This window comes from Callorhinchus milii, unplaced genomic scaffold (assembly GCF_018977255.1).
Source record: "Callorhinchus milii isolate IMCB2004 unplaced genomic scaffold, IMCB_Cmil_1.0 Scaffold13, whole genome shotgun sequence".
NCBI lineage: Eukaryota > Metazoa > Chordata > Chondrichthyes > Chimaeriformes > Callorhinchidae > Callorhinchus > Callorhinchus milii.
Window position 1 is genome coordinate 5,932,429 of NW_024704754.1, and position 144,179 is coordinate 6,076,607.

General features: G+C 42.5%; 1 protein-coding gene and 1 non-coding gene across 2 annotated transcripts; one reads left to right on the forward strand and one right to left on the reverse strand.

Annotated features, from left to right (window-relative positions):
• Nucleotides 1-63,789: 63,789 nt before the first annotated feature.
• On the reverse strand, nucleotides 63,790-114,509 carry LOC121850040 (pro-neuregulin-2, membrane-bound isoform-like). The gene is made up of 2 exons (XM_042339992.1): nucleotides 113,823-114,509; nucleotides 63,790-63,898 (listed from the first exon to the last, which is right to left on the reverse strand). Exons 1-2 carry the CDS (start codon nucleotides 114,469-114,471, stop codon nucleotides 63,840-63,842), a joined length of 708 nt encoding a protein of 235 aa, XP_042195926.1. The 5' UTR covers nucleotides 114,472-114,509; the 3' UTR covers nucleotides 63,790-63,839.
• On the forward strand, nucleotides 96,006-96,078 carry trnav-cac. Its single transcript has one exon. It is a non-coding gene; the product is annotated as a tRNA-Val (tRNA).
• Nucleotides 114,510-144,179: the final 29,670 nt, after the last annotated feature.

Consider the following 144,179-nt stretch of genomic DNA (forward strand, 5'->3'; position numbering starts at 1 on the left):
GCTTTATGCCACCATTGTTGGCGGGTCACTGTTGTATGCAAACTGGCTGCCACGCTTGCCTACAAAGTACCCATCCGGTTAGAGGACTCCGGCTTGCTCCATACCACCCACCATGCCCAATCACCATCGGCAGTCAGGCCTTCAGCCTTTCTGCTCTCACCCTTTTCGAACTCCATCCCACAGTCCCGTCACCTCTTCCTCACTCTTGCCTCCTTCAAGACCCTTCTCTTCGACCGCGCCTTTGGTCACCCCCCTAACCACCACTCTCCCTGCCCTCCATTCCTATTGACCCCAACCCCCAGCTTTGGTGCAAATCCTTGACAGTCCAGTGCCTTGGGACATCCTCCAGACATGAAAAGCACTGGGTAAATATAATTTTGTTGTTGGGGTTGTTGTTGTTGTTATTGTAGTGATTCCTTGTGAGTTTTGTGAGTGAAAGTGGCAGCCAGTTTGCTAACAAACAGCCAAAGGGGTTGGTTCCAGCTCAGCAAAGGGCATATGTTGATTTTGCCAGGACTTAGCACATTTTGGCTCTCTGCAATCTCAGCGATCAGATGAATAGTGCATTAAGAGGGCTCTGGGGTATACTTAAAATGCCCGGCTTCCTGCAAAGCATCTATTTTACTGCTGTTTCTCTTCTTATTTGTTACACAAAAGGCATAATGCGCCTTTTTGCCAGCCTTATACGGTTCCCAATCTATAACATGGGATTCCATTGACCCTTCATTATATCCAAATTATGTGCTGGCTTTTTTTTGTAAGAGAAAAATCGATGAAACTGCAAACCTGACAGAAGAGACGTATTAAAGCAGTACTTTTCCTTGTAACAATGTTTCGGACGAATACAAATTGAGCGCACGCGGGTACATGATCAATAAACCGATTGCATCCGTCAGTGCCTTTTGTAACCACATGCATTGGCTCATTTGCACTTAAGAGAAAAAGGCAAATTGCCTGTAAGCACCAGTATACCATGAAGTGTTTAACCATGAGAGTGGAATTAAATATTCGTCCACACATCAATTAACATGTTTAAACAAGAGAATAACATAATCCAGGGACGTGCGGAGTTGGGACATGATCGAGTTGCTGCTCTCTTTAAGCCATGTATTTTTAACCAAAACTTGCCTCTTCAAACAAAATTTTGTAACGGCGCTTTTTGGTCAGCTTACCCCTATTGGCTCCCCCCGCATTTGATATAGCGCCTTATCACATCGTTGAGACGTCGCAAAGCACTTCACAGAATATACTATAAAGTGGATTGGCTGTATTTTGTGGAACGCAGCAGCCAATTGTGCACAGCAGTGTCTCATAAACAGTCGTGGATTGAGTCACCAACTTTTTTTTAATTCAAACAGCCATTACATGCATCCACATCAACTGAATGAGAAGGAACAAAATTCTCAATAACAAGAATAATCAATTCTCAATGAATAGTTGTTTGTTTCCTGGCTATTTGCCAGACTTCAGTTTGCGATGGCTTTCATAATAAAGTCACTACACTTCACAGTAAATCCAGTGAAGCGCTTTGAAACATCCTATCAAATGGCAAAGATTATTATTAATTATAATTATTATCAGTTAGTGATGCCTGTGTGCTTGGCAGTGAAATAACCAAGAACCCAGCGGCTAAATCACTCTTTGATACTCGTGGATTTGGTGGGGAATATTTTCCAATTCCGTACTCAGTAAGTTCACACAGGTTATACTAATGGTTTTCAGGCTCTCGGTAGGAAATGACAAAGATGAAGAATGTTCTCAAGAGCCTCTGTTGTATCTACTGTGAGAAATGGTAAACAATGGTCCCAGACTTTAGGATATACTGTAGGAATTTGCCCTTAAAAGCATGCCTAGACTTCTATAGCATTATAAGCGGCATCTTTGCATGTTATTCACTTGTTAAAGTCTGGGTAATGTCTGTTCAGGAATCCAATCTTTCGATTCCAGCGGAGAGTGCAGTAGTTATCTAAATATTGGATTATCATATCTCTTTCCTCTTGCAATCTGATTTCTGCCCTTCGTGCCTGCAAAATGCTCACAGATGATGGCAAACAGATGCCCACAGGTAGCGTCGAAGAGATAAGGGAGGGGGTGGGAGACACAAAGATAGCTAGAGAAGGGGTGAGATGGAGTCTCTGAGGGAGGGAGTTCAAGGGGTTACAAGAACAATACAGCGAGTGGGTAGGATAGTGTCTTCGAGCACTTCACAGGGATGGTGTCAGATACTCAGTAAAGGAAGTCGACTCCGTATCATTTATTTATGCATTGTTTATTCAAAATGTGGCTAATTTATATTTGTTTATATTTTTATTGAAGTGCTTAATCAACGCTTCCACCGATAATGTGAACAAATCAGCTCGCACAATATATGAATGGAATGGGGAAAATGAGTGGAAAAAAGGCAGTCAATAAGGAGCCGCAGACAGGCAGAGTTATGAGCTGGAAAGAGCGGTGCAATTAATAATATGCAGAGTGTTCGTTCAAAATTAATGAAGAAAAGCTAGTTCAGCATCTATCACCGTTCACATGATTTTACACAAGCTCTCTCATCAATTATACCAGCCTCCCCTTTACACTGGACAGATAATCCACAAAGCTCTCACATGCAGATAAGCAGCTGAGCCATGAATAAAAGGATTTTAATGGAACAGAATGAAATTCAGCCAGATCTAGATGAACTGTGGAGTCCCATAGCATAGAGGATAGCAAGCTTGCCTCGCAAGCTTGTTGACCTGGGTTTGATTCCCGTGCAGGGGGATTCCCTGTACCAATTGGCTGCCGCATTTCATCCACAAAATATACTGTAAATTCCCTTTACAGTACATCCCATGAAGCGGTTTGAGACCTCTCAATAACATGAGACGCTATAAGGCGCCATATCAAATGCAAGGATTATTATTATATCGCAACATCATCAGAGTTTGCAGGGTATAAATAAAAAGGATACATTTCAAGGTGCTACAGGATGTGAATTATGTTTTCCTGACCCCTGATCACCCACAAAATACATACAGGCAATTCACTTTACAATACATTCCGTGAAGCACTTTGAGGCGTCTCAATGAAGTGTACGGCCCTATGTCAAACCCAAGGATTATTATCATTATCTACACAAGTCTAAATAATTAGGTATTTATTTGGGGAGGACAAGTTTTCAGGGCTATGGGGAGAGAGTGTGGGAGTGGGATTGAATTGGATAGCTCTTTTCAAAGAGCCGGCACAGACACAATGGGCCGAATGGCCTCCTTCTGATCTGTATAATTCTATGATTCTATAACTGCTGGAGTCTAACCAACTAGAGTGTAATAAACAGCGACTTCACTGGGAGAGGTTTTAGTTTGTGTAAGAAAAAAATTGTGTTTTAGAGTGAAGTGTTGATGTGAATTTATTTACACAAGTGGAATTGTATCTCATAGATACAATTCCACCTCCCACGTGTCTGTTCAACTGAGCCAGCTCAGAATATTGACATGTTACAATTCGATAGGTTTCTAGCTATACAGAAGCAGTTTTCCTTTCAACAAATAAATCAGCTTCGTTAAAAGAGATAAGATTAGCCCCAATTGATCTAAATGAAGCTCTGATTAATGGCCACCTGTATAGTTGAGAGAGCATAAACAGCGCTAAAACTCTTGCTGTGTTTCGAATCCAGGTTGTGCAATCAATGACTGCAACAGGTTTGCCAGGAAGGAGGGTTGAGGTCAGGATGCTGGAACTCGGTTGAAAAAAAAACACAGCTCGACGCTGTGATGGGGAGGTTTGGTCAGATGAGTGTTCTGGAAGTAGAGATCAGATGGGCCGTAAGATTTTCCTCATCCGAACCAATCCACACGCTGAATGAAGGGTTAAAATATAATTGGTCACTCATTTCATAGCTGTTTGCTGGGATGTTGCTGTGCGTACACTGCCTGATGCGTCCGCCCACAAAATACATTCGCTCCACTTTACAGTGAATCCAGTGAAGCGCTTTGGGATGTTCTCCTAACAACACAGTCCGCTGCGTCTCAGAGTTTTTTTGTCCCAAATGCAAGGATTATTATTATTATTATTATTATTATTATTATTATTATCAGCAGCAGCTGGTTATCAGCAAAATCTTGTGTTAATTAACAGTTACTAAACATTGACAAAACTAAGACAGCTGAATCCGATCAATTATTGCCTTCTCTCTCCTGTCCCCTTGGTTTGGTGTTAAGTCACTCAGCCACCACCAGCTAAGGGAAAAGTAACAAAGTTCCCTGCCGACTGATCAGAGATTGTGTAGATCTAACAATCAGTCAGCAATCTGTCAGCGATTCATAAATTCACATCAACACTTCACTCTAAAACACAATTTTTTTTCTTACACAAACTAAAACCTCTCCCAGTGAAGTCGCTGTTTATTACACTCTAGTTGGTCAGACTCCAGCAGTTATAGAATCATAGAATTATACAGATCAGAAGGAGGCCATTCGGCCCGTCATGTCTGTGCTGGCTCTTTGAAAAGAGCTATCCAATTCAATCCCACTCCCACACTCTCTCCCCATAGCCCTGAAAACTTGTCCTCCCCAAATAAATATCTAATTATTTACCCCAACGCACACTCTGGGCTCCCCCAAGCCTTGGCTCTTGCCAACCTGTGACTAATACTTTCCGGAATTAGGTAAACAGGATGTGTCCCTCCAGGGAGAGAGTGCGCATTCCATCCCAACAATCTATCTCTGGGATTTCCATGTGTAGATGGGATGCATGGAATTCTCTGCTTGGTTTGGATACTCTTAAGCACGGTGATGGGTTCCCACGTGTGTCAGACACCCGGCTGACCCCGCAAAAAAATTACGCTCTGACAGCAAACAAATCAATGAACTTAGAATATGATATTTTACCGAAACACTGAGAAATGTTAAAACGCACAGATTGCCCAATTGCCATTTTTTGTTCATTTGTTTATAGTACTTCTGAAAAACGCTCCGTAGTTAGAAGACGTTTGCTTAAAGACACGGCATGCTCTGACCCTCCCTGCTCACTGATGTCACATGGCTAGCTTGGTTTCCGTGAAGTATTGCCTCTCATCTTGCTGGCAATACATTTCCCTTCACTGACATCAGTCCCTGAGACTGCTTGCTGCCTCTGCTCTGTGCTGGTATTCCACCATTGATAATTAATCTTCCTTTTAAATATTACCCAACAATTTCCCCCAGCAAGTGAGCGACACCCCTTCCAAAGCTGATACAAGCAATGATTAGACAAGACATCTTTAAAACAAGCACCCACTGTTATTATATTATTGTGGAGTCCTGTAGCTCAATGGTTAGAGCACTCGCTTTGCAAGCGAGAGACCTGAGTTCAATTGCCGTTAGGGTGAAACCTTGGGCAAGTTTCCTTACTCCATACGCCTAATAATAATCCCTCAAAAAAAACAATAATAAATTGGCCATTTCAATCCACAAGTGTTTGTAGGACACTGCTGTGCGCAATTGGCTGCTGCATTTCGCCCAGAAATATACAGTCAATTCACTTTACAGTCTATTGTGACATCTAGAAGACATGAAAAGCGCTATATCAAATGCAAGGTTTATTATTATTATAGATTGCATCTATAACACTTGCTCTGTCATCAATAAAGCAGTTTTCTAACAACAACAGCGGTAACAACTTGCATGGTAGTGAAAGCCACTGTATAAATCTCAGAACAATTTGGCGTTTAAGCTTAGGGGCTCCTCAGTCTTCAGACCTATCAGAGGGGATTGAAAACGTAAACTCAGACCACCAAGACAGAACAGCAACAGAACAGCAACAAGTTTAGAGTTGCAAAGAGCAATTTCAAGACAGACACCAACAAATGTTAGTTTCGCCCACAAAATACACAGTCAATCCACTTTACAATATATTTTGTGAAGCGCTTTGAGATGTCTCAATAGAGGGATGAGGCCCTGTGTTAATTGCAACGATTATTATTATTATTATTATTATTATTAACTGACTCAGTTTTAGATATCTATCTTGTTCCTTCTTGAAAGCTAATATGCATGCACTATACACAGTAAATATAATTTATTGTTGTGGTCCAACGTAGTTTGCAACGTGTACACTTAAATTGTGGCCTAGAAAATACACAGTTACTACCCTTTATTAATAATAATAGTTGCATTTACTAAAGCATCTTATCATGTTATTGAGATGTCTAAAAGTGCTACACATAATATACTGCAAAGTGAATTGACTGTATATTTTGTGGGCGAAACACAGCAGTCAATTATGCACAACAGTGTCCCTAACAGTCTTGGATTGAGTGTCCAAATTATTATTCTTTTTTTGAAGGGATTATTTCCGCCTGAAAAAGCGATCCACCAATTGATTAACAACCGGGTACCTACTTATTGCCAGTTAAACAGAGGCGCGTGGAGTAAGGAAACTTGCCTAAGGTTTTGCCCCAACTGGGAATCAAACCTGAGTCCACTCGCTTGCAAGGCAAGTGCTCTAACTAATTTGTTACAGGACTCTAACAGCACAATGTGAAGCACTTTGAAACATTCTCCCTACATGAAAGGCACCATATCAAATATATAGGCGTTTTACATTATTATTAAGATGGGATCTGCATTCAGTGTTGCAGTAATATAGTGTAACAGTGAAACAAGTCCTCTGTTGATCTAGAAATCGATAAGCAGCCTTTAAAGATTGAAACTCAATCCGCCCCATGACTCTGCCTGTTGGCAAGTATGTCAAAACCATTCACACACATAGTTCAGGCTTGAACAAACGTTAGAGATTTACTGTCAGAACATTATGCCGGACTATTATAAAACAGGCACCGATATATCAATTACGTAAACAAATACTTATTTTGCTCACAGTAAAACAGTTTACATTGGCACCATAATGATCAAGTTTAACCTATATAAAATCCCTTAAGAAAACTAATATTTGTTTGGCTAGTTGTTAGCAAGTCAGGACTCAGGTAAATATGGAAGTGTTTGGTATACAGAATGTGTGTTTTCAATGATTATCACATTCTGTGGGGTTTGGGTATGTGACACAACCCATAGTACATAAGATCATTCACCTGATCACATCCCTCCAGAACACCCACCCTATTGTCCTCCCCTCACAGCATTGAGTTGCTTATTGACTGAGTCAGTCTCAACCACCTTTCCTAGCAACCATTATATTCATTATAATTCATTATAAGCTAAAGGGTGCATGTGAAGAGACATACAACAGTAACAGGAAATCCAAGTTATGGAATCAGAAAGACTGACATTACAATATGTTCTAACACAATTATTAATAATAATAATAATCCTTGCATTTGATAAAGAGCCTTATCACATCATTGAGACGTCTCAAAGCGCTTCACAGAATATACGCTGAAGTGAATGGACTGTATATTTTGGGGGCAAAATGGGGCAGCCAATTGCACACAACAGTGTCCCATAAATGGTCATATTACACTAATACAAATACTGGTAATATATTGTATTACACAAATACAAATACTAATAATTACTTAGGAAAATGGACAGTGTACCTAACATTATATTCCATTTGTTCAGCAGAAATTGATGGGCAACCACACAAAAAAAAGTTATCTTTTCCCGAGTACAAATCGACAGCCAGTGACAACCCTGAGTGAAAACAGATAGTTTCACAGGAAATTAAAGGAAGGTTATTTATGGCCTCAGGTTATTATGGCCTTCGCAATATGGACGTGTCCTCATATTTTCATTGCTCCCAGTCACATTCCACTCGAGTTTCACTATAATCCTGAGCTGAATCGTTAATTAAAGTAATTTTGTTTTGGTCAGCCGGGTGTCTGACACATGTGGAAACCCATCACTGTGCTTAAGAGTATCCACACCAAACTGAGAATTCCACGTAACCCACCTACACATGGAAATTCCAGAGATACATGGTTGGAATGGAAAACGCACGCTCTCCCTGGAGCAATGTATCCTGCTTACCTAATTCCGGAAAGTATTATGCAAAGGTTGGTAAGGGCCAAGGCTTGGGGACCCCAGAGTGTGTGTTGGGGTAATTACTGGAGTCTAACCAGCTAAAACCAGATAGTTCGGCATTGATATTGCTGTCTGGCAAGCTTTCCAGCTGGGATCACCCTACACATTTAGGCTTTGATTTGCAGGGTTAATAGGAGCTGAGTGGAATGACTCCCTGCCCCCAGTGATTGATCTGCCCTTCCAGGTCCTGCCGATGAGTCCTGTGCTGTCATCATCAGCGTCCTGGAATTAAAATAACCAGCGGTTTGGTGGACAGAATGTGTGTTTTCAATGAATATCACATTCTGTGGGGTTTAGGTATGAGACGTAACTCATAGTACTGATTCTGGAATAAGAGCACGGTATTGATTCAAAATATTATAACAATATCAAGTGCTATATCAAATGCAAGGATTATTATTATTGGCGGCCAGGGCCCCAGGAAAGAGAAACTCCCTTCTCTTTTCAAATAGCGCCGTGGGATCTTTAACATCCACCTGAACAAGCCACAGACAGGAGAGCTCCGTTTAAAGTCTCATTGAGGAGAGAGACTCCATTGTCAGCCTCGACTGTGAGTGAATATACCCATCTGCTGCTGTGTGTGTTTCTGCAAACTTTTAAGTGACCAGACTGGACTTCTCATAATCTCCTACCACTAATCTTTCTGTCGTCCTCCATCGTGTTTGTTTATTTCTCTGCTCCCAGGAATCCCAGGCCTTGTTCCCATCTGCTAAATGAGGGCCACTCAGTGTAAAGCTTTGCTAACCGCTTCACTTATTTCCACGAAAACAAATGTCAAAAAGTAGCTCTTTCCCTTCGCTGAATTACTCCAGAATTACGAGGTTTAGCCCCATCCGATGCGCAGTCACTAGGCTCCAAATTCCACCCAGCTTTAGCCCACGAGACCATTGTGGAGTCCCGTAGCATAGTGGTTAGAGCACTCCCTCACAAGTGAGAGGACATGGGTTTGATTCCTGGGCGGGACGAAACCTTAAGCAAATTTCCTTACTCCACACTCCTCTGCTTACCTAACAGTAAGTTAGAACCTGGTTGTCAGTTATTAGTGGATCGCTTTCCAGGGGTAATAATACATTAAACAAAAATGTGGTCACTCTATCCACGACACAGAATTGTGCAAAAACTCCTGAATGCAGTGTGAATCTGGCACCTGGTTTGGGTTTAAGAGCGGCACAAAACCAAATTAAAGAACGAAACCGCCGTGCAATTGCAAAAGATACAAAGGCACAGGGCATGTGCGTGTCTGGCGATAAGTCTCACATCTGGAGAAACAAAAATTGGATAATCTCACAGATTTTAATCATTCTCATACACTGCTTACTTGCATCAGGTGGCTACATTTCAGAGCTACTTTTGGCCAAAGTTATTTTGAAATCTTGATGGTTTCAATATCTCCTCGAAAGATTGAGTGATTGAAACCTTGGGCTCGGTTTGTAAACACCAAACACAAGCCCTCGAAAACTAAAACCAGTTGCACGATTCCGTGTTTACAAAAAAAAATGTTTTAACTCTGATTTCTGTCAACATGCTTTGCTTTGTTTAAGCTGCCGCCTTCGCTCGAGTCACTGGGCCGAGTGAGTCAGCGATTCGGAATGTGTCACGCATCTAAACAAGCAAATAGAGTAGCACTGCCAGCACACAGTCGCTCAAACACTGCACTTGAATTGAATGATCCACTAACTTTAATTCAGCTTTAATGCAGTTCCCTCAGTATCACTAACTCCCCAAGTCCACATATTCCGACGACGTCGGACAACCACTTATGGGAAGAAATTCCACCCGGCTCCAACCTGACTATTTTTCTTTGCAGTTTCAGTGCATCCAGAAAGCGGCCTTAATTTTAAACAAGGTCTTGATTTTGAAGCCGTTTTTTTTGTGTGTTTTTTTATAAGGACCTGCAGAAATTGGCTTTGAACGTGAAGGCTGAATTCAGCAATTTGCCTGGACGCTGTGAAAAGCTACAGGAATGGATTAAATCTAGATCGCTTCATGGCTGTTTGCAGGACATCACTGTGTGCAAACTGGCTGCTACATTTGCCTGCCAAATGCACGGTCACTGTTTTACAGTAAAACCCTGTGAAGCACTTTGGGATGTCTTCCCGACATGAATGGCGCTGTAACAAATCAAAACGATTATTTTTATCAATAATGTGTTTATTTTTGTTGCAATCGCTCGACCTTTTTGAAACCGAGTTTTTAAAAAAACAAAATCTACGGAGTACTTCTGGTTTCAATAAAAGTGATAAGGCTCTATGTCAAAATGCAAGGGTTATTATTATACACATAATAAAAAAAATCTGAATGACTAACCCGTCCTGATTAACATTACTTGAACTTGCTTGACTATAAATTCTCAGTGCTCCTCGGAAAAAGACTGAATGGAATTCCAGTCAACTTTGAACCATTGAACACTCATAGCCCAACAAATCAACATAAAAGCAAGATGAATGGATCCAGAGCACTGGAGCTTTACTACCAAACCCATCTTCAAAGTTGAAACATCAACTTGTGGAGTCCTGTAGCTCAGTGGTTAGAGCACTCGCTTTGCAAGCGAGAGACCTGAGTTCAATTCCAGGCAGAGGGCGAAACCTCGGGCAAGTTTCCTTACTCCACACGCCTAATAATAATCCCTCCAAAACCAAAAACAATAATTAAATTGGTCATTTTCAATCTACGACTGTTTGTGGGACATTGCTGTGCGCAATTGGCTGCCGCGTTCGCCCACAAATATACAGTCAATTCACTTTACAGTGTGTTCTGTGAAGCGCTTTGGGACGTCCTCCTGACGTGAAAAGCGCTATATCAAATGCAAGGATTATTATTATTATTATTATTATTATCAGCGACCAAATAGAGAAAATGACCTGGTTCTCCTTATTTCTCACTGTGAAAAGAAAGAGATTCCAGCAAAGATAGTTTTCAACACAGGTCGGCTGCAAAATAATGCTGTTTTATCTTGTACCGAACAACAGAACCAGAGGACACAGTCTGCGATTGAAGGGAGGTAAATTCAGAATAAATCTGCGGAAACACTACTTCGGTGAGCGTGTAGTAAACTTATGGAACAGGCTCACTAGAGGAGAGTCGATGAAAGCAGAAAGTATTGATTCTTTCATGAACAAATTAGATAGACTTTAGAAAATGATATCTCAGGACACATATAGTTTGGGACATGACATGTGCATGCGACTGCCAGGATGGTGGAAGGTAAACTGGATGGACCTTGGTTTTCTTTCACCCAGCAATTCTTATGTTCTTATAATGGAACAAGCTTTGGTATTGTGGAGAAAGGAAAATAAAATTCTTGGCAGTGTGAGTGAGCTAACACCAGCCAGGGTAAATCCACCTGAATTTTAAATCTGGGTGAGTTGGAAGCATAGTGACAAAAAGAACCTTTCAGCTCATCCAGTTTGTTCCAGCAGTTCAATTAGAACTTGGTAAATCTTTTAATCCTAGTGTCCCACTCTCTTGTCACACCTTTACTACTCTGTCTATCTATGTTTTAAACAAACCTAAAGACTACGGGGCATCTTGCAATGTTAACAATCTTGCAAGACATAATTCCAATGTTAATGTTAAGCCTTAAATTTGATACAGCGCCTTTCACTGACAGAGAGGACGTCTCAAATCACTCACAGGGATTCAATGTATAGTGTCTGCGTTTTGCTGACGAACGCTGAGGTCAGGAGGCATTTCCTCACACAAAGTGTGTGAAGACGTGGAATTATGGACGTGGTGAAACATCACCTAAACAGAGACCGGGAGAGCAAGGCCCCCCTGTGAACTTGTAATATCTTATCCTTCTGGAAATGTTTTCGCGTTTGGAAAACTTTTCACCATAGGAATGTTAACACAAAAAAAAACAATTTTAATTTGCGTTTCTGCTGCCCAAACACTCGATGAAAGTCTGCAGTTGGCATGTAGTGAGCTCTGACTCAAACCATCACTGGTCAGATTTGCATAACCAGAAAGAACTTGTCCCCCACAATAACCAAGGCCAAGGATTTGTGGGTTGGAGTTCCAAACGGTGGGGGATCAGGCTGGAGCCTGGTGAGCGGAGGGAGTGGACAGGTCTTTATTAACATCAAGAGAACCACAAGCTTTATCCATCTTTGTTGCCTTCGATAAAAGAGTATCTATTATGGAACAATTACACATGCTCGATAATGCACATCAACCTGGTTATCTTTCACTGCAGTCTGGGGATGTTTTCATTCCTTGCTAAGTATTCCTCCAGAAACCAAATTCCCTCAAGTTCAAACACGTTTACCTAACCCAAAAGATGCTTCATCCAAACCCAAGGATTTTCATAGAAACCAGAGAAATAGAAAGAGATCATATCAACAAATTTACTTAGTTACTAAAAGCAGCCCAGGCTCACTGAAACCCACACTGTTTATGTATAGATTCATCCAACCAACACATTTCTCCCAAGGGCTAATCTGAAGCTGGCGTGTTTGTGTATGCGCTGAAACTGATACTGTCAAATCCTGCTATGCAAATATCTAGCTTTGCTAAGGAGAAGTAAGCACAGAGTTTCACTCAATCTTAGTTTAGAGCCAGGACGCTGGGACTCGTTTACAGAACAAACTTGTTGTAGTGGGAGGAAGCTCAATCGGGCATCCCAGAAGGTTAAACACGCTTCGGTTTACCTAGCAGTAAGTAGGAAGCCAATTGTTTCCAGCACTTTGGGACATCCTCCCGACGTGAAAGGCGCTATACAAATGTAACCTTGTTGTTGTTGGTCAATTGGCGGATCGCTTCCTGGGAATAACAATCCTTTGCAAAAAGAAATAATTTAGTCACTTAATCCACTACTAGTTGTGGAACACTGCTGTTCGCAATTGGCGGCCACAAAATACACAGTCCAAATTACTTTACAGTGTATTCTGTGAAGTGCTTTGAGACATCTCAACAACATGGTAAGGGACTACATCAAAATGTAAGGATTATTATTTTTAAGATTCAAAGGTCTTCTTCATCCGAACCACTCTGTGTTCTTGGAAGAGTACCATTCCTCTTTTATTACAAATTTAAAAATGTAAGCGGAAGGAATGCTGTAAAGCGCATTACAATTCAGTGCATCGAAATAGAAATAATCTGCTAGGGGTTCTGATATTTTACCATCTCTTCCAACTGTTCAGAATCAAGTGCACCCTCTGTAACTAAGCACTACTACATTCAATCGGGAGTTTAAAGGTGTACATGGAGTGTGATGCACTCCAATTAGACTGGCTTTCTGAACCGTAAAACAACAACAGCTTGCATTTATATAGCGCCCCTCATGCAGGGTAGTGTCCCAAAGTGCTTGACAATGGCGGAGCAGGATGCTGAGCCAGATGGAGAGAGAAGGCACGGTCGAAGAGGAAGGTCTTCGGCTGCGACCTGAAGATGGGAAAGGAGGGGGTCATTTGAGTAGTCGAGAAGGGGGATGACAAACGCATGGACGAACACTGAAAGAGAAAAAAAGATTGCTTCCAAACATAAATTTATTAATAACAATAAAAAATAATCCTTGTATTTGATACAGTACAGAAGGTCTAATGACAAGAATATCTCAAACAGCTTCCGAATATCTGCGCTGCAATTTTCCATGCGCAATCTGTCAAATGATAGTCACCCTGGTATGTGGTGAATGTGAAGAGGATGGACAACGCCAGATTTGGCCAATATTTCTTCCTCATCCTAAAGCTAAAAGCAGATGAATTTGCCATTGACCTCTGTTTGTGGGCTCTTCGTGCGTTTGATATAGCACCTTTTCACGTCATTGAGGCGTCTCAAAGTGCTTCACGGAGTATAGTGTAAAGTGATTTGATTGTATATTATGTGAGTGAAATGCAGCAGCCAATTGCGCACGGCAGTGTCCCACAAACAGTCGTGGATAGAGTGACTAAATTATTATTTTTTGGGGGGAGGGATTATTACTCCCAGAAAGCGATCCCCCGATCGACCAGCAACCGGGCTCCCACTTATTGCTAGGTAAACAGAGAAGTGTGAAGGAAGGAAACTTGCCAAAGGTTTCACCCTACCGGGGAATCAAACCCAGGACTTCTCGTTTGCAAGGCGAGTGTTCTAACTAATACGCAGGATTCCCTTCCACATAAGGCATCTGCATCCAAACAATTTCTCTTTTTAAAAAACGGTTTAATTTCTCTCTGTGTTAAACCCTTTCTTCCGTGAGTCCTGACTGTAGGTTAACTGGGTTGAAATTTGATAAACTTATTGCTGGAAAAACTGTATAATTGCTCCTGAAATTTTAAATCTTAAATTTTCAGACAGACCTTAATGTTGGGATGGTCTACAGGCTAAGACTGGGTGGAACTGCAGCCTTCCTGCAGCTAAACATCTTGTTTTTGTTTCCCATCTGTTCTGGTCTCTTATCAATTCACTGTCAACTGGGAACCAAAGGCGAACAAACACGTCAGCTGTCAATGGTGCTCATGATGTTCTCTAACCTCCTGCCCATTTTTCAGGCAATCATTTACTAAACATGTCAGGATTCTGTGGTCGTTCCATAAAGAAAGCACTTCACGGAGTCAGGCTTCACCATGACTCGCTAACTCAATCTTTGGTGCCCATTTCATGTGAGCAGGCAGGAGTTTACTATATGAACCTCAGCAATGCTTCATTTTGTAAACTCGTCCTAGTAGAGTTGCAGAGAAACCTTCCCCGTGCTATTTTGAAAGAGGTTTGGTCCTTGTTTGAACTCAAAAAGGAAACCATCATTCATTCTCGAGACCCTCATTCTTGCAATCTTTTCTGTTAAAATGTTTTACAAAATGGTGATGGATTTCCCCCAATTGCAAACATATAAAATTACAGATGCTCCTCTCTCTGAACAAACTAGCCCAAACCCGACCAAACTAGCCCAAACCCAACCAAACTAGCCCAAACCCAACCAAACTAGCCCAAACCCGACCAAACTAGCCCAAACAACAACTTGTATTTACAACAACAACAATATAGCACCCCTCATGCAGGGCAGAGCGCTTGACAGTGGCGGTGCACGATTCTGAGTCGGGGACCCTAGGCATGTTCAAAGAGGAAAGTCTTCGGGTGTGATCTGAAGATGGGGAAGGAGGGAGCAAGGCGGGCGGAGAGATAGAGGAAGAGTGTTCCAGAGTTTCGGGCGTAGTGGCTGAAAGTGTGGCCACTGATGGTGGAACAGAGTGCATGAGGGACAAGCAGCGGGCCGGAGCCAGGCGAGAGGAGGAAACAGGTAGGTCCAAACCCAACCAAATGTGATTGAAATCCAATTGCAAACTTTTGCAGCAGCACTGTAAAAAACAGTCAGACAACCAAATACTCAGAAGCATCACTATGGGAAGCTGCAACGAACTGCAAGGATCAAAATTTAAACTTCTCATACGAATATTTGATTAACTAACCAAATGTCTTAATATCTCAAGCACATCTCTCTCAAATCAGAGCCCAATCTCTCATCAGATATATCCTTGTGCATGAAAAAGGACTAGGTTTCATGAAGGCTGGAGATATTTGAATTAGTATCATCGAAAGAGCATTCAATCATTTAACTTATTTTTAATACTCAAGCAAAGAAATGATACCGGTACAGGCACTGAATCAAATTATTGTAATTTATAACTGAGAAATTCTCTTTAATTAGAGCCTCTTTTCGCCCACAAAATATAGTCAATTCACTTTACAGTATACTCTGCGAAGCACTTTGAGATGTCTCAAAAACATGATAAGGCGCTATATCAAATGCAAGGATCATTCTTATTATTATCTTCTATATACAACTATGAGATGTGACAAATTTAATCTTTAAGCGCTGTATTTGAGGAATTACATTGTCAACAGTTATTACAATGCAGTATTAAGGTTCATGCATGGTCAAAATAGTCATAATAATCCTTGCATTTGATGTAACTAGTGGGGGGTACTGGGGAATAATGATAATCCTTTTGCCATGTCATGTCTTCGAGACATCTCAAAACGCTTCACAGTATATACTGTAAAGTGAATTGACTGTACATCTTGTAGGCGAAACTCGACAGCCAATTGCACACAGCAGTGTTCCACAAATAGCCGTGGATTGAGTGACTAAATTATTCTTATTTGATATTTTTTGAAGGGTTTATTACCCCCAGAAAGGCTTGTAGTTTGTCAGCGAAACACAGCAGCCAATTGCGCACAGCAATGTCCCACAACAGTCGTGGATTGAGTGACCAAATTATTAATATTTTTATTTATTTATTGAAGGGATTTATTACCCCCAGAAAACTGATCCGCCAATTGACAACTGGGTTCCTACTTACTGCTAGATAAACAGAGGCATGTGGAGTAAGGGAACGTGCCTAAAGTTTAGCCCTGCCAGGGAATCAAACCCATGTCCTCTCGTTTGCAAAGCGAGCTCTCTAACCAATACGCGATAGGACTCCATCAAATACGCTTTTCAGTCTGTGCTGAGGAGCATGACATTGCCAACGAATAATTTATTTACTGAAAATGTTGGGCTGAAATTTACACCAAAGCAGCTTATAGGAGTCCTGTAGCTCAGTGGTTAGAGCACTCGCCTTGCAAGCAAGACACCTGGGTTCGATTCCCGGCAGGGCGAAACCTTGAGCAAGTTTCCTTACTCCACACGTCTGATAATAATCCCTCAAGAAAGAAAAAACAATAATAATTTGGTCACCTCAATCCACGACTGTTTGTGGGACACTGCTGTGCACAATGGGCTGCCGTGTTTCGCCCACAAATATACAGGGAATTCACTTTACAGTCTATTCTGTGAAGTGCTTTGAGATGTCTAGAAGACGTGAAAAGTGCTATATCAAATGCAAGGATAATTATTATTATTATCATCATCAACTGAGCAAAGCCCCAGACGAAATTATTGAATTACAATGATCTACATTTTTAAAAAACAGCTTGATGCTGTGTTGGGCGGAGTGGGAGGAAGGAGAGTTTTATTAGCAAGAAGGTATTAGGTGCAGGTTGTCAAAGGCCAAGGCTTGGGGGACCCCAGAGTATGCGTTGGAGTAATTGCTGGAGTCTAAACAGATAAAGCTACATAACGTTCCATTGATAGCACTATATGGCAAGCTTTCCCACTGCTTGTCCAGCTAGGACCATTATAGCTTTGTTTCGATGTAAGCTGCATCCGCGCCTAACACAGAGAGAGGAAATCACCAACAGTTACCCGAGGGGTCCCCAAGCCACGACTCTCGCCAACCTGCGCCTATTACTCTCCAGAATTAGGTAAACAGGATGTGTCCTCCAGGGAGAGAGAGCGCATTCCATTCCAACAATCTATCTCTCGGATTTCCACGTGTAAATGGGATGCATGGAATTCTCAGCTTGGTTTAGATGCTCTTAAGCACGGTGATGGGTTTCCGCATGTGTCAGACACCCGACTGAGCAAAATAAAATTACCCGAGGAACTCGACGTCTCCAAACAGGTTCCCCTCACCCCTCGCCCCCTGCCCTGCACCCGGCCATTGCCGTTCGCTCACCAGTGTCCTGCGGTTGGCCGTGTACCGGTTGCTGTTTCCCGTTGGCCGTGGGGCTGGGCTCTGACGGGAGTATCTCTGGGAGCCGTGGTGAGGCCGTGGTCGCTGCCGTCAGAGGGGTGTTTTCTGGCGTATTCACAATCCCATCAGCTGCAAAAGGGGAGAGGGGACAATCAATAGGAGAACAGCAGTGCTCAGGTGGGAGGGGGGAGACCCTGACACATCAAAATAATAAATAATTATAAGACTTGCATTTGATATTGCGCCGTATCATGTGGTCGAGACGTCTCAAAGCTCTTCACGGGATATTCTAAAGTGAATTAACTGCATATTTTGTGGGCGAAATGCGGCAGCCAGTTACGCAAGGCAACGTCCCACAAATAGTCGTGGATTCAGTGACCAAATTACTGTTATTTTATTTATTATTATGATTATTTTGTTTTTGGAGGAATTATTACCCCCGGAAAAACGATCCGCCAATCAACTGACAGCCAGGTTCCTACTTACTGCTTGGCAAGCAGAGGTGTGTGGAGTAAGGAAAACTGCCCAATGTTTCGCTCTGCCTTGGAATCGAACCCAGGTCACCTCGCTTGCAAGGCAAGCACTCCAACCAATACTCTACAGGACTTTACCATTATACATTTTACCAATGCATACACAGACAATGTCTGAGTGGTACCAGGGTGGTAAGGAAGAAGGCCATTCATCCCATCGAGTGTTCCTTCACAACCCACTGCCCTGCCTTGTCCCCATTAGAGCCTCAACTGAACACTGTGTTTCACTGCCATTTCCACTGCAAGGCCTCACAATCTCAGTTCAATGCAAAGACCTGAGTTGCAAATTCTTGACTGTCCAGCGCCTTGGGACGTCATCCCGAGCTGAAAGGCGCTATGTATATGTAATTTGTTGTTGTTTAAATGTTTCAGTTAAGTTCCCCGGCAACACAGCACCGCGCAAGTTACATTTACAGAGTTAAGGGTGCTTTTTTTTTAAGATTTACTTAGCTGGAATAATGAGGAAAAAAACTCCTTAAAGGTTAACAGAACAAAGGGATTGGGCTGTGCATGGTGTCTGGCTGCTGGAGAGAGCGAAGCTACGTTCACAACAGATTTCAAAGCACAAACAAGACCAGTCTGGTGCAGCTGGAAGCAATTGATTTATCTGCGTTTACACATGTACGAACGATTACCCCCCAACCCAATTATCCGCAGTTATATCTTAGAGGCCATTTAATGTAATTGCTAGTTATCTTAGGAAGGAAGGTATTTTTCAGGCTATTGTAAATGGGATATTCTGCTGCCCGCACAGACCCAAACAGGAACAGGTCAGTTTTTAGTCAATTGCCAGATCGCCATCTGGGGGTAATAATCCCTTTAAGACTTTTTTTTAATACAACAATAATATGCTCATTCAATCCACACTGCTTCATGCAATTGGCTGCCGCGTTTTGCCCACAAAATATACAATCACTCCACTTTACAGTATATTCTGTGAAGCGCTTTGTGACGTCCCAATGTTGTGATAAGGCGCTACATCAAATGCAAGGATTGTTATTATTATAATCAACACATCACAGATTTACTCCTTAACGGACAACAGCAAATCAACACGGAAATCCACTCTGAACAAGGACATCAGAGAGCTTTCCCGCTATCTGATGACTTCCAGAAACCTTAAGAAAATTGAGGAATTCCGTTAGAAATCAACATGATTTAAGACTCTCCCCACCCCACCTCCATATTGCTAAATGTTTACCAGAATCCTGAATTGATCGGAGGAGAAATGGAAGTGGGCTTGGGAGCGGGAATATTTGGACAGTGCTTTGGAACGTCCTCCTGCTGCAAAAGGCGAGATACACATGTAATTTGTTGTTGATGTTGTTGTTGGATGAGCAGATGGCAGCATGAGTGATAGGCGCCTGCTTTAACTCGGATGCTCATACATTTCGGTTTGCTTGGCGTACTTGACAGCAGACAGCAGAAGGAGAGGAGCTGACAAGGGCAACTACCTCACAAAACTGACCCCACTTGTGACTAGCAGCCAAACCGCACTGAAAAAACTGAACCGAGACCCAGAAGGGTGACTGACTCCAACAGACACTCCCCCCCTTCCCCTCCACACACACACACTCCCACCCGTGAGCCTGACAAAAAATTCCAATTTGCTTAAAATATTTGCTGATCCTGCACCTTTATAACCAATTTATAACAAGGTCAAAATGTAAAGAAAAGTTGAGAGTGTTAGCAATCCAGCTATTTTGTGGCCCAGCGCAAATGATCGACAAAATAGGTCCAATTTTGGACCTGTTGGAGTTCTGCAGCTCAGCGGTTAGAGCGCTCGCTTTGCAAGTGAGAGACCTGGGTTCAATTCCCGGCAGGGTGAAACCTTGGGCAAGTTTCCTTACTCCACACGTTTGATAATAATCCCTCAAGAATAAAACAAAAACCAATAATAATTTGGTCACTCAATCCACAGCTGTTTGTGGGACACTGCTGTGAGCAATTGGCTGCCGCGTTTCGCCCACAAATATACAGTCAATTTACTTTACAGTTTATTCTGTGAAGCGCTTTGAGACGTCTAAAAGACGTGAAAAGCGCTAAACCAAATGCAAGGATTATTATTATTATTACTACAGATGATAACAGAAGACTCCAGACTGGATAGGTTCTGCCTTTCCCATGATTTCCACCCCCACCCCCCCCCCATCTGGTGAGACAACAACTGCAGAATTCTGCAGCCCGTGTCCTCTCCCGCACCAGGCTCCGTGACCCTATCACCCCCATCCTCACCCAACTCCACTGGCTTCCCATCACACAGAAGATTCTGTTCAAGATCCTGGTCCTCACCTTCAAAGTCCTCCAATGGTCTTGCTCCCCCCCATCTCTGCGACCTCCTAATCCCCTACCATCCTGCTTGCTCCCTCCCCTCGGCGGACTCCTGCTGCTTCACATACCCCGCCTTGCTCGCATCACTATTGGCGGGCAGGCCTTCTGCCGCTCTGCCCCCACCCTATGGAACTCCATCCACAGTCCCTTCGCCTCACCCCCTCCCTTGCCACCTTCAAGACCCATCTCAACACACTCCTCTTTGGCCATGCTTTCGATCTCCCTGCTTCCACACCTGCCCTCCACCCTTCCCGATCCCGATTCCCAGCTCAGGTCTAAAACTCTGTCTGTCCAGCGCCTTGGGACATTCTCCCGACGTGAAAGGCACTATACAAATGTAATCTTGTTTACTTTAATTCCGTAGCATAGTGGTTAGCCCTTTCACCTCGCAAGCAAGAGGACCCGGATTTAGTTGAGGCTAAATTTGTTGCCTACAGAGTTAGAGAATAGTGTCCAGTAGTTGTGGTAAAATTAGTTGATTGTTTCCATTGACCGTGTCAAATACAAGGATGCCTTGCATTCATGTTGTGGAGTCCTGTAGCTTAGTGGTTAGAGCAATCACTTCACAAGCGAGAGACCTGGTTCGATTCCCAGGCAGGGAGAAAAGTTGGACAAGTTTCCTTACTCCACACACCTCTGTTCACCTAGCAGTAAGTAGGAACCCAGTGGATCTATTGGCGGATCGCTTTTCCAGGGGTAATAATCCCTTCAAAAAAATTTAAATAATAATAATGATTAAAATAATAATAATTATCAATTCACTTTACAATATATTCTGTGAAGCTCTTTGAGATGTCTCAAAGATCTGATAAGGCGCTATATCAATTGCAAGGATTATTATTATTATCAATATAGCACCTGATCACGCCATAGAGACATCTCACAGTGCTTCACAGAATATACTGTAACGTGTAGTGACTGTATTTTGTAGATGAACGCGACAGCACTTGACGATGTTCCCACAAACAGTCGTGACTAATTTTTTGGGGGGGTTGGTGCTGGGGGGGTGGGGGAGGGAGAATTATCAGCCAGGACACCCATTTGAGAGGAAACTCTGACTGTATGAATTCAACTGTGTAAAAATCGCTGACACGGTATTTTGCTGCTTCTTAGACTTTCAATGTATCTTACACTTAAAAAGATGTCATAACTCAGTGGACAAGTGAAGGACTTTCTTCCAATTACACCTGCCTTTGACTGGGATAACCCAGCAAATCTTTATATTTCCTGCCAGCTAATTATAGGCACAAATGTGGATAAATGACAATTACCACAACTAACCAAGAAGAAAGTAATAAGCTTCCAAAGCACGGATCGTTAATCTTCAAATACATTGAAAGAACCTGCAATGTGTGCAAAATTCGACCGCAAAATGAATATGAGCCCTTCGCACTCTCTTGCCAGAGAATTGCCCTGTTAGCAAAGGTGATGCTGTTAATTCACACCAAGTCTAGATCAATCCTGCACTCGGCGCACTTCACTGATGCATGAAGGATAGGACGAGGAAAACAGAGGAGCTTCAGTCAGTCCCTGAAATAAAGGTGGATAGAAAACCACAAAGCTTCTTTTACACATCCCGTGTCAGGATTTTGAACTTATATAGGTCTAGGCTGACCGTTCAGTGCAGTCCTGGGGGGTGCTTGGCATTGTCAAAGACGCCATCCTTCAGATGAGACATTAAAACCAATTCCGTATTTTTACTACTTGAAAAGAGAAGGGAGTTTCTCTCCCGATGTCCTAGCCAGCAATTAAAATTGGTCATTGACTTTGTGGCTGTTTGTGGGTTGTCTCTGTGCGCAAATTGGCTGCTGCATTCAGCTACAAAATACACAGTCACTGCACTTTACAGTATATCTGGTGAAGCACTTGGAGCCATGTCAATGACATAGTATGGTGCTATTTCAAATGTAAGGATTATTATCATAAAGTTCCATTTCAAATTATTGTTACGGGGAAGCCCAGCTCTCAGTTTGTTTTCTCCAGTGCGCTGAAAGAGCAGCTTGTCATCAGGAACTATCATGGCATTGTTCAGCCTCTGAAGATGCTAATGGATTCTCTGCACTAACGCAGCCAAATTCAGTCCGTCCTTGGAAATTAAAACACTCTGAAAATTGTCCTCGATGTTCAACACTTAGTGGTTTATTGTGACAATATTTCCATGAATAATTCCCCAGGGAATAAATCTTACTGCGTTACAGAAAAATCACTGGTTGAGATGTGTCAAAGTGCTTCACAGGATTTACTATGAAGCAGTGTTACTGTGCGTAATTTGTGGGCAAAATAATTGAGTATCTCTCTCTCTCAGCTGCAAGGGTCACGTGAATTTGGATTAATCTGACACCAAGTCCCGGTTGAGGGAGAAAAAAATCAATCACCTAAGGGGCACAGTCTCAGGATTCTGAGCAAAGGAATCAGGGGAGAGGTTAGAAAGAATCTTTTCCCTCAGAGGGTTATTTAGGGTCCGAAATTCATGACCGCAACCTTTTTTTTAAAAAAGGCAGAATTCACAGAATCCACTGAAAAGCGTGCTGAGTTCTCCGAGACCCTGCCCCGCATGAAGGGCGCTTGTATAAACGCAAGCTGTCATTGTTGATAAGCACAGGAGCAGCGAAAGATTTACGTGAGACGGGGAGAGAGAGCACTGAAAAGTACGATTATTAAGAGGACGATTTGAAAAAACCTCAGAGCTCTGGAACGCTGTTTGCGACAAACTCGTTCCATTATCATATTTTTTTCTGAAAATTTCCGGTGATAATGCTGGGTTCCTGCCCCCCTCCTCAGGGAGTGGATTTACCAGCCAGTGGGACTATTCTCTTTGCCATTTATCAATATAAAACAGCGCACTGGTTTCCTTCCTTTGAACTCTGAAGTTACTCGATTAAGATTTGCGCAGCAAGGCTTTAAATTAATTAGGATCAAGTTGCTGACTCAAGCAAGTGCACTGCTCATGGTCACACAGCCCAACGGGACAGTCGATTCACACAGAGCGATAGTCCCCACAAACAACCACAATGTCCTCCTTGTGGCAAAATTCAGAGTGGACATAAGTAGATAAGATAACATACAGCTGTGAACCAGCAATTGAGAGTACAAGTCACCAGGTCACGGTAACTGCAACAGTGGAGTCCTCTAGCATATTGGTTATTCGTCTCGCAAACGAAAGGACCCGGGTTTGATTCCCGGATGGCGCAAAACTTTAACCAAATTTCCTTACTCCACACACACGGCTGTTTACCTAGCAGTAAGTAGGAAGCTGGTTGTTAGTCGATTGGCGATCGCTTTCCAGGAATAATAATTCCCATAATAATGATAATTTGGCCACTCAATCCACGACTGTTTGTGGGACACTGCTGTGCCCAATTGGCTGCCATGTTTCTCCCACAAAATACACAGTCAATCCACTTTACAACATATACTGTAAAGCGCTTTGAGTCGTCTCTACAACATGGTAAGGCGCTATATCAAATGCAAGGATTATTATTTTTATTAACAACTCCCTTTTCCTTCTAACCCAGCAGAACACAATGCAAGACACCTGTGTGGGATCATGGCTTGCCATTCTGTGCCAGCCGGTGAAAACTAAACAAACAATTTACCAGCGAGGAGTTGACAGGTTACTTAGAATCAGCACATCAGTAACACACAAAGCCATTGTCAGCTTTCCAGGGAATCCAGTCCTTTGGATTGGGTACCACATAAGCTTTACGAAAGTCACTCATAACAAGTCTATTCTTAGCTATCAATGATGTCTATGCGTGTGCATTAAGACACAGTACACAACATTATTTTAAGAACAAATGCTTACTCCACAGACAATCAACCATGCACCAATAAACCCATTAGTACAGGAGTTCGTCTCTCCCTGAAGTAAGCCAGTTGTTCATTTCATTGCGATCTTTTTATTTCAGTCCCACCCTTCTGAAATTTTGAATAAATAGATGTCGTTTACACACACTCACGCACACACACACACAGCAGCTAGCTCATTCACATTGTATTACCCAAGGCCATGCATCCGTCAGTGGGTAATTAATGGGCAAGTCTTTCTCCGCCGTGAATTAATTCCATTGATCGCTGCTTAAAACCACTTGAATTCCAGGTTGCAGCCAGCCCACAAGTGCTTTTCATACAGTGAATTGATGGTGTCAAGCTAAGCTGATGGTTAAAAGGCTGGTTAGCTTTTTGGCCTTATATATGTTAAACAGAAAGTTGTAGGTGAGGAACGTTAAGGTTTTGGGAATGAAAATAATAATAATCCTTGCGTTCGATGCATAGGCTTTCAAGTTGTAAGGACGTGAGCATCATGTCTCACTCGCTTTGTTCCACCTTCTCTGGCTAATAAAACACGTGAAAATCCAGAGTTTGTCAGCCTAGTGCAGTGGTAGCTCTCTCGCCTCTGAGTCAGAAGATTGTGCGTTCAAGCCCAATATTGAGAGTTGGAATCACATAGTCTAAGCTGACCATCCAACGCAGGGCTAGGGATGGGTGTTGTATTGTCGGAGGTGACGTCATTTGGATAAGATGATAAACTGAGGTCCCGTCTGCCTGTCCAGGTGGATGTTAAAGATGCCATGGCCCTATTTGAAAAGAGAAGGGAGTTTCTCTCTCCTGGTGTCCTGGCCAACATTCCACCCAAATAAAATCGGTCACTCACTCCATGACGTTTTGTGGGACGTTGCTGTCCGCAATTGTGCTTCTGCATTGTGCTCACAAAACATACGGTCGGTCACTGCACTTGATAGTATATCCTGTGAAGTGCAGTGAGATATCTCAATGACGAGATAAGGCGCTAGCTCAAATGAAAGTATTATTATTACTATTATAGTTTTGGGCGAGCGAGCAACCCTTTCATTCCTAAAACTGTTCCGTGGGAGGGGGGTTGGGGGTTCATGTTCCATTGCTCATCTGCTGTAATAAACAGCTGAGCTCTTCAATTGGAGATCAGTGTTCCACACTCCCATTGGTAAAGGAGGGGGATGGGGGTGCTGGGGGGAGGTGAATTGGACCATATATATTGTAAACAATCTTGTTTCTTTATGCTCAATGATTCCACCTAGTCCAACAAGCTGTCACATGAGTTCCAACTCCCATCTCCCCACAGTACTGGACTGTCTCAGCAATAGTTGCCCCAGCGTAGTGTTATAGAGGTTGCATCGAAGCGTGAGCCGCTGCTGTGAATACGGAACGATCGCGTGTCAGTGCGGTTTTGTCAATATGACAGAATATTGGATTCTTGTCAGCGATCGGCAGCACCACAAAACAAAACAATAATCTATCGCTGTTCATATTTCCATCAACGTGTGTGTGTGTGTGAAACAGGATTCTCGCTGACAGAGATAACAAGATGGACATGACAACCTGTCCCTAATCAAGCTTCAATCCTCTGCAGTTTAGACAACGCTCTGGAAGTCTCCGGCATTTCACACTTTCACTTTGTGAGATGTCAGCCTGACTCAGTCAATGGCAACTCTCACTACTGAGTCAGAAGGTCGTGGGTTCAAGACCCCACATCAGGACTCCTGGTCTCCATCTTTCAGCTCTAATCTAAGCTGACTCGGCTCCCATCTGTTTGTCCAGGTAAAGATCACCCAACATTATTCAACTGCAACTACAACTTGCAGTTATATATCACTCTTCACTTGGGGCAGCGACTCAGAGCGCTAACGGTGGTGGAGTCCGACACCGAGCCGGGGGGAGAGAGGAGGTGACCAGAAGCTTGGTCGAAGAGGAAGGACTTCAGTCATGATCTAAAAGAGCGGAAGGAGGGAGAAAGGCGGAGGGATTGGGGGAGAGAGTTCCAGAGCTTCGGGGGGGTTGTATTGTGAAAAGAAAAGTGTCCTGGCCAACGATCGCCAGATTTTTTTTTAAATGGGCATTCAATTCCTGGCTGTTTGCGGGACATTGATTGCTGCAAATCATTTATAAAATAGTCACTACACTGCAGAAAACTCTGAAGGTCTTTGAGGCATTCCAGTATAATAAGATGAGATTTTTTATTCATATTGTTATAATAATTATTATAATGATAAGGCTGAACAAGTAGCTCTGTTTGACCTGTAAAATACTTTACTTCTTTGGTGTGCGAAAAGACTTCAAGTTGCGACTTGACTTGTGGAGCCCTGTAGTGGATTGGTTAGAGCACTTGCCTCGCAAGCAAGAGGACCCAGGTTCCACTCCCGGGCAGGGTGAAACCTTAGGCAAGTTTCCTTACTCCACACGTCTCTGTTTACCTAGCAGTAAGTAAGAACCCCCGTTGTTAGTTGATTGGCAGATCGCTTTTCCATGGATAACAACAATAATGTGTTCACTCAATCCACAGCTGTCGCATTTCGCCCATAAAATACAGTGAACCCATTTTACAATATATTCTGTGAAGAGCTTTGAGACGTCTCAACGACGTGATAAGCCGCTGTATTAAATGCAAGGATCATCATTATTATTATTGACTGCCCCCGGTCACGTCTGGATCCTGCAGTGCTGTAATGAATGGGGATAGTCCTGTCGGGCTGGTCCTGGGTGACTGAGCTACAAAACCATAGTCGCATCCAAATTGTTAGACTGAGTCCACCGCCCTTTCTTGCAGAATCAGCACCATTGCCTTTGTCCAATTGCCTATAAATTTGAGCTGTGAACTCCAGGTCCGCCTTTGGTGACAGGATACTGAAGCAATTTCGATAGAAATCAGACACTGCATCAGCAAGCCCATTTTTTTTGCAACAGAGCTTTGTTTGGCATTGAGAGGCAATGTTATCTATTAAACCATTCACCCTGCGAGTGACAGCTTTGCAGTCCACTGATGCAGCAGAGTACTGTCGTGGATACTTGGCTCTCTGTGACTCTCCCATTTCATGTCAAGGCAAGCCAGGTATTTAGCTCAGGGGTACGTGGAAGGAAGAGAGAGAAGTGGAGAGAGAAAGTGAAGACAGACACAGAGAATAGCCCACAAAACCGTGAGACGCATTTCGCCCACAAAATATACAGTCAATTCACTTTACAGTTTAGTCAGTATATTGTGGAGATATCTCATGATAAGGTGCTATGTTAAATGCAAGGATTATTATTATTAATAATCAATTGGCAGATCGATGTCTGGGGGTAATAATCCCTCCCCCAAAACAATAATAATAATAATAATTTGGTCACTCAACCCACGACTGTTTCTGGGCCACTGCTGTGTGCTATTGGCTGCTGCATTTCACCTACAAAATACACAGTTAATCACTTCACAATATATTCTGTGAAGCGCTTTGAGATGTCTCAACATTGTGATAAGGTGCTATATCAAATGCAAGGATCATTATATTATTTATCTTAAAAACTGCATCCAAAACCCGGAATCCAATACTGTTGAATTCTGTCTCAACTTCAAAGTTCTTTTTTGCCTGCAGTTCTTGAAAGAAACTTACAGAAAAAAAAGCTTAAAAAATTCAAGCTTTTTTTTTAGAAAAAATGAATCTGCCAAACTCTGGACACTCTGAACCACACCTAAATAGAGGAAATCTAGATGGAATTTTTCCCCGAAGATCTGGGAATGAAGTCAACCGCAATCCAATTTTCAACCAAATTATGAAGGAGGGAGCCTTGTAGCATGTTGGTAGACCACACACCTGGCGAGGGAGAGGACCAGAGTTCGATTCTCGGGCACGGCAAAACCCTTAGTGCATTCTGTGAAATGCTTTGAGACATCTCAAGATGTGATAATACACTACATCAAATGCAAAGATTATCATCATTATTATTATTGGGCAAGTTTCCATACTCCACACCTCTGTTTACCTAGCAGTAATTAGGAGCCCAGTTGTTAGTCAATTAGCAGATCGCTTTCTGAGGGTAATAATCCCTCCAAAAATAAAAAAATGTTGGTCACTCAATCCACGACTGTTTGTGGGACACTGCTGTGCAAAATTGGCTGCTGTGTTTCGCCCACAAAATACACAATCAATTCACTTTACAGCATATTCTGTGAAGCGCTTTGGGATGTCAAGAAGAGGTGGTAAGGCGCTATATCAAAAGCAAGGATTGTTACTACTGTAAACCACAACATGTTGGGTGCAGTGAGAAGAAACTTCCAGATTCCACCCACACAATGAAATCTGTCAACACCGCTCAGTTCACTTCTCCTGAGCTGAGTGATGATCAGTTACAGGTCAAGGCATAGAAACCACACAGAGAGCCAGCTTGCCTCAGGAGAAGCTAATGAGTGATTATTGTTTCACCAACTCAAGATAGGCTTGAAACAAGACAAAACTAATCTTTACAGGTGCCAACAAACTGGAGGTATCAGATCAGAGCCCAAAAGCAGCAATAACATTACGCACACACACATCTACAAAGCATTGATAGGTGACATTAGCGCAATAACTTTGAGTCCTTTGAGTGAACACTGAGACGAGAATGAACTCGTTGAACATCAAGCAACGATTTGAGATATTTAACATCTTGAACTTAATTTTTTAAAAAATGCAAGAGGTATAAATGTCTTTGGTAAGGCTCTGGGCAAGGACGTGTGAGAAGGAAATCTAAACTGCTAAAGTTACACTCTCGCCTCCTAGTCAGGGAGTTCTGTCATCAAGCCGCCACGTCAAGACTTTGAGCTCAATGGCAAGGCTGACATTCTGGAACAGTGCTGGGGGGAGGCTGTTCATATTGTCAGAGGTACCATCCTTTTGGGTGAGACGTTAAAATGAAATGTGCCTGTTTGGGCGAACATTAAAGATCCTGTGTCGCTATTGGAAAAGAGAAAGGAGTTTCTCTCTCCCTGTGTGCTAGTCAGCAATCCCCCAGATAACACTGAACATTCACTTGCAGGGTGGTGTTGTGCGAATTTTCATAGAATCATAGAATGTTACACCATTCGGCCCATTGTGCCCATGCCGGCTCTTTGAAAGAGCTATCCAATTTGTCCCACTCCCCTGCTCTATCCCCATAGCCTTGCAAATGTTTCCTTTTCAAGTACATATCCAATTCCCATTTGAAAGTTGAATCTGCTTCTACCACCCTCTGCCACCCTCTGCATCTTCTCTGTCATATTGGTCTACAAATACACAGTCACTACACTCTGCAGAAAATTCAGCAAATTGCTTTGTGGCATTTGACATAATAGGGTAAATGCATAAGAAATAGAGCCGGAGTAGGCCATTCGGCTCCTCGAGCCTAGTGCGTCACAAAATGCAACGTTGATAATGGAGGGATGGTCTCTCTGCCCGCTCAGTTCTTTACATGAGCTTCTAATAGTAAAGACAGAAACAAAAGATTACGGCATGTTATAAAGCTCTCATAATATAAAATATGCTCTTCCCAATGGCTCGGCCCATAAACATTCACACTCTCTCCATGCTCTATAAAATTCCCATTAATCACGATGCAATAAGTTCTTTTATTGTACAGATCTCTCTCACAAAGTGTTGCTCATTTATTAACCTACATTCCCCCCGTTTCTATATACAGTACGTTGAACGTTTGGGGAGGAAAGAAACGCTTGCTATTTGGAATCCATTGGCCAGGTGGAGACCTGGATAACTAAGTAGTTAACATTGGTTTTGCTCCCACTCTGTGTGGATGACCTATAACTGACATTTATATGTGGTTTGTTAATCTTACATGGGGAACTTTAAAATCAGCGATCGCTTCAGAGCTGGAGCACAGCAAGTCTCTCAGGAATCTCATTATAATTGGTGCAGGGGCTCATTGCCTCCGAATATCTTGCAACCACAATTATTATTTCAATTAGAAAAACATCAATTGCTTTAAATAGAGCCTAGTGCGTCCCAGAAGTCAGGATCACTGTGTAAAGAAGAACTTCTGTTAACCATACCCTCTAGCAGGTCGCTAAATATACTCCTGCCTCCTCGCTCCTGCTTATGTAACACGTAACCTGCTCTTCCACACCAGACTCGCAAAAGCTTATTCTTTTAATAATAATATCCCTTACATTTGGTACGGTGCCTTCACACTAGGAGGGCATTTCAAAGCACTTCACAGGCTATACTGTAGAGTGGAGTGACTGTGTGTTTTGTGACGAATGCGGCACCCAATTTGCGCACAGTGACGTCCCCGCAAACAGTCATGAAGTGACTGATCGATTTTATTTACAGGATTATGTATATTTAGCTATAAAAGGGAGTTTCCTGTTCCCCAGGTGTCTTGGCCGACAGATAAAATTGGTCGCTGGCTTCATGGCTGTTTGCAGGACATTGCTGTGCACAAATTGGCTGCCATGTTTGCTCACAAAACGTACAATCACTTCACATGACCAATTTGATCTGGAAATCTAGACTAGAGGGTTGATGGCAGATAAATAATTTAAGTCCGCATAACATTAACACATTTATCATTAAACCATCCTGCTGTATTATTTATTCCCATCTCCTGTGTATAAAAATGTATAAATTTGACTTACCTGACCAAGTCTATATTTAAGCTTATCTTCCATTAAAGAAATGTTAAAGAAAAGTATTTCTTAATATGCCTGTTTGCTCTTCAGGGCATCATCAGGCTGTGTTAAGAAATAACCTGTTTTTCTATGTTAAGAGAATCCTCCAGCTAAAAATTTGGACATTTACTTCACAGCTATTTGTGGAGACATTGGTGTGCACAAATTGGCTGCCACTTTTGCCTATAAAACACACGGTCACTACACTTCACTGAAACTTTGACTACGGCTACAGTAAGCCATGCAATTCTTTGGGAACTGCACACAATAAGAATCCTTGCATTCAACACGGTGTCTTTCACGTCTCAAGCATGTCACATGATTTGCTGTAAGGTGTTGTGACTGTGTATTTTTGTAATCGAACGTGGCTGCCAATTTGCAAGTGGCCATGAAATGAGCAGCTAATTTTATTAGATGGGGGGGGGGTGTGTATTGTTGGCTGCGACATGGGACAATAGTTTCATACAATAATAATAATCCTTGAATTTGATATAGTATCACCTATTTCATCTGGGATAACACGTCATTGAGACATCTCAAAGCGCTTCACAGAATATATTGTAAAGTGGATTGACCGTGTATTTTGTGGGCGAAACGCAGAAGCCAATTGCACACAGCAGTGTCCCACAAACAGTTCTGGACTGAGTGACCACATTTTTTTTTGAGAGATTATTACCCCCTGAAAGCGATTCGCCAATCAACTAATAACTGGGTTCCTACTTACTGCTAGGTAAACAGAGGTGGTTGGAGTAAGGAAACTTGGCTGAAGGTTCGCCGTGCCTTGGGGAATCGAACCCGGGTCCTCTCGCTCGCGAGGCGAGCGCGCTAACCACTATGCTACAGGACTCCACAATGGCAGCCTTTACAGTGGGAACCCAGGTGAAATATGCTGTCGGAGCTCAGACAGACCTCAGGGCTCAGGCAATGACCTTCGGTGGATGTCAGCATGTGCAGCTCCTGCAGTTGTGTTGTATCTAGAGAGAGAGCTGGCTTCTCAAGCAATGAGCTATACAGTGAAGCTGGCTCATCCCATTGCTGCAAAGTGTTAATATCTGCCTCCTGCAGTTATTCTGCATTGCAGACTTCTCTCTCTAGCCTGGCATTGCTCCTAATGCTCTGATAGTGCTACCCATCTCACAGCCATAAAAACTCCACACTACTCGCTGATACAGCAAAGCCTAAGCTACAGTAATACATCCTCTTGAGCCAAAAAACATCATGGAATATCCCGAGAATCCCGTTTTCCCGAACAGAACTACATACCAGAGCCACCTCGCATCTCAGTCAGCTCGCCCTCTGTGTGAGGATCAGTTACAGCCAAGAAGCAGGTGTCAATGGTAAAATAATCCTTGTGATAACAACAACCATCCTGGCATTTGATGCAGCACTTTTCCACGTCGGGAGCACTGGACGGTCGAGGGGGTTTGGGGAGTGGATTCTGGAGGGGAGGGGTGGGGTGACGGGAGGGGAAGATGACCAAAGCCGCAGTCAAAGAGGAAGGTCTTGAGGCGGACCTTGAAGAAGGCGAGGAAAGGCCCGAGGTGAAGGCACTCGGGGATGCACTAATGTGGGCAGACTGAGTTGTGGTAGAAATGAGATCGTTGCAAATTAACATAACAGGGGCTTTGACGGAAGGAAAAAAACACACTCTGTGTTATATATTTCAGTGGTTTCACTTACACCGTGACATGTTATTCGCCAGAGCAAAATCTTCCAGTAACGGAGTGTCAGCTGACTGGACGCTGCTGTGAGATGTGAGGAGAGAGATAGAGAGAGAGAGAGTCAGGCTGTTATCCTGTGCTAATATGTCAGAGCTGTGTACTCACTACCCAAAGAAAAAGCCTGTGACCCACACATCATTTCCTGAACCTCAGCTGAACTCGAACCTGCTGCGTTTCCGAGCTTTTTTATTCAGGTTATGATCCCAAACTGAAACTGACAGCACATTTCTCTTGGGCCAATATACTTCTCTATATAGATGCTCACACCCAGGAGCTATGAGCTGAAGACTCCAGCTGTCTCCTCACAGATAAATCAGCTGCGGCGGGATGGGAGGGGTGGGGAGGACGGGGGGAAACTTTGGCGGGTGGGTTAAACCATCGATAAATTTGCTGCTTCTTTCTCCCTGATGGTTATAAATCACTTGCCCTGATCAGGCATCAGCCTGGGCTCAATCAGTAGCACTCTTCGCCCGGTCAAATGGTTATAGGTTCGAAACCCACATCAGGACTTTGAGCTCACAGTCCAGGCTGACATGCCACTGCGGTGCTTTGAAGGGTTGGGGAAGGGAGGGTTGGCGGGGGGGAGGATGCACTGTTGGAGGTGTTGTCCTTCAGATGAGACGCTAAACCGAAGTACAATCTGCCTCTTTGGGTGGATGTCGATCATCCTCCTTCCCCCATTGCTCTCCTCCAAACTGCCCGATCCTGAACCCCAGCTCGGGTCCGAAACACTGACTGTCCAGCGCCTTGGGACGTCCTCCCGACGTGAAAGGTGCTAATTTTGTTATTGTTGTTTTTAAAGATCCCGCAGTACACCTCGCAAGGTGGGTGTCAGGTGGGGAGGAAGGTCTTCAGGTGTGACCTGAAGATGGGGAAGGAGGGGGCAAGGCAGAGGGATAGAGGGAGAGAGTTCCAGAATTTGGGGGAGTAGTGGCTGAAAGGAGAGCCACCAATGGAGGACATGAAGGATACACAAGAGGCTGGAGCCAGTCAAGAGGAGGCTGCGGGTTGCAGGTTGGGGAGAAAGCAGGTTAGAGAGGTGTGAAGATGCCAGGGCATGAAGGGATTTGATGACGAGTATGAGGATCTTGAGTTCGAGATCAGGTATGCCACTTCCTGCCCTAATGTGTTCACTTGATTAAAAACTATTTAAAGCAACATCAAAGCGGCCCGAAAACAAAACAGGAAAGCAGGTCAGTGGTTCAGCAAAGACGCTAGAAACGTCTGGCCAATAATGTCTTCAGCGATGCTCTCGTTTTTAACCTCGGATAAGATTTAAGGACAAGAACGATTGTATCAGTGGCAGGCAGTCACTGTTAGTAGCACAACATGCAGTAAGAAAGATAACAAAGAAAGATAACATGTGGCAGATAACAAAAATATATTGTGTTGGTGCAGGCAAACCCAAAAATGTTAGATGGTGCCAACACAAACATTATGGAATGATGTGTTAGCATCTCCCCCCCGCCAAGTGTTTTATCTGACACACATGGAAACCCATCACCGTGCTTAAGAGCATCCAAATCAAACTGAGAATTCCATGCATCCCACCTCCACATGGAAATTCCAGAGATAGATTGTTGGAATGGAATGTGACTCTCTCCCTGGAGGACGCTTCCTGCCTACCTAATTCCGTCGGGAAATTTAATAGACTCAAAATAGGCAACTCACGCTCCTAAGCCCTTGGCACCAAGTAACTTAGGTTAAAGAGGTAAAATCCCCTCATTAAAGTCACCATCTGTGTCTATGTGTGCGTTTCTGCCTGAATCACGCATTCGCTCTGTGTAAGCATCTCTCTTTCTCACTCTCTATATGCGCATCTCTTTCACGCTCTGTATGCGTCTCTCTCTCTCGTATTTTAAGATGGAAATTGTCTTACGCATTAAGACGAGATGTTCTGTAACATGTTCTGGTGGATTCCTCACGGATCTCTCCCAGTGTCCGATAGTACGATAATAATAATAATCCTTGCATTTTAGTAATTGAGACATCTCAAAACGCTTCACAGAATATACTGTAAAGTGTATATGTGACCTCCTACATCTCTGACCTGCTGACTCCCTACCAACCTGCCCGCTCCCTCCGTTCATCGGGCTCCGGTCTGCTCCATGTCTCTTGCCCAACCTGCCCTACCATCGGTGGCCGGGCTTTCAGCCTCTCTGTCCCCACACTCTGGAACTCCATCCCACGGTCCCTTCGCCTCGCTGCCCTCCCTTGCCTCCTTCAAGGCCCATCTCAAGACCCTTCCCTTCGACTGTGCCTTTGGTCTCCCTCCCACCTCTCTGCCTTCCCTCACCCCTACACCACCCCTCTCCCATGCTCGGGCCCCAACACCTGACTGTTCAGCGCTTTCATCGTCCTCCCGATGTGAAAGAGGCTCTATAAATGTTATTTTGTTGTTGTTGTGTATTTTCTGGGCGAAATATGATTACTAAATCTGTTCGAAAACCGCCGTTTTTATTTTGCGGAACAAATGATGCACGCCCAGACAGGAGAGATCAAACCCTCGTCATTCTGATAGCCTTTGAAGAAGATCTGAAGACTTATAGTAGCTCCATCCCAATTCCTAATGGGTACGTTTACTGCATAAAACTGCCCTCATATTTAACACAATTGGTAATGGCTCAAGCAATGTAACTGTGAAATGTCATCCTGGTATTGTATTAATCTATAAATGCACTCAAGAGTGTTCTAAGGTAATTCCAATCACAATACGTCTTTCGGATGAGGAGTCAAACCAAGATTTCTGTTCAGCTGGACATTTGAAGATCTCACAGCGCTATTTGAAAAGAGAAGGGCGTTTCTCTAACCCGGTGAGGTAGCCAACAATCCTCCAAATAATATTGGTCGTTCACTCCATGGCTGATTGCTGGTCATCACTGTGCGCAAAATGGCTGCCACATTCAGCCCACAAAACATGCGGTCACTCCAGTGAAGCACTTTGGGACATCTTCCTGACATGAAAAGCGCTATATACCAAAGCAACATTAATACAACTGACATTTATAATAGCATCTTTCACACTGGGAAAATGTCCCAAAGCGTATTGACAGCGCTGGATGGGCACCCGAGCTGCAGGAGGAGATTGTGCACTACAGCACATGTTTGGTCACAGTCCTGTACTCTGCTCCAAAATAGCTGTGCACAGAAAACTTCAGTAACTCTGTAAGTGTCTGGATCAGTGAAGATTAACAGCTCTGCTGCTGTCAGTGCCAGTCCAGATAACCCTCTGTTACAAATGTTTCCTGCGTTGCGGGTGTAAAAATCTGTGTGCATACTCTGTGAAACTCATAACAGTGGTAATAATAATACATGCATTTGATATAGTGCCTTATCATGTCATTGAGACGTCTGAAAGCGCTTCACAGAATATACTGTAAAGTGGATTGATTGTGTATTTTGTGGGTGAAACGCGACAGCCAATTGCTCACATCAGTGTCCCATAAACAGTTATAGATTAAGTGACCAATTATTATTATTATTTTTTGGAAGGGATTATTACCCCCAGAAAGCGATCTGCCAATCAACTAATAACCTGGTTCCTACTTACTGCTGGGTAAACAGAGGCGTGTGGAATAAGGAAAGTTGCACAAGATTTTGCCCTGCCCAGAAATCGAACCTGGGTCATATCGCTTTGGACGCGAGTGCTCTAAGCAATGCGCTACACAACTCCACAAATCTCTTTACCTTGATGGGGATGGGCGAGGGGAGGGTAAAGAGACCTTCCACTAATGATGATAATGGGGTTGTATCTACAAGTCAAAAACTGTCTCATTTTAAAGCTATTGTGGTTACAAAGGAAGTAGAAATGCCATTAGTATCTTGAATTCCATCTGAGCGTAACCAACTTCAATAGGAAGCTGAACTTTTAAGCGAAACCAAACCAGCTCTGACAGACAATGATCATCACATGTGATTAATGACTCTCAGTTCAAGTTGCGATTGTTCCCTTTGTCTGAAGCACTTCTGATAGATTAAGCAGAGATCAGAGGGAAGTCTGACACTGAATGTGCCCCTAGGACAAAGCAGCCACCGGTCTCAAGTGCTCCCCTAACCCTACCACGTTCGTCATTAATAATGATCCTTGCATGTCATACAGTGCCTTTCACATCAGGAAGACTTCTCAACATTGGATTTACTGTTTGAGTTTGTGGGAAAATGCGGCAGCCCAATTGCACACAGCAATGTCCCGCAAACAGCCTCGGTGAAATGAATGACCAAAGTAGATTAATAATAGTGTTAATATTATGATAGGGAGTCTTATACGTCTCAAAGTGCTTCACAGAATTTCTCAAACCGACTTGGGACATCCTCCCATGTAAATACGTACTGCAATCTCATGCATAGTGACTGTATTTTGTAGGCAGACGCAGCAGGTAATTTGTGTACAGCGATGCCCCACAAACAGCCATGAAGCAATTTTTTTAACCTGTGGAATTGTCAGCCAAGAAACCATGGGAGAGAAACTCCCTTCCTTTTTTGAAGAGTGTCTGCGATCTCTGAAGACCAGGTAAACGGGACCAACGACGTACAGAACGGGCTGCAGGGGAATCGTCAAAGATTAAGGACTATTTTTTTTAAGATGAGCCAAGTGGAAGCGTGCAGAAACTTACTGCATGGAAAGGACACCATTCGGCCCATCATGGCTGTGCTGACGCCTGCCTAATCCCAGACTCCTGACATTCCCTCCTGACGTATCCTCTTGTTTCTCCTTTACAGATAGTTCTCTAAAGTTCAACTATTATTATCATCACTGCAGGCTGCTAGTCAAAAGAACTCAGCGGATCAAACACACTTCATGTTCGGTTTAGTTACCTATCATTATGATCTTTCGCTCTTCCTAATAATTAATAACTAAAGTTGTGCAATGCCATTAATTCCAACTGCTCGATTGGCGAGAGGTGGCCCTGGTTCCTGCAATCTATTTACCAGCATTCATCACTGCTTTGCCAGCTGCTAAGTGAAGTGATGGAGGAGAAAAGGGACCATGATTTGAGTGTAGAAAACGATCCAGGCTTTCCAACCAGAAAGAAAGCAAGAGATAGCAAGAGAGACAGAAAGAGACAGAAAGAGACAGAAAGAGAGAGAAAGAACGAGAGAACGAGAAAGAGGGAAGGGGAGGAGAGGAGCATTGGCAAATTGGACTTGCTTACATGTGCGAGAAAGAAGGGAATAAAGGAGTTTGGGGTGGGGGGGGGAGGGAGGATGATAAAACACAAGCATAGACTGGCGGGGCTGAAAGTTTATTTCAAATCAAAGTCAGGTTCAACATCAGACTCAACACCTTCGACTTTTTGCTGTGTGACTGGATTGAAATGTTATAGAGCGCAGTTTTTTTAAGTACATATTGAAATGATTCTTTGACAATGAGCATTTTCTTATTAAAATCTCGCAACCGTTTTAAGCAGGGCTGGTTTCAGCCACGTGCAGAGCACTTTGGGAAAATTGGTCTGATAAAAAGGGATCAGTTCTGAATTGGGTTTCTGGGATTTATCTCAAGAGGGGAGATGGAGTTTTAGTAACTCGGAAAATTGAATTTTAAATTCAATCTCATTTATTGCCACGTTTCTACACTGATTGGAGATTTCTGCCAGCACCACTGGGTCAACACCATTTGTTCTGTGGATCATCGGGACATGCAGAATAAAATTGTGAGCAAAATGACACGTGTCCCAATTTATCTCCTTCCATCTCATTCCGTCCCAGAAAGCTGCGATTAAAGACTTTGTTTTTCCTCTTTTTCTTATTGTGGAGTGTAGGCCTGTCAAGTAGTAGTTAGCACGCTCGCCTCGTAAGTGAGAGGACTTGGGTTCAATTCCCGGGCTGAGCATATCGTAGCCAAGTTTCCCTACTCCACACACCTCTGTTTATCTAGCTGGCTGATCGGTGATGGGTTAACCAGACCCATGACACTGCCACATTACATGTAAATGGATGTTACTTTTCTTAAAACATTAGAGCTTCCTAAAATAGTTACTTTTGGCAGATAAATAGTAATAAAAAATAATAAAACTTTATTATTATCATTAACAATAAACGGTTACTTATTTTCTTGTCAGCTGGAAATCTGACATGCATACACAGGGAAATTCCAGAGTACTGGAATGGAATGTGCACTCTCTCCCTGGAGGGACACATCCTGTTTACCTAATGCTAGAGAAGATTAGGCCTAGGTTGGCGAGAGCAAATGCTTAGCAACCTATTTGGCACGGAGCCTTTCACATCGGGAGGATGCCTGCTTTTATAGGTGAATGACCTTTGTAGCCAGCTAAGGAGGTGTTGCCATCAGAATTTAACTAAGTCTCCAAATATATGGTATAAGGTATAAGCTGGAAGAATGCAAGAGTTCAAAGTGATGAGGCAACAACAAAGTGCATTTGTGCAGCGCCCTTCACGTGGGGCCGTGTCTCAGAGCGCTGGCCTCTCACAGGGTTTGTGTTGCTGAGAATAATAATAATAATCCCTAGTGCCTTATCACATCATCTTTGAGACATCTCAAAGCGCTTCACAGAATATACAGTAAAGTGAACAGACCATACATCTTGTGGGCGGAACCCACAGCCAATTGCGCACAGCAGTGTTCCACAAACAGCCGTTAATTGAGTGACTAAATTATTATTTTTTTTTGAAGGGTTTATTACACCGGGAAAGGCTTGTAGTTTGTCAGCGAAACACAGCAGCCAATTGCGCACAGCAATGTCCCACAACAGTCGTGGATTGAGTGACCAAATTATTAATATTTTTATTTATTTATTGAAGCGATTTATTACCCCCAGAGATCCGCCAATCGACTAACAACTGGGTTCCTACTTACTGCTAAGTAAACAGAGGAGTGTGGAGTAAGGAAATTTGTCTAAGGTTTCGCCCCGCCGGGGAATTGAACCCAGGTCCTCTCGCTTGCTTATCACTACGCTCGGGGCATCAACAAAGAAACTAAACAATGACAGGGGATCAGTATGTCAAAGGTGTCTTACAGGACCTTGTTGTGTCTGTTTCAGGCTCTGCACCACATCGTGCCTCCCTGATGCTTCACCAGCTCTCCTGCTGACTAGCTCTCCTGTAACCCATTCTGATTCGCTATACCACACACTGTTGCTCATACAGATTTATCACCAAGAGCTCCCGTTAATAGATGGAACATCAACTGTTTATTTTGCATTCAGCGCACATCACAGATCTGGCTGCGCTGGAGATTTTTTGTCCCTCTCCTCCACACACAGCGTTCAGCAATCTGACTGACTCGTTCAAACAGAGCAGCAGAAAAATAATGTTCTCTGTAGTATGATTCAATTCACAACTTTAATAATAATAATCCTTGCATTTGATATAGTGCTTTATCACATAGCTGAGACATCTCAAAGCGCTTCACAGAATGTATCGTAAAGTGGATTGACTATGTATTTGGTGGGTGAAACTGGGCAGCCAATTACGTACTGCATTGTCCCACAAACAGGATTTTTTTGTTGCAGGGATTATTACCCCTGGAAAGCGATCCACCAACCAGCTTACAACTGGGTTCCTACTTACTGCTAGGTAAACAGAGGCGCGTGGAGAAAGGAAACTTGCCTAATGTTTTGCACATGCCCGGGAATTAAACCCAAGTTCTCTTGCTTGTCTTTATAGTGGGGTAAAGTAATAGCAAATAAAGCGCCTTGAGACGTTTAGATCATATGATATATTGAGATATCAAAAATAATAATTATTATTATTAATATATGTGTATGTGCGCATGCACACATAGCACATATACGCAGCTGGCAACACTGTAAGAGACCATACAAGAACGCTACATTATTGGGCAACTTTTTCTGCTCAATTGGGTGTCTGCACGTCTAAACTTTTCTGACTGTAACATCTCTCATCATCTAAATGTCAATGTTAAATAGAGGATTAAACAAAACATAAAGGCTAAAGAAGAGTGAGAATAAGTAAAAACAACGCCTTTCATATTAACGACATTTAAACGCCCATAATTAATCATCAGCAAAAGTCATCACTTAGGGCCATTTATATTCTGTGAAACACTTTGAACTTCTGAATGGTGTGATAAGGCACAATATCAAATGCAAGGGATATTATTATTATTATTACTATTAGTATTGTGACACCGAGCTTTGTGCTCACATTTGACACAACTGAACCTTCTACTATAGGCCCGTCCAATCTCATCCCTCCTACCATACTGTCTCTTCATCAGAATCGGCAGCTGTTAGGAGTAAAAACTTAAAATGGGGTAGCGTCCTGAACCGCAGAGTGCCGCAGCCATAGAGGGTAATTCATATGTATAATTAATGAAGGAACGGAGGCACAAGGCTGAGGTCTAAACTAAATTCACAGAGATCAAATTAATCCAGGAATTAGCCCTCGATGTATATACCGTATAGATTGCTAAGAATTACTGGATATCAATCAACAGAAGGTAAAGAGGTTGAAATTTGTGAATATTACATGGGTTAGCATGAGAACTCAAGAGTTCTCAATAACTCCAGTGAATAATAATAATAATAATCCTTGCATTTGATATAGCGCCTTATCACATCTTCGAGACTCCTTAAACCTCTTCACGGAATATACTGTAAACTGAATTGACTGTAGATTTTGTGGGCGATTTGAAGAAAATGCCAAGTACTTTACAGCATTTTAGAAAGCATAACGTCTGTCCTTTGGATGAGACATTAAATTGAGCTCCCTGTCTGTCTGTACCGGGTCAGGTGGTCGTTAAAGATCTCCCGCAGCGCTATTCAAAAAGAAAAGGGAGTTTCACTCTCCCGGTGTCTTGGCCAACAATCCCACGGATAAAGTTACTCATTCACCTTGTGGCTGTTTTTTGGACGTTGGTGTAGGCAAATTGGTTGCTGCGTTCACCTACAAATACACAGTCTACAGTAAATCCCGTGAGGCGCTTCAAGATGTTTAGCCGAGGTGATGAGTCACAATATCAAATGCAAATCTTATTTTATTAAAAATGTCTTCATCCAAATGCAGTTTATTTGTGGTCTGAGGGCACAAACTGCACAAGTGTACACAAGAGATTCACTGGGAGGGTGAGAAATATTTCCATTTACGTTGGAAGGATTAAAACAGTTCCTGAAACTGCAGTAGATTATAACAAATTATCTTGGGAGGACTCTAAGAAATGTCACCACAATAGTGCCTATTGACATCTTAATCTAGAGGCTTTATGTTCACTGCAGTCAACAAAAATTGTAGCCTCGAGCAGAGGAAAGGAAGGTAAACAGATACAATAGGCTTTCCCATTAACTACTACTTATTGTGGCCATTTACAGTATAGCTGGAGAGGATTTTTGTTCTGCATTTATGCTGCAGGGAGCAAATGAGTAGCCTCATTCTTGGCAGATTAATGATGTGAAGCAAGCATAAAATCTATTGCATCAAATCAAGGCAATAAAATTAAACACCCAATTTTTGTATTTCCTTACAATCACGCCTTGGAGCACAACACTGAAATAAGATCTTATAATAATACGTGCATTTAATAATAATAATTAGCCTTACAATTTGTGTAGCGCTTTTCATGTCGGGACGATGTCCTGATTTATGCAAATAATGAAGCTATGAAAAAATGATTTATAACTGCCTGTTTAACTACAAACAATATGCCTGTTAATAACAGAGCTTCAACTGGAATTGAAATCTCAACATAAGCAATGTTATTAAGCTATGTTACTCCACAGGAGGCCTGGAATGTATTGGTTAGAGCACTCATCTTGCAAGCGAGAGGACCGGGTTCGAGTCCCGGGCAAGGCAGAGGCAAGTTTGATTTCTCCACACGCTTCTGATTACCTAACAGTAAGCAGGAACCCGGTTGTTAGTCGATTGGTGGATCACTTTCTGGGGATAATAATCCCTTCAAATAAATAAATAAATTGATCATTCAATACACGACTGTTTTGGGACACTGCTGTGCGTAGTTTCACTGACAAAATACACAGTCAATTTACTTCACAATATATTCTGTGACGCTCTTTGAGAGATATCAATGACGTGATAAGGCGTTATGTCAAATGTGAGGATTATTATTGTTACTGTGATGTACAAATATATTTGTGAAGCAGTTTGCAGAAAATAATTAAAACTTGATATCAATAATCCTTGCATTTGATATATATATAACCTCTCAAAGCCATCAGGAACCTCGGCGTTCTGTTCGACCCTGAGCTGTCCTTTCTTCCTCATATCCGCGCCACAACGGCACCGCCTTCCATCACCTCCGGAATATCGCCGGACTACGGCACTACCTCACCCCTCACGCTGCTGAAACCCTGGTCCACCTCAAGGCTGATCTATGGGAACTCTCTCCTCGCCGGCCTTCCCGGCCCTCCCTCCACAAGCTGCAGGTCATTCAGAACTCTGCAGCTCGTGTACTGTCCCGCACCAGGCTTCGTGACCACATCACTCCCACCCTCGCTCTCCTCCACTGGCTCCCCATCCCCCAGAGGATCGAATTCAAGATCCTCATCCTCACCTACAAGGCCATTCACGGCCTCGCTCCCTCCTACCTCTCCGATCTACTATCGCCCTATCTACCTGCCCGTACCCTCCGTTTCTCTTGCTCCGGTCTGCTCCACATCCCCCGCCCCAACCACCCTACCATCGGTGGCCGAGCCTTCAGCCTCTCAGCCCCGAGACTCTGGAACTCCATCCCCCAGTGCCTTCGCCGCCTCCTCCCTTTCCTCCTTCAAGGCCGGTCTCAAGACCTTTCTCTTTGACCGTGCCTTCAGCTCCCCTCTCGACTCTCTACCCCCTCCTCGCTCCCTCCCTTCCCTCCCCTCACCCTGACCATTTCCCCCCTGCTCGGGTCCCAACCCAACTGTCCAGCGCCTTGGGACGTCCTCCCGACGTGAAAGGCGCTCCATAAATAAAATCTTGTTGTTGTTGTTGTTGTTTTCACGTGAGAGGACGTCTCAAAGCGCTTTACGGGATTTACAGTGAAGTGTAGTGACTGTGAATTTTGCAGGCAAGTCATTGCAACACTTCGTTTATGTGGATGTAAAACAATCAGGAAATAAAGGCAAATGAATCTCACTTTTAGAATCTATTAAATCAGTCTCTATACTAGCTCCCTCAACTGTACGAAAAAGAGACAGAGAAAAAAATCAATACCACAGTCCAGAATTAACAAGATTAACTAAAATCTATCAGCAAGGAGAAAGCCTGAGAATCCAATTCAGAGGCAGTATTACTCTGCTTTGCTGTACAGTGACAGCCAAGCTACAGGGAAAGGAAAGGCTGACGATATTAAAGTATAGATTTTTTCCTGCCAAATGTACCTACAATTCATGCTGTCATTGAAGACAGAATGATACATGGCGGCTAGATGTGAAACTCTACATGGGTCAAGTAACAAAAAAGTAATAATACATCAAATTTACAGCTAGAACAATGCATATAGTGTAATTGACTAAATAGCAAGGCTGCAAAGAGGTCAGTTTGCATTTGGTTCAGATGGTTTGGGCTCAAGTGTGTGTTTTTCTACTTTTGATATTCGCTTCTGATGCTTAATCTACTTTTGAAGCATCTGTCTTATGGATATGAACATGAAACCAAAAGCAACATCTTTAATCTCAATATCTTTCTCACCCACAAGTATTCTCACCCACACTAAATTCCGTACACCCATCACACCAATCCTCACCAGTCCTCCACTGGCTTCCTATCATAAATTCAGGATTATCTTACTCGTCCTCAAATCTCTTCACTCCCTGGCAACTCCCTACCTCTCCGACCTGCTTACTCCCCCACTCCAATACCCACTGCTTCTGCTCACTCAGCTGAGTCTGGCCTTCCCTTGTGCCCTCTGTTCCATTATCGGCAGCCATGCTTTCAACTGTTACACCCCAAAGCTTTGGAGCTCTATCCCTCAATCCCTCCACTCTTTTAGGTAGCAGGACTTTGTGAGTATCCTACAAAGATAAGCAAGAATTTCAAGCAAGCCATTCTGGGCATATGTGTGAATGTAATTTTTTTGGGGGGCTCATTCCGATGTCTGACAGACGCGGAAATCCATCACCGTGCTTACGAATACCCAAACAAACTGAGAATTCCATTCATCTCACCTTCACATGGAAATTCCAGAGATAGATTTTTGGAATGGAAGGCGCTCTCTACTCTCTCCCTGGAGGGAACATTCTGTTTACCTAATTCCGGAAAGTATTAGGCACAGGTTGGCAAGAGCCAAGACTTGTGGGACCCTAGAGTGTGTGTTGGGTAACTGCTGGAGTCTAACCAGCTAAAACCACACAGCTTGTCATTATCTGGCAAACTTTCCCATTGCTTGTCCAGTTAGGACCACTCTATCTATTCGGGCTTTGGCTTGCAGGGTTAACAGCTGAGTGGGATGACTCCCTGCCCCTAGTAACTGGTCAACTTGAAATGAATTGCAGCTTGCATTAAAATAATCTTTGAGTGGTTAGATCTTGGGAAACATGTGTTGATATCAATCTCAACATTTCTGCCAACAAGTGGTGTACAAGCCAGATCATGTTTCACTGTATTGTTTGTCCAGGGTTAACATTCTGGATTTTTGTTTAAAACCAAAAAGCAGCCCTCGGTCCTGCCAACCTCATTCATCAAATTTGTTTGTACAAAATCAACATGTTCTCTAGATTTAAAAAAATATAAGAAATCAATAAAACCCTTGTATGTTTCAGAAACTAAGCCCCTGACCTCTGGAGCTCCATCCCTCTGTCTCGTCCTCCCTCTCCCTCCGTTTATAAATCCCACCGATAAACCTACCTATTCGAGCATGTCTACGGTCACCTCCTCTGTTCTCTCCTCCTCCCTTGCTATGTAAATGCAAAAGGCAATTTGCATTTTTATAGCACCCTGACGTTCTCCTACGTGAAGGGCGCTATATAAATGCAAATTGTTTTTAAAAATATATATATTTAAAAGTCCTTGTGCTTAATACAGCAACTCTCACATTGGGAGGATATCTTGAAGCGCTTCACGGGCTTCCCCGCAATATGCAGCCACTGTGTATTTTGAATTCTGTGCTAACTAACTTCGAGACCCAATCTTCAAACATTTCAGAAGAAGAAGAAAGTTAAAAAAAAAGCAACACAACCTCTGAGAAAACACCAACACGACAATCTTTACCAAACCTCAAAATGCTTGGGACCTTTTCTGATTACAGCCCATCAGTGAAGAGTGCCGTTAATAAACCACTTGGTAATGGAATGCAATTACAACAGCAAGTCTGTGCCAGTAAAATGATGCCAGACCATATGGAGGGTTGGTTACTGACGCTGATTTCAGGATGCTGGTCAACAGTGTGGTCACCTGAACATGACAGTAAATGAAGCCTCGTGTAACAATAAACTCGCATGTCAACTTCTTTAAACAATAACACTCGATGTTGATCATAAATCCGTGCTGCTCCCTCTGACAACTCCACTTATAATGGTCAGTTTGGTCCATTTCCAACAATACAAGCTAAAAAGCCCATTACTATGTTTGTGCGCTTTACGGTGTTGAACTTGGCGTTCAAACGCATGCCGTACATATACTGTATTCAACATCATTAATAATAATATATCCTTGATATAGTGCCTTATCACATCATTGAAATGTCTCAAGCCCTTCAGAGAATATACTGTAAAGTGAACTGACTGTATATTTTGTGGGTGAATTGTTTATGAAAGCAAGAGCAACCTCTGAATACTTGACGGCTTGTTATCCCACCGCTTGCCCAGCTAGAACTACCCTACCGTTAGGTCTTGGGCTTGAACGTCAACAAGAGGCGAGCAGGAAATGCCCTTTTCACAAGTCTATCTTCTTCTGGTCAATTTCACATCAAGATGTCACACAGACATCTCGCGAGCACAGTCATTGTCAGTGTAAAAGTAATTCACATTCTCCACACACCCCCACACACACACATAGGTGCAGTCTTGCTCTCTGGGCATAAACACAGAGGAAAGAGGGGAAACCACACCCTGACATTTTTTTCCTCCGAGGCGTAACTCGGCACGGAACCTGTGCAACTCACGCCAATTGCATACTTGCCTCTTCTTGTATTGCTTCATTCCCACATTCAACCAGAGTGGACTCGTGCCGCCTTCAACATCAAAAGGTGATTACCGGAAAGAAATGTTATGTCAAGACAACTTTGAGGAGGACGTCTTCTAGTTTTCCTATTCATTTTAGGCGTCTTCAAACACACTACGCCTCTCCTCACCGAAGCAGACATTTCTGGAATTAGTAGATTGATGTCTGTGCAGCAATGCTTTGTTGTGTACTGGGCTGACAGACAATCAACTGTGTCACTATTGCTTACACAAAGCCACTTGAGACAGTGTTTAATGCCGCTGTTGCCCTTCAGATGAGACATTAAACCGAGGTCCCGTCTGTCTGCTCAGGCAGATGCTGTACATCCCATGGTGCTATTCGAAAAGAAAAAGGAGTTTCTCTCTCCTGGCCACTCGCTCCATGGCTATTTGTGGGCCACTGCTGTGTGCAATCTATTTTATTCCATCTCAATGACGTGAAAAGGCGCGATATCAAATGCAAGGATTATTATTATTTTATTTATTGCCTCAGGGTGCTTTTTCACCTCCGTAGCACACTGCAGTCCTATTCCCACACAGTCACCCGGTAAGGTTAAGTCAAATGCCTGGGAAGCCTTGCTCCTCATACCCTCTAATAACATGGAAAATCAAAGGTAAAACTCTTAGAGCAGGGAAAATAACCCACAATCTACAGGATGGTAAGAGCAAACGTATCATAGAGTGCTGTTACCCAATTTGCTCCGTCTTCTCGTCAGCTTTTATTCAATCTCGGTGGCTCGGGCCTTCAAGGCTATGGGGAGGGCGAGAGGGAGGGACATGATGATTATCATGTAACACTGAACAGCAATATGGTCACGACGACATGGTAAGTTAATACCAGAAAACAGAATGTTTCTCACAAATGGAATCTGATGCCAAAAGTGAAAGGTACACGCACACACACATACTTCTACTCGGCAGAGAGACAGACGGACTGTTCTTGTTGACAAGCACCAGGTGGCTTTTGATAGATCTTACTGCCAATACCTTAAAAACTACTTCAGGTCCTCGCACCATCTTGTGATAGAGCCCTCTGCTCTGTACAGGAATGGCACACAGCAACCAAAACACAGCTGGCCCTCATTACAAGACAACAACAACAACAATTATACTTATACAGCGCCGTTCATGTCGGGAGGACATACCAAAGCGCTGGACACTCAAGGATGTGCACCCGAGCTGAGGGTTGGGATCAGGAGGGGTGGAGGCTGGACAATAGGCAACAGGCTTGAATTAGCCAAGCAGAAGGGGGCAAGGGGAGCAGAGGAGTGTGGTAGGAGTAGATTGGAGAAATAAGGAAGGTGATAGGCCTTGACGTGATTCATAGGAAGAGCGAGGACCTTGATATCGATCTGCTCCCCAAGGGAGGAGTGAGCCTATAATTTAACATCAATTTGAGAGCAATGCACTTATTTCTAAAAATAGCTTGTATATATATATATAATATATACCACATCTTAGTAATGGGAAGCCCCATATATTGGTAAGAAAAATGTATTACAAAAAAAAATATTACAAAAAAGAATGTTTCACAATTTGTTTCGCTTTTCAGTTAGTAATAATCCCCTCAAAAATAAATAAATGAATAATAATAATAATTTGGTCACTCAAACCACGACTGCTTATGGGATACTGCTGTGCACAGTTGGATGCTGCATTTCACCCACAAAATATAGATAGGCCTTGAGTCCTATAGCTCAGTGGTTAGAGCATTCGCCTTGCAAGCGAGAGACCTGGGGTCAATTCCCAGCAGGGAAAAACCGTGAAGAGCTTTGAGACGTCTAGAAGACGTGATAAGGCGCGATATCAAATGCAAGGATTATTATTATTATTGTTTCAATCGCGCTCTTCAAGCCGAATTATCAAAGTCCAACGGGTTACGTATCAATTGTATTCTGTGTGCGTTTCTCTATAACTGGAGAGATACGATCCACAATAAATCATGTTCAACAATGCGCCGTACATCAATGAGGGCGAGTTAAACCTGAGGAAAAGAAGGATTTTAAGAAAGGCTGATTAAAAATGCTAGCACGATTGCCATGGAAAGACCACATTGGCTCTCTTTGGCGAGTTCAATCAATAAGAGTGCTGTGAAATGCAATTTGAAGCTGTAATTACAAAGGTTAGCTACAGCACGTGCTGGAAAATTTACCATTTTTCACTGTCGGGCCTTTTGTCTGTGCTCAAGACAAACAGACTCACGCTGAAAACAAGAACAGAAGTCGCTGGGAACACTCAGCAGGTCAGGCAGCATCTATGGAGAAAGGAAAATGAGTCAACATTTCGAGTCCACGACCCGTCATCAGAACGTGGACCCGAAACATTTCCTCACTTTCCTTTCTCCATAGACGCTGCTTGACCTGCTGAGTGTTCCCAGCGACTTCTGTTTTTGTTTTCAGATTTCTAGCATCTGCAATATTTGGCATTTAGACTCACTCTGATTTCATCAACTCTGAAACAAGTCGTGAACAGACGAGCCAAACCGATTGAAATTACTTAACGGAACTTAAATAAGAAGAAGAATCCTTACATTTGCTACAGGGTGTCCCTCGGGAGGACACCCAGAACTACTTCACTTCACAGGATATACTGTGAAGCATAGTGACTGTGTTTTATAAATAAAATCCTTCCCCTCTCCTCTGCTCTTGCCTCCACATCCCCCTCTCCCAATGGCCATGGGGGTCAAGAGCACAGCACTTGGTTATACAGATCTGAAGGCTGCAGGTTTCGGCTTTGATTTCTGTAACTCGCTGTTAAACAGCCTTACAATGTGGAGGAGCCAAAAACTAATCAACAGTTGAATATTGAAAACGATGTCATGTTTACCCACATCTGGAAGTTACTTAAAAAAATTGAGATGTAGAATAACCAGCAATCTGTTATGGGTTACCTCCTAGTTTCTCAACAAATGTATCTTAACATTTCCCTGGAGTTGGGGATAGCTTCAAGTTCCACAGAAACTCAGTTGCAACATAAACAACCGCATTTATGTAATGCCTTTCACTTAGACTAAGAAAGATGTGTTTGAAAGCATTTCACAGAAACAGAGTAGGGTGTACAAGTTTGGAGTTTTATGAAATCAAACAACTTTTATTTTCAATTAAAATTAAATTAAAAATAAACATCTTTGCATTAAAAATGTACCCTATCAATTTTGAAGTCTCAAAATCTGAAACTTTTCGTCCAATTTCCTGCATTAATAAAAGTTACTTGGCATGAACCAGAATACCAAAGGAGGGAGAGGGTCAAGAGTTGGCCATTGGCATATTCAAAGCGACACCAACAACAAGTTGCATTTATATAGTGCCACCTACTCAGGGCAGTGTCACAGAGCGCTTGGCAGTGGCGGAGCACGACACCAAGCAAGGGGGAGGTGACCTTAGACACGGTTGAAGAGGAAGGTCTTCAGGCACTACTTGAAGATGGGGAAGGAGAGGGCGAGGCAGAGGGATAGAGGAAGAGTGTTCCAGAGTTCCGGGGCGTATTGGCTGAAAGCACGGCCACCAATGGTGGAACGGAGGGAAAAGGGACAAGCAGGAGGCCGGAGCAAGTCGAGTGGAGGGTTGGCGAGTAGTGGGTTGGGGAGTAAGCAGCTCGGAGAGGTAGAGAGGTTACAGGGCATGGAGGGATTTGAAGACAAATATGAGGATCTTGAAATCGATCTGAGATAGAACCCAAAGGCAGAAAGAGAGGGGAGTGAGATGGAGGGGTTAGTGTGAGGGAGCTCCCAAGGATAGGGGCATAGGAGCTAATGGCTCTGTCAAGATGACTTTGTGAGAGGATGGAGGACACATAAACAAGCCTGTGTTAGCCAAGCGGAGGAGCAGGTCAGGAGAAAATAATGATTGCAGGAAACTTTAAATTACTCAAAAATCTCAGCCAAACCAGTGGGAAAACAATGAAATGAATTCATCCAACTGACTGAGACTCACTCAGAATCCAAAGTGATGCTCCACAAAGCAGATCACTGTGTCAATGACCGGAGGATTACACCCTTGGCTCCCAGTACATCTCACCTCCGTGTTACTTACAGTGAGTATGGAACAGGCTCCCTCGGGAGACAGTGGAAGCAGAAAGGGTTGATTCTTTCAAAAATAAATCAGAAAGACTTCTGTTAAGAAATAATATCTCGGGATACAGTATATAGTTTGGGATATGGCATGTGCATGCGACTGCCAGAATGATGGAAGGCACCGAGGTGGACCTTGGTCTTCTTTCGCCCAGCAAATTTATATATTCTTATGTGAGCCATGTGAAAAGCTTCTCTGCCTAACTGATGGGTTGAAACTGCTTAATTCTTGGGTGTGTGGAGTGGGGGTTGGGGAGTGGGATTGGGGAGGGGGGAAGAACCTTCGATTATAGAAACAGGAATAAGACATTCAGCCATTCAAGCCTGTTTCACCATTCTGTTAGATCATAGCTGATCTCTACCTCAACTCCAATTACCCACTTTTTCTCCATATCCTTTGAAACCCTTACCCAACAAAAATCGCTAGATTATTGTTAGGTAAGGGTATCGGGGAGCAGTGGGGGTAAGGTACATGGAGAAAATTTGGAAGAACTTATCGCAACAAAGTTTACAAAATCAATCTAACAAATAATAGATTTTTTTAAAAAGATATTATTTTGAACAATGAAACCAAACAAGTATGATGAAACTCTTTACAAATGGCGAGAAGTAGTTAAAAGTTTACCAAATATTTAATATATCTTATGTTTTTTTTGTGTGTGTGTGCCCTCGATTTCCACACCAAAATCACACAGTAAAGCCAAGACAAGCAAGGACAGGAGCAAAAACCCTGAACAATCAATGCTTGTTCTGGTTTTATTACCCAATCCTGTCACAGACAAGCAAGTTTCAACCTTACCTGAAAAAAACTCAGCAACTTATGACGTGTGTCTTTGACTTTGCCTTTCGTTCTCTCGTGCAATCAACTATTTAGTTCTTGGGCTGTATTCTCTCTTCTGGAAATTGAATGATGGTCAACTCGAGCCATAAATGATTCATGCATGCCTCCGATTGACAAACCAATCAATCACCCCAATAACAAATTATCCTGACCTCTCTCTCCAAGGAACATTAAGACTAGTAACATTGCAGCTCCTTTATAATAATAATAATAATCCTTGCATTTGATATAGCGCCTTATCACATTGTTGAGACGTCTCAAAGCGCTTCAAAGTGAATTGACTGTATATTTTGTGGGGGAAATGTGGCAGGCAATTACGCACAGCAGTGTCCCACAAACAGTCGTGGATTGAGTGACTAAATTATTATTAATATTATTATTTTTGGAAGGGATTATTATTACCCCTGGAAGTGATCCACATTTTCAGCATTTTCCTTCACTTTGAAGTTGAAATCCCAATTACAAAGGCTTGAGGGGCTGAATGGCCTACTCCTGTTCCTATGTTCCTGAGCATTGAGTTTATTGCCCTGGTCTCAAATTTAATTTACTCTGAATAAGAGAATAAATTAGCCTCTGATTTAATCACTGCAACCAAAAAACATTATTGATTGCTTTTCAACTTATAGACATTTCGACTGTTATGATGATGATGATGATGATGACCACAGTAATAACTTGTGTTTATACAGCGCCTTTTCACTAACTAAATGGACTCCTCGGAAGGCTTTACAAATGATTACAAGTCAAGTCAATGTCACACAGGCAAACACGGCTTTGTTAGGCTTTGGGCCTTTGGTAGGATTCATCAAACTTTTTAAAGTGACTTTAGGGTTAGTTAAAGACCAAAATTGCTTTTTTGTTTAATATTCAATCATTCCAAGGCAGCGAAAAAATATTTAACAAATGAAACAAGTGCATGTTTGTTTTATTTTGGTCAGCCAGTTGTCTGACATACACCCGCACGGAAATCCATCACCGTGCATTAGAGACGCAAACTCCAAACTATTGAGAGCTGGGCTCAATATGGTTTCTATGGTTTCCATTTGTTTGGTTTGGCCTGCACAATACCTCCCCCAGAGCATTCAGGCCCAGGTAGGAAATAGCCGCGGCTTGGGGTGGGGAACCTCAGAATATCCAGTGTGGTACGGTACTGTTGGAAGTTACCATTGCAAACCCTGGCAAGCTTCGCACCACTTATACGATTAGGACCGCCTTCCCCATTAGGGTTCTGGTATGTAGGAGCTGAGCGGAAAGAATCCCTGCCCCCAGTGACCCGACCTGCTCCTACAAGTCTTGCCAATGAGCCACGCTGGCTGACCTGTCATGAATCATTAACAAGTTTACGGCACATACTTTAGTCCTACTCTGAGATTGTAAGAAATGTGTGAAGAGACAATTTTCTTCAGCTTCCAACTCTTACATGTGCACAAGGTAGAACCCACACCCCACACACACACACACACAATTACACAATTTGCTGTTGCTATCAAGTAATAATGTCAGTCATAAGTTACATCTTTAGCATGACACTGCAGTTTGATTTCTATAGGAACCAAAATTCGCTGCTGTGTTAGTAGAAGTACAGTGGGAAGCCATTAATTGGAAATTAATTTATCCCAAGAAGAAATAAAAGGTTCATCAGATCTCATCCCTCCAAAACATGGTCCTACCCACACCCCCAAGTGCTTTTTAAATGAGTCTGCGTGTCCTGGCCTCAACCATGGTTCCTGGCAATCACATTCTAGTCGTTAATTACCCTTTGGGTAAAGAAAAATTTCCTGGTGTCTGTCCTGAAATTGCCCCTTTGGAACTCTAAACCTGCGTCCTCTTGTTCTACTGACTTGGTGCATCCTAAAGTAATGTTCTGGGTTTACTTTTTCAATCCCAGTTCATGGGCACAAAATTAGCTGTTTGGCTTCTAATCATTTGTAAGGCATTCCGAGGAGTCCATTTTGTTTGTGAAAAGACACTGTATAAATGCAAGTTATTGCTGTGGTCATCATCATCATCATAACAGGAGAAATGTCTATAAGTTGAAAAGCGATCAATGATTTTTGTTTGGCTGCAATGATTAAATCAGAGGCTAACTTATTCTCTTACTCAGAGTAAATTAACCTCGAGACCAGGGCAATAAACTCAATGCTCAGTTCAATCAGACAATCCCTATAATTGCTACGATGATCGAGTGATACAAAATGCTTCCATGTTTTGCTTCACGTTTAATGTTATGGGGAATGTGTTGTGCTACTCATTCATGTTCTTTAACCGGTTGTTTGCATCACAGTACTTGGAGAAAATGCAGACTTGCATTCTGTCATTAGTCGATTCTTAAACTCCCATGCGTTGGGACAAAGCCACGACACAGAACAGAGGGAGGAAGCAAATCTCAAACGTAGCTGAGTTTCTGAGGAGATGAGAGAGGCACTTGTCTCGCCGAACATTAAAAAGGTACAAAGCACTCCATGAACAAATTAAAGGAGGGAAGGAAATTCCACCCATAATTAAAACCTATCAAAATTAAGTGTCCAGTTTAATGATAAATTGTCGCATTTCATTCAGACTTTTAATTAAATGCACCACAGGGACCAATGGTACAATGATAGCGGTAGCAGACACGATATAAACAATGCTCCTCTTGGCTCTCTCTCTCTTCTCCCCCTCCCGCCATGTGAATGCCAATGACTGTACAAAGCTATAAATTTCCATGGTTTCATCTGCTTTTCTTCACGGATTGAGGAAGGGTTTCAGGCAAAACCCAAACCAGCTGCAACTTGTCTACAATTTATAATAATACTAGGGTTAAAAACACAGTCAAATACAATTTGGTCACTCAATCCACAACCGTCTGTGGGACACTGCTGTGGTAATTGGTTGCTGCATTCCGCCCACAAAATGCACAGTAAATTCACTTTAGTATATAATAACAATAATCCTTGCATTTGATTTAATGCCGTATCACATCTTCAAGACTTCTCAAAGTGCTTCACAGAATATACTGTAAAGTGAATTGACTGTATATTTTGTGGGCGCAACGAGGCAGCCATTTGCACACAGCAGTGTCCCACAAACAGTCATGGATTGAATGACCAATTTTATTATTATTTTTTTGAAGAAAATATCAGCCCCGGAAAAGCAATCCGCCAATCAACTAACAACCGGGTTCCTACTTATTGTTAGGTAAATAGAGGTGTGTGGAGTAAGAAAACTTGCCCAACATTTCGCCCTGCCGGGAATAGAACCCAGATCTCTCTCTTGCAAAGCGAGTGCTCTAACCACTGAGCTACAGGACTCCTTTGAAACAAGCACTTTACAGAATATACTGTAAAGTGTAGTGACTGTGTATTTTGTGGGTGAAACATGGCAGTCAATTGCACACAGCAGTGTCACACAAACAGCCATGGATCGAGTGACCAAATTATTATTATTTGAAAGAGGGATTATTAATATATTCTGTGAAGCGCTTTGAGACGTATCAATGACGTCTCAATGCTATATCAAATGCAAGGATTATATATCTGCAACCTTAAAGGAATAAAAAACAGCACACATTTCCTCTAGCCAGACCACACTGACTGTATGGCAATATTGATAAAGAGTTTCGTTCAAAACTTGAACTTTAAAGCTCAATTTTCATAGAAAAAAATACCTCAAATCCATTCAGAATTTAATAGTTCATTCATGGATTTTATACTTTCAAATGCCAATTTGATTTGCTGAAAGGCATTATCGAGGTAAATGACTATCCAACTGCATTTAATATCCATTCTGATCAAGCCAGTACACTAAAACGTAAAATATACGAACTACTAGATGTACTCCAGGCAGATTGAGTAGGAAATTATTTACTTCAAACTCAACTAAACCATCTCTCGCTGCTGTTTATTGTGCAGCTTTGTCTTGCAGAACACTGCAGAGATATCACTGCATCCTTGCATTTGATATAGCGCCTTATCACGTCGTTGAGACGTCTCAAAGCTTCACAGAATATACTTCAAAGTGGATTGACGATGCATTTTGTGGCCGAGACGCAGCAGCCAATTGCGCAAAGCAGTGTCACACAAGCAATCCTGGATTGAGTGACCACATGTTTTTATTAAGGGATTATTGCCCCCTGGATAGCGATCTGCCAATCAACTAACAACTAGGTTCCTACTTACTGATAGTTAAACAGAGCCGTGTGGAGTGAGGAAACTTGCCTAAGGTTTTCCCCCCTGGGAATCGAACCCGGATCCTCTTGCTCGAACCAATATGCTACAACACATTAAATAAACGGACGATAAGGCAGGATAAGGTCCATATGGGTGCCCATTTTAGTTAATGGACTGCCTTTTAGTTAATATTACTGTATCAGACTCACTACATTGGTTAGGCACATCAGCAATAGCTTGTGTGCACTTCGATTCGAAACATGATGTCGTGTCTCCACACTTCCCTCGTTTCTTTGAGCTCAAAAGCAAAAGACCAGATCGTTTGGCTGATTGATGGGCTCACATACTGACCGTGAGGATGGTGCTGAAATGGAAGCAGTCATGCCGCATGCTAATCAGCAAATGGGATGATTGAAAAATCGTCAGAACCATCATGCAATGTGTGACTGCAGCAAGAGCAAAAAGACAAACAGCAGAGGGTGAGAAAAACAATCAAATTCAACATCCCAGGATTTGACTGGAAAGTGTAGTGACTGTATATTTCTCTAGGCGATCGGCTCAGCTGATTTGTGCATAACCAGTGTCCCACAAACAGTCGTGAAGCGAATTAGCAATTTTAACAGCCTGGAGTACTGCTGGCCAGGACAGAGAGAGCAACTCCCTTCTGTTTTTCAGTTAGCGCCATGGGATCTCTAACGTCCACCTGAGCAGGCAGACAGTACCTCAGTTTAATGTTTCCCCAATTCCCAGTTCGGGTTAAAATTTCTGACTATCCAGCATCTTTGGACGTCCTCCCGACGTGAAAGGCGCTGTACAAATGCAATATTTGCTGTTGTTTCATCTGAAGGATTGCACCCCTGACAATGCAGTGCTCCTACTAGCACTGTGTTGGAGCATCAGGCTGGACTGCATGAGCTCACCGACCCGAAGTGGGGTCTTTAATAATAATAATAATAATAATCCTTGCATTTGATATAGCGCTTTTCACGTCGGGAGGACGTCCCAAAGCGCTTCACAGAACACACTGTAAAGTGAATTGACTGTATATTTGTGGGCGAACGCGGCAGCCAATTGCGCACAGCAATGTCCCACAAACAGTCGTAGATTGAAAATGACCAATTTATTATTGTTTTTGGAGGGATTATTATTAGGCTCTGTGTGGAGTAAGGAAACTTGCCCAAGGTTTCGCCCTCTGCCTGGAATTGAACTCAGGTCTCCCATTTTCAAAGCGAGTGCTCTAACCTCTGAGCTACAGGACTCCACAGTCCTGTACACAGGCAGACATGGAGAAATACACTGAAGTACTCTTGGAGGAGTCACAAATTACTCATGACCTCAGTGCATGTTCTAGTCAACTTGAGAGAGAGATGCGCCAGCACAGGAAAAAGGGTTGTGATCCGTCTTTCCCACGTGCAATTGACGAGAGATAGGACACCATCGGGAAAAGTTGCAGGATAACTAGGAATATTAGTTATTGGCAACTTAATACCGTTTACATTTAGGAATGCTCACAAAACAATTGCCTCTCCCACCCCCATCCCACCACTCCACATGATGGTTTGGAGTTTATCCAGAAAGCAGCCGAGAAACACAGACACAGAAGGTCTCTGGGCCAGTAACTAGATTCTAACTCCAAATCCATTGTTTAACCACAAACCTGAGGCTCTGAGGCGAGAGCGTTACTGACTGAGCCGGGCTCAAACCTGAATGGCACGAACAGTAATAAAAAACAGTCAGATTGTCAAACAAAGGCAGAATTTCGACATTACCACCTGTGTGGTTTTTTAAAAAAACACATCATCTCCTCAGCCTCCAGACAAAGCAATTAAAAGGGAGAAGTATATATCAGAATTCCAACAGGTATCAATAGCTCCCATCCATATAAACTATGTGCGAGTTTTCTCTTGCTCTAGCTTCTCAGGTGTCTTTACACACCAGCATTTCTCATTTGTGTTACACGGACAATGATTATTAATGATTTCATTGTCTCCCCTAGTTCTTAAAGGCAAATGGTAATTCTACCCAGTACGGTTTTAGGCAGATATAGGTTTGCACTCTGGACTCGGAACCCACATTGTCTAGGCTGACACTACAGTGCAGTGCCAGGGGTGTGTGTACTGCATTGTTGGAGGAGCCTCCCTTCAGATGAGACATTAAACCGAGGTGTCATCTGCCTGTTAATGGGGATGTTAAAGATCCCGTGGTTCAGTGACTCAAGCCCTTCTGCATCCAGACAGGTGGACAGGCTCACACATGTAAGAGATCCGCAACCAAGGATTCCACTCACACAGTGCTTAACCTCGCTTTTCAAAATTTCAATTTCAATTCCAGTTTAAGCGTGGCAACATCCTTAATAACTTCCCAGTCTGTGTTTCACAATCAATTCAGGCATCATCGCTTAGGTTATATTAAGACCAACGTTCATCTAGGCTTATTGTCAGAAGCGACTGACAAGGCAGATTTCTCAGTCACTTAGTGGGAATGACAACTAACTCAGGAGAGACGATCCCTTCAACTGTTCAATAGCTTCTGAGAAGATCTGTTTTTTTTCCTTTTTTTTGGTCAGACAGGTATCTGACACACACAAAAACATGTCACCTTGCTTAAGAGTATCCAAATCAGAGAGAGTTTCATATACGCCACCTACACATGTAAATTTCTGTGTCTGGAATGGAATGTGCACTCTCTCTCGCTCGCTCGTTCTCTCTTGCCATGGAGGAACGCACCCTGCCTACCTAATTCTGGAGAGAGTGTTTGGCACAGGTTATCAAGAGCCAAGGCTTGGATGACCTCAGAGTGTGAGTTGGGGTAACTGCTGAGTTTAGCCAGCAGTCTTCACCAATTAAACTAATCGAGAAGATGGTAACCAAGCATTACACAGGGTAAATGGATATGGCTAATCAGAAGCTTCATCAGCAGAGACCTCTGGATAATGTAGTGCATTAAACCTACAGAATGCACACAGGGTCTTTGCACTACCTTTGTAATGCTCTGCATGTAATAATATAATAATAATTCTTGTATTTAACAAAACTCCTTATTATGACGTTGAGATGTCTCAAAGCGCATCACAGAATATATTGTAAAGTGAATTGACTATCTTGTGGGCGAAACATGGCCGCCAATTGTGCACAGCAATATCCCACAGAGAGTCGTGGATTGAATGAACAATTATTTTACCAAATTATTATCCCAGCAAAGCGATCCACAATTCGACTAACAACCAGATTCCTACTTACTGCTAGGTAAACAGGTGTGTGGAGTAAGGAAACTTGCCTAGGGTTTCGCCCTGCCCGGGAATCGAACCAAGGTCCTCTCGCTTGCGAGGCGAGCTCACTAACTACTACGCTATGGGGCCCATTAATGTAATGTCAGAAACAAAATTTCCCAATCCCCTTCCACCCCCAATACGACCATTTCAAAATTGCTATAAAAGCGATTTCTCAATAACAGAGCAGCGGTACAAGATGTGCCGATAGCTTGGCTTGCAAGCAATTTATTCAAAGTTACCTTTATCATAAGAACAAAATTATATTTCTCCCACTTTAATTCATACAATTCAACACTTAACATAAATCAAAGCCCTTTAAGTTCATGAACGCTCACCTTGATTGCATTTGCAAACATTAACAGTCATCAAAATTAATGAGCTGCATTGCTTTGACAGGGCACCTTCAACAAGGCTGTATGTGTGAGAGCAGGGCGTTTTATATTCCCATTCATTAAGCTTCTGACATTCCTGAGACTTTGTTTAGCAAAAATACATTCCTTAGAGTCGAGAATAATAATAATAATAATCCTTGCATGGATATTACGCTTTATCATGTCGTTGACCGTGCCTTCAGCTCCCCTCTCGACTCTCTTCCCCCTCCTCGCTCCCTCCCTTCCCTCCCCTCACCCTGACCATTTCCCCCCTCCTTGCTCCCTCCCTTCCCTCCCCTCACCCTGACCATTTCCCCCCTCCTCGCTCCCTCCCTTCCCTCCCCTCACCCTGACCATTTCCCCCTCCTCGCTCCCTCCCTTCCCTCCCCTCACCCTGACCATTTCCCCCCTGCTCGGGTCATGACCCAACTGTGCAGCGCCTTGGGACGTCCTCCTGACGTGAAAGGCGCTTTATAAATGGAATCTTGTTGTTGTTGTTGAGATGTCTCAAAGCGCTTCACAGAATGTACGGTTAAGTGAATTGACTGTATATTTTGTGGGAGAAACGCGGCAGCCAATTGTGCACAGCAGTGTCCCACAAACAGTCGTGGATTGAGTGACCAAATTTTGCTTTGTTTTTTGGGGGGAATTATTACCCCAGAAAAGCGATCTGCCAATCAACTAATAACTGGGTTCTTACTCACTTTTAGGTAAACAGCGACGTGTGAAGTAAGGAAACATGCCTAAGGTTTTGTCCCACCCAGGAATCAAACCCAGGTCCTGTCACTTGCGAGGCAAGTAATTTAATCAATATGCTACAGGACTCCACAGGAGAAGAGGCTTCGACCAAAATTTACCTAAACAAGAGAAATATAGCAACATCAGATAAGAAGCAAGAGAGATGACACAAATTTACAGCAAGTTAAACAATTTTAATAACAAGAGAGGATGTGTAGAAGCTCTTTATTAATGCAAGATTTCTTTCATCTCCTTGTGCATGTATTTAGCATCACAACCTGCAAGGATTGCTTTGAATTCTGCTTATAAAAAATGGACAGTGCCAGGTTCCTCGGTGGAATACGAATTGGAGTCTTTGAAGTGCAGTTGTAAAATGATAAGATTTCAGGTCTGATTAACAGCCACAATGATGTTTGACCCACAAAAAAACATTTGGTCAATAAACATGGCCCAGAGTGTTTTAATGAATTATACAGTACACAGTCACTACACTTTACAGTAAAACCCTGTGAAGTGATTTATTATTCACTTATACAATACACAGTCACTACACTTTACAGTCAAGTCCTGTGAAGAAGTGCTCTGAGATGTCTTGTCAACACAGTGAAACGATGTATCAAATACAAGATTATTATTAATCCTGAGCTCTATACCAATTTCTCTCTGTGGTCAACGATAATAATATTAATCTATCTTACTTTTAATATTCAGCCTATAATGTTTAGAACGTCTCGAAGAGCTTCACAAACCTTCTGTAAGATTCAGTCGATCGATTCAGTAGGTGAACCCAGCAGGCAATTTGCACGCAGCAGTGGCCCACACAGAACCAATGAACCAATTTTATCTGGGGAATTGTTGGCCAGGACACTTGGCAATACTTACAGTGCCATTTACCATCCTTTCACCAAACTCCTGTACCAACCTCCCACTCAAGCCATTTGCTAAATGAGTCCAAATTCTTGGTTTTACCTTCCTAGTCTTGCTTGGTTACCCTCCTAGGTATGGCAAGCTATGCCGTTTTAGCTGGTTAGACTCCAGCAGTTACCCCAATGCACACTCTGGGGTCCCCAACCCTTGGTTCTTGCCAACCTGCGCCTAATACTTTCCAGCATTAGGTAAATAGGATGCTTTGCTCCAGGGATAGAGTACACATTCCATTCCAACAATCTACCTCTCAGATTTCCACGTGTAGGTGGGTTGTATTGAATTCTCAGCTTGTTTTGGATACTCTTAAGCACGGTTATTGGTTTCTGCAGGTGTCAGACACCTGGCTGTCCCTCCAAAAATTAGCTCTTACAGTATAAAATGACCCACTGGGTAATTAATTCCTTCCTGGTGTCAGTCTTTAAACTGCCCTTCCTAGCCTTGCCTCTATGCCCTGCTGTCAAACTGCTTTGGTGTATCTGAAAGTACTGTTTTTGGTTCACCTTCTCAGTTCCCATTTATGATTTTCTCTCCACCTCTATATGGTTCTCCTCTGAGACGTCTCTTTTCAAGGCTGAAGAGCCCCATCTTATCTCGTCACTCCTCTTAGCTTATCCTTCTAACACTGGGGATCATCCTTGTTGATCTGCTCTGAACTGCCTCGAGGGTCCTGGCTCCCCCCTTGTCTCATAGCAACCAGAACAGTGCACAGTGCCCCAGATGCCATCTGACAACTGCTTGAACAGAACGTATGGTGATCTGAACTCAACAATTAAAACAACAACAAATTACATTTACACAGCGGCTTTCATGTCGGGAGGATGTCTCAATGCGCTAGACGGTTAGTGATTTGGACCCAAACTGGAGGTTGGGATCATGGGGGGTTTGGGGAGCAGGGAAGGTAAGGGTAGGAGGCTGACCGAAGGTGCAATCGAAGAGGAGAGTCTTGAGACGGGCCTTGAAGGAGGCAAGGGAGAGGGCGAGGCGAAGGGACTGTGGGATGGAGTTTCAAAGGTTGGACAGAGAGGCTGAAGGCCTAAACAATGATGGTGGGGTGGGCCAGGCGGGGGAGGTGGAGCAGGTTGGAGCCTGCAGAGTTGTCTGTTGGCACTTTCAAAGAGATAACAACTTGTATGTATATAGTGTCCCCTCATGCAGAGGAGTGTCCCAGAGCGTTGACAGTAGCTGAGCATGATGCCGAGCAGTGGGTTGGTGGAGTAAGCAGGTCGGAGAGGTAGGGAGGTGCCAAGGCATGAAGGGATTTGAAGACAAGTGTGAGGGTCATGAAATCAATCAGTTCTATGATAGGGAGCCGGTGGAGCCTGGCCACAACTAGCGTGATATATATATGTGTGTGTGTGTGTATACATATGCAAACTTGGAGATATTTTCTGTGCTTAACAGGATCAACTTCAATCACAGTACATGAACAGAAGCCAACTCACAAGTTGACAAGAGAGGTTCAGATCAAGAAGACCCTGCGGCCTATTTGATCTCATCTTCCAGAGCACCCACCTTACCATCCTCCCATTACAGCCGTTTCTTAAGTGAATCCTAGCGTTCCTGCCTCAACCACCCATCTTGGTGACCTTGTTCCAATCATTAATTACCCTCCGGGCAAAGAAATACTTCCTGGTGTCTATCCTGAAATTGCCCCCTTTGCAACCCTGAACCTGTGCCCTCTCATTCTGTTGTCTTGGGCTGCACAAACCCATTCATGTGAACCTGAGATCAGAGGAGAGGTGGGGCAGGGGTGGAGAGACAATCAATTACATTGATTCACTGGCTGATGAACTTCTTGCCTATCACAAATATTTATTTGCGGAGCACGAGACAATAATGGTTAAATATTGAGATTAAATATTCATACAGTCAGATTTATTTTGACATGAAAATTATACGCGGTCATAAAACTGTCCACAAGCATCAACGATAAATCGAAATAAAGTTATGGATGGATACATAGTATTGTATAATAATTGCATCTGATACAGCGCCTTTCACGTCAGGAGGACGTCTCAAAGCGCAGGAAAGTAAGCCCTGGTGACTATGTTTTACAGATGCATCTTGCTGTTGATTTAAACTCCGTTTACGTTCCATTCTGTCCTTCGGATGAGACATCAAACTGAGGTCCACTCTGTGCCTGTTCAGTTGGATGTTAACATTCCCATGGCACTATTTGAAAACAGCGAGGAGTTTCTCCTGGTGTCCAGACTGACATTCCTTACCCTACAGCGGCCCCCTCTTCCCCAAAAAATAAAAAATGGTCGTTCACTTCATGGTTGTTTGTGGGAATACTTCTGTGCCCAAATTGGCAGCCGCATTCACCTACAAAATGCGCAGTCACTACACATTACAGTAAATCCTGGGAAGGACTTTGAGAAAGCCTCCTGACGTGAAAAGTGCTGTAACAAATGTAGGGATTGTTATTATTATTAAGTTGAAACTGAACCACGTACACTGCTGTGCACAATTGGCTGCTGCGTTTCGCCCACCAAATAAAGTCAATCCATTTTACAATATATTCTGTGCAGCATTTGAGACGTCTCAATGAAGTGACAAGGTGCTGTATATCAAATGCAAGGATTTTTAGTTATTATAACTCCTTTACTAAATATCAGAGGTACTATTTTTGCACTTGTTAATATCAGAGAAGGCGTCACATTTTTGTCAATTTGGGATTTAATGTAATACAAATGAGGCTGGACCACATTATGTTGAATGATTTCCTGGGTTACTTAAGTTATAAAGTAGAACAGAATTAATATCCTTGTTCGCTGTCATGATCCCCGAGGTACCAACACATTTTAAGGGTTCAAATGTACAGGAAGAGTGTTCTTGAGTCATCATCAGTTGCTGTGCGGTTAGCCTTTGTTTTCCACAGAGCTACGCCATTCACCTCATCCAAGGTCACGCAATGAGATTAAGCAGAGCACAGTGTATCCGTGTACGTCAGGCTCTGTAATGGAATATTGACCGAGTCAATGCCACTGTTGGCATCTCAAACCATGCAGCAATTTCTTATTTAATTAAATAATTCTCCCCCCCGCCCTCCACCCTCCCCACCCTCACTCCCCTTCCCCCCCTTTTTTCTATCCCGAGGTCAAATAATATAATTAAAGCTTCCATTACATTCGCAACGTCTTAGTTGAATCTCATCACCGCAGTGCTTTGCACTAACTGTTAAACGCAAAGCCACATTGATGACCTTTCTTTACAGAATTTGCAGTTGGCGTCAATAAACTGATTTTCCTCCTGGCTCCTGCGCTCCGTACACTGCAGCAGGAGAGTGTCCAGCAGTTTCCCTCCGCATCATCCGAGAACCAGTCAGAAGGAGCTGGTGTCATCAACCAGGGAGGAGGAGGAGGGCGGAGAAGGGAACGGGGAAACAGTGAACGCAGAAGGTTGCCAGTATAAAACAAGGTGATTCAGACTTAGCTGGTGATCGCACTGTCCACCCTGGTAAGGCAGTGAGTGATCAGGCGAGGCAGTGACCAAGGAACTGATGCAACAACAACAACAATTTGATTTACACAATGCCTTTCACGTCAGGAGGATGTCCCAAGGCGCTGGACAGTCAAGGATTTTCTATCAACCCAAGCTGGGGGTTGGGATCAGGTCGGGTGGAGGGTGTATAATATATATAATATTATACAAGATAGTCACAAGAAGAGCAAAAGGAGAGCTTAGGAAAATATTTTTCACACAGAGAGTTGGGACGTGGAACCTCCTGCCAAGTAATGTAGAGGTAGAGTGCATTGTGGGTTTCAAATTGAAAATAAATAGAAAGTGGCTTGAAGGGGTGTGGGGTGGGGTGGGGGGTAGGGCAGTGGGATTGAATGGACAGCTTGTTTTGAGACCTGGGGCAAACTGGATGAGCCAAATGGCCTCCTCTGTGCCGGACATATCTAAGATTCCATGATTCCATTCCCTACTCTCCTTCCCATTTCAAAATGATTTTTCCCTCAAGTATTTTATCCCATTCTCTTTTTTTTGAACAAAAAAATTCTCTGTTTTAGAGGGAGCACCGAGAGGAGAGGCCTAACATCTTGTCAAAAGAAGCAGAGGGGCGGTGAGGAGAATGTTTTTCACACAGAGAGTTGTTCAGATCTGGAATGCACTGCTTGAAAGGGTGGTGGAAGCAGATTCGATAACAACTTTTCGATAATTCTCTTTTCAAACAGCTGGCACAGACACGATGGGTCGAATGGCCTCCTTCTGTGCTTTATAATTCTACGAACTTTCAAGAGAGGAATGGATAATAATAATAATAATAATCCTTGCATTTGATATAGCGCTTTTCACGTCGGGAGGACGTCCCAAAGCGCTTCACAGAACACACTGTAAAGTGAATTGACTGTATATTTGTGGGCGAACGTGGCAGCCAATTGCGCACAGCAATGTCCCACAAACAGTCGTAGATTGAAAATGACCAATTTTTTTTATTATTGTTTTTTGGTTTTTTTGGAGGGATTATTATTATCTTGTTGATACTCGTCAACAAGGTGATGTCTCACCACTAGTTACTTGGGGAGGATAAGTTTGCAGGGCTATGGGGAAAGCGCGGGGGAGTGGGATTAATTTGGATAGCTCTTTCAAAGAGTCGGCACAGACATGATGGGCCGAATGGCCTCCTTCTGTGCTGTATAATTCTATGATTCTATGATTCTAGGAGAGAGACAGCCCAGGTCAGTGCCATGTCTCTGAACTTGCAGTTTGAATGAAGTCCTGGCCTCTCTCAATGCGTTTATAAAATATAACAATTCACAAGCTGTTGAGTTGAATGCAACATTTCACCATTAACAAAGCTGCATACTGCTCCCTGGTGTTCTCTCAAGAGCAGTGGAAGAAAAACCCACCACCAAAGAGCAATGAGCCCACACTGACCACTCGTGACAACCTCCTCTGCAGGAGAAATTACATCTTTATATAGTAATCAATTTACCACCAGAAAATGCCACGCTAAAATCCATTACACCTTGCCCCGAGGAAAAACTGCCTTCAAGGTTACTGTAATACTGTATAAAAGATTAGGACCTCTCGAAACATTTTAATAAATTTTAAACACAGCAATATTTTAGAAAAGCAAATGCTACAAGTCCATGAATAAATTTATATTTTATATATATGTATATTTAAGTGTTGCGATTATACCATCGCTGATAAAACAAGACACAACTCATGCTTGTAACCCAGATCAGTCCAGTTTTTCCATTAATTTGGCATCAGCCTGGCTAGGAAGGTTGTGAGTTCAAACCCCCAATTGGGGACATTGAGCTAAGCTGACATTCCATAGGAATATAGGAACATAGGAGTAGGCCTTTCAGTCCTTCAAACCGGTTCCGACATTTTATCAGATCGTGGCTGATCTGTACTTCCAACTCCAATTTCCAAGGCAGAACTACATTGTTGGAAGTGCTGTCCTTTGGATTAGATGATGAGGTCAGGTCTGCCTTTTCAGGGAGGACGTTAAAGATCCCATGATGTAACTCAAAAAGAGAAGGTATTTTTTTTCTAGCGTCCTAGCCAACAATCTTTCAAATAATATTGGTCATTCACTTCACAAGCGTTGTTCATGGGAAGTTGCTGCACGCAAATTGGCTGCCCTATCCGCTAACAAAAATACAGTTTCTACACTTTACAGTGAATCCTGTGAAGCATTTTAGATGTCCTCCCACTGTGGAAGGATCTGTATAAAATGCAAGATTATATCTTAACAAGCACAGCAATTGGTAAAAGACCACACACTCTGAAGACAAACCAGTTAATTGCTGGTGTCAAGAAAGATAAGTGAAGTGGAAAAGGTTCAATGCCAGAATTTGTAGCACAGATACGGTGGCCCGAATTTCCCTTTCCTTTCATCTTTCCCTTCCTCCACTTTCCGAGCATAAACTTTCTGAATTTAATCCAAAGTTCAATTCATTTCTCATTAGAAAAGGAATTAAATTCATTGGGGCACATCGCAAAAATGATTGACGATTTGATCTTAAAAACAACAACAATTTGCATTTATATAGCACCACTCATGCGGAGTAGCATCACAGAGCATTTAGAAAGAAGCATGGTGTTTTGCAAACTTTTTGGGGGGAGTGGGGGCAGGTGGGGGTTTGGGGATGAAGTGAAGCAAAATGCAAGAAAGGAACAGAATCCAGCAGCTCAGTGGTTGGAACACTCGCCTTGCAAGTGAGAGACCTGGGTTTGATTCCCAGCAGTGCAAAACCTTGGACAAGTTTCCTTACTCCACACGCCTGATAATAATCCCTCAAGAAAAAAAATAGTAAATTGGTCACTTAAATCCATAACTGTTTGTGGGATGCTGCTGTGTGCAATTGGCTGCCGCATTTTGCCCACAAAACATACAGTCAATTCACTTTACAGTATATTCTGTGAAGCGCTTTGAAATGTCTAGAAGTTGTGAAAAGCGCTATATCAAATGCAAAGATTATTATTATTAACTGTTACAATTACTATAAAAAGCAAAGCCCAGTTATTCGAAGGTTGAGCTTCCCAAATGATCTGCCCCAGTGACCTTCCAGGTCACTGTTCCACATTCTCACAAACGCCAGCGTGAAGATATAGATTCCCATTTCACTTGTGCCCAGATCAGCTCTGAAAGATGGTTCATATACTTCAAAAGAACACCTCAAAAACAGGCCATTCAGTTCATCCAATCTGGCTGGTGTTTATACTCCACACGAGTTACTTTCCTTGATTCTATCTCTCGTCCCATATCCTGGATTTTCCCCATATCCCTTAACTTTATTCTCTTTTAGCCACGTGTCAGTCTTTGTTGGAGAATGTGCATATAATTGAGTCCCAACAACCAACTGTGGCAGAAAATCCACACTCTCACCATGCTCAGTGTGAAAATGTTTTACCTAATCTCTGGCTAACAATCCCCTGAATAAAACGAGTCACTCACTTCATGGCTGTTTGCAAGACCGGGTTCGCCTACAAATACACAGTCACCACAGTAAAGCCTGTGAAACACTTTGAGACATCTCAAAGCTGTCAACAACGACAACAACAACAACTTGCATTCATAGCGTCTCAGAGCGCTTAACAGGCACTAGATGAATTGCGAGGATTATTACCAATAATAATTATTATCTTACAATGCACTGATCCAGTTCACAACAAACGCACGAGGCTGATATTAAAGCTGACTCGGGCATTTGTCAGTGAAGTGATAGAAAATAGCATATCCTTTTCCATTTGTTTCCAGCCAGGATATTGCATTCGTTGAGATCTGCAAACATCAATTATATTCCTGTGCAGAGATTTGTAAAACTAAGCCAATAACAGAGATCAGATATCTGATGAATGCTTCAGCCAATGCCATCTGACAACCAATCAATTTCTGATGGCAGCAGCATCTGTGCTACACATTCCCTGACATTGGTCAGTGTAACTAACGGCAATCGAGTGTTCATACAATGTGCCGTTACTGGGAAGGAGGTGCAATCGCTCGTTCATTTCACGTCAGTTTGTGCACAAATCGGCTCCAGCACGCAAATCGGCTGCTGGTTCGTCTACAAGATACAGTCACTACACTTTACAGCACAATCCTCGCTTGAAAATCATACTGCTGTGCACAATTGGCTGATGCATTTCCAACAACAACAACAACAAATTACATTGGTATAGCGCTTTTTACGTTGGGAGGACGTCCCAAGGCGCTTGAAAACAAAGTGAAGGTGGTACAAAAGGTAGGATTTAAACCAGTCAAGGACATGACCATAAAGTTTGATGTGAGAGGAGAGGCAGTGGAGGAGGATAGAAAGGTTGACGGTGTCAAAGGCAGCAGAGAGGTCAAGGAGGACAAGGAGACAGAGGGAGCCCTGATCACAGATAGACTAAATATTATTTGTCACTGTTTCTGTATGGGCAGCACGGAAACCCAATTGAAGGGGTTCTGATGGGAGAGGAAGGAGCGAAGCTGGGAGTTTCACCCACAAAATACACTGAGTGGACTGAGGTAGCAGGATGGTAGGGGGTTAGGAGGTCGCAGAGATTGGGGGTAGCGAGGCCATGGAGGGCTTTGAAGGTGAGGACCAGGATCTTGAACTGTATCCTCTGTGTGATGGGAAGTCAGTGATAGGGGTGATAGGGCCACAGAGCCTGGTGTGGGAGAGGACACGACCTGCAGAGTTCTGGATGATCTGCAGCCTATGGAAGGAGGAGTTGGGGAGGCCAACAAGCAGGGAGTTTGCATAGTCAAGCCTCAAAGTTATGAATGTGTGTATGAGAGTTTCGGTGGCCTGCGGTGTGAGATGGTGGTGAAGCCAGGCGATGTTGCGGAGGTGGGGGAAGGCAGAGCTGGTCATGGCACGGATGTGGGGTAGAAAGGACAGTTGAGGGTCAAACAAGATGCCAAGGTTCCGGACTGGCTTAGTAAGGTGGACTGTACATCCATGGATGGTGATGCTGTCAGCGCCTGAGTTGAGGAGGCGCTGATCAGAGCCAATCAGAAGAGCCTCGGTCTTGTTGGGGTTCAACTGAAGAAAGTTAGCTCTCATCCAGCACTTGATGTCTGACAGACATTCTGTCAGGACAGCAGTGGTCCTGGAGTCAAGGATGGAGGCAGAGAGGTAGAGTTGGGTGTCATCCGTATACATGTGGAAGTTGACCCCATGTCTTCGGATGATGTCACCAAGAGGGAGCATATAGATGTTGAAGAGGAGGGGACCAAGGACAGAACGCTGAGGAACACCTCATGAGATTGCGAGGGCGAGAGGAGAAACCATTTGGAAGGCAAGGATTATAATACTAACAATAATATTATCCTACCCCAATTTACAGTGAGGGTGCAAGTCTCTGTTGTTGAAAATAATAATAATAATCCTTGCATTTGATATAACGCTTTTCACGTCTTCTAGACGTCCCAAAGCACTTCACAGAATATACTGTAAAGTGAATTGACTGTATATTTGTGGGCGAACGCAGCAGCCAATTGTGCACAGCAATGTCCCACAGACAGTCGTGGATTGAAAATGACCAATTTATTATTGTTTTGTTTTTTTTGGAGGGATTATTATCAGGCGTGTGGAGTAAGGAAACTTGCCCAAGCGTTCGCCCTGACTGGAATTGAACTCAGGTCTCTCACTTGCAAAGCGAGTGCTCTAACCACTGAGCTACAGGACTCCACGCCACATAATAATAAAAAAATTAAATCAAAGTGTTTCACAGGATTTTACCGTGAAGTGCAGTGAGTTTGTGTTTTGTAGATAAGGTATTTTCACCGTCAAATTCAGCTCGTTAATGGATAGGCATTTGGAGCACAAATAGAAGATGGAAGGCGTCATTCCATTGTAGACAAACCAATTACCAGGAACAGAAGTACAGTATGATAGAAGGCGCAGTACTGCAGCTGGAAGAGGAACACAACTGAACACTATTTGATGTGAACTGTCTCAAGGGTTCTCTTGCCATATATGACAGATGTACATTTAATTACAATTGCAAAGCAAAGCTGATGGAAAAGCAGTTTTAAAAAAAATAATCGGCACAGCTCACGCGCGACTTGGAATCCAGCCTTAAAAAAAATTACTGGCAGGACCACACATCCTCTCTCTGAAGACGTTTAATAATGTTGTAATTTGAAAATCGGAAGTTGTTCGAGCAGAACTATCCAGTTGCAGTAATCCAATAAAAGGTGCAAAAGTAATGAATAGAATTACACCAGGTAACAGATTGCATCATTTCAATTATTGTTCCATTAAAGCTACAATATCTGACAATTAAACATTTCTGACAGAAGGGCAGAATCTCAGAGAGCCCACCAGTTTTAAAAGACCAAATATAACAGAATAGATTGCTGGCATTATGCATTGAGATTTTTTTTATATATACCTGAAGACTTTCCTCTTTGACCTGTGCCTAAGGTCACCTCCTCTGGTACTGGGTCAAATTCCGCCATTTGTTCAGTGTTCTTAGATGCAACTCGCCTGAAGGACGCTATATAAATGCACGTTGTTGTTGATTTATTGTTTTACAAGCAGAAGTTTGCAGGTTTCTGACACTGCACTGACACAGTTCTGTGATCACGCTGCAGTGAACGAGACGGCACAGTTTGTAACATTTGACACAGCCCCTTTTACGTTGTCAAATGTCTCAAAAGAACGTCTCTGTGTTTTACTGTGAAGTGCAATGACTGTGCATTTGTAGGTAACACGGCTGCCAATTTGTACACAGCAACGTCCCACAAACACCCTTGAAGTTAATGACCATTTTTCTTCTCTCTGAGGAATAGTCGGCAACAACACCAGAAGAGAGAAACTCCCTTCTTTCTTCAAACAGTGCCTTGGGATGTTTAACGTCCACCTGAACAGGCAGACAGGACCTCAGTTTAATGCCTCATCCAAAAGAAGGGCATCTCCGACAATATAGACAATGACCACCCAGTGTCCTCCGTTATTGCCAGATCACTGGGAGATCTGACAAATCCAGCCCCAGGCTTTTGGGCCGATTCTCTTCCACTGAAACCTGGACATCCTCACAGCTCGAAAAGACAAGAGATTCAGATGCATTCTTTCATTCATTTATCTTCCACTTATTAGGGTCAGATCGCAGTGGTAGAAAAATTAAGGCTGAGTAATTTTATCATTTGGTTCCAAGAGCAGCTTTCAGGACCAATGTACAAAGGAGCACATCTTAGCCCGATGACAAATCTCAACAGTAATGGTTAGGGACAGCACAAAAGCTGCCCTATATGTCTGTAGTACACATAAACGCTAAGGTGACTCTTTGGGGGGGTGACCTATAAATTCCTAGCTCAAGTAGAGCAAACTTTTACTTATCTTGGTAATTCCTAACCCAGCTACTTTGTGACAATCAGGTTGAACTTGGAGCCATTTCTGAGCCACGTGGAACCAACAACAACTTGCATTACATACCTTTCTTTACGCGGAGCACTTAAGTGTATTGTACAGTTTATAATCCTGTTGTAAGGCCCCTCAATGCATTTTGCAAAGATAGGCTTCCACAACGGCAGAAATCAATAAACATAACGGAATTCCAAACAGCTTAAAATTAGCCGACTACAATTACATAGATTTAATAATAATAGACCATCTTTGAGACGTCTCAAAGCGCTTCACAGAATATACTGTAAAGTGTAGCGACTGCATTTTGTGGGAGAAACGTGGCAACCAATTGCGCACAGCAGTTTCAAACATCTATTCTATCTAATGCCCAAGTTCAACTAGCTGCAGTCACCTGGACGTTATTCACCTGTTCATTTACTTATTGAAAATCAATCTTTTTCTCAACTATTCCAACCAGGTTATCTAGCGTTTGCCAATTCAGCTTTCCTCAGGAATTGACAATGATCACTGCATTTCTTTTAACCTCAGCAAATCGACAGAACATCTTAAGCATCATATGTCAGACGATATGATGTTTAGACATTAATAAAAGATTAAATTAGTTTCCAAATCAGCGACTGCTCACAGACTTGCTAGTATACTCCCTTGTAATATGCCATGATTGGTATTCTATCTGATACCTTCACCCAAGTCCAACACGATTGGGGAGGATGTGGTAAATGGAAGGAGCGGTCTCGATGGGCCCCTCTGGTATTCTCTTCTCAAATCCCTCCTTCTCGGCTATCAAAACTCTTCTAAAACCCTCTTGTTTTGACTGTGGGCCACCTGTCCCTCTACACCCTCCTTTCTCCCTCCCTTGCATTCCAGGCTCCAACTCGGTTGGAAAAATAAGAGTTGACATTAGTTTTCCTACAGTGATGCGGGAAAGCCCCCCCAGGGAGTTTAGGGGAGTATCATTAAATTTTATAAGACAGTAAATATCCTATAGAGCTTGAAATTGTCCTGTCAAACAGTGGAGAATTCATTACAAAATATGAGTTCACTTACAGGTTCTATAGACTTTTTAAGTAGGCGACTTTCTACAGTATATTTCAGTAAAGTCAGGCAGAGTGAAGGGCGATATGATTTCTTTGCAATTGATGACGAGTTCTACATTTAAGGTGCTTGACAATAGTTTTTAATGAGCAAATAAAAGCGCTGTGGCAACCCATTGCAAGTGGGATTCCTTCCTTTCGTGGAGCCAGCGAAATGTTCCCACTTTGCCATCGATCGGCACTGCGAGGGACCCTGGATTTACAACCTTTGTAAATCAGATATGAAAAGCTGCCTTGTTAAGGTTGGATAGTTGCTCGGCTCTTTTCAGGCCGGTCTTTGAGCACAGTTAGCGATGGTGTAAATCACCTGAACTTGACAAATAAAAGCTCTCGCTTGCTTGATGTTCATTCACTACAAATCCTCTCCACCACATCAATGCTCCACACAGCCTCATTCTTCAGTGATTCATTGCCCCGTCAATAAGCTGCATCGAACCACTCCAATAATCCGCGTCAGCAGCTTTGCCTTGGCCACTCGTTTCGTGGCTGTTTGCAGGACATTGTTGTGCGCAAATTGGCTGCCGCGTTCCTCCCCCGTCCAGCCTGGCCCACCATCAGCGGTTGGACCTTCAGCCTCTCTGCCCCTACTCTTTGGAACTCCATTCCACAGTCCCTCCACCTCGCCCCCACACTTGCCTCCTTCAAGCCCATCTCAAGACCCTTCTCTTTGACCGCGCCTTCGGTCAACCTCCTAGCCCTATCCGCCCTGCCCTCCACCCCTCCTGATCCCAACCCCCAGCTTGGATGGAAATCCTTGACTGCCCAGCGCCTTGAGACATCTTCACGACGAGAAAGGCGCTATACCCATGTAATTTGTTGACGTATATGCTGTCAAGCTCTTCGAGACTAGCTCCCAACGTGAATGATGCTGTATCAAATGCAAGATTATTATTATTAATTATTATTATCATTGATGGCTTAGTTGAACGAGACTCGAGTCAGGATACAAGGTCAGCACTTCAATCAAAATACCCAACTCCGATCAAATAGAGGTGACCTGATTTACAAAATATATTGAGAGCAAATGATTCAGCCATATACCATTAGGGACTTAGTTTTATCTTTAAGATGAAATTAAGGTTAAGGCTTAAAAATGTAAAGGAAGTTGCTGTGCGCAATTGGCTGCTGTGTTTCACCCACAAAATATACACTCAATCCATTTTACAGTATATCCTGTGAAGTGTTTTGAGACGTCTCAACGATGTGATAAGACGCTGTATCAAATGCAAGGATTATTATTCTTATAAAATATTGACCACAAATAGAGTGTGGATACTTTCTCATCGTTCCAAAGCTGAACAGCACTAAAATGTTGTCCCGCTTTAGACGTACCTGTTTGCTTTAATTGGCTTTAATTTACTGCCTCTGTGTGGTCAAACCTGCATATTTCATCCCTTTTCCCATACTTGGACAATATTAGACAATAAACGTGCGTTATCATTTGCAAACTCTCCAGACTACCTGCCTGAAATAAATAAGTGGAGGCGCAAATCCCACAGAACCGCACAAGGATTAAAAACAACAACCATTTGCATTTATAAGATGCTTTTCAAATCAGGACGTCTGAAAGAGCTACCCATAAGTGACTGGGTGCTGGCTGAATGGGAAAGAGCTGAGGAAATTCCCAGCCATGTTAGGAAGAGGGAGGGGAAGGGGGAGCAAGTGTTCATTGGCCGGGATAGTGGGAGTAGCTTCCTTCTCATGGGTAAATCTTGGGTAAATAATGTTTTATCATTCACCAGAGTGACATTGATATGGTGGGTGGAATCCTTTCAACAACAATTTGCATTTACATAGCGCTCCTCACAAGAGGTAGCGGGTCAGAGAGTTTGACAGTCTGACACCGAGCTGGGGGGGAGGGGGAGGTGACCGCAGGCATGGTCGACAAGGAAGGTCTTCGGGCACGGCCTGAAGATGCGGAAGGAGAGGGGAAGGCAAAGGGATAGAGGAAGAGTGTTCCAGAGTTTCTGGGCATAGTGGCTGAAAGCGCGGTAACCGATGGTGGAACGGAAGGTATGATGGACAAGCAGGAGACTGGAGCCAGTCAAATGGAGGTGATGGGCAGCCGAGTTGGGACAAAGCAGGTTGGAGTGAAGCTTGGCTAGAACTGGTGTAATGGGGGTACGGAGCTTAGAGTGGGTGAGTATGCCTGCTGTAACCGTGTGAAAAGTGAAGTGACCTCAACCCCACTTCCAAGTTAAGGCAAGCTTGTACTGAACAGCAGAACCAGAAGACATGACCTGCGATTTAATAAATCTGTGGAAACACTACTTCAGGGAACAAGCAGTAAACGTATGGAACAGGCTCCCTAGGGAGACGGTGGAAGCAGAAAGTGTTGATTCTTTCAAGAGTAAATTAGAGAAATTTCTATTAGGAAACAATATCTCGGGACATAGTTTGGGACATGACATGCGACTGCCAGGATGGTGGAAGGTGAACCGAATGGACCTTAGTGTTCTTTTGCCTAGCAAATTCTTATGTTCTTAAGTCATCCGCACAAAATAGTTGCAATTGGCAGCTTCGCTCAGACAGACCGTAAAGCTTGTCGGTGTGGAAAATCCTGACATTGAGGTAAGGGCAGTATTGCGAGAGATATCTATTGTATTAATGCCACAATTAGTTCAAGTGGAAATGGTTTCAATAGACTAAGTTGTGCATGGATGAGCCTTTCCAGCAAATGTTATTGTTCCTCAGATAAGGGAAGCTCCTGAGATTATCTTTAATAATACAAATTTCCCCTCGGGATCCACTCTTAAATTAGCATCTGTTGCTTTTAAGTATCAATTTACTTATAAGAGGATCGCTTTCATCCGCAGACTTTTTCCTTGGGGGAAAATATTTTCTCCAAGACTTGACTGCACCTTAAAACAAACTCCGCACATTAAAGTCGATTGAATAACATTCACAGTGAGTGACCATTACTTTACAAAAGTACTGTGACAGTCTCAATAGGCAGGTTCCTGAGCTAAGCGGGTCCACAGTACTATTACTAATAATCCTTGCATTTGATAAGTTTATCACGTCGTCTTTGAGAAATTTCAAAGCGCTTCAAAGAATATGCTGTAAAGTGAATTGACTGTATCTTTTGTGAGGGAAATGCAGCAGCCAATTATGCACAGCAGTGTCCCACAAATAGTCTTGGATTGAGTGACCAAATCATTATTATTTTATTTATTTGTGTTTTTTAAGGGATTATTACTCTCGAGAAAACAATCCGCCAATCAACTAACAGCTGGGTTCCTACTTATTGCGAGATAAAAGTGTGGAGTAAGGAAACTTGCCTAATGTGGCAGAACAGGCTCGAGGGCCTGAATGGCCTCTTCCTGTTCCTATGTTTCATTCCAGCCGCAGGGAAATTTCCATGTGTAGGTGGCGTACATTGTGGAGTCCTGTAGCTCGGTGGTTAGAGCACTCGCCTTGCAAGCGACACACCTGGGTTCAGTTCCAGGCAGGGCAAAACCTTGGGCAAGTTTCCTTACTCCACACGCCTAATAATAATCCCACCAAAAAGAAAAATAATAAATTGGTCATTTTCAATCCACGACTGTTTGTGGGACACTGTTGTGCTCAATTGGCTGCCGCGTTTCTCCCACAAATATATAGTCAATTCACTTTACAGCATATTCTGCGAAGTGCTTTGAGACGTCTAGAAGAAGTGAAAAGCCCTACATCAAATGCAAGAATCATTATTATTATTATTATTATTATTATAATTGGAACATTCAGTCTGGTTTGGATAGTCATAATCACTGTGATGGTTTCCCGCCTGTGTCACCCGGCTGACTAAATAAAATCTAAAGTACAAATTGCATATGAGTGGCCTTCACAGGTTTGGAGCCTTACATGTGCACCGTTGACTTGAGTCGTCCTTGTAACCAATATTGAATTCTTAGCTATTTATTATTTATACAAAATGAATTGCCTATAGTTTGTTCGCCAGTGCATAATTTCGAAGGATAATTAATTTACTTTTGTAATCCCATTTAGAGAAATACATTATGTGCTCAGCTCGGTGACAGATATGCAATTAACTCTTTCATCTCTGCGAGGTTATGTGCATTTGTTCAGAAGTTTAGGGCGGGGCGAAGAGGGGAATATATTTGGCTGATCAAGTTGAGAGATGTCACAAAATAATTGCAGCTCAATACAATATATATTGATAAACAGTAGTGGCTTTCATGTCAGGAGGATGTCTCAAAGTGCTTCACATTAATTATTAATTTTATATTTAATCCTACTTTGATTGCTTCCCAGGGACTTGCAGCCATTATAATCTCATTGAATGTGTGTGTTTGTATGTGTGTGGTGTATGTGTGTGTCTAGAGTCGAGTGAGTGGTTCTATTTAAACGAGTGAGAGCCAATCCTTTATGGACACAGATTACAGATCCCTTCCTCTCTGTGGGGATGTGTGATATCTCTGTTTTGGTGGGTCATTGTTTGGGGAATTGTGACTGCAAATCCACATACTATCCCATCAACTTACCGCTCTGTGTCAATCCTTTATGATGAATTCTCTCACAGGGAGACTTATCGAGGAACAAAAGGAGAAGTCTCCCTACGCTGACGTACTTTACGACAGTGTGTATGGGGCTGGGGGGAGGGGTGGTAACCCCAGTTTCACAGCCACTGTGGACTTTACATAGGTTTACCATCTGTGCATAGGCTGCCTTTGGGCAGATAAGAGCATTGGTTCCTTTCAATGGGCATTTTCCAAAGTTTCTCAAAAAGCACGAATTTCACCCCAAATTTATGGTTGGTAGAATTAAGATTTGCAAAGAACGTATAACACAGAACAGGCCAGTCAGCCCAAGCAGTCTGATACGAGTCTCCTTAACTCTCTCTCACACCCTCCTATTCCCCTCTCCCTCATGTGAAGGTCTTGCTTCCTCTCGAATGCATCGTCACGGCCTAATTCAACCACCACTTTGGGCAGCGAGTTCCATCCAGTGTTGGCATTCATCTCTGTGAAACACTTGGATGTCCTCACACTCATTCACTCACTCACACACACACTCACACACACAAAAACAACACTTTTGTCCTCCTCACTTTCTTATTTTTAAGCTTATTCTAAATATTTACGACATCAGTTTCACTGGAAAAAATGTGGGACGAAATATGAAGCAATTTGCTCGAATGGGATGGACTGCTTTAGCGAGGGCTTTTCATACCGTCTGTGGATTGTATTTTTGTAGATGAGCAGTGCCACTTTTTTTTATATAAAAAAACACAGAATTGCCATGGTTGGCATTGTTGTTCGTTTTGCGCTACTGTGATGTGCTGAGTTTACCAATTAGAATGTCTGAATATTTATTTTGCCAATCCTCAGGGTGCAGTGGTTGAAGATGAGAAGTTGTGAGGAGTCTAGAAAATGCAAAGCCCCTTCCTTGCCAATCCTAACTAGTGCAATGCTTCCCCAATCTGGTGAGTGAACAATCTCAGTCAAATATTAAGGCATAGAGTCCCGTTTGGTAGTGATTAGTGCGCTCACCTCACAAGCAATTGGATCCAGATTCATTTCCAGGCAGGGTAAAACCTTAGGCAATTTTCCTTACTCCACACGCTTCTGTTTACCTAGCAGCAAGTAGGAACTCGGTTGATAGTCAATTGGTGGATCGTTTCCTGGGGTAATAATCCCTCAAAAAAAAGTGGTCGCTGAATCCAGGACTGTTTGTGAGACACTGCTGTCCACAATTGGTTGCCGCATTTCATCCACGAAATACAGATAATTTACTTTACAATATATTCTGTGAAGTGCTTTGAGGCATCTCAACGCATGATGAGTCGCTATGTCAAGTACAAGGATTATTATTATTATATAATCTCGTTTTAAAGGCCCTCTGAACTAAATCAATTGCAAACAGATTCCCCAAGACACCATCTTCTCAATGACCACATTCCAAAGAACATTCATACCCTTCGTTTTAATGAACAGAATGCAACTCAAGCCTTTATTACTGTTTTAGCTGTCTCCCGTAGCAGTACATTGAAATATTTTCATCTTTCGAAAGTTTCTCTTGCTCTGCGAGGCGAAATACTGCTTTCTCCTGAATAATAAATGTCTTGAATCTCCATCTCTGTCTCTTCCAACCTTCACACTTGTTTATCAGAAAGCACATCAGTCAGAGTATGGTCAGACATAAGGACATTTCCAAATGCGGTCCTCAACTCACACACCACAATGTCTTACTGACAGCTGTGCAGAGATAGTCACTCAAGGGCTAGACATTCTGTATAGGGAGGTGGACAGAAATAATAATAATAATAATAATAATAATAATCCTTGCATTTGATATAGCGCTTTTCACGTCTTCTAGACGTCCCAAAGCACTTCACAGAATATACTGTAAAGTGAATTGACTGTATATTTGTGGGCGAAACACGGCAGCCAATTGCGCACAGCAGTGTCCCACAAACAGTCATGGATTGAAAATGACCAATTTATTATTGTTTTTTTTTGGAGGGGTTATTATTAGGCTCTGTGTGGAGTAAGGAAACTTGCCCAAGGTTTCGCCCTCTGCCTGGAATTGAACTCAGGTCTCTCACTTGCAAAGCGAGTGCTCTAACCACTGAGCTACAGGACTCCACTCGCTCATCGATGCCATATATCAACCTAACCCACCTCATTAATAGTCGTTCATCATCTTTGATTAGTTGCCGTGAAAATGAGCCCTTCTGCCCATCTTCAAAGATGGGATCTGAGGTTGCATTAGAATGGGCTTTGTCAAAATGTGACAAGACAATCCCATAAAAACATAAGAATTTGCTACAGGAAAGAACACTAAGGTACATCCCCCAAAGACTTAGGTATTTTGCCAAATTCCTAATGAACTAATGAAAAAGGAGCCTTAGCGTCAATCTGTGCATACATTACTGAAAAATATAATGCACATCTATAACAAACTGCATTTATCTGGCCAACAGAGGCCCCTACATGTTTTCCACTTCCAATTGGTGCGCCATCATATATTAATTTGTGTCCGAAGGTTTTTGCAAGCAGATTGATTCTACCAAACAATTTTAATCTGCTTATTTGGCTTCTTTCCATAACACTCATCCAAACTGACTGTTAGATGGGTCCAACCATCCAATAAAGCACAGGTTGCCTGCCAATGCAATAACCACTGATGGGATCTATGTATAATCAAAATCTTTACAAGATAATGTGTAATAACAATTGCTCTTGCTACAAACCAAGCTCTGAACCATCCCTTCGCAAAGCCCTGTAAAAATCAAAGCCTTCAGTCTTCTTCTCCAATTCATTAGGGTTAGGATTGCCTCAATCAACCTGACCAACTGTGGGCAACCCATCGCACAGCCAGTCTATCAACAATAATCCTTGCACTTGATAAGTACCTTATCACATTGTGGAAAAATCTCAAAGGACCTCACAGAAGATATTGTAATGTGAATTGACTGTATATTTTATGGGCAAAACCACAATGGGTTCCTTCTTTTGTTGGCAGATAACAGGTTCCAGGTTATTTGGAAATCATAACGAAAAGCGTTTGACAAAGTGATTTTCTTTTCTCTAGAAGCACAAGTAGAATGATACAAAAATTGGACCCAAAATACATCATATCCGTACAGTAGTACATTGGATGATTTCCTGACTCTTCATTCTTCCAAAGGCCTCATCTTTTGACAAACATTCTAAGGAAGACACTGCTCTTTCTCAATACAAGGTAGAGGAGGTTTTTTAGGTTCAAGCAAAAGGGATTGACCATAATACAATGTGATAGCAGATAAAGCTTGATTGAAGCCTGGTCGGCAAGATCACAAACTAATTACCAGATTATTACCCCTGAAAAGCAATCCACCAATCGACTAACAACTGGGCTCCTATTTACTGCCAGGTTCGGATGAGGATAGCTCTTCAGCCCATTTGATCTCATCCTTCCAGAAAACCCACCTGACCCTCCTCCCCATCAAAACATTGAGATCTTTCTTTAAAAAATGGATCAAAGCGTCTCGGCCTCAATCAATACAACTACTGCACAAGTGTTTTTCTGCGGCTGTGAATTTTTCAGGCTGAAAACTAAACCAGTTCACGGTAAAACCTCATCTGCATTCCTTATAAATTAGTGTGGAATTAATTAATTCATTAATTTTTAAACGGCATCACAACGTGGTAGAAAAAAACTAATGAAAAAGGAGTCTGGGCGTCAATCTGTATGTACGTTACTGAAATATATAATGTACATTTATAACAAACTGCATTTATTCAAGTTGGGAAGACGTCCCAAGGCGCTATTAGCTATCGTGCTGGTTGGATCTTGGTTTGTTTGAATAATAGATTCATTCCTTTCATTGTAGGGTCGGATTGGAAACTAGGCTTATACACAGAGCATTTCCAGACACGTTTTTCCCCCCCCCCACCCCACCGCACACAAACACACTAAAACACTGCGTTAGAATAGGATTAGCATTGAATTTGACCACAGACTTACAGCCACAGAGATGGTTAGTAACTGCTTGCCGATGGAATGGTTTGGACACTTCCAACTGTAATAAAGCTCTCCAGCATTGAGGTAATCGCAAGAAAATATGCTGCAAAAGCATCCGAAAAAGATCAGAGGCCTGAACTCTTACCCTCTCAAGCCTTCACACAAAGAACAAACCATTTCTCTATTACATTGAGGCCTGTTATGCATGAAGAAGTGTTTTGACAAATCTTCCTTTGTCTGCAGAGGTTATACTAAAAGTCAGGAGAAGGTACTTCTATTTTAAACACATCAAACAAGAAAAGGCTGTTTGGGCAAGAAGTCACAGCGAGGGCATTACACAGCGAGGGCATTACCCCAGCATCCTTCCTGGGAAAAATAATAGAACCAAAGAAATTTACAGTACAGAAGGAGGCCATTTGGCCCATCGTATCTGCCTGGCTCTTTCAAAGAGCATTCTTTTCAATCTCATTTACCTGCCTTTTCCCCATATAAACAGATGTTGGTTATAGATTGATATGGATTCTTTCACATCCCCAAAGGGAATTGAACAAGATTTCCAGGTTATTCTTCTAACCTCGTACCTTCACGAAAAGACACTGAGATCCTTCCCCTCTCTCTCTCTCTCTCTCTCCCATATACACACATATTCACCCCCTCACATCAAACCTTCGGTTTCCAACTCAAAATGAGAGAGCTTGGCCAAGACACCTGTATAATGGGCATCACTGTTAGTTCTTATGATCTCTTCCACCAGCCTCAGGATTGGAGAGGTAGAAATGGGGAAGGAGGAGCTTGCCTTGATCTCGCTGATAAGTAGGCTAACAGTATTTCCCAAGATGAAATATCATGAGCCTCTTCAGCTCTTCCTTCCTCGACTCGTATGGAGTATAAACACTGGCGTGGACTGCTTGGGCTGAATGGGCTGTTTCCATGCAGTTACACGTAAAGCTCACAAGCAAACCCTGTACCATCTCCCTCCACAACCTGGACATCCCAAAACCACTAGCGCTACTAACCACTCATAATTCAAATAGGACTTTTAAAAAAAGCAATTAATCCAAACAATATGTACAGAACATTATACACAAAGGCCTTCATAATACAAATGAAGGTGCTTTGGCTGCAATCCAACATTACCCATTCCCGAGCCTGATAAATTATTCACTTTTTACAGATACATGTGCAAAATCCACACAACCGCAGCAACACTTGAACCTGAAAATAAAGCAGCAACGTTTCTCAGCATCAAAATAATGCAACAAAATTACCCCAGTGAGGAGCACGGATTGGGACACCAGCACTTCTTCAGCCTTCATAATAATAATAAACCTTTGATCAAAGGCGCATTTGATATAGCGCCTTATCACTTCATTGAGGCGTCTCAAAGCGCATCATAGAATATACTGTAAATGAATTGACTGTGACTGTGGGCAAAACGCAGCAGACAATTGCACACAGCAGTGTATCACAAACAGTCATGGATTGAGTGACCAAGTTTCTATTATTACTTTTTTGAAGGGATTATTACCCCTAGAAAGTGATCCGTCAATCAACTATCAACCAGGTTCCTATTTGCTGCTGGGTAAACAGAGGCGTGTGGAGTAAGGAAACTTGCCTAAGGTTTAGCCCTACCCAAAGCCAAAGTCCCGCAATGCAAGGACACCAACAGGGCTTAAACATAAGCAGAAGAAAGGCTAAGATAATTAAATCCCTCATTGATACTGTGTGTGTCACGGTGAATCATCACCATAAGAGACAATGTAAATTAGGTTTGAGGGACATCAATACACACTGGAGCCCAGCTCCCCAGTCTCCCTTGACAAGGTAGTTTGGCCAAGACATTAATTTGTACCATTTCTGTATAAATAGAATCCTTGGATGAATAAAAAGTCCTACAAAGAAAAAACAATCTGTCTGATGGCATGCCCTTGCAGTTTCAGAAGAACAATGTCTCCCTTAATATCACTAACGCAGAACATCATAACGAAAGGCAAGAGAGGGATTTTTTTGTTTGGTCAGCCGGGTGTCTGGCACATGCGGAAACCCATCACCGTGCTTAAGAGTCTCCAAATCAAACTGAGAATTCCATGCATCTCACCTACACGTGGAAATTCTGCGCACTATCTTTCTTTGGAGGGACACATCCTGGTTGCCTAATTCCAGAAAATATTTAGCACAGGTTGGCAGGAACCAAGAGAGAGGAAAAAGAATGGGAAGTTGGAGAAGATGGAATCATCATGTATCTGATAAATTTGATAAGCGTGCACCCTGTTACAAACAAATCCCAGAGAGATCACTGGCATTCTGAGTAGATTGGAGCTTTGCAGAATGTGATGAGGTTATTGAGGGAAACTAAGGTATGAGATCAATTTTGCTTTGCTGTTAAAAAGCGAGGCTAAATTTAATAGATTGTGAGACTTTCTGTGAAGCTCTGAGATGTTATTCTAATGCAAGGATTATTATACGAAGGGTGCTATATGAATGAAAGCTGTTTACCTCCTTTCAATGTGCGAGCACCAGTTACAACCTGAGCAGAGGAAGGTGTTGAGAATTACAGATGTACTGTGTCATTTCAACCTCCCCCCACCTCCCTGTACTGACCAAATTGAGAGAAACCCAAATAGAAGCTATCCTGCCTTCAACCACTAACCAACAAGATATTTCCCTCAGATCCCTCTTCCCAGAACCGTGATAGAGTGCCACTAGTCCTCATCTTCCACCCCACCGGCCTCAACATCCAACAACAATAACAACAAGATTTCATTTATAGAGCGCCTTTCACGTCGGGAGGATGTCCCAAGGCGCTGGACATTTGGGTCAGAACTCAAGCAGGGGGAAAATGGTCAGGGTGAGGGGAGGGAAGGGAGGGAGCGAGGAGGGGGTAGAGAGTCAAGAGGGAAGCTGAAGGCATGGTCAAAGAGAAAGGTCTTGAAACCGGCCTTGAAGGAGGAAAGGGAGGAAGCGGTGAAGGCACTGGGGGATGGAGTTCCAGAGCCGAGGGGCTGAGAGGTTGAAGGCCCGGCCACTGATGGTAGGGGGGTTAGGGCAGCGGATGTGGAGCAGACCGGAGCCAGAGGAACGGAGGGTACGGATAGGTAAGTAGGGGATAGTAGGTCGAGGAGGTAGGAGGGAGCGAGGCTGTGAATGGCCTTGTAGGTGAGGATGAGGATCTTGATTCGATCCTCTGGGGGATGGGGAGCCAGTGGAGGTGAGCGAGGGTGGGAGTGATGTGGTCGCGAAGCCTGGTGCGGGACAGTACACGAGCTGCAGAGCACTGAATGACCTGCAGCTTGAGGAGGGAGGTGCTGGGAAGGCCGGAGAAGAGAGAGTTCCCATAGTCCAGACAAATAATTCTCCACCAGCGTGATCCAACCGCTAAGCAGATTCGATAGTAGCTTTCAAAAGGTAATTGGATATATACTGGTAAAGGATTGGAGGGATTTCCAAGGTTATGGGGAAAAAGCAGAGGAGTGGGACTAGTTGGATAGTTTTTTCAAAAGGCCGGCACAAGCATGATGAGCCGAATGGCCTCCTTCTGTGCTGTAAGATTCTATGATTCTATAAAGTTTGTGCAGTGCCAACCATTAGATTCAATGTTAACCATTTCTCGCCATTTGTAAAGAGTTTCATCATATTTACTCGTTTGGTTTCACTGTTCAGTGCAATATGCAAGTTTATATTCGATCTAAAATAATACCTTTTTAAAAAAAACTAATATTTGTTAGATTGATTTTGTAAGCTTTGTTGCGATAAGTTCTTCCAAATTTTCTCCATGTAGCTTACCCCCACTGCTCCCCGATTTACCTAACAATAATCTAGTGATTTTTGTTGGGTAAGGGTATCAAAGGATATGGAGAAAAAGTGGGTAATTGGAGTTGAGGTACAGATCAGCTATGATCTAGCAGAATGGCGAAACAGGCTTGAATGGCTGAATGTCTTATTCCTGTTTCTATAATCGAAGGTTCTTCCCCCCTCCCAAGTCCCACTCCCAAACCCCCATTCCACACACCCAAGAATTAAGCAGTTTCAACCCATCACTTAGGCAGAGAAGCTTTTCACATTGCTCACATAAGAATATACAAATTTGCTTGGCGAAAGAAGACCAAGGTCCACCTCGGTGCCTTCCATCATTCTGGCAGTCGCATGCACATGCCATATCCCAAACTATATACGGTATCCCGAGATATTATTTCTTAACAAAAATCTATCTGATTTGTTATTATTATTATTATCAAAATTGAGTCGGTCATTAAACAAGCCCTCCAAAATATTGACCTTGACTTTCTCTCCTCTGTGTATTTTTTGCTGAAAATCAAAGGTTAATTGATTCACACTAGGGGTGCTGCGCAAAACGTTACATTAATGAAAAATTCATAGAAATATGTTCCGTAAGTCAAAACTGGCACTGAATACCAGGAGCTTTGCGTGACAGTCTGCAATTGCTCCCAGGAGTGTGCTGGAGCCACTTTCTGAACAAACCGAGCCCTTCTATTGAAATTCATATGCTCAAAATTTGAGTCATAAATTTATGGCTCCATACACACACACACAAAAAATACTCTCTTGATATGAGTAAGTATTTCTGAATATAAGATCACAGCACTGTAAATCTTTGCTAAACTACTAAGCAGTATTTCAATATTTTAAAGTATTTCAAAGTTTACTTGTAAATATATCAGCCATGAGGTGATGTATTGGCCAGAAAAGTAGTCTGTAACATTGCCCTCTCTTTTGGACACTCAAGTTATAGTGAGCAACAGAGAACAACTCTTGTATTAGGCTACAGCCCCTTGATCTGCTGTTGGTACACACGTCTCTATGTTTTAAGCCCAGTGGGTCTGTTGTATTCCATCCACTATGGAGCCCACAAGTGCTTGCTTGTATCTGATGCAAATAGAAATGTAAGGAAAGATTATTACAAATTATAATAATCCTTACATTTGATGCAAAGCCTTTCATGTCTGGAAGACATCTCAAAACACTTCACGGGATCAAATAATATAATAATAATAATAACCCTTGCATTTGATATGGACTCTTATGACATTGATGGTACATCTCAAAGCGCTTTACAAATTATATTGTAAAGCGGATTGACTTTGGACTTTGTGTGCGAAACACAGCAGCCAATTGCGCACAGCCGAACAGTCGTGGATTGAGAGTCAATACTCAAGTCAAGACCGGCCTTCGCATCCTAAACCAGCTTCTCTCTGCATCATTTAGCACTGGTAAGGCGACATTACACATGCACAAATAGAACTCGAGCACCATGGATATAGAGGGCAATTAGAGTTGTATAATTTCCCATAGGGGTTCTGAACTCTAGATTAATAGCAGTTATCACAGAACGTCTGATTATCACTAGTTCATTGCAGCTCACTGCCTACTTTTCTCCTAAACCAGGTGAGCAAAGACATCTGCCTGCCTTTTCCCCCCTCTCCATCCTATTTTAAGAAGATTGTAAGGTTGAAGTGAATGCGAGCTTCTCAGTGAGCAATGAATTGAACTAAACTCTATAATTAATTAAGTCGGAGTAGATCAATGGGACATCATTCACCTCTGGGTTCTCGAGGTCCCATCTTGTTGACGTGTTCCCAATTTTGCTCCATTTAACTCGGAGGCAAAAAAAGGAATGCCTTACCCTGGAGGAGGCGATGGAGGGTCCAGACTGATTTCACAGGATGTTACAGGCCAACAAGATAACAAGCAATTGCCTTCCCCAGGGGAGAGGGACCCAAGTTCCGATCTGTCAGCACCTCCACGGTCCACACTTGGAGTGTGCGGCTCTTTCCTGACCGGGGTGAAGAAGCAATGATTCGGATGGAAATGATCCGAGATCCCTGTAGGACCAGTGAAGAACGCGAGCCAGGACGTCTCACTTGCCAGAAGATATCGTTCCTTCTCACAGGAAGGAGCAGCTCATCTGTCCATTCAGTCAATGAATCCATGCTTTCCCTGTTGGCTCAATGCAGATGGTCAGGCTTTCTGTAGGATCTGGCTTAATCCTAGTCTATAACCAGAGAGCTCAACAAAAGTCCACCTAGAACAACGACAACAACTAGCACTACAACAAATACCATAACAATAACTTGTATTTATATAGCGCCCTTTACATGGGGCAGTGTCTCAGACAGAAATACATGATCAACGCACTCTACAGCGAATCCTGGGAGATGCTGTGAGGCGTCCTCCTGACATGAAAGACGTCAAATGAATTTTTTTTTACTAATAAACATACACTTATAGTGGCACAATTTAATACATGCAGGGCGATTTACAAATATAGTCACTTTCAGTTCAGATAAATCAAATGTCAAAGGAGCTCTTTATTCGCACCGATATATTACACTGAATGTGTATGATAAAGTGAGACACACGGAAAATAACAACAACTAGTTTTTTTCAGCCGGGGGGAAATAATAAACCTTGGAAATATGCATAAATGCATCTATGTCTAATTTGCACAGTCCAAAAAAATCAGGGTGTTTTGCCAAAGGAGACAGCATTTAACGCATAAATAAAAACAATTCAAGCCTAAACAAATGAATACCCCCTACAGTTACTCTGCGATTAGTCAAGCAATTAAATCAGAGCGAGTGCTGCTCCTTTCACACAATCTTTGCTAGTGGATACTTTCAATGAAGACAAAAATCATTTGCTAAAATTTATAGACTTAAAAGGTTTTTTAATCTGCGATTCCCAGAAAGCCTACAAAATGATTAGCATAGGCTGCAAATGGAACAAGGCTGTTGACTCGAAGTGAAGAGCGGGGGGAGGGGGTGATTGAGAAGCAGATTCTAAAGGGAGAGAGAGCATGTCGAGAACAGGCAGTCATGCGATGTGGTCCTACACTAAACAAACCCACTCCCCAGGGACTAAATGACAAGGCTGAGAAGCTGGAAACAAAAGTCCAAACCTGCATGGAGGGCTCATGTGGCATGTTTCAGCTTAAATTTGCATCTAGAGAGGAAATTAAAAAACGTCCTCTTGAAGTGAATCCACGCCCCTGGGGGGGGTTATGATCTCCCCACAGCCTGAAGGGGGAAGTGCACGTGGAGCGGAGTGGGTGGGGGGAAAGTGGGGGTAAAGAGTCCTACCATCGTACATTGTACCTTACCCATTCATCCGGATAGAGAACGAAACAGTGTGCACATATTTTGTCACTTATTCTTTGGATACCTGAGAAACTAAAGGTGAAGGGCAAAGCTCTCCAGTGTGGGGCGTGGGTAATAAAATGCACCACCTTTGTCTTTTTTTTCCCCATTTTGGAAATCCGGAATTCTCTCCCAAAAGGCTGTGGATTCTGGATCCATTCAAATTTTCAAGAGTGAGATGGATAGATTTTTGTTAGATCAGGGTATCAAGGGATATGGAGCAAAGGCGGGTAATTGGATTTGAGGTACAGATCAGCCATGAACTAATAGAATGGCGGAAAAGACTCGAAGAGCTGAATGTCCTCCTCCTGTTCCTATGACACTGACTGGAAAATCTGGCAAAGGGTGTCATACATCGTGGACAAGGACAATTCCCAGATTCAATACAATAGAAATATATCCTACACAAATGGAGTGAATCTAGACACGGGTAGAATTTCCCCAGAACATATGTTCATTACTTAAATAGAAACAGAAGAAATGAAAAGATGAATTAATGAAGAAGGAGCTAATCCAATGTTGGAAACTTGCACAAATGCAGAAGAGGATGGATAAAATATAATAATAATCCTTGCGTTTGATATAGTGCCTTATCCGTCGTTGAGATGTCTCAAAGCGCCTCACAGAATATACACTGAAGTGAACTGACTGTGTGTTTAGTAGGGGAATATTCCGTGGAGCTACCCTTAGTCTGTGTGTATGTGTGCCAGCGCCAACTGAACTCATTGAGATTTTCTGAGCTCAAACTACAAATTGTAACACTGACAAATGCTCAGGTGTCGGGCGGAAGATGAGAAAATCTGAGACGCTGAGTTTTCTGAGAATTTAGACTCAAGTTCTGCCTCAGCACTAAAATAATCAATAACCAACAATTAGAATCAACCATGCTAAGAGCTTCCCCCTCCCACCAACCCCCCTCGGGCCTAACACAAAAATTAAGTGACCATAAATCCTATGTAGAAAATAGCTGAGAACAAAACGACTAGCGACGCAGAGCTCCTTAAAATGTAAGGGAGGTGGGGGAAAGAGTACAGGTTGCAAAGGAGGCAACCATGTAAATGAATGGTCTGGTCTCTTCACAGCATAGGTTTTTTCTTCAGTGCATGAACAGAGTCTGGCTACGAGCTAGATGTTTTCGAGGTGCAAATGAATGCCTTTCAGTGGCCTGCTAGTAGACTCACACACCTTCACCATTCACACTTTTTATTGGACCAGTAACCTTCATCTGAAAGCAAAACACCCCGACTGTGGTTTTCTGTAGCAACAGATATTCGGTCCCGCAATCTAATGCAATTCTTCTGTCCCCTTCCCATTATAATAATAATAATCCTTGCATTTGATATAGCGCTTTACACGTCTTCTCGATGTCTCAAAGCGCTTCACAGAATAGACTGTAAAGTGAATTGACTGTATATTTATGGGCGAAATGCGGCAGGGAAAGTGGGGGTAAAGAGTCCTACCATCACACATTGTACCTTACCCATTCATCCGGATAGAGAACGAAACAGCGTGCACATATTTTGTCACTTATTCTTTGGATACCTGAGAAACTAAAGGTGAAGGGCAAAGCTCTCCAGTATGGGGCGTACAATTGCGCACAGCAGTGTCCCAAAAATAGTCGTAGATTGAATTGACCAATTTATCATGGTTTTTTTTGAGCGATTAGTATCAGGTGTGTGGAGTAAGGAACTTACCCAAGGTTTCACCCTGCTGGGAATCAAACCCAGGTCTCTCGCTTGCAAAGCGAGTGCTCTAACCACTGAGCAACAGGACTCCACTATAGCAAGGAAGGTCTGTTGTATATTTGATGTTTTGCAGAAATGCACAAACCAATATGCTGCAGGACTCCTTAAAATAGCAATACAACAAATTAGCTCTAAGTAGCACAAGAGGATGAAACAAATAGAATATTTTCAGCTATACATGGATGGCTCTTGGCTGCTCATTGGAAACAATCCTTTCATTCCACAGAAAAACTAACCACCTGCTTAACTGAGTCAATAGTCTCGAGGTCAGATGCACATTAAGTTTCCCTTTGAGATCTATGTCCAGGCGCTTCACAGAATATACTGTAAAGTGAATTGACTGTATTTTGGGAACGAAACACAGATGCCAATTTCGCACAGCAGGGTCCCACAAACAGTCCTGGATTGAGTGACCAAATTATTATTTTTTGAAGGGATTATTACCCCCTGAAAAGTGGCCCGCCAACTGACTACCGGGTTCCTACTTACTCTGCGTGTCGAATAAGGAATAAGGAAACTGTTGTAACGTTTCGCCCGGCACGGGATTGGAACCCAGGTCCTCTCAAGGCAAGGCTTGAGAGTGTAGCTCTAACCATTACACTACAGGAATCCAAATGCTTGCACGAGGGAGTGCATAACAGCCACATTGGGCAAAGGAGGCCCTCCTTCCAGCAACAACTTACAGCGAATGTTGAGGCTGAAATAACAGGCGAAGGGAAAGCACAGATGCCAGCCTCGTTAATTATTTTTTGCACGATCCTTTAGGGTGAAAAATGTAACACCTCGAGTGATAATTATCACATCACACTTCACATTTTTCACACACATACTCATCCCACCCCCCAACCCCAATCCAAACAGAAGGGAGAGTCTCCCATTGTCAAGGCCAACAGGTTCACGGGTTTAAAATAAAATCACTAAATTCACAGCTGTTTGCAAGACACTGTTGTATGCAAACTGGCTGCCTACAAAACACAGTTGCTACACTTTGCAGTGCATCCAGTGCAGCGCTTTGAGGTGTTGTCCTGACATGTGGAGTCCTGTAGCTCAGCAGTTAGAGCACTCGCTTTGCAAGCGAGAGACCTGGGTTCGATTCCCAGCAGGGTGAAACCTTGGGTAAGTTTCCTTCCTCCACACGCCTGATAATAATCCCTCCAAAAAAAACAATAAATTGGTCATTTCAATCCACGACTGTTTGTGGGACACTGCTGCGCGCAAATGGCTGCCGTATTTCGCCCACAAATATACAGTCAATTCACTTTACAGTCCATTCTGTGAAGCGCCTTGAGACGTCAAGAAGACGTGAAAAGAACTGTATCAAATCCAACGAGTATTATTATTATTATGAAAGGCGCTGTATCAAATGCAAGTTTATGCATATTATTATTGTAAATTGCCAGTCAATCCACAAACTGAAAAATCACCCTCTCTGGAAACGACACTGTAAATGAAAGTGAGAAGTGGATGTCAGTCACTGTGGTCGAGCTACAATGACTGCAGCTATAATGAAACATGGCTCATTGCCTCTCAGTACAATGAGCAAGATTTTGTATTTAATTTAAAACCATCCGTTTCATTTTAACGCCTTGATCCTTCGCAAAGAGAATTCAGAGGCAGGATTTTTTTAGTCTGAATCCAACGGTCGTCTGTGACTCTTTCATCCATTGCCATCTTGCTGAGGATTTAGCAAGTTTCATTTTTTTCAAAAAAAAACATTAACGCAGGATTTTGTTTCAATTTTTTCGAATTGAAGGCGCTTAATTAGAAGTTTAGTAATGAGGAAAATGTCTTGAATCACCCAATTAGCAAGGCCTGAAAAGATCAATAAACTCTGATTGTTGGTTACAATGCCCTGGTGAGGATTTAATCACAAACAGAATCCATCAGTTACTGCATTCACTCAGGCCAGAGCATTTAGCGTTTAGATAGGAAAGCGTGGCTTATTATTGAGTCATGTGTGTTGTTGGATAACCGATGCGTTATTAATTGCCTGAAGTCACTTTGAAGGCTTTCAAAATAGTTTACAGAAAATGTAATAGAATATCCAATGGATTGAGTTGGAGACAAGTGAGGCCTTTATTCGTTCAACGCCCCCCACACATACACCCACACACACCCACACACACGAAAAGTACCAGCTTTCATCTGCACAATTTTAGAAGCTTATCTCGGGTTCGAACTGTCTGAAAGCTTTAATTGTAATAATCCTTGTATTTGATATAGAGCTTTATCACACCATTGAGATGTCGCAAAGCACTTCACAGAATACATTGTACAGTGGATTGACTATGTATTTTGTGGGTGAAACACTGCAGTGTCCCACAGTCATGGATTCAGTGAACAAATTTATTTTATTTATTTTTGGAGCAAATATTAACCTGGAGGGCTTATTACCCCCAGAAAGTGATCCACCAAATGATTAATAACCGGGATCCTACTTATTGCTAGGTAGACAGAGGCATGTGGAGTTAAGAAAACGTACCTAAGGTTTCACCCCGCCTGGGAATCGAACCCTGGTCCACTCGCTTGGGAGGTGAGCATGCTAAGCACCACACTACGGGACTCCCGGTTCCCAGGAAGTACTGTCAGGTATAGTGACTGTGGTATTTGCAGGCAAATATAACCAAAGATGCTACGTTTAGCACAAAGAGGCGTTTCTCTGCCCAAGTGTTGAGAGATCTAGCTTGCGCCACCAGAGAGGGTCAAGCCTTACAAATTATAGCCTGTAGTTTGAAGTCGCGAGGAGACCCAGAAGGACTATTAAAGCACAGTATTAACAAGGAATGGCACAGCTTTTAAGAGTCTGAATGACTATGTAATGAAAAGGGGAAGATTTAATTCATATCTCAGTGGCATTGAAATTGCTATCATTAATTTTACTCTCCATTGGAAGCACTTCACAGCTTCTGTGCAGCAACACGGTTTCATTAAACCTTAATTTGGTGGAAAGCCAANTTTTTATTGTAAAAAATACTTAAAACAGTAAAAATATATATATATATAATGTTGCAGCGAAATTGGCAGTGGTACTTTTGATGATGTCAGGAAGTCATAAGGTCCTGGGAATAGGCTAGGGATTTTGGGGCGCAACAGGAAGCAGCCTCATCTCCAACGTCGCCTGACAGGTTGGCTGATCCACAGCGCTCAAAGAGTTAAGAGATTGGCCAGACAATACAGTGGTCGCGGGCCCACAATCAAAGTAGTGCAGGGCATTTATTTTAATCCCTTTATCCTGGGTAATGCCAGTCTGGAACTGGTTAAGTTCATTTAATTTTAATTTAAGTTAGTTTACTTAGGTGCAGTGTGTGGATTTCACCCACTCTGATCCTCCCGTTAGTGCCGACTGCCACCGCAGACATCCACCCATTGTGAAATTTACAGTTTTGTGTGATAATAATCCTGTATTTGAAATAGCATCGCATCACGTCGTTGAGACATCTCAAAGCACTTCATGGAATATACTGTAAAGTGGATTGACTGTACACTTTGTGGGCGAAACACGTCAACCAATTGCGCACAGCAGTGTCCCACAAACAGTCGTGGTTCAACTGACCAAATTTGTTCTGTTAAAGAACACATTTCTTAAAACTCAGCTGTGTCACATGGAAAGCGAATGCAACAGCCTCACTTCACCTCATTTTTGAACAAAAAATGCACAGCGGTGAGACTATTTGACACGTCCCTTGATTGTTTCAGGTTATTTGGGTACAGGTAACAACAACAACAGCAACAAGTTACACTTGCACAGCGCCTTTCACATCATAAGGACATCCCGAGACACTGGAAAGTCAAAAGATTTGCACCCGATCAGGGGAGTTGAGATCAGGAGGGGTGGAGGGTAGAAAGGGTTGGGCATACGAGGGTGACCAAAGGCGCGGTTGAAGAGGAAGATCTTGAAATGGGCCTTGAAGGAGTTTAGGGAAGGGATGAGGCGAATGGACTATGGGACAGAGGCCTCTCAACATCCTTCGGATAATACGTTAAACCGAAGCCCCATTCATTTGTGCTTGTTCAAGCGGACGTTAAAGATCCTGTGATCGGGGGGGAAGTCTCAAAGCGCTTTGGGGATTTTTACTGTAAGGTATTTTTACTGTGACTACATTTTGGAAACGAATACATTTAAAGAAAGTTAGTGAAGGGAATGTAACTAATATTCTGGTGGACCTCATGTTTATTGTGTAACTCAGGTCAGCAGGGGGACATCAGTGGAAGAAAGGAAGTAATGTTTGAATCCAAGAGAGATAAATAGATACGACGGCAGCCTGGCTCAGCTGGTATTCCTCACCATCTTCTATTTAGTTAATTAAAAATATTTGAATCAAATGTAAATATTGGTCAAAGTAAATTTATGCCACCGCATGCATCGCCCTAGCAACCAAACCTCACTTTCAGAGCTACAAAAAAAATGTAAAACATGAGCATTTGTGTGTCAGCCTGTCTCAGTTGATAGCGCTCTCGTTTCTTGGGTAGGAAGGTGGTGGGTTCAAGCCCCCACATCCAGAACTTTGAACTCACATCAACTAAAATAACAATCCAATGCTGTGCTGGGGGTCAGTGTTGCATTGTCGGACATGCCATCCTCCGGATGAGACGACAAACCAAGCTCCCCATCTGCCTGTTTAGAGGAACGTTTAAGATCCTACTGCACTCTCAGGAAAGAGTTTATCTGCCTCCCCCCACCCACCCCCACTCCACCGGTGTCCTGACCAACAATCCACCAGATAAAATTGCTTTCACTTCATGGCTGTTTGTGGGATGTTGCTGTGCGCAAATTGGCTGCTGCGTTCGCATACAAAATACAGTCACTACACTTCACAGTCAACTCAGTGAATAAAATAACGTATCAGAAAGGAGTGAAGCAAGACTGTGGGACTAGGTAAGGGAAAGTGACCCAGTCGTGACCTGGTTGTAAACTTGGTTTGAGTAAAATTAGTGAGAATGTGGGTTGCTTCAAGGCTCAGCATGGCTTAAGTTGGGAAAAGCGATGGAATCCTGATGCTTATCCAGGCAACAGGTGTGCTCCCACTGTTTCTACCCATTTGCTGCGACAAAACTGTTTACAACAGATCTCTGCTCATAATTAAATTGCCTATATTTGAAGGGAAAATAAATATGGCCGCCTGCCAGTCTTTGGCACACCAGGAGAGCTTTGGGTAATTTGCCCTGTAAACAGAGAGCGGCGCGGAATGCATGAAAATTACCCTTTTAATGGTTTTACAGGAAAACAGACGGTTTCTGATGTAAAATACAAACATCTGTCGTAAGGTGCAGGGCAGCAGATGCAGGCAAGGCACTAAGAGGCCAGGGTTGAATCACAATTTTGTGGTTCCAGCCTGTAGCAGATTGAATAATTGACACAAATTCCCATCCCAAACAGCGTTAGAGCTTGCAAGAGGCAAACCCATCATTAAACACTGGGTTCATAGCAACGTTGGCGATCCCCAGTTGCGAGTGGTGAAATGCCTCACCCTTTCATAAGTTACAATGAACACTAAAAAAAATTATAAGCGTAAAATTAACATTCATATAAAATATATAAAAATAAATGATACAAGAGACAGGGTCGCAGAGAGAAGAACACAACCCGATTTCAGCGCCAATCAACCAGGCTGGAAGACCAATTACACCCCTAAAGCCCCTTAGAATAACGGTGCAAAAGAAAAAAGCATGTTCCCATATATTCCTATTCACATGTAGACACACCATTCCAATGGAAAGGAACACAAATTTAGCTTCCCAAACTAGCAAACGTTTCAGACACAAAATATACAGTCACTCCACTTTATAATATATTTGTGGCGTCCTGTAGCTCAGTGGTTAGAGCACTCGTCTCACAAGCGAGAGGACCTGGGTTCAATTCCCAGCAGGACGAAACGTTAGGCAAGTTTCCTTACTCCACATGCCTCTGTTTACCAGCAGTAAGTAGGAATTCGGTTGTCAGTCGATTGGCGGATCACTTTTCTGGGGGTAATAATTCCTTCAAAATAAAAGTAATAAAAAAAATTGGGCCATGACTGTTTGTGGGACACTGCTGTGCACAATTGGCTGCCATGTTTCACCCCCTAAATATACAGTAAATTCACTTTACAGTATATTCTCTGAAGCGCTTTGAGACGTCTCGAAGATGTGATGTCCTGTAGCTCAGTGGTTAGAACACTTGCTTTGCAAGCGAGAGACCTGAGTTCAATTCCAGGCAGAGGGCGAAACCTCGGGTAAGTTTCCTTACTCCACACAGAGCCTAATAATAATTCCTCCAAAAACCAGAAACAATAATAAATTGGTCATTTTCAATCTGCGACTGTTTGTGGGACATTGCTGTGCGCAATTGGTTGCCACGTTCGCCCACAAATATACAGTCAATTCACTTTGCAGTATATTCTGTGAAGCGCTTTGGGACGTCCTCCCGACGTGAAAAGCGCTATATCAAATGCAAGGATTATTATTATTATTATAAGAGCTATAGCAAATGCAAGGATTAATAATATTATTACATTCTGTGAAGCACCTTGAGACATCACAATGACGTGAAAGACTCTGTGTTAAATGCAAGATTTTTTATTATTATTAACTGGTTACTCTTTCCACTGTATTTTCCAGAAAACTCAATCGAAATGTCAAGACCAGACACAAGAAAGAATTACTCTAGCCCTTACCACCAGCTATATTGGCCAACACACAACACACTTTTTTAAAAAATTATTAACAAACCAAAAGCATGCAATTGCTTGCATCCTGGAGGCGACAGAAATTCTTGACAGCAGACTGCTGATACAGCAACCTGTAATAGTTATTGAAAATAAAGCAAGGGAGGGGTGGTTGGGGGAAGCGAGAGATTAGGGCAAGAGAGCGAAAAATATTCGAAAAAAATATTCTGTAACGGTCTATAAATTCACATTTCAGGCACATCCTGGAGGAGGTAAAACTGAGTGTTAATATTCACAAAATAGTGAAAGTCAACTGACATAAGACAAAAAAAATCCATAACAGTTATAACAAGCTGGAGTTTTGCCAGACCCTAGTTAAGCCTGTGTAACAATAACCCTGGTTTCACACATTGCGAGCTCAGCTCAAGAACAGTGGCTGTGTGTGCCTCGTCCATATGTGCGCTCTGCATTATTTAATCTCGAGCCACGACGCAGGGAGCCGTGCTATTTTGAGACCAGGCTCTGTGGGAGATGCGTCTCCATCATGGTAAAAGGAAAGCCACAGTGGGAACACACAGCTCAGAGCAGCCAAACTCGCCTTTTTCCCTGCTCCTCCCTCAAACAAATCGCTTTCATTACCCACTTAAACATTTTACCCGGTTTCACCGAATCGCCGAGGGCAGCGGCGCCAGCTCAAACTGGCTGTTTTGACAGCCAAAACTAAATGAAATGCGTCCGATTTGTGTGTTATTAATGTATCGTTATCGAATACATCATTAATATGGTTTGCTTCGGGCAGTCTATCTGCTACTCCCTGAGGACATTGTTAGCCCGCATGAAGGGCGCTATGTAAATGCAAGTTGCTGTTGTCGTTCCTCCTCTTATAATGTTGGCGTCTTACACCATGAGCCTTGCCTTTCAAGAACATAATAAACGCCTGAACACTAGAAAGATCATTTCACCCACCTGCTCTGAACCCTTTCCTCATCTCAATTGGGCATTATACTTCAAATGTGCTTTTACAAGTGATTTGTATAGAGTTAACATCTTTTAACATGCAGCATTTTATTTCGCCAACCTGCAAGATGCCCTCAATGTTTTCTCTAAATTCAACTTCCCTCGATCCTAGTTGATTAACCTTGAACGCTTTCAGGTTCGAATACACTCTCTCAATTTATAGTCCAAACGCTCTCAAAAACACGCCCTGAATTTGATTAGCTCGGTCGATGATCCTTCACCTCAGTCTCTCAAATTTTAAAAACAATAGTAACCCAACGAAGTATAGCTCAGGTTAACCATCGTTTCACGGCTGAGCTTGTTCCATCCAACCTCACAAAAGCATTCTCTCTGCTTCACTTATACGAAATTACCATTTTCCTTTCATATGACCTCTCGGAGTGAGAAAGTCTAATTATTCCTGGACTAGGATGTAGAATGCCTAAAGCATATAATGGTAATGATACATTCGTTAGTAAAGTTTCAAATAGTTCCAACAACAACAACAAATTACATTTGAATAGCGCCTTTCACGTCGGGAGGACATCCCAAGGCGCTGGACAGGCACAGTTCAAGTGAAATTCCACAACTTCAACACAATAATAAAAGCACAGAACTATATGCAGAATTTCGATACATCATTCAGACATCTCAAAGCGCTTCACAGGATGCACTGTAAAGTGCTGTGTCTCACTGTCCAGTTTGTGGGCAAACTAGCAGCTCGCCTACAAACACAGTCACTACACTTTGTGGAAAGCTCTGCGAAGCACTTCAGCGTGGTAAGTGCATCAAACGCGAGGGCTATTATTGTTGTTCTAATGCAAACAGAGTGGAGTGCGGCAGCAGAAACATAATGCAAATAATAGCGAGGCAGCATGGGTCAGGCACATGAATAATTAATCAGCTTCGGGAGAAAAGATAAGGGCCATTGACTCACGAATAATAAAAACTTAAATGGCACATTGCCAACAGGAGGCATAGGGAGCTGGTGGGCGAACCAAATACACAAGAGTGTGGGGGGGGAAGAGGAAGAAACAACAAGAAACCAGAAGGGAGAATACTGCAGATGCTGAAAATCTTAAATAAAAACAGAAGTCGCTGGGAACACTCAGCAGGTCAGACAGCATCTATGGAGAGGAAAATGAGTCAACTTTTCAGGTCGATGACCTTCCGTCTCTCCATAGATGCTGCCTGAACAGAAAAGCAGAGGCGGGAAGTGAGAGAAATGAGATTGGATCACTCCAACAGGGACCTAACACAGAACTGAAACCAGCCTCTGAAACGAGAGCCAGTTCCCCTGGTGGAGGGGTTAGACAAACCGGAATGCGCAAACCTAAGAAAGACAAAAATCTATAAGCGTTTATTGTGACAAAGACAAGTAGGGCAGTTAATCCTCCCTAACAGGGTTGCTTTCCACAGCACGTCAGCTCAGATGAATTGGGGATGTAGCGTGAAGTGACCCCACCTGACTGGGTTACAAGATGAGCTGAAAATAGATTGAGCCCGCACGCAACGGGCGAATGGGAAATCAAGCCCCAAAATACACACCTGTGACAAAATAACATTGTAAAAAATATATTATAAATATATTATCATAGCTTTTCTGCGGGAGTATTAACAAAACAAATCTAGAGGTTCAGGGAAGCAATTCCGTTAGCTAACTAGCAGCTGGCAACACACAAGCAAATATAAATGGCAGTGGATTACAATCAGAGATTAGAAGGCCAATCTAATGTCCATGTAGAGTTTCAGTTGGTTGTACTGGGAGGCTGGTCTGAGCTCAATAGCAGCAGAATGAGCTAAACAGCACACTCGCCTCTCAAGCGAGAGGACCCAAGTTCGGCAGGGTGAAACCTTAGGCAAGTTGCCTTACTCCATGCGCCTCTGATTACCTAGCAATAAGTCGGAACCCAGTTGTTTGTCAATTGGTGGATCCCTTTCTGAGCATAATAATCTCTAAAAAAAACCTCAATCAACGTCTGTTTGTTGGACACTGCTGTATGCAATTGACTGCTGCATTTCACCCACAAAATATGCAGTCAATTCAAAATATGCTGTGAAGCGCTTTGAAACATCTGGAAGATGTGATAAGGCACAATATCAAAGTCAAGGATTATTATTATTATTCCAAAAAGAAGTCAGGTTTCTCTTCTCAACAGAACTCTCACTTCACTCCTCATCTCAAAGCAGCCCACCCCCTCAAAAAGGCCAGCAAAGAAATCATCTCCTTCTCATCTCCTTCTCTCATAGATTAACACCAGATTGTGTAATATTCACTGTGTCCTGTATCAACAACCACTGTTGAAATTACAATATTGTGCGTTTTTTTAAACACTTTTTAAACACTATAAATTAGAAGCACACACACACAACACACATACACACAACACAATACAGACACAAACACACACACACACACACACATACAAACACACAAACAAACAAATGCCCACACACACACACACACACAGAGGCTCACGTTGCCTTTCTTCACATCAACACTTTGGCCCACAAAATTTACAGTCACTGTACACAGGATAGTGTATCCTGTGAAGTGTTTTGAAACGTCTTCCACGTGCAACGAGCTGCCTCAAATGCATTCCCATCACCCTTTCCACTCACATTCCTATGTGTTACGTTTCGCCCACAAAATACACAGTCACAGTGTAACCTGTGAAGATTTTGAGACGTCTCGAAGATGTGATAAGACACTACACCAAATGCAAGGATTATTATCATCAAGGTTGCTTTACAGTCTAGTCACATTCAATATTTAAAAAATGTATTCCACTGATATAATTTATTTGAACACAGTTTAACAGTCTAACCTATAAAAGCCAAAACAAAACACTTTTTTTCAAAGCAAATTTACAGACAATCAATCAAATCAACAGAAAATAAACAAAAGAATTCTAATGAGTTTGGCGAACCTTGGAAGTATTTTCATCTGCTCAACCTGTGTCTGTTCATGTGATACGCATCCATCTGGTATCAGCCTGACTCAGTTGGTAGCACTCTCGCCTCTGAGTCAGACGGTTGTAGGTTCAAGCCTCACTTCAATGACTTGGAATCACAGTCAAGATTGGCACTCTAATGCAGCGCTAGGGGTGCATTGCATTGACAGACATTAAACCAAAGTCTAACGGATGAGTCGTTAAACCAAAGCCTTCACTAGGTGGACGTTATAGGCACTACATCAAATGCAAGGATTATTATTGTTATTATTGCCTAATCAGCAATAGTTTCACTACAACCGTCAGGCACGGTTACAGTTATCTGACGAGAGCTTTCATTCCGGTTCCCAACATTCTTGTAACAGCACAGACCATAATAGAATGATTTTCATCAAACTTTGATGCACAGCAAATCAATAGCACCACAATACAGCGCTCTGTACTTCTTCCCCAATAAACACACTGAAGTCTCATACCTGAACCACAGCCAGTCTTCTATAATATTAATCCTAACATTTGGTATCGTGCCTTTTACAACCGGAGGACGTCACAAGGTGATGGACAGTCAGGGATTTGGACCTGAGCTGGGGGTTGGGATCAGGATGGATGGCGGGGAGGGTGGGGTAGGAGGGTGACCGAAGGCCTTTGAAGAGGTGAGTCTTGTTAAGTGCAGTGACTGCATGCTTTGTGGGCAAATGCCTTCTACAGGTGGATGAGCAAGTGCTTAGCATTGAATGACTGAAACTTTTCCTTCTGGAAACTCCAAAGGAAACTTTGTGTAAAAGAGGCATCTTGATGGAAAGAGATAATCTTTTGAAAACAGCGCAGTAAACAAAATTTTTCTTTTACATTGTTAGCCATCAATGGCTACATGTCCAGCAGAGGTGGACAAGCTCAAGCTACACCAAGTGAGTTGCATTGAATTTATCACAATATCCTTTTGCACCTGCAGTTTATCTTTGAGTGAATGTTAAGTTGTAATGAAATGGAATACTCTGGATCTGTACCCGTTGCAAATGACAGTGCTGAAAAGCCAGCCTTGACCGTGTGAGTTCCAAGGCACCAACGTGGGGCTTGAACCCACAACCTTCTGACTCAAAGGCGAGACCATTACTGACTGAGCCAGGTTGATACCAGATGGATGCCAATTACATGAATAGACAGAGCTTTAAAATCCGTAAAGAACAAAAGGTCAAGGAAGGAATTATACAATATAGAGGTGTAATCACAGGATGTAGGTCATCAAATCTTCCAACAAAACACACACTCACTCCACTTTACAGTGAATCCTGTGAAACTCTTAGGGACATGAAACTCACTATATCAAAATGTAAGGATTATTGTGCGCAATTGGCTGCGCGTTTCGCCCACAAAATATACAGCCGATTCACTTTACAGTATATTCTGTGAAGCGCTTTGAGCCGTCTAGAAGACGTGAAAAGCACTGTATCAAATGCAAAGATTTTTAAAAAAATTATTATTATTAATAATAACCACTTTCCACATTTTTTTAAAAAAAGACAGAACATAACAGCTCGACATTGACATTATAAACACACGGAGGATCCAGCTACAATCACCAATACCTCACCTTAAACAACAGATTAAGTTTGGCCGTGGCTTTAGAATGACACACTGCATTTGTCTTCACCAGCATGTGTTCTGCTTCCTCTGAAATTGAATCTGTCGCCGTTTTGCAGAGTTCAGATTAAAATGCAGTTTGGAACATTGCAATACTGTTCAGCATTAACTCTCAGGGCCCAGATTGGGCTGAAAATGAAATCAAAGTCTGGTTATGGACAGAGTCTCCATTAACTCTCTGCCAGTTGGAACTTACTGAGCTATGCATCAGCCTGAGATCCCGCAAAATGGTTCAGATCAAAATGTGTGGTATCAACACGTGGCTGTTAGAAGCAGGTTTGATTAACACCAGATCAAACCTGTGCAGGAAATATTCAATTTGAATATTTGCTTTGTTATCTTGCTGCCCTGATTAAGCGGGGCTTTGATTCCTGGGCGGGGAAAAACCTTAGGCAGGTTTCCTTACCCACACGGCTCTGTTTACCATGCAGAAAGTAGGAACCCGGTTGTTGGTCGATTGGCGGATTGCTTTCTGGGGGTAATAATCCCTCCACCACACCCCAAAAAAAAAAAAGGGTCCATTTAACATTACAACAAAGCTTTGAACATGTAACATTAACAAAGAAAAGACATTGCAGTGTTTACTGTTTTTTTCCTCCCTTTGGCATCTTTATATCCTGCTTATAGAGATGACTCCACTACTGAGTAACTGCAGTGCTTGTGATTAAATAACAAACCATTCTCTGAAATTAACAACAAATAACAATCCTGCAAAATTCGATCAATGTCAGACGAAGTATCTTTAATAAACCCTTGCTTTTTCCTTTGTGGTGAGCCTTTAAGTATCATTTTTTTCAATTATATATTTTTTTAATGATGCCCCTCTTTTTTCCCTCTTTCCCCTCCTTCATTTTTGTTGTTGAGAGTCAATAATAAAATGTTTTCTGTTTCTCCCAGTTTTTTGCGTTGATGGTTCTGCACCCAAGGCTGAATAGGTTTCACTGGTAGTTTTAAGCGCTATTGAGAACCTGAAACTAACACAGGGATAGTACCTGCTGAAGAATGCTTTTGTTCCAATTATCTGCTGCAACCTCGCTGTCACATGGAGGCAAGAGTAAGAGTTTCGGCATGGCATACCAGCTCCACATTCAGGCTAAAACGCAACTTGAACTCCTAGCACTGAATCCACAACTGTTTGTGGGACACTGCTGTGTGGAATTGGCTGCTGCGTTTCGCCCACAAAATACAATCAATTCCCTTCGCAATATGTTCGATGAAGCGCTTTGAGACGTCTCTATAATGTGGTAAGGCACTACATCAAATGCAAGGATTATTATTATAACAACAACACAAAACCACCAACATTCCCAACAACACTCATTTACATAGCACCCTCTCAGGAGCACTGAGTTTAAACCAACACGTGTGATCCTGAATGACAGCTGAGAAATTTGCTAGGAGTTCAAGTTGCGTTTTAGCCTGAATGTGGAGCTGGTATGCCATGCCGAAACTCTTACTCTTGCCTCCATGTGACAGCGAGGTTGCAGCAGATAATTGGAACAAAAGCATTCTTCAGCAGGTACTATCCCTGTGTTAGTTTCAGGTTCTCAATAGCGCTTAAAACTACCAGTGAAACCTATTCAGCCTTGGGTGCAGAACCATCAACGCAAAAAACTGGGAGAAACAGAAAACATTTTATTATTGACTCTCAACAACAAAAATGAAGGAGGGGAAAGAGGGAAAAAAGAGGGGCATCATTAAAAAAATATATAATTGAAAAAAATGATACTTAAAGGCTCACCACAAAGGAAAAAGCAAGGGTTTATTAAAGATACTTCGTCTGACATTGATCGAATTTTGCAGGATTGTTATTTGTTGTTAATTTCAGAGAATGGTTTGTTATTTAATCACAAGCACTGCAGTTACTCAGTAGTGGAGTCATCTCTATAAGCAGGATATAAAGATGCCAAAGGGAGGAAAAAAACAGTAAACACTGCAATGTCTTTTCTTTGTTAATGTTACATGTTCAAAGCTTTGTTGTAATGTTAAATGGACCCTTTTTTTTGTCTGCAGCATCTTTCAACGTTTAATGGGGATCAGCACCCATAAAATTCCGTGTTCTTGCATCTGTAAATATGCTGGCAATAAAATCTAAATTGCTGCACGTTTTGTGTCTCGTTGCACCTTTCATCTTATAACCGTGCGTCACGGAGATATACAGAGATGTGTAGAAATAATTGGAAACATTGTTCAAAAACGTGGTGAAAAGTGTGCGCTGAGAATGACGCTTTTTTTTGTGAGATTGTTACCCACAATCGATGTTGCACACTCACTCACTCCGCTGAGAAATAGATTAGATTTGATAGCCAAGATAATTATCGTCAATATGTTTTATTGGCCCCTTTTAACCTACCAATAATTTACCATCACTTTAACCCAATTTAGTCATTTTAGTGAATACACCAAGTGTCTGCAGCCTTCACTGTGACATTAGGTCAAAGTTGACTCCACTGCGACATTAATCAGTGGAAGCCAGGCTTCCAGTTGGGAGTCCTGTAGGTAGTGGTTAGAGCACTCGCTTCGCAAGCAAGAGGACCCGGGTTTGATTCCCAGTCGGGGCAAAACCTTAGGCAAGTTTCCTTACTCCACACTGCTCTGTTTACCCAGCAGTAAGTCGCAACCTGGTTGTTGGTGGATTGGCGGATCTCTCTTCCGGAGGTAAAAATCCCTTAAAAAAAAATTGAGATGCCTCAAAGACATGATAAGGCGCTATATCAAACTCAAATTTATTATTATTATTCACACTGGGTCTCATTGTTCGATAGGACGAACGGAGGAATCCACAGCTCATACACACAGCTGGCAAACCCCAAAAAATTTGGTATTGCTTATTATCAGTCGCCTTGCGATTGTATTATTATACTCCGCAGATTACTCTGGGACTTTAAGTCGGAGGATATTATTTATACAAAAAAAACAGAGTTTTCCCACAAGTGTAATATAAGCGCAGGTGACCCAATTAACTAGCAGCAACTTTCATGGCTAGGTTATGAGGGGGGGTGGGTGGGAGAAGGGGGGAAATCGCACACTTTGGCACACGACATTCTACCTGAGTCACTCAATTTTAGGTTTCATAAAAATATGGAATTTTGTACATGGATGGTTTATTTTATAAATGTTATAATTTCTGCAGATGGTTCTAAGAACTCAACTGTGGTGAGGCACGGTGTGAACAGCAGATATTAAAGGGATGAGCGTTCTTGTAGGTTGGCACCTAGAGAACGGACATGGTCCTAGCTGATAAGACAGACGGACAATCACAGCACCCGATTCCAACACTAGTTGGTGGCTTCTGGAGATGTGTGGAGACGGAAGTATTTCAAAAAAAGTCTCCCCAGCTACAAATATATATTTTTTGAAGTATATTTTTAAAAATTCATGAACTTATGGCACGTGAGAAGTAAGTCATACTCTCTGGACTGTTTTCAGCTGTGCTGTGCAGCGAGGCTAGTGTTGAGAAAAGTCTTTAATAATTTATAGATTCTCTTTTCACGACTCCCACTGCATTGGCTCAAGGAAATCCTGCAAACAACTTAGCGTGTTGGGGGTGGGCGGGAACAGTAAGAGGAGGATTAAAGCACAGGATGTTTCAGCTCACCACTAAGTACCATTAGTGGCATCATTAATGTGATTTAATGGGTGCAGCATGATACCTTATTTAGATGCCCGATGGTGGGGTCTAACCCCCAAACGCAAGTCTCAAGGCTACTCTAGACAAGTTCACCGCATGTCTAAAGATTTTATGAAAATCAAACACCTCAATATGATACTTCAAGTGATAACTACTTCATTTCATAACTCAGACGCAAACATTTAAGTGCTTTCTACTCTAATGGGGCAGCGTGCCAAAGTATTTTCAGCATGGGTCCGACTCGATTTGCAGAGGGTAACAGTTTCTCAAATGTCACTTTCACTAGTGTCATGATTTGTTTAATTAACCACTATAACAATAACAGTAATCCTTGAATTTGGTACAGCGGCTTACAGCGTTGAGACGTCTCAAAGCGCTTCATAGAAAATATTGTAAAGTGAGTTGGCTGTGTATTTTCTGGACAAAATGCAGTAGCCATTTACGCATATCAGTGTCCCACAAACAGTCGTGGATTGAGTGACCACATTATTATTTTTTAATTGCAGGTTGGGGTTTGCTTAAGTATAAATAGTGAACTCAATATCTGATAATGGTTGGACAATAGAATGAAATATTGTTTGCCGTCTTCAATGATCACACAAGATCGGTTCAGATGAAGAAGGCTTTTCAGCCCATTTGATCCCACCCAAAATACATCACCCACCCTACTGTCCTCGCATCACACCATCAAGCTGCTTTTTTAAATGAGTTCTAAGGGCCTGGCCTCAATCACCCTTCCTGCAAGCTATTCCAGTCGTTGATTAACCTCTGTGTAAAGAAAAATTTCCTGGTGTCTGTCCTGAAATTGCAACTCCAAACACTTGTCCTCTTGTTTTGGTGCATCCGAACATACTGTTCTGGGTTTACTTTTGCAATTTAGCATGTTATACTCCTCTACGAGGTTCCTTCCCCCTGAGACATCTTTTCTCAAGACTGACGAGCCCTAGCTTGTCTAATCGCTGCTAATGCCTTGAGACTGCAGCAATGCTCAGACTAGATTGAGATAGTCACATTGAGACAGCAGTGGGTACTGTAATCTGAGCAAGGGACGTAGTAGTTATTTGCTGTTAAAGAGAAGCAAAACATTTGTTTTCGGTCATTTGAGGGCACATGTAGGTCGACCATTTTTAAGATTCCGAAGCAATAAATCCGTCGAGCCTTGGAATGAGTCACATTCTTGCATAATGTGAAATTCTGGCTGTTCGGCACAGCATTTTCACAGTCTTTCAGAAAGATGTGCACCATCATTCTGAGTCTGCGGAATATCCGCATTGACTTGGCAACAACTAGTCTGGCCCACACGTCTCCAGTGTATTCTGAGAGAAAGCACGGGTTTCTGTACACAAATTCGAGGAATCTGCCCAATGTCTGGTGTGCGGCTGGTGGTCAGGCTGGGTTTTGGCTCCTTGGTTTCGCCTCTGACTGGCATTTTGTTTGGACTTTCAACGGCACACAGAATAGGCTTCAATCCGACAGCACTCCGATTCACCCGGCATTTTACGTCACTTATTTAAGTGGCTGCACTCGCTTCGTAGTGGATAATGGAGATGATAGACGAGCGAAAGGAAGCTCAGAATTCATGGGGGGGCGGTTGGGGGCGCGGTTGGGGTGGGGGGGTGGTTAAACACAGTTCTGATATTTCATCTGTACCCACTGTCTGGAATCTCTACTCTGTCATTCATACAGTCTCTGCTTTCCTTCCAGGTATGTTCAGCGCCTTGGGATGTCCTCACGACGTGGAAGGCGCTATACAAATGTAATTTTGTTGTTGTTGTTCTGTCCTCAATACAATAATAATAATAATCCTTGCATTTGATATAGCGTCTTATCATACCATTGAGACATCTCAAAGTGCTTCACAGAATATATTGTAAAGTGAATTGACTGTTCCGACTTACTGCAAGGCAAACAACAACAAACAACAAATTACATTTGTATGGCGACTTTCAAGTCGGGCAGACGTCCCGAGGATGTCTAAACAGCAGCATGTGATAAGGAAACTTGTCTAAGGTTTTGCTCTGTCCGGGAATCGAACCCGGGTCCTCTCGCTTTCGAGGCGAGTGCGCTAACTACTGCACTATGGGCCTCCACGTAGCCAAATGGATCAATACATGTGGTCAGAGCAAGTCAGTGAATTATTTGCCTCACACATATGCACCTCGTTCTCATGTACTGTATTCTTCACAGCATCCCTCTTTCCTGACAATATAGGTTGAATTGCTAATGTATCTCTTCATAATGATAATAGAGCCTTGCACTGCAAGAGGATGATTCAAAAGCGCTTCACAGGATTTTACTGTAAAGTGCAGCGTCTATGTATTTTGTAGGCAAACACAACTGACAGTTTGTGTATTGCAACGTCTCACAAGCAGCCATGATGCAAATAACCAATTTTATTTGGGGGATTGTTGGCCAGGACCCCGGGAGAGAGAAGCTCTCTTCTCTTTTCAAATTGCACCATGGGGTTTTTAATGTCCAACAGATAGACAAAATCTCGGTTTAACGACTCATCTGAAAGACGGCACCTCAGACAATGCAGCGCTGCCCCCAGCCCTGTACTGGAGCATCAGCCGACAATGTAAGTTCAAAGTCCCAGCGTGAGACTTGAACCCACAACCTTCTGACTCGGAGTCGGACCGATTCAACCAAGCCCCTGGTGAGGAAGTGTAGTTGAAAATGCCTCCACTGTCAATCAGAATGTTCTAAAAAAAACTGAGGTGAGTAATGTAATGCCACGTCATATGCTGTCTAGATAGAAGCTCTCTCTTTTACTTCCCACTGAACGTTTACATTTTGCTTGCGTTTGCTCTGATAAAAATAAGCCACGGAAGAAAGTGAACTGTGCGATTCATGAGTTTGTGCTACATATCCAGCTCGGGAGGATTGAATTGGAACTCGGCTCTGAAAAAACTCCAGTCAAAGATGCAAGTAGATTCCATTTTGTTGGGTGTGTAAGATACAATGCACAATACAAATTTACATTTGTATAGCGCCTTTCACGTCGGGAGGACGTCACAAGGTGCTGAATGTTCAACTTACACATTTGCAATGTGTGCAAGGAGTCAACTACAGGTGAACTGGGAAAGCAGGACTGAAAGTACTGCTCTTAAACGAGCCAGCACATACACAGTTCGGCCAATTGGCCTTCTTCTGTACAGTGTATATCTGTGACTCTATGCACTCATGATCTGAATTTTAGAGAGTATAAGAATTCAGTGTTACAAATCAGTCAAGGAGCTTGCAATGGGTGGAATTTCAGCTAAACAAGATGAAATGAAGAGACAAAGAATTTGTTTCAATTACAATACATAAAAAAGAAACTTGCACACAAAAAAACAATGAGATAATGGTCAATATTAGGTCCATCACACATCCTGTTGCTCAGTTGTTAGAGCACTCACCTCACAAGGGAAAGTTTCCATACTCCACACGCCTGATAATAATCCCTCAGGAAAAAAATAAAGTAATAATTTGGTCACTTCAATCCATAACTGTTTGGGGGACACTGCTGTGCGCAATTGGCTGCCGCGTTTCGCCCACAAAATATACAGTCAATTCACTTTACAATATAATCTGTGAAGCATTTTGAGACGTCCAGAAGATGTGAAAAGCGCTACATCAAATGCAAGGATTATAATTATTATACTCTCTCATGAATGCATCAAGTTTCCTCTTAAATACGGCGATACTTCCTGCTTCAACCACAGTTTCTGGAAGCTAGTTCCTCACTCTCTTCACCCTCTACATGCAGAACTCTGCATGAAGCAACAGGATATTGCAGCGATTGAGAGGATACAGAGGAGGGCAACCAAAATAATTGAGGGGATGGAGCGTTTGGGCTTTGAGGAGCAATTAGATAAACTGAGCATGTTCACACTGGAGAAGAGAAGATTGTGGTCTTTAAGATTCTGAAGGGAATAGATAACATAGACCATGATGAGCTGTTTTATCTTGTACTGAACAGTAGAACCAGAGGACACGGCCTGCGATTCAAGGAGGTAAATTCAGAACAAATCTGCGGAAACACTACTTCAGTGAGCGAACAGTACACTTATGGAACAGGCTCCCTAGGGAAACAGTGAAAGCAGAAAATGTCATTTGTTTCAAGAACAAATTAGATAAATTTCTGCTCAAAAATAATATCTTGGGATACAGTGTATAGTTTGGGACACAACATGTCAAGCGACTGCCAGGATGGTGGAAGGCAAACTAGATGCCCTTGGTCTTCTTTTGCCTCACAAAATCTTCTCTTCTTATGTAACTCCCTTCTAAACTCCAATGACAATCATTTATTTCCTTTAGTTTTGGACTCACCGACAAGTAGATGCAACCTATCAATGATCACCTCATTCCATCCTTTCATATCCTTAAACAACTCAATTTATTGGATATACATTATTTTTCACACCAGAACCAACTTTGCAATCAATTGATAAATCAGAATCAAAATTAATGTTTAAATATTAAGATATTGTTCAAATACTGATATTTACTATGAATACTAATAGGCAGAAATCGACATCTTGTTTAGAAAGGGTTGTGACATCAAAATACGAGGCGTAACCAAATGACTAATTGACACCAACTGTGTGAGGAAGATTAATTAGCACACATAGCTGAAAGCAAAATACCTACTGGTGATCATTTAGCTCTCCAATACTTCCGGACCAGAATGACCTCAAAGACAACGCTCACAAGGTCTGGCCTCCTCACCATTTCCCAAAACACATTTAATTCAAAAAAACAAGCGTGTGTCAGCCTGGCGCAGTTGTAGTGCTCTCGCCTCTGAGTCAGAAGGTTGTGGGTTCAAGCCCCACGTCAGGACTTGGAATCACATGGTCTAAGCTGATGCTCCAATGCCGTGCTGAACGTGTGTTACATTGTCGGAGGTGCCATCCTTTGGATAAGAAGTTAAACCGAGGTCCCATCTGCCTGTTCGGGTGGACTTTAAAGATCGCACGGCACTATCTGAAAAGAGAAGGGAGTTTCTCTCTTCTCGTGTCCTAGACAACAATCCCCCAGATAAAAATTGTCACTCACTCCAAGGATGTTTGTGGGACACTGATGTGCGCAATTGGCTGCTGCCTTTCGCCCACAAAACAGTCAATTTACTTTGCAGTATATTCTGTGGAGCGTTTAGGGACGTCTCAATGACGTGATAAGGCGTTATATCAAATCCAAGGATTATTATTAACAAACTTTGCTCATTATCGCTGCACTCCCATTCAGCTAAATGCAATGCCAACCCATCACCAGGCTTAAGAATATGCCATCCACACATGGAAATTTCCCTGTACCCGCAATGGAATGCGCACTTTTTCCCTGGTTTACCTAATTCCAGGGGGCATTAGGCACAGGTTGACGAGACCACAAGAGGCTTGGGGGAGTGTGTTGTGATAACTGATGAATTTCAACCATCTTAAAAAAACTGCAGAGCATGACACCAAATTTGGAATCAGTTGATAAATTTGTCCCGCTACAACCAGCACTGAAGCATATAATCTCACATCAATCAGTAATCATAACTCCATGAATGTATTTGAGAATACAAGAGGATGAAATCGGTACATCTGCATCAGGAGCAAGTGTTGCACAAGAAGGTGAGGTCCCACACAACAAATCCAAAAGCAATGATGTACGTTGCACAAGGAATTTCGAGTCTCCTTGGTTCTCTGACGAATGTCCAACCTTTCATGTGATGTGACTCGAGCCTCTACGCAAGAAAAAAAGTTTTTGTCTTCAAAACCGTTCAATTAATTACAACCCCCGTACCAAAATGGGTCACCCTACACAAGGAGATGAGTTTTCGAGGAAATTAATGTGGTGTGTGTGAGAAATATCAGTATCTTAACTCTCTCAAAGGCATTAACTCCATCCATTTCAGGCCATAGGTACCCAGTTGAATGACAATGTTAAAACATGGCCTTGGTGGATTGCAATTGATATAGGCTCGTAACAACAACCTTAGAGACAACCATTTAGGTCAATCTGAATATCTCTGCTCTAATTTTTCTTAACTTGGATCTTAAAACAGCAATACCTAAAAAGGTAAAATGCAAGAATCACATGTTTTGAGGGCTGGTTTTCTCATCATCAGCCGCAGATGCAGAAACCAGCAATGGAGACTAATGGATTTCTCTGGATGTACAGTACATATCCACCACAGATTAACACACAGACTGGAGAACACAACACTCACGAAGGGATTCTTTCCCTCTGTTTCCCCCAACACTCCAATCTGATCAAATTTTTAAAAATTTAGAAACCGGACTGAAAACACAGCCTTTCCTCTTGGAGGTGTGACACATTGCAACAAAACAGCCTCCAACAGGCAATGGAACCAATTTAAGAGAGACATTTAATAAGATTATTTGCACAAATGTGTGTGTGTGAGTATGTGGGGGTTGGTGTGGGGTTTTGGTGGGTGGTGTTAATAATGCCTTTGGATGGATTCTTTCCACCTCCCTCACCTCCCCACACACATTCCAACCATTTACTGCTAATTCAGTCTGAACACCCGTGGATGGATAGGAAGCAACATTGCACAAACACTGGTGGTCTGTTTACCCTTGTTTTCGCCCTGCAGAACTATAAACAGCAATAGAGAAGGGATTGGGGGGAACAGATGTACGCAGTCTTCTTTATTAAGCTGGTATGATATGCCTCCAAATAGCCTTGCAGTGAAATAACGCTTACAAAGTGCCAGTCAAGGGGGAATATAATGCACTCTATTTAATGCAACACAAAAATAACTTGCAACATGTTCAGATCTCCCCACTTTACTGGGAATTACACACACACACAAATAGAAGAGAAAGGAGCATTTTTTTCTCAGACTTACTTTGACGCTGTTGATTTATTCCAAAATACAGGATGTACAGTATTTGAGACGCATTTTAAACCGGGCTTCAAAGTATTAAGATGCGTGGGGGGAGCACACACACACACACACATACAAAACACAAATGGGGTAAAGTTTTCACACACGTTTTGCAACAATAATATTAATATCAAAGGGGGGGGGACAGATATTAAGGGGAAAACGCCCAGCAAAAAAATTAAAAAGCTCTCCCTGGTTTTATTACAGCATCAATAAGCGTTTAATCCTGTTATAGGGAAGGGAGGGAGAAACGGTTTTATCAAGGCTGAAGGTTGGGACAACCTACAGAGCACTTTGCAGGGAGATCAGGGCTTTAATAATGCAGAATAAACGCGTAAAACAGACACATACATACACACACACACACAGGCAAAGAACTGAGGTGCATTATCAATACAGGAGACAACGAGAGAGAGAGAAAATGCAACATCAAGAGAAGAGTGTGAGAGAGAAAATGCATTATCAATATAGGAGATAGAGAAAGAAAATGCATTTAAATACAGGAGAGAAACAGAGAGAGAGATAAAATATGTATCATTAGTATAAGAGAGAGAGGGGGAAAGCATTGTCTGTACAGGAGAGAGAGAGAGAAATGCATTATAAATACAGAAAGAAAGAGCAAAATGCATATCAGGACAGAAGGGAGAGAGAGAGGGAAATGCATTATCAATTCAAGAAAGATAGAAAGAGAAAGACAGAGAGAGGGAGGAATGCATTATAAATACGAGAGAAAGACGGAGAGAGAAGAATGCATTGTCAATACAGGAGAGATGGAGAGAGAGAGGGAGATCGTGTGTGGGAGAGAGAGAAAAGGGCATTATAAATACATGAGAGAGAGAGAGAGTGACATACACACATACAGAAACTTACCGCAATTCTGACACAGGATTTTCTCCACATCCTTTTTCAGGTTCTTCCCACTGGAGGAGTCGAGAGGGGCGAAGGAGGTCTTGAAGACCAAAGGCTGGTCGGTGAGGTTCATGAAAAAGATGTATTTCTGGTTTTTCTTCACTTGGACACACGGTGCCTCGGAGCCAAAATCCCCGATGGTGATGAGCTGATTCCTCTGGAGTCCAGCGCTGTTGACTGGCCACACATCCAACACCTTGACGCTAACGCTGTAGGGCTCACTGCCGTTGTGGTGATGGTGGTTGTGTTGACTATTGCTGTTCTTATCCGTAGGGCTGTTGTTGTTGGGGATGGACATAGACTGCACTTTGCCTTCGATGACCACTGCCGACCTGTGGGCTTGGTCCTGCCAGGACTGGGGGCTGGGAGACGGGTAGCAAGCCAGAGAGACCCCGGTGATGAGCAACATGGTGAGTTGGGCAGCATCAACGAGCCTTCTCATCATCATCCTCCTCATCCTTGTTGTTGCTGCTGCTGTTGGTGCTGGTGGTGTTGGGGAGCCTGTGGGTTGGGGTTTGGCTTGATGTTGGCCAGTTGGGAGACACAGTGGATGCACAGTAAATGGCTCTGCGCTGAGCGAGAGGAGACCTTGCGTAAGTGTCCATGGCATTTGCAGGTTTGCATTGGGAGGAGATGTGTGTGTGTGTGTGTGTGAGGGGGGGGGGGGGGGGGGGAGGGGGGGGGGAGGGGAGGGGGGGGTGAATTAATACAAAATACCTCCTCTCGGAAGCGGAAAAGGCGTTGCTCCTACTTGTCTATCTCTGGGCATTGTCACTGCAACCGCTTTTTGCTCAACACACACTCAGTCGCCCCAAAAATAATGCGCTTTTTTTTTCGCGAGTGGTACCAATTTCAGCAAAATGCGCTTCGTGGGCATTCGCTGCTCTCTCAGCCCCAGCGCCTCGCCCACCACAGCGCATTATTCTCATCAGCGCATTATCTATTCCCTCCCCCCCCACCCCCCACCCAAAGCTCCCCCACCCCCACCAACGATTCCATATTAGCCCAATTTCCTCCCCTTCCTCCCTCCAAGAAAAAAACCGACGCTGGTACCCAAAAATGCTGTCGCTATAGCAACTGCATCAACTCCCAACTGCTTACTTACTTTCTCTCGATTTTGCGACGTTCGTTGCAATTGAAATGCGCATCGCTCTCTTTCTTGGAGGGAGGGAGAGGTAAAAAATCAATGCAATTTTTTTTATTGCATACTTGTTTGTCCTGATTCTGGGGGTGTGGGGGGGGGTGGGTGTGGGTGAGTGGGTGGGGTGGGGGGTGAGTGGGTGGGGGGGGGGTGGGTGAGTTGGTTAGGGGGGTGGGTGAGTGGGTGTGGGTGAGTGGGTGGGGGGGGGGTGGGGGTGGATGAGTGGTGTGGGGGGGGGTGGAGGGACGTTTAGGAAGCTGTAGATTTGGTGTGGAGACACATCCAGATGTGTGTGTGTGTGTGAGAGAGAGGGGAGTGAGAGATGTAGTTGGCAGATAACGTGTTAACTGGTAGGTTTCTGTGGGTGATGGAGAGGTCCTTACAGCAAATCCTCTCTCAGCCCCAGAGCCCGCAATGTCCTCATACCTTTTCCATAGTTAAACGAATGCTGCTTTTTCTCTCTCTCTCTTCTCCAGCGGATTTTGCTGCCCTATTCGATTCGATTGAATCACATTCGCTTCTCAGCCCCCAATGCATTCAGATCACATCCACGCCTTGGCGACAGGCTGTCCTCTGGGTGTATTCATGTGTGTGTGTGTGTGAGGAGCTGATTTCTTCTCCACCTACTTCTGTCTGTATCGAATATATATCATATAAAAGATATGATTATTATTTTTCATTATTATTTCTGTCTGTACAGTATATAGTATTATAATAATATTCTAATAACGTTGGAGGGGGTGGTGGTGGTTGGGGGGTGGGGGGGGGGGGGGGGGTAACACCAGCAAATCATCCCTTTGTCTGAGTCAAAAAATAAAGGTGGAAAGATGTTTTCTTTCCACTTTAACCTTTCAGATTGTTTGATGCGATGCGTGTGTGTGTGTGTGTGTGTGTGCATTCACTAAATGCAGGGCTTTTTATTAATTACAGATAGCATTTATTTACTTACATGTGTGCTGTTTGAAGTGCCACACACACATGACAGAGAATGTGTGTGATAGGTTAAATAGTTGTGACAAATGCATAGGACCAGTTTTAGTTCAACTCACAGCGACTTCTAGTGGTTGCACAGGAGAGTCCAGAGACTATGTGCTTTGCAATTTCAGAGTACAATCCTAGAATCCTAAAAAAATCCATAGATCACCCCCCACCTCACTCCCCCCACCACCACCACCACCACCACCCACGCCTTTCGTCAAATGTTGTTGTTTGTGACAGAGGGAGATGGATGAATATTAGGGCATTGTGTGTTTTTGAGAGGAAACTGTTAAAATATCTCTGCTTTCCCATCCAAAGTGTCAGTGGTAAATCCTAATGGGCTCTCACAGCACAGTCGTAAAACTCAATGTGAGACTCCAATGTTTCATATTATCGATCAGCTGAAAAAAGCCTGGCCAAAATTTTCAAGAGTTTGGCCACATTCAGCTCTGCCTTGGCAAGCTCAAACAACAACAGCTCATATTTATACAGCGCCTTTCAAGTCGGGAGGACGTCCCAACACACTGGACAGTCAAGGATTTGCACCCAAGCAGGCCATTGAGATCAGGAGGGGTGAAGGACAGGGAAGGCAAGGGTAAGAGGGTTTCCAAAGGTGCGGTCGAAGAGGAAAGTTTTGAGACAGGCCTTGAAGGAGACAAGGGAGGGGGCGAAAGGACTGTAGGATGGAGTTCTAAAAGGTTGGGGGCAGAGAGGCTGAAGCCCTGACTGCCGATGGTGGGACGCGCAGGGCAGGGGACATGGAGCAGGCCGGAGCCCGCTGAGCAGAGGGAGCAGTCGGGTTGGTATGGAGACGGAATTAAGTTCCAATGAGACAGAAGTTCCAATCGCCTATCTTGGCTTGCCAACCAGATGGAGAAACTTGTGTTAAGGAGCGGAGGGGGGAAGAATGAAGTTCTGTGAAGGAAACTTACCAGCTGAAATTCTGCAGAATTTTGCTCAGGATCCCCAGCTGGATTTTTTGCAGAATATAATAATAATATTATTAATAATAATAATCCTTGCATTTGATATAGCACCTTATCATGTCATTGAGACGACTTGTGGGACACTGCTGTGCGCAATTGGCTGCGGCGTTTCACCCACAAAATATACAGTCAATTCATTATACTGTATATCCTGTGAAGCTTTGAGACATCTCGAATGCAAGGATTATTATTATTATTTATTACCCTTTTATCTACGCCAATGGAAAGATTCCACCCCACAGAAGATTGACAGGGCTGGCAAGTAACTCAGCCCAAAAGCAGCCACTAGGCTTGCAAAACAGAAACCTGGTGTGCATTATAAAGAATAACAAATGTCTGTCAGATACAAGGCATCAAGATAATGTAGACCATGATAAGCTTTTTCATGCTGTACTGAATAGTAGAACCAGAAGACACGGCCTGCGATTGAAGGGGGGTGAATTCCGAATAAATCTGCGGAAACACTACTTCAGTGAGTGAGTAGTAAGCGTATGGAACAGACTCCCTAGGGAGACAACGGAAGCAATAAGTATAATTTGTTTCAAGAACAAATCAGATAGATTTCTGTTTGGAAATAATATCTCAGCATACAATAAATAGTTTGGGACATGACATGTCAAGCGACTGCCAGGATGGTGGAAGGCAAACTGGATGAACCTTCATCTCTTTTGCCTAGCAAATTCTTATGTTCTTAAGGCATCAATTGAATTTCAGTGATCCCATATTTATTGTTCGTACCTGCAGAGTGGGAGGCCACAACTCATGAGAATGGGATGGCGAAGACAGATAAAGTCTCCAGACATAAATAATTTTTGTGGGAAATGTAAACTACCTTCATTCAGGCCTTGCCCAACATCATTCTTTCAACCACTTCGCCCCATAACTCAGGAACACTCTTCCTCTATTCCTCCTCCTTGCCTCCTCCTTCCCCATCCTCAGGTTGCACCTGAATACCTTCCTCTTCGACCGTGCCTACAGTCACCTCCCACTCCCTCCCGGCTTGGTGTCGTGCCACGCCACCGTTAAGGGCTCTGGGACACTACCCTGCGTGAGGGGCACTATATAAATGACAGTTGTCGCTGGTGCTAAATGTACCCTTTCTTGAGCTCAGCAACAAACCGAGTGAGAATAATAAAATTCTAAAACAGATATACTCATCAGAGAAACACCGCCATTAATCCAACAAGCTTCTCTTGTAACTGCCAGCATCAGGAATATATATACATGTGTGTCCCCAAGTTTGGTTTACAAAATGTGGTCACCTTAACCTAAGGTCCATTTGATCTCATCCTAACAGAATACCTGACCCACCGCCCTCCATCACAGCATCAGACTATGTTTTTTTACTTTACGTTAATGAATCCCATCGATCTTTCCTCAACAAATCTTCCTGGTTCCTCGTTGATTACCTCTGGTTAATCAAATACTTTCTGGTGTCTGCCCTGAGGTTGCCCTTCGTAACCCTGAAACCTGTGTCCCTTTGTTCTGCTCTCCTGGAAGCAAGTACATAGGAACATAGAAATTGCTAGACCGAAAAAGACCAAGGTCCACCTAGTCCGCCTTCTACCATCCTGGTAGTCGCAGGCTAGAATAATGGAGATGTTCCTAGCAATTAATTCTGTATGGATTAGTCTACAACAACAACAATTTGCACTTATACAGCGCCCTCCATGCAGGGTAGCGTCTCAGAGCGCTTAACAGTGGCGGAGCCTGACTCCAAGCTGGGAGGGGGAAAGGTGACCGTAAGCACAGTTGAAGAGGAAGGTTTTGAGGTGGGACTTGAAAAAGGGGAGAGAGGAGGTATGGCGGAGGGATTGAGGGAGAGTATTCCAGAGTTTCGGGGTGCAGTGGCTGAAAGTGAGACCTCCAATTGTGGGGTGGAGGGTGCGAGGGACGAGCAGGAGGTCGGTGCCAGTCAAACGGAGGTGCCAAGTGGTGGATTGGGGAGTGAGGAGGTCGGAGAGGTAGGGAGGTGCCAGAGAGTGAAGGGATTTGAACATGGATGTAAGGATCTTGAAGTCGATCCATTCAATGATGGGGAACCAGTGGAGCCTGGCCAGAACTGGTGAGATGTGGGTATGGAGTTTGGTCCGGGTAAGTATCTGGGTGGCAGAGTTCCGAATGAGCTGGATCTTTTGAATCGTGGAGCTGGGGAGACCAGCGAGGAGTGCGTTTGAACAATCCAGTCTACAACACAGCTTTGGAAACTTTAGATGCAAAGTTGCCTTGTTCTTCCAAGCATGCTACACTTGTCATGTCTCAAATTACTCATATACTCTATCCTAAAATACAATTTTTGCCGTGCAAAAATCACTCATAGTTTGAAAATGATTTACAAGGGTATTCTAGGGAGACGGTGGAAGCAGAAAGTGTCGATTCTTTTAAGAACAAATTAGATAGATTTCTATTATGCAATAATATCTCAGGATACAGTATTTACTTTGGGACACGACATGCCATGCAACTGCCAGGATGGTGGAAGGTGAACTGGATGGACCTTGGTCTTCTTTCACCTAGAAAATTCTTATGGGCCAGAATCAATCATTGGATTTGGGTCTCTACATGCATTTGTTACACATGTCCTTTTTGGCCCAACACTCAGGTGAGGACACTTCCATAATTCACTATCAACCTACAATTTCTATTCCATTGGCACATTAACACTCAAGATATTAATGGCTCAGACCAGACCACTAAATATTTAACCTAATGAACCATGATTTGGCTGCATTCAGGTCCATTAGTATAATACATTGATTCCCATTTGATATTGTGAACTCAACTCCATAATAGCAATTGGTGTAAGAAACAAGATAATAATAATAATAATCCTTGCATTTGATATAGCGTTTTCACGTCGGGAGGACGTCCCAAAGCGCTTCACAGAACACACTGTAAAGTGAATTGACTATATTTGTGGGCGAGCACGGCAGCCAATTGCGCACAGCAATGTCCCACAAACAGTCGTAGATTGAAAATGACCAATTTATTATTGTTTTTGTTTTTTTGGAGGGATTATTATTAGGCTCTGTGTGGAGTAAGGAAACTTGCCCAAGGTTTCGCCCTCTGCCTGGAATTGAACTCAGGTCTCTCACTTGCAAAGCGAGTGCTCTAACCACTGAGCTACAGGACTCCAGATACATCCTTCTCTCGCATTTTGGCTTTATAAAATCCCTTTGGGAGCCATAGGCATTACACTGAAAGGCACACCATAAACAACTTATGGGACTACCAATTTACTCACAGATATTGGTGAAGCGAATAATTTATTCTGTTTTGGAAGCTCTTCTAAAACTGATGACCAAAATCTTCCAGGGAAACCATGAACAATTCATGCTAAATTCAAGACTGCCAGATATCTGAGAACTTCCTAATGAGCTATTATTTCACAAAATGTTGCTTAAATTGAAACAAAGGAAACTGAATATCAGTGGCGGTTCAATACTATTTCAGTCTTCTAATCTCTGGAACTCACTGCTTCAATCCCTCCATCCCTCCATTTATCTATCTGAAATCCTACCTCTTCAACATGATCACTCCCCCTCCCCTTCTTCCCCCTTTTTTTTGAAGGGATTATTACCAGCGGAAACGAACCGGCAATTGACTAACAACCGGGTTCCTGCTTACCGTTAGGTAAACAGAGGATTGTGGAATATGGAAACGTGCTTCAGATTTCGCCCTGCCCAGGATTCGAACCCAGGGTCTCTCACTTGCAAAATGAGTGCTCTAACCAATACGCTACAGGATTCGACCTATTTGTGCGGTAACCACAAACAGAAGACATGTACGGTTCTTGTTGCATTTAGAAGCAACAAAACAGACCAAGTGACAGAGACTTTGCCATTGAGACAGACCTTGCCATTGGGAAACAATGTTCTTCTGCCTCCCTCTGCGCTCACAACCTGGAACCAGCCTGAAACTGCGGATATTGAGCTAAAGGATTATTGTACACATAGTGTAGCTCTGCTTCACAAACACATTTAGTAAAATCTGATAGAAACCTTGAGTGTTTGTTTTACATTGTCGTGTTTTACAATTTGTAGGCTTGCTTTTAAAATGAATAGTCTTATGGAGCAAAAAAAAAGTTGCATCAAAATTCAGCAGGGAAGCATCTCTCCCCTTCCCCCAACCCTTCCACAAGGAATATTAAACATACTCCTACAAGATCTTATAAAATGGTGTGCTTTGCTGATAGAAAATATCAGACGTATATTATGGAGAGTCCTTAATACTTTCTGAGATTAGTTAAAAATAGTCCCTTCAAAATTGATCATCCAACATTCTGTCACCGTTAATATTCATGGAGTCAAATAATGCTGGCCTGCTGCTAATCCTGATTTGCTTCTTATATTAATCTTTAATGTGATTAAAGTGAACACAGCAAAGATGAAGATGGCGAGGCATCATTCAAAATGTAGTCTGTTTTTATCGCCCCCAAAAATGAGTTGATAGGTGGCAAGCCTTAACGAACGTTGTTTTTCTTTATACAGACACTTGTGAAGATATGAGATGTTCTGCTCTGGAAATCTGGAGATGTGACACCAACAAGGATATGTAAAGGAGAGATAGGCACAGACTTGACTAGAGGTATTAAGGGCTATGGTGAAAGGCAGCGCATTGGAATTAAAGGATCTGACAAGATCCTAATAATGGCAAACAACAACAACAAATTACATTTACACAACACCTTTGACGTCAGGAGGCCAACCCAAGGCGCTAGGCAGTCAAGGACGTGGACTCGAGCTGGGGTTTGGAATCAGGAAGTTTTGAGGGCAGGGAGGGTAGGGGTAGGAGCGTGACCAAAGACGTGCTCAAAGAGGAGGCTTTTCAAACTGCCTCGAATTGTGCAAAAGTACGCAGAGTGCCTCACCTTGCCAATTCTATCCTTCCTTCGACGTGGTGAGATGGCTCATTCTCCTAACAGTTCCGAATGGGAAATGGGGTGAGTAGAGGAGCAGTGTGGAAACACATTGTGATCTCACATCCCAGTGAGATCGTCCAGGCTGCTCCAGAGAGAGCTTCTGCTTTCCTCTTACTCTTAAGCGCTCCGAGTCCCTACTCCAGTATGAAAGGTACTGTAAGTGTGGGTCAGAGCTTAAAACCAAGATGAATTTTGATGAACTCTGTGAAGAGGAAATAGAAGAAGGGAAATAACATAATTTTCCAGGTTTGTCAGAAAAGTGACCAGTTACTTGTTATGTAAAAATGAGTGGTGTTTAGCACGATTGTGTTTGTGTTCTAAAATGACAGCTGAAATCCAATTAGTAGAGAATTTGATATTATCTGCTGCTTGTTTCAGCTGTAAGATTCCATCCAGTTCTCCCTTACAATTCTCTCTGCCGTAACTGTTTAAAAGTTTAATCATCTTTGGCATGACCTAAATATAGGTATGTGTCTACTGTCTATACATCACATAAGCCCATAAATCACAGAGATTCTCACAACATTCAATAAGCTAACAGAAGTATAAATAGTCTCCAGGAAACCAAACATCCCATTTGTTTAAATATGACATCTCAGGACAAGATATGAAAATTAATGTGCTTTTTCATTAGTCACTACATAACACTTTAATCATTTCAATGCAGTGCCTGGTTCGCTTCATATTATAATCTTAAATTTATGTTTAAGAGAAGGCAGTTTTTCTCTCTTGGTGTCTTGGCCAACAATCCCCAAGATAAAATAAGACATTCACTTCACGTCTGCTTGTCAGACATGCTGTGCACAAATTGGCTACTTCGCTCACCTACAAAACACACAATAACTACACTTCACAGTAAATCCTGTGAAGCACTTTGAGATGTCCTCTTGACGCAAAAGGCACTGTATCAAATGTAAAGATTATTATCATTATTAAGTTATATCATTATGGACAAAGTATTTTGTTCCAGAGAAAAAAAATGTTTACTTGAACAAAGCAAAGTGTTTTGTGCCGACTCATCACAATTGAATAGGACTTTGATGCAATACACATAAGTTCTTTGGTTTTATCATTTCTTCATCAAATTTCATACTGAGTTGATATATCGTTCCAACAAACTCAGTGTTTATGATGCCATATGAATATAAATGTATTTCGCGATCCAAATTTATTTTTTACCTAACAATGATTAGTTAGATGCGCATTGAAATGTATATAAATATATACAAATATAAAGTTTGTTGTGTCCTTTTTACTCTTGTTTTTTTTATGTTTCCATAAATACTTTATGCAGCGATTTTAGACCTTTATGCGATGCAGATTTTATTGTAACAGAAGTAAAAACCAGTGTAACCCCTGAATGTTTTAACATTGTGAAATACAAACGGCAAAGGACACCAATTGCATTCTGTAAAGAGAAAGAAGTGACAAATTCTATAGATGATTTGGAAATCACTTCATAACAGTGAAGACCTATCTGTCTGTTTGCCCACAAAACACAGTCTTTACAGTCAATCCTGTGAAGCGCTTTGTGACATCCATTTGATGTGAAAGGTGCTATTACCAAATGTAAATATTATTAGTAGTAGTATTCATTGAAGATGCCCTTGACTCCAAGGAATACCCTCTGCCTTACAAAATACATCCCAGGCTATGAAAGGAAACACCTCCATTCAGCAACCACCTGTCCAAGGCAACCAGCGATCAATCTTTGTTAGCCCTGTCAGTGTACAGACAACTTTTGCAGCAGCCATTTCTTAGTGAAGTTGAAGTGTACTTATGACTAATGCGTCACCAATTTCTCTAGGCCCGGATTTACACTCCAGCTGGCCTCCAAGCACAGCATGTGGGTCCGTGGAACCAACAAACAAACCCTTACACAGAGACCACCCTTACAAAAAGGCCACTTTGGTTCAGTGCCCTGAGCGGTTACTGAAAACAGGTTTGACTGTATATATGGAATCATTCAACATTTACAGCATGAACGGTTGCCGCTTGACCCATCCAATCTGTGCTAGTGCTCGCTCTCCTATCCCAGGCTATCTACTCTTCTCTCCTGCTCTTTCTCCATAACCTTCAGTATTATTTTCCCTCAGGCTTTTATAATAATAATAATCCTTGCATTTGATATAGCGCCTTATAACATCGTTCATATGTCTCAAGGCTCTTCACAGAATATATTGCGAAGTGAATTCACTGTGAGTGAATCGACTAATAACCTGGTTCCAACTTACTGCTAGGTAACCAGAGAATTGGAATTTATCCAATTCTCTTTCAAATACAAATACTGCTGCGGACTTGGCTTTAGCAGGTAATTGAGGCGATGCATTCCATGTTCTAAGCCTAGTTAACTATCAATTCCCATCTATTCCATTGAAAATGCATTCTGTGCAATGGTATATACACAGGCTTATTATTGTTATTATTGTTATTATTATTACATTGTCCGGCTTGCAAAACAAGCCCATTTGAAACATACAGAAAAAAGCCTAAAGGGAAATATTTCAGCCAGCTTTTGAATAAATAAACAAGTGATATCATTTTCAAAATTGCTCCTCTGCTTTGAATAAAAGGTGCTTTTGCACATCTCCTATTGATGAAACTTTAAAGAGCAGTCAGTCTGACAGATGCCTGGATTTCAACTGCAGAATTCAAGCAATCAAGCCAGAAAATGAAAAATGAATATTAGATATTAAAAATCACTGACAATAATTCTCTGGAACTAAGTGGCTTTGTCGTTCAGATTACTTGCGAGAGCTTTTCAAACCAGCTTTGCTAAATGGAAAGGCTTTAAACAGTTGAGTAAACCTTTGCAACGCCAGTAATCGTTCACTTCATTTTTTTCCCAAACAGCAGACTTGTTGTTACGAGCTTCTTGGACTAAGTGCATCAGGCAGCAGAGAAGGAGCAGTATTGGTGTAATCCCGTAGCCTAGTGGGTAAGAGCACTTGCCTCGCAAGCAAGAGAGGACCCCGATTCGATTCCCAGGGCAGGCCGAACCTTAGGCATCTTTCCTTACTCCACACGGCTCTATTTACCTAGCAGTAAGTAGGAATCCGGTTGTTAGTCAATTGGCGGATCGGTTTCCAGGACTAATAATTTCTGCCCTCACCAAAAAAAAAGATGTGGTCACTCAATCCACAACTATTTGTGGGACATTGCTGTATGCAATTGACTGCTGTATTTCGCCCACAAAATACACTTTACAGTATATTCTGTGAAGCCCTTCGAGATGTCTCAACCATGTGATAAGGCGTTATATCAAATGCAAGGATTATTATTATTATTTCTCTCTCTTTCACTGTTGATCTTCTTCGACTGTTTAAAGACCTGATCAGATTAGTTGGGGAAAAAAATTGCTGTTAGTTCTGACAGCCAATTTACAGTGTTGGCTGCACAGCCAGATGGTCCCAGATTACAGTCCCAAGATTGTTAGTCTCAAGAATCCATCTGTCACAATTAGACTGTGTTACCTCAGTTCTCAGCCAGACTCTTAAACTGAGAGCTCAAGCAACACTCCCCAGGCCGTCTCCCCCACAAGAATACAGCAATAATAATAATAACCCTTGCATTTGATACACTGAGTTTCACATCAGGAGCACATCTCAAAGCGCTTCGCAGGATTTCACTGTTAAATGTAGTGACCGAGTGTTTATGGGTAAATGCAGCAGGCGATTTGCACATTAACAAGAATAATCCTGGCATTTGACATAGCGCCTTATCACGTCGTTGAGCCGTCTCAAAGCGCTTCAAGGAATATAATGTAAAGTGGGGTGACTGTATTTTGTGGGCAAAATGCGGCTGCCAATTGCCAAAACAGTCCCACAAACAGTAATCTGTTGGTACCGATGAGAAAGACATGCTCGTGATGAGTTAACACTCCCTGCCAATGGAAAAGCTAGCGGATTCCCACTCGGCGCTTTCCCACAACAAAGCTACGCTCGGGACCACACGACTGGAGGTTATTCATAATTGTTCATAATTAAGTGTCGAAATGACTTGTTACAGTATCTAAACAATATGCTGATAAGCTCCATCCACACCACTGCACCCCAGAATTCACAAACAGAGAACTATCATATAATTAATTGCTATTAGTGGCCCCAGTGACCGAGACATATTGAGATCTATTATCTCTGACAGAGTTTTTGGGAATGTTGTCTCTCAAGAGAATATTTTAATTGTTATCAAGCAAAGCGACATTAAGGCACAGTAGGCAGTGCTTGATGTTGAAGTATTATTTTATTGCTTCCTTTCAACTCGCACAGCAACAAAGAACAAATCCTAGGGTGGACTATCCTGTCCCGTGTTTGGATCAACTATCCTGTTTATTCCCGACACTGAGTTGGGAATAAACCCTGTCCTGTGTGAAGGGCAAGTTGTTGTTGGAGGGATTTTTTTATTGCATGTGACAAAGTACTTGCTCCATCCCTTACCTCATTCAAGGTCTATCTCAAGATCTACCTCTTTGACCGTGCTTTCAGTCATCTTTCCTCTCCCCATCACCCCCCTACTCACACAACTTGGATGCCAAGTGTTCCTTGGGGCATCGTCCCAATGTGAAATGCACTGTATAAATGTACAATTGTATTGTACAAAGACACCGAGTTATAGAGAAGGGAGTTTCTCTCCCGGTGTCTTGGTCAACAATCCCCCTCCATAAAATCAGTTGTTCACTTCCTAGCTGTTCATAATAATCCCTGAGCGCTTTCATGTCGTTGAGACGTCTCAAAGCGCTTTACAGAATATACTGTAAAATGGAGTGATTGAGTATTTTGTGGGGGAAATGGGGCATTGCTGTGTGCAAATTGGTCGCCAACAAAAATGCACTGTCACTACACTTTACAGTACAAATCCTACAAACAGCTTTGAGACTGCTTCCCGGCGTGAAAATGGCTGTGTCAAAATCAAGGGATTATTTTTGTTATCATTCACACCAGTCACAATGCGAGTTCGCACAGCGAGTGGCCTCTGAGCTCACTGGGACTGAAAAGCAGGAGATTGGCATCAGATTGCTGTAAAAACCCAATGCAAAACGGGTGCCCTTTACAGCTTGACAATGAATCCTCGTAGCTTGTTTCATCTGCTATCTTAATACCAACTGGCACACGGGCGGAATGTGAGCAGCCGCTGGTTTAATACCTGGGAGATCGAGTTGGGTTCAAGTCATTCCCAATTCAGGCCGCGACATAATCCGTCTAATCGAAATGGATTAAATTTGACACAATTTAACCCTCATTACATTGAATGGAAATTAAAAATGTCAATGTTTTTAGAATTAATGACACGAACCAACGCATTAAAGCTGAGAGGTTAGAAGTGAGATAATAAAATATTGCTTATTAAACATTAAAGTGAACGATTGGAGGCCATCAAGCAGACATATCCATTTCTTCACACCGCACGTCACAGAATGATATTTTCGTTGTTGAATGCCACAGTTTATCCATTGAAATAATTTAAAAATTGCTAATAGTGGAGTCCGGTAGTGTAGCAATTAACACGCTCACCTCACAAGCAAGTGAGCCGGGGTTCGATTGGCGGGTGGGGCAAAACCTTAGGCAAGTTTCCTTACTCCACACACCTCTGTTTACCTAGCAGTAAGTAGGAACCCGTTTGTTAGTCAATTGACAGATCGCTTTCTGGAGGTAATAATACCTCAAAAATAAATGGTCACTCAATCTCCGTCTGTTTGTGGGGCACTGCTGTGTGCAATTGACCTTTTGTCACATTTTGCCCACACAATACACAGTCAATCCACTTTACGTTATGTTCTATGAAATGCTTTGAAACGTCTCAACGACGTGCTAAAGCACAATATCAAATGTAAGGATTATTATTATTATACTATCCGTATTGAGGTTGAAGCATTGCAAATGTGCTCCAATCTCCTCACTTCTCTCCGCAGTCAGCAATCCATTGCACTGTCAAGTGGCACTAGTTTTTAACAAGAAAGAGACCGTGAAATGGGAAAATAGGTCATTGCAGAAACCAATACACTTTTCATTTGCTGCCGTTTTCCAAATATGCAAGGCCATCTGTTCCGGTGCTGACCTTGTTTATGGAGAAATATCCCTTTTCCTTTGGTCAATTTGGAGCAGCTGCCTTCAAATCATTCCCAACTTTTTAGCAACCAAACGCAACAATAAGCCTACCTCCAACTATGAGCAGAGATCTGAATCCTGCTGGTAAAAAGAATACTGATGATCACCTCAACCGGTCGCCTGACATTTGCGTTCAAGATACAACGTTGACTTTACGTTGTGCCCTCCAATCCACCACCGGTGGCTACGCTTTCAGCCACTATGCTCCAAAATTCAGGAACACTCTTACTCTGTCCCTCCACTTTGTCCCTTCCTTCCCCATCTTCAGATCATGCCTGAAGACCTTCCTCTTCAACCGCGCTTCCCCCTGGCTCGGCGTCGTGCTCCACCACTGTCAAACGCTCTAGGATGCTACCCTGCGTGAGGGGGTTATATAAATGTGAGTTGTCGTTGCTTGTCAGCATAGGAAATTCTTCCATCTACAACACACACTGGGAACTCCTGATTGATTATTAGGATGCTGAAACTCTGAGAGAGCTTTGAGCCTGACTGTTTTCAGTATTATAAAGGCTAAGGAGCCCTACCCTTTTTTGCCTATGATTCCAAGAGTTGAAACACGGGTCAGACAGTGGTTATTAATCTCTGCCTCAATCCCTCCGCCTTGCCCCCAGCCCCCCTATCCCCCCCACCATCAGCCCCTTTGCCCATCTTCCCATTGAATCTGAAGATTTTCATCCGCACAGTCATTGATGCTTAGCCTACACTCAGCTACACAGTGATAGGATATAGGTTTGTGGCTGTAATAATAATAATAATAATAATCCTTACATTTGTTATAGTGCTTTTCACGTTGTTGAGACATCTTAATGCAATTCAATTACGCACAGCAGTGTCCCACAAACATTCGTGAATTGAGTACAATTTATTTTGAAGGGATTATTACCCCCGGAAAGCGATCTGCCAATCAACTAACTACCAGGTTACTACTTATTGTTAGGTAAACAGAGACTTATGGAGTAAGGAAACTTGCCTAAGCTTTCGTCCCACCCGGAAATCAAACCCGGGTCCTCATACTTGCGAGGTGAGAGCGCTAACCACTATGCTACAGAACTCCGCATTTAACATGTAAGCAAATTGAGATATGGTTTCTCCCATGTGAGATACTAGGCTGCACATTATACCAGCCACAGTGCTAACAAGCTGCAAACCCAGAAGATTAATTATGCAAAACATTTTCTGTTATTGATTTTATATTGATTGCTGGACTGAGGCAGCAGAATTTTGATGTCTCCTTAATAGAGAATTGGACCATCTACAAAATTGAAATAATAAAATAAACCTGGTGCTGATGTTGCAGATTTTTATCAGTATTTGGGAATTTTTGCATGGCTGGAGGCTATGGGGGAGCACTGTAATAGCTGAGTATAAACACTGATACCTACCTGCAGCCACACAGCAGCAGTCACTATATACAGCTGGCAAGCTGATTAATAATAATAATAATAATCCTTGCATTTGGTACAGTGCCTTATGCAGTCATACAGACATCTCAAAGCGCTTCACAGCACCACAGGAAGTGGTTTTGACTGTTTTTTTTGTGGGCCAAAAGTGGCAACCAGTTTTGCGAATAGCAATGTCTCACAAAAAGCCATGAAATGAATGACTAATGTTATCATGGTGATTGTTGGCCAGGACACTGGGAGAGAGAAACTCCTTTCTATTTTCGCATCACGGCATGGGATCTTTAACATCCATCTAAACAGGCGGACGGGACCTCGGTTTAATATCTCATCTGAAGGACAGCACCACTGACAATGTAACACACCCCCAGCACTGCATTGGACAATGTAATTCCACAATCTTCTGATTCGGAGGCGAGAGTGCTATCTCTGTGCCAGGCGGACGATTAGTAATAATAATAATAATAATAATCCTTGCATTTGATATAGCGCTTTTCACGTCGGGAGGACGTCCCAAAGCGCTTCACAGAACACACTGTAAAGTGAATTGACTGTATATTTGTGGGCGAACGCGGCAGCCAATTGCGCACAGCAATGTCCCACGAACAGTCGTAATTAATTAATTATTAATGGAAAGCTCACGTGCCACACGCATTGTTGTGTTTACTAGGGAAATGGAACAATTTATTGAGAGCTTTTCTCTCTGGAGATAAAACAACAAGAACAATAACTTGCATTTATATAGTATCCTTTACTCAAGTAGTGTCTCAGAGCGCTGAATTGAGAATTGCAAGGGCTCTGATCAAGGTGCTTAGATATTTGAAAGGACATTCGTAGATTGTTTCCACTTGTTGGTGAGTCCAAAACCAGAGGGTGTAAATAAAAAAGTCTACAAAATACACAGGTATTCCACTTTACAATATACTCTCTGAAGCGCTTTGAGATGTTTCAATGACGTGATAAGGCGCTATAACAAATGCAAGGATTATTATTATTATATTAGAAACCTTAAACTACCTGTGTGAGTTTCGGCTACGCTAAATAGCCCAATAATATACCAAATCAATTCAATTGCAGTGTGAACACAAACAAATCCTTTTTTGTTTGTTCAATTGTACACAAAGTGCAACAAATCACACAATGTTCACTTCACCAATATCTCAACAAGCTTAACCCACTGAGTGGAACTTCAGCAGCCAGTAGCAGATCTAAAAGGAAATTTAAGTAGAACTTTTTCATACAGAGGGTGGTGAGCATGTGAAACTTATTGCCAGACGACATGGTTGAAACCATTTACTAGAAACATATAGAAGAACATGTGATGCATACATGAGGGAGAGGGGAATAGAAGGGTTTGGAGAGAGGAATAGATGGGTGAGGGAGAAGGGAATAGAGAGGTGTGGGAGAGGGGAATAGAGGGGTGTGAGAGAGAGGAATAGAGGGGTGAGGGAGAAGGGGATAGAGGGGTATGGAAGAGGGGAATAGAAGGGCATGGGAGAGGGGAATATATAGGGTGCTTAGCTCTGTAGAGTCTAAACACTGGCACAGACTAGTTGGGCCAAATGGCCTGTTTCTGTGCTGTAATGTTCTACGTGGAACTGATAATGAATGAGTCTTTCTGATATGCTTCCTCAGGTTTTGTTACTCTCTGACAGTAAAAAAAATCTTGCCAGTCTGTAATTAGTTATATTAAGGAGATCCTGGAGATTCAATTAAGAACATAAGAACATAAGAATTTGCTAGGTGAAAGAAGACCAAAGTCCATCTAGTTTGCCTTCCGCCATCCTGGCAGTCGTTTGACATGTCGTGTCCCAAACTATACACTGTATCCTGAGATATTATTTTCTAGCAGAAATCTATCTAATTTATTCTTTAAACAAATGATACTTACTGCTTCCACTGTCTCCTTAGAGAGTCTGTTCCATAAGTTTACTACTCACTCACTGAAGTAGTGTTTCCCCAGATTTGTTCTGAATTTACCCCTTTCCAATTACAGGCCGTGTCCTCTGGTTCTACTGTTCAGTACAAGATAAAACAGCTTATCATGGTCTACATTATCCATTCCCTTCAGTATCTTAAAGACCATAATCATATTGCCCCTCAACCTTCTCTTCTCCAGTGTGAACATGCCCAGTTTATTTAATCGCTCCTCATAGTCCAGTCCCTCCATCCCCTCAATCATTTTGGTTGCCCTCCTCTGTATCCTCTCAATCACTGCAATATCCAGCAGTGATTTATAAGGTGGCAGGATTAACCCACTATTTCGGTTCAATATTGCCCTTTTAATACAGCTCAATATCTGGTTTGCCTTATTCACTGCTACCAAGCAGTGTTGTGATAGCTTAAATTTATTATCAATCAGGATCCCCAGATCCTTTTCATTTTCCGTACAGATTATTTTCTTAGCATTTAAATAATAGTACCTTCCTGGATTTTTTGACCCCATGTGAAGCACTTTGCATTTCTCTGCCCTCTAAATTTCATCTGCCATCAACCTGCCCAATTCCCAAGAATCTTTAAGTCTCCTGTAACCTATCCTGTTCATCTTTGCAGTCTACCACCTTCATTAGCTTTGTGTCATCTGCAAATTTAGTCAATGTGATTGTGACTCCTAGCTCCAGTTCGTTTATGAAGAATTTAAATAAAAGAGGTCCCAAAACAGACTCCAAAACTGCACTGGTAACATTCCCTGTACCACCGCCTTCTGGGTTCTATTGGTCAGCCAATTACATAACCATTGCAAGACACTTCCTCTAATTCCCATTTTTTTTATTTTCAGTACCAGCCTTTCATGAGGAACTGTAACAAAGGCTTTACTGAAATCCAGATACACAACAGCCACAGCCTTACCTTTTTAAAAAATAGTAATAATATCCGCCTTTCTCCAGTCTTCTGGCACCTCTCTAGTATCCAGTGATTTCTGAAAGATTTGTGCCAGAGTTCCTGCAATTTCCTCCCTTAGTTCCTTAAGGATCCTTGGGTGGAATTCATCTGGTCCTTGGGTTTTTTACCTTACGTTTGCACAGTTGTTCAGTAACCATGCTGGCAGTGAGATGTATAGTGTCACAGCATGCATCTGCAACACCACTGAGTTCTCTTTTCAGATCCAACAAATTTCCCATCTCCTCTTTACTAAAAACTGAGGCAAAAAAACATATTCAGTACTTCTGCAGCTTGTGTAGCATCAATTGTTACCTGATCCCACCTTTCTTTTTCTCTTAATGTAACTTTTTGTTGTTATCCTTCACATCTCTTGCCATGTTCAGTTCAAAATTTTTCTTTGCCATTTGGATACCTTTCTTACAATCCTGGCATGCCTTCTGGTAATGAGTCCGTCTTTCCTCTGTGCCTTAAATGCCTTTTTTTTTTCCTGTTTATGAGTTGTTTTGTGGCCCTGTCAAACCAGGTAGGAGTGTTTTTAGGTTTGGTACCTTTGTTTTGCATGGGTACACATTGATCCATTAATTCCGAATCACCTCCTTGAATGCGTTCCATAGTTCCTCTGCTCCCTTAGCCGTGTTTAAACCTGCCAGGTTCACTCTGATAATAATTATCAATTGCACAAAATTGGTCTTCTTAAAATTTGGCAATTTTGTTTTTGTTTTTATAACCTCGCCAATCTGTGTAATACCAAATGTGATAATATTATGATCACTGTTCCTTAATCCCTCACCCACACTTTGTGTTGGAGATTTGATCATCCCTGTTACTTAACAGTAGGCACATTTTTATTCCCAGTCAATTTCTGGTAAGTTAAAATCTCCACCTACTATGTTTGGTCCCTTGCTTATCACATCCTTTATCTCATCCCACAGTTCCAGATCAAATAATGAATAATAATAATCCTTGCATTTGATTTAGCGCCTTTTCACATCTTTGAGATGTCTCATAGAGCTTCACAGAATATACCGTAAAATGAATTCACTGTATATTTTGTGGGCAAAACGCAACAGCCGTTTGCGCATGGCATTGTCCACAAACAGTCGTGGATTGAAGTGACCAATGTATTATTATTATTATTATCAAAGCAATCATCCTGGCCTGGGTGATATTCCATTCTCTCACTATCTTTGCCCATTTCTATCCAAAGCTGTAAAGATACCAGGGATAAGACTTCAGTTATGTGGAGACACTAGAGAAGACTAGGATTGTGCTCCTTGGAGCAGAGAATGTTAAGGGGAGATTTATTAGAGGTGTTCAGAATTATGAGGGGTTTTAATAGAGTAAATAACAAGAAACTGTTTCAACTGGTGGGTAGGTCGGTAACCAGAGGACACAAATTCAAGATGTTTGGCAAAAGATCCAGAGAGGAGATGAGGTGAAAAAATGTCTTACGCAGTGAGTTCTTATGATTTGGAACACACTGCCTAAAAGGGTGATGGAAGCAGATTCAAAAGGGAATTGGATATTTACTTGAAAAAAATATGCAAGCCTATGGGGAAAGAGCAAGGGAATGTGATTAGTTGGATAGCTCTTTCAAAGAGCCAGAACAGCCACGATGGGCCAAATGGTCTTCTTCTGTGCTATAAGACTGTATGATTCTCTGCCGTTAACAAATATAGACACACAATGGGAAGTCAACACAGGGGTTCTACTGTTTCTGTTGTGAGAATATGACTATTTTACACATTTGTTCTTTAGCTGGGTTCCAAATGACTGAAGACTGCCAATCGAGTATTGACATTTCATTTCTGGATATCGTTCACGGAGGCAGATTTCCAAAACAATTTTTTACACAGTAGATAATTTGAACCTCACACACACAGTGGTGATATGCAGACAGATGTACTGAGGTAGATTAGCAGCGAGTTCCTTTCAAGCTTCACTAAAACGGAAGCTATCTATAGCCTGAAATGATTCCCTGAACTAAATAGGAAAAACCTCATTACTTGCTTTTACTCACAATCAGTTACAATGTGTAGATTGCTGGCAGGCATCATGTGCAGATGCCTTGAATGAGGTAGGAAGCGTTCTAGGAACTTTGGAGAATTAAAAAGACTGTGGCAGGCACCCAGAGAGGCTATTTCACCAGTGGTAATAAGTTCCAGCAAGTAGCGACGTGAGCAAGAGTGAAAGTAACTGATGATACCGGAATTGGGTTAAGGGTACTGAGCCCTGAAATTACCATCTTAGGAAGGCCTAAACCTGGCAATATATTGAAGCCACGCACTAGAAATCACAAGTTCGGTGCAGATGAAGAAGACCCTTTGGCCTATTTGATCTCATCCCTCCAGAAGACCCATCCTTCAACAAAAATAATATCTGGCATTTATATAGTGCCCTTCATGCGGGTACTGCTGTGCGCAATTGGCTGCCGTGATTCGCCCATAAATCTACAGTCAATTCATTTTACAGTATATTCTGCAAAGCGCTTTGAGACGTTTAGAAGACGTGAAAAGCGCTATATCAAATGCAAGCATTAATATTATTATTACAACTACAGCATCAAGCTTTTCCGGAGGTAATAATTGCTTTAAAAAAATTACGTCACTCATCCACGACTGTTTGTGGGACACTGCTGTGCCGCGTTTTGCCCACAAAATATACAGTCAATTCACTTTACAGTATGTTCTGTGAAGCGCTTTGGGATGTCTAGTAAACATGATAAGGCGCTATATCAAATGCAAGGATTATTTATTATTAAGTAAGTCCCAGTGTCCTAGTCTCCATCACTCTACCTGGTAGCCCCAATGACTGATTGAAACACCAGTATAGAAATATGCAAATGAACCTATTGCAAATGCAGATTAACATGCAGTGAATACAAGGAGGTTGGCTGTTTATAATCAGAATTATGATTGTGGTTATGGTGTAGATATCCAGCCTTGGGAATATTCAACACAAAACACATGAATTTCATGTCGCATTGGTGCCAAAAACATAACCTAATCCTGGAAGAGTTGATTTGGACAAACCTGAACTTTTCGCTTCACACAAAAGAAAAATGAGTAAAAAAAAGAGATGAAATCATGCACAGTTCAACCTTTTGCAGGGATTACATCAGCAACATTAACCTGTCAGCAGCGGAACCATCTCTGAACATTAAGTGTGAATCCACGATTGCATTTCCTTTTGAAATGGCAACCTTGAGAAAGAAATTATCAACGTCCTCAGTTAGCTGGGAGGTAACTGACTGGAAGCAAATCAAAGATGAGTAAAAGAGTAACAGCTCTCAGTTTCCCAATACCAAATTTTCTCTTGACACATTAATAGGTAAAAAATTGCATTACCCATTGCAATATACTCTCACACTATTGACCTCTTTTGTGGCACAGGAGTGCATTCAAAATCCACTGTGCAAATTCGCCGGTTACGTAATGGCACTGTTACAATGCCGTTGTCATCATATAGTGTATGCTGGTGTTCCAGTGCAGTACTGGGGGTGGGGGGGTGCTGCATTTTCTGAGGTGCCATCCTTCAGATGAGACATTAAACCAAGGTCCCGCCTGCCTGTTCAGGTGAATTCTTAAAGATCCCGTTGTGCTATTTGGAAAGAGAATAGGTAAAAAATTGCATTACAATCTCTTCTGGGATTGTCGACCCACAGTTCGCCCAAATAAAATAGGTCATTGATTTTATGGCTGTTTGTGGGATGCTGTGCACAAATTGATTGCAGCATTCACGTACAAAACACAGTCACTGCACTTTATCCTGTGAAGCACCAAATGATTCTACACAGCTGCAGAATCTTCTCGATATGAAAGGCGCTGTACCAAATGTAAGGATTATTAAGGATTATTATTATTATTTAATGCAGTCATGAAGGCAAGCACAATTACTGCTTTTAGACATGAGCTAACTCTTTGAAATGTCTCGTATGCAGCAATCCCACACAACGGTTTGGCAGCCCACAAGGTAACTCAGGGCAGATCTTATCTTGATTAAACGTTTGCTTACGCTACACAAAGTACAAAGCAGATCAAACTGAATCAACCTACCAACTCTCCAAATCCAATTAACCTTGAACTTTTACATTAAAAGCTGCTGCTACTGGGCTATTAGACAGACGTTTTGATTTAAGTGGCAAAGATATTCGAGACAATGCCGAGAACACACAAGGGAACAATGAAGTGGAGTTTGCAAACTACCGCTTTCTGGGCTGAATGCATTGATGCACAAACGTATAGTGTCAGAAATTCACAAACATGTTTCCCACAATCATTATCCATCCTGGTCTTTGACCCAGCACCTCTTCATTTTGTCAAAATGTCTCATAAAGAGCTTGCAAAGATTTACAAAGGATGTACAGCAATGAAATAGGCCATTTGGCCCAAAATTCCTTGCCAGTGTTGATACTCCACACAAGTCTCCCCACCCCCTGCCTGCTCTTTACTTCCTCCCACATCCTTCTATTCCCCTTTCCCTCATGTGAAGGTCTTGTTTCTTCTCGAATGGATCTATACTATCTGCTTCAATCAACGCTTCGGACATCAAGTTCCACAATCTCACTAGCCTCTGTGTGAAATAGTTCCTCCTACAAGGTTTGACAGGATTCACTGTAAAGAGTAGTGGCCGTGTGTTTGTAGGAGAATGGAAAAGTGATGTAACATTAAGAGGAGAATGTGATATGTCTGCACAGAAGGTTATCATGTTTCGCCCACAAAATACACAGTCAATCCACTTTACAGTGTATCCTGTGAAGCGTTTTGAGACGTCTCAACGACATGATAAGGTGCTATATCAAATGCAGAATTATTAATAATTATTATTAATTGTTATTATTAATTATTATTATTATTAATTCAGATAATTCTGAATAACTCAGTTCTATCGCTACATGGCATAAACACAATATATATCGGGACGTCCTCCCAACGTAAACGCGCTATACAAATGTATTTTTGTATTTTAATGGGTATACATTGGCCCTGGTGAGAGACGTTTCCACATCCTTACAATCCTTTGAATGCTTGAAGAAATCAGTTCAGGTCTATATTGATTTAAATTTTGTGGAAATTGAGTAGGCTATTATCTTCGAAAGACCAGAGGAGCAAGGTTTTCTCTCCTTATTTTGCTGCATTGAGGCCCTGCTTTGTGGGCCAATTCTATTAAGCTATGAATACACTGAATCAATCACAATTCGATTGGGTTCCAGTAACTCCATCAACAAAGAAAATCTTCTCTCTCTCTCGCTCTCGCTCTCTCTCTTTTTCGCATCTTCTCTTGCCAAGCAACTCATTCTAGACTGGATTGATTTTGATTTTTCCCTAATTGGCCGCTTTCCGTCATTTACCAATGTAGGGGCTGATTCAAAAGAAATTAAATCAAGGTAAGATGTAATTCAATGCATGATTAGGAAGACTTAAAGAATTTTTTAAAGGAAGATTTTGTCCTGCTCTTGTGTATTTGCAGCTGAAAACAAATCTGATTTGGTGGATAAATCGAAGATTTTTGAATTCAAGGACTGCTGCTATTGATTCGTAAGAAAACTATAACATTGAGTGAATGTTTAAATGTTGATGCAAAAGTCCAGGCGGGGCAAAACCGCATGCAAAATACTTCCTAAAGCCAAGCTCCGTGTTACATAACCACTTACATTCAGCTGCATGCAAATTTCCTTACTCCACATACCTGTTTACCAAGCAGTAAGTGGAAACCCGGTTATTAGTCGATTGGCGGGTCACTTTCCGGGGGTAATAATCCCTTAAGAAAATGGATAAATGATAATAATATTTTGTCACTCAGTCCATGACTATTTGTGGGACACTGCTGTGCGCAATTGGCTGCCGCGTTTCACCCACAAAATAAAGAGTCAATTCACTTTACAGTATACCCTGTGAAGCACTTTGAGACACCTCAATAATAATAATAATAATCCTTGCATTTGATATAGCGCTTTTCACGTCGGGAGGACGTCCCAAAGCGCTTCACAGAACACACTGTAAAGTGAATTGACTGTATATTTGTGGGCGAACGCGGCAGCCAATTGCGCACAGCAATGTCCCACAAACAGTCGTGGATTGAAAATGACCAATTTATTATTGTTTTTGGTTTTGGAGGGATTATTATTAGGTGTGTGGAGTAAGGAAACTTGCCCAAGGTTTCGCCCTCTGCCTGGAATTGAACTCAGGTCTCTCGCTTGCAAAGCGAGTGCTCTAACCACTGAGCTACAGGACTCCAGGGGGAAAGGACTTGAGGGGGAAGGGAAGAATCAAAATAATAATAATAATTATTATTGTATTTGATATAGCACCTTATTACATCATTGAGACGTCTAGTGAAATGACTGTATTTTATGGGCGAAACACGGCAGCCAACTGTGCCCATTTGTGGATTGAGTGACCACTTTTTAAAAAGGGATTATTATCCCTGGAAAGCAATCTGCAAATAACTGGATTTCCACTTCTGCTAAGTAAACAGAGAAGTATGGAGTATGGAAACTTGCCTAAGGTTTCGCAAAATCCCGGGATTGAAGGAGACATTGAATGAGTTTCGGTTTTAACACGACTTAACAATGCAGGGAGTGGAATGAACGTGGGAGATGCCATGATTGATGTTTGGAAGAATAAGTTAGTTTGGTGGCTCTAATAATGGCTTGACACAACTCATGAGCTGTGAGGATGAAATTGGCTCAAAGTTAGCCTGAAACTAATTAAGGCGCCGTGAGTGATTGGCAGATCTTTTTTACACAAGACAGTGGAGCGATGCGATGAGCAGGGAGAATGAGGTATGAAACCATCCACGTCAGTTACAGTAACAGTGGGTTCCTCAGCCGTAGCAAACAGAAGCATCAGACGAGAGTGATTGATGTTTCGGCATTGCACTAGACTAGTTTATTCAAATGTTCGTCACAATACTCTTATCACCAGACAGGCAACAGAACAGAAAGGTCATTATTATTATTGTTGTTATGTCCCAACCCCCAGCTTGGGTGCACATTCTTGACCTTCCAGGACTCTGGGATGTCATCCCAATGTAAAAGGCACTATACAAATGTAATTTGTTGTTGTTTTATAACAATGGCTTTCAAGGTCAAACTGAATTGAGGTGGTTTCCACAATTCTCCAGGATGTTAAATTTTAAGATAAAATTGTGTTTCAGGCTATGACGGGGAGATATCTGCCTACCTCGCTTATTTTTAACATATATCTGTTTAAATTCACATCCTGACGTTACCCTCTAGAAAATACAAGCCAAGATATAGCCTTGTTTACGCGTAGTTTTAACCCTTGTGTAGAATTCAGTGGTTCACCTAGCTACGCAAATGTGTGTGTTGTGTTTCCATGCTGATTAGTGCTTTAAAGTGATGGAATTGCTTCGCTAATGCTCAGAATATTCTCACTGTAGGTCACAAATGATTTTGCTGGAGTTTAATATTGAACAATATTGATCATAATCAGTCAATTTTTTATTGAATTCTCCCTTAGGAATTAATTTTAAATTTAAAGGTAGAAGGAGATGAAAAAAGATGAAAGATAGAACTTAAATGGGTGTGGGGACAATAATAATAATAATCCTTGCATTTGACATACCACATTATCACATCATTGAGATGTCTCAAAGCACTCCACAGAATACATTGTAAAGCAGATTGACTGTGTATTTTCTGGGTGAAACGTGGCAACCAATTTGCACACAGCAGTGTCCCACAAACAGTCGTGGATTGAGTGACTAAGTTATTATTATTTATTTAGTTAGTTAGTTTTGAAGGGATTATTAGCCCCGGAAAGCGATCTGCCAATCGACTAACAATCGGGTTCCGATTTACTCCTAGGTAAACAGAGGAGTGTGGAGTAAGGAAACTTGCCTCACATTTCGCCCAGCCTAAGAATCGAACCTCTCTTGTGATCGTCCGAGTCCACAGGACTGGCGGAGACCCACGTTTTGTTTACCTGGCAGTGCTTTTAATGGCCTGTTTGCTTTTCTGTTTCTCTTTTAATAGAGCCGGTTTGACTACAGGTTTTTGTGTTGAATCAATGCAAGATCCGCAGAATACTGTATCTGTGGATTTACACTAGGGATGTGCGATCGATCCAATTTAATAGAAACAGTCAGGAGACTCCCAGGGGGTAATTCCATGCTGCGTCTGCCTTGCACAGGATGGAGGGTAACTGCAACCAAAAGCAGAGGCAAGCTTTTTAAATGTTTTCATAGGAAAGTTCCCAAGGACGTTGCACTGCCCTTATGTGTTTTATTGTTAGTGGAGGGTCAACAGTCCCGTTGGCTCTGTACCAACATTCAGGATGATAGAATCGTTGAAATTGCAGCACAGAAGGAGGCTAATCAGCTCATTGAGTCAATGCTGGTGCTGAGCTTCTTCACTGGAGCTGTGAGCCGCAGGCCCAATCCCCAGTCCCTGCACTTTCCCCACACCTTTCTGAACTGCGTCTGTTCAAATAACCATCCAGGTGGTTGGATTGGCACTTGGACACCAATTGGTGGAGTGCTACACATTGTAGGTATGTTTGGTCAAGCGGAGTTCTGTCTTTCCACACACGCACACAGCGTAAAGCAACATTGAGCTTGCCTTGCTGTGCGCAATTGGCTGCCACGTTTCACCCACAAATATACAGTTAATTCACTTTACAGTATATTCTGTGAAACACTTTGAGACGTCTCAATGATGTGATAAGGTGCTAAATCAAATGCAAGAAATATTTATTGTTATTTTTAGTATTATTGTTACATGGTTTCCATAGACAATGCCAGAAACAATGTCTTCTGCCTGGTGTATAACTGAAGCATGGCAGGAAATTGCTATTGGTCAACCAAGTATCTGACGCACACGGAAACCCATCACCCTGCTTAAGGGTATCCAAACCAGACTGAGAGTTCCACTTAAGTTTGCCACCTATACATGGAGATATTTATGTGTCTGGAATGAAATGTCCATGGAGGCACGCACCCTGCTTGTCTAATTCTTCAGAGTATTAGACACAGGTAGGCAGGAGCAAAGCCTTGATTGAGTGTGTGGTGGGGTAACTCCTGGAAGTTAACCATCTTAAAACCACATAGCTTGCCTTTGAGAGTACTGTCTGGCAAGCTTCCCACTGCTTGTCCAGCGAAAATCTCCCTACCTTTTCTATACAGCAGAACAATAGATGGGAAGTGGATGAAAATCTGATGGGCCATGCAGACGATGCTATTGTAGTCGTGGAGTCCTGTAGCGCAGTGGTTAGAGCACTTGCCTCAATTCCCAGCAGGACAAAATGTTGGGCAAGTTTCCTTACTCCAAATGCCTCTGTTTATTGGAACTCGCTCAGCAAACATTTCCATTTGAACAAGGTAGCCGTTTATCACCTGAATATTAAACCTCTTCTATTATTAAATAATAATGATTATAATAATCCTTGCATTTAATGTAGTGCCTTATCATGTCTTTGAGACGTCTCAAAGCGCTTCACAGAATATACTTGCAAAGTGAATTGACTGCACCCACATTGGCAAGTAAGGCAATTAGAAACTCTCTGGTTGTTCACATAAAAAAATGTAAACAGATTAGAGAGGGCATTAATCAAAATTATTGAATGTGCCTGGTTGTTGTGCACATGGATAAAACTCAGCAACAGAGAGTTAAAGGCAGTGTAAGATCTGTGTGAGAAAACAAATTAAGAGGTGTTTTCAAAGGCATTTGAAAGATGCCTTTAATAACCACATTTTTGCATGTTCCACAATGTTCAGAGCTATTTGCGGCAAGAGTGAAATGTGAATATTTTATGGGGGGCATTTAGTGAACCAAACAACACTGTCATTTGGAATATTCCCAAGTAAATCATGAGTAACCATAGCGCTTTCTCTGGAAATTTGCTATCCTGCCCCCCAGAGCCCTTTAAAGGACACACATTTTCCCTTGCATTCCATGTGCTATTGCTGCTTTTTATTCTCTCTCTTCCCCCTCCAGCAGTTTTCTTATCAGCAGATTCAGCTGGAACCTATCAGTAAATGACAGGATTGATTTTCTCAAGTGGAAAATGTCACTATGTCCTCCCCGCAGTGATGCACCCTCTGTGACAGATTAAATCCTGCTGAAAGCTATAGTCACAGGCTGCTGGAGCAGAACTACCTAATATAAAAAAAAGTCACCGAGGTTGTTGGCTGTCCTGAGTAAAGCTGTATACTACCATGTCATATATTTCATTGCATTTATCCGGTTCCTCATTTCCCCTCCTCCTAATAGTAATGACCTGTGGATAAAATTCCTTTGGCAGCTGCAGCCTAACTAAGCTCGACTTTTCCTCCTGTTCAGTGACTCGCCAAATTCAGAATATGCTAATTCTATTTACAACACTGCTATTTAGGCTTCGGTTCCCCCCCACACACTTCCTGTTTGCTCTTGTCTCTTAATAATAATCCTTGCATTTGATATAGCACCTTATTGTGTCATTGAGAAGTCTCCAAGCTCTTCACAGAAGATACTGTAAAGTGAAATAACTGTGTATTTTGTGGGCAAAATGTGGTAAACAATTGCACGCAGTGTCCCTCAAACAGTCGTTGATTGAGTGACCAAATGTTTTTTTGAACAGATTATTACCCCTGGAAAGCAAATCCCCAATCGACAAACAACTGGGTTCCTATTGCTAGGTAAACAGAGGCGTGTGGAGTAAGGAAACTTGCCCTAAGGTTTCGGCCCACTCAGGAATCAAACCCGGGTCCTCTTGCTTGCGAGGCAAGTGTTCTAACAAATATGCTACAGGACTCCATTTATACATCCACAGCATTTTAAACTGATTTCAATCGCGGTCCCATCTTTTGTGACTTAGAAGTTTGCTTCAAAGCTCATTCAACTATGGAAACAAAATATTTTCATGATGGACTCAATTAATAAGAAGGATAAACAGTTTCTACCATGATTACAGAATGTAGACTAACTCATTTTAGGGAGATTGGATGGCACAGCAGGTTAGGATATGTCTTCAAACCTCTGGAGCTCAATTTTCAATCCACCCCAAACAGATGGAATGAAAGTCTCCTTTTTCCAGCAGGTGCAAAGGTCTCAGACTAAATGAGTTCCTGTATTCTCAATTCGGCTCCGCGTGGGCAGAAAACCTGCCTGTAATTTGACATTAATTGGCACTAAATTGTCCCTCAACTGGGAAAGCGTGCAAAAGATGGCAAGTGGGGAAGAGAAATCTCATTCCAAGGTTAAAATGAGATTAAAGTACACAGCTAGGCGATCTGTGGCAAGAGTTTTGCTCTGGGTCTAACCTGTGGTTTATCCAACCTGCGATCACTCTGTGCTGGTAGGACGTACATTCTCCACCAGTGTTAGATCTCAAGCTAACTCTTGGAGTTCATTGGTTGAGTGAATTGGTGTGTGAGTGGGTGGAAGAGATGTCCTTGTGTCCAATCACAATGGAAAGGGAAGAGGAGCAAAGGAAGGAGTATCCACAACAACTACAACAACAAGTTACATTTGTATAAATATATTAAATCTGTATAAACAAATTACAAGAGGATGTCCCAAGGCACTGGTCAGTCAAGGATTTGCATCTGAGCTGGGGTTTGGAATCAGGAGGAGTGAAGGGTAGGGAGGGTGGGGGTAGGAGGGTGACCAAATGTGCAGTCAAAGAAGATTACTACTTACTGCTAGGTAAACAGAGACGTATGGAGTAAGGAAACCTGCTTAAGGTTACTCCCCGCCTCACCTGCAAGACGAGGTCGCTAACCACAATTCTCCGAGACAAACTCCCACACTTCAAGGAGGGACCTTCCAAGGACAAACACGAGAGAGTTCAGTCCAATCCATTATAAAAGAAAAAACTGCCAAAGAGTGAGTGTATTGATAGGATGCACCTTGTGTGATTGTCAGCAAAAGGGTATTGTCTTTTGTTGTGTGCTATTAGGAAAA

Bases quoted from the DNA above. Each gene is read 5' to 3' on its own strand.
- LOC121850040 (XM_042339992.1), bottom strand. From the start codon at position 114,471: ATGCCATGGACACTTACGCAAGGTCTCCTCTCGCTCAGCGCAGAGCCA. The intron at 63,899-113,822 runs GTAAGTTTCTGT...ATTCCATTACAG, and splicing joins AATCCTGTGTCAGAATTGCG to AGCCTGACGTACACGGATAC.